Here is a 144179-nt window from a genome sequence, read left to right as displayed (position 1 = left end):
TTTGACTCATTAACATTCCTATTCTTCAGTGGTGCCACATCAACACTGAGCACGACCTTTGACCTTACTCTGAACCCTTGTTAAAAGAGGTCAAATAAAGTGACTAAATAGAGGTTTTGAACTTTTGATCATTTGAACTTTTGATCATCAAATTTAAATTTAACACTCAATTTATTTTTTTGTGAATCTGTTATTTTACAGTTTTATTCTAAATCCCTGAGTCCAAATGTTCACAAACTCTCCATCAAACAAGCACAGGCTTTCACAGGCTTTGCACACCTCGACTGTGTGACTATTATTACACAGATATACATTTTTTGTTTGATCTGTTCATTGCAAAACAGCCAAAAGCCTGTACATTTTGTACAGGCTTTTAGCTGTACAGAATGTATATGTACAGAATTGAAAAAGCTCAACACAACAAATGTTTCAAGTGGTTTCCCCTAAATTCAACGGAAAATGCAACTTTTAATGACTTCTGCAGTCTCAAAATTCAATCCCTTCGGGCAAGGATTTTTAGTATTCAGTATACAGCCTTTTGCTGTTACGTACCACCTGCAGCAAACCAGAAGTATAACCAGACAGCAGCGTTCTGGCAGTGTTTCTGAGATGTTCTGGCAGTGTTTCTGAGCGATCTGAGCCTCCAGTTCAGGAATATTCTTGGGTTTGCATTTTGAAACCTTCTTCAAATTGACTGCCTTCTTCAAATCCCACCAGATTGTCTATGGGGTTCAAGCCAGGTGACTGTGATGCCCCTATATCTTCTAGGACTTCTATTGCAACCAAACCTTGGTGGAAGATTTCCTGATACAGCCTACAAAAATGAGTCCATCTCTCCTTCCACACACAGCAGGTTTCCAGAGCCAAAGGATGCAGCCGCAGACCATCTCGAGCCCCATCATGCTGAACTGTAGGCAGTGTTATTTTAGCGCACACCGCTGATCCAGAGGGACAAAAAGCCATATTTCTAACATGCAGTCAAACGTGTGACTCAGGTGACTTCTCCAATCATGTAAATTCGACAGCATGCTCGCTTTTGTTCTTTAGTGCCACGTTGTAACACCTGCTTTTAACACATTTTTGATGCTGCATAAAGAATTAAGGGACCAGAGACTTCCAGAGACATCCAAGTTTACACCTCAGATCAACACACAGTCAGAAAACACATAACATACATAGCTGTTCAGTTTCGAGGCAAACACAGATGAGTTCAGACTTTTGTAGAGGATTTTTGGCTATCAAGAGCTCAGTCATTGGAGTAGAAGGAACGAGATGAAACAGTGCTTAAGTGGAATGTTGATGAAGCCATGTAAATGAGTCTCCAAGCGGCTGTTGGTAATGTGCTAGAAACTGTAGCTCATGAAATTAACAATGAATGGAAAGGGTGTTGTTGGCAGAACGAAGACATTTAATCTCTTTTTGGTCAAGGTCTTACAGTATTCATCGTTGAGTTGTTTCCTCATGCTTACACGATGAACCTTATTTGCATTCGGAAAACACAAGTTCCTAAAAAGAGGGAACAAACACAAGCAGCATTGGCGACAAAGCTTCTCCATGTGGAGTGTTCTCCAACACTCACTCTCTCCTCCATCCTCCATCCTGTGATCCATATACCGATCAAGCTCAGCCATCTTGAAGGACATCTCGATTCTCTCTTGATTCTGTAAATGGACCGTGAGTAGGCGATGATCGAGGAGGTGAGAATCGAGTAGTGAGGAGGCGAGGATTGAGGAGTTGAGGAAGCGAGGATCGAGGAGATGAGGATCGAGGAGGCGAGGAGGCGAGGAGTGAGGAGGCAAAGAGTCAAGGTGGCGAGGATCGAGGAGGCAAGGAGTGAGGAGGCGAGGATCGAGGAGGTGAGGATCGAGCAGTCGAGGAGTTAAGGATCGAGGAGGTGAGGAGTGAGGAGGTGGGGATCAATGAGGTGAGGATCGAACAGTCGAGGAGGTGAGGAGTCGAGGATCGAGGAGGGGAGGAGTCAAGGAGGTGAGGAGTGAGGATTAGGGGTGTAAGAAAAAATCGATACACTTGAGTATCGCGATATTTTATTTTGCAATACTGTATCGATTTTCAGAAACGCAATATCGTTGTTTTTTTTTTTTGCTACGCATAGACGCACCACTAGCCTAACGTTTTGCTAGAAACAACATAGCTACGGCTGAACCCCGTGTCAAGAACGGCTCCTGCTCTATTCCTTTCGGCATGTTAATCAATGAGTGCGTTCATCCACACCGCAAGCAGTAGCCGCGCGTAAGCGTCGAGGCTCGAGCAGGACCGCCGCGTGAGCAACAGTGAAACGTGCGTTTCGGCAGAGAGTCTATAAGGGCATCGCACACCAGACGAGAAGCTCAGCACTACATCTTTAAAATTCGAACACATTATTCGAACACACTCAGGGCCGTGTTCAAAATCCTGCTGCCCCACAGAGCGCCATTTACATAGGTTACATAGGTGAGGATCGAGGGGATGATGATCGGGCAGTCAAGGAGGCGAGGATCGAGGAGGTGAGGATCATGGAGTCGAGGAGGCAAGGATCAAGGAGGCGAGGATCAAGGAGTGGAGAATCGAGGAGGCGAGAATCGAGGAGGCAAGGAGTTGAGGATCGAGGAGGCAAGGATTGTGGAGTGAGGATCTTCCAGAGGAGTCATGAGTGATAATACACAGGTGTGCCCTATGTAGAAGAGTTTTATCGACTAAACGTGACGTACGTATAAATTCTCTTCCCCTTCACATCGGACACAATCATTTTAATTCATACTTTAGCTTTGCAGATCCTTTGAGTGCAGCTGATGAAGCTGTGAAGAGATGCGAGTGATCAAGTATTCCAATGTATAAACAAGCTTTCATCCGATTCCTCCGTCCTCGTTTTCTTTCCTTGTGTCCTTCCCTCGCATCCTACAGGGAGTGGAGCTGAGACGCGAGGGAAGGAAGCATGGATGCACAAAAAATAATTGAAAATCACCCACCCTTCTTACCTCATGCTTCTTCTTCTTTTTACACTCATATGCAGCTTACTGACTAGAGAGCCCCCTAGTGACAGCTAATGGGACAATGTAAGAATGTCTACATCTTAAGATCCAATAAACATGCGATCCACAGAACCAAGTGGTTCTCGCTCTACATTTCTAACTTTTTCAATAATCCATTAAACTTGGTTATACGTCACAATATGGAAGTAAAAAATCTGTTGCCACTTCTGTTTCACTGATAATACAAAGGGAACTATGAGCTTGCTATCCTATACATGTAGAGCAAATCAATTTAGTATGTAAAGCATTCAGGTCAATGCACTTGAAAATGAGCATGAGCAGGAATCATACAGCATGTCTGCAGATGTTTCCTCAGTGAGCTCCTCATGAAAACACAGACATGAGTGAGGCATGTCCTCCAGGCACTGTAACACACAGCCTCTCTCAGCTTTCACTCGTATATCTTTGCTCCTGTCTAGACCTGTTCTGAATGTATCATTGCAGAAAGCCATGAAATAATTTGAGATGATACTGCCAGTTTAAATGACTAAAGCATGCCATCATAGTCATTATGACATCAATCTTTCCTCTAACTTAGATTTACTTCAAACAGAAAAGAAAGAGACAGAAAAACAGGGGAGGGAATGTGTAAACATTCTGTGTATGGTAAAAACTATCATGACATACGAAAAAAAAAAAACAGTGTTACATGAATATGCATTTCACATTGATTTGTGTATGTCTGTTCACCTGTTCTGCTCATTTGTCATAGACTTACAATAATCAGTGAGGATGATGGGGATCCTTTAAAATTACACTCTCCGTTGCTGCTGTACTCTGGGCGACCCGAGTTTGAGTCCGGCTGGTGGACCTTTCGCGATCCCCTCCCAACTCACATCCTGTCTATCCTATCTGTCCTATCCTAATAAAGGGCAAAAACAAATGTGTAATCTACAAATTTATTCCTTAAAGTACATTTGAAATCTTACTGAATAAGTTATGTTGTTATGCTGAGTTATGTAACTCAGCATAACAACATAACTTATTCATCTTCCAACCGGGCGAATTTCACAAGATTTGGGTTGTAGCCTAATAATCATCAGACTTTTCTGCATATTTGCAAATTATATAAAATTTAAAATAAAGTATATACTTCTAATCATGTGAAAGTGGTGAGACTAGAGTTTATATATGCAACATATAGGTATGTGTATAAATGACATGCGGTGTTAGTTTTATTACATGATTAGTATTTTATTTTATTTATTTATTTTAGTAAAACATTTCCAGGGACTCGAGACGCAAATTAGCTTATGCTATACTCTCGATGTGCAATACATATTTTTTTTCTAGTTTTTGACCGTGATCATGTATTTTTGTACTGTCCCTATACAAATAAACTTATAAATAAAAATAAATAAACATAAATTAATCCAATTATCCAAAAAACATCCAGAAACCATCATTTATTCAAAACATACATTTATTATCAACTCATGCAATGCAGCCACACTCATTTGCATATCATTTCTTTCTATGTCTGATAAACAGGAGAGAAATGAGCAAATAAATCCTACCCAATGAAACTGAAGCCAAATGAGACTTCTGTGTATTAATGTTTATGATTCTGACGAAGGCATATACTGATATTGATGAGCATATACTGATATTGATGATCAGGATTGGAGATAAAAGGTCACAGACCAGGGCCATAAGATTTTATTGGATTCTTTCACATATTACACAATTCTTATTTGTTCCTTTAGGATTCATTTTTATTAATTTATCCCATTAGAAATACAGTATGTAGTATGACAAAACTGAATAGCGCAAACACAAAGTAATCTGTGAGTTTTCTTCACAAAGTAGAAGTTCAGAGAAATGATTAAAATAAGCGTTTATCTTTTACCACAGTAGCTATAAGTGCTACCAAATTACATTTGTGAGCAAAAAGGAAAACAAGATCAGTTTTCTGTTTATTAAAGCAATGTTGACACATGAAACATGTCTTTAATTCAACAGTAATCTAGACGAGACGTTGTGCTGTTGTCACAACATTGTTGATCTGCACATGTGGTCATTAAGCCAGAGGACATAAAGACATACAGGAGGTTCAAAGAGAAGTATTCATCTCCATTTACCAGCACTAATATGCTAGTCTTGCTTCATAAGGATATATCTATTTATAAAGATATCTAAAAGATATGGAGAACAATGTGAGTTGTTGACTGATCACACAAGCATTTCGGTTTTTATACACTTTAATAAGTGGGCATTTTATACTCTGGATTTATACACTTTCATAGATTGTAAAAAAGGAAATGTGCTGTTGTTTATCAGATTGGACTCTTAAAGATTTCTTTTGGCATAGCAGGTGATGCTGGATTATCTGTATTCTGTACTCAATCAAATATGAACAAATATTCTAATTTATTCAGTCATATTAGATCATATCTTGAATAAAAGCAGTATTAATTATGTAGATGTAATCATCATTCAAAAATGTCAGTTAAATGTGAACGAATGTGAAAAGTGTTCATGTGACTGATTGATGCAATAAGAGGCATGGATTTCTGAAAGTTCACGTGGGGTTTGTGTCAGGTTTGAAACACCCCCAAAATATCAGAAAAGAAAAATTTTGATTCCTGACTTTCTCTCAGCACTGAGGTTATGTTTGTTTTCCACATGGCGATTCATCAGACAGTAATCGTTTCTCAGATGCCATTAAAGGTGGAGAGGCCTGTGAGGGACCACCATACCCCACACAGCAGAAGATGAAAACGTATCATATGGGACCCTACGATTAATATGAATCCCAGAAAACATTCAGGAATTTATGCATGATCTTCAAAGGCGATTGTTACTTAGGTTCACTCACAAATCCATCTCCCCATATCTCAAACAGTCTTGCGAAATACAGACCTAAAGGGAAGTTTTTTTTTTTTTTTTAACAATATCAGCTTTGGTTGCCTAAGAGCTGCAACTTTACAAGTCTAATCTAAGCGTCTAGTAATGCTCCCTGTGGGGGTTTCTGAAGCTTTGAACCTTTTGGAAAGGTCACAGTCAAAGAAAATCTGTCAAAAAACAACAGTTCATATCCCATAACATAATATGTTATGGTGTTGCTGGTGAAAACTGCTTCTTTGAAATGGCACTGGAGAAAGTCAAACTCACACTTATTCTTTGCACATGTATGAAAACCAGAGAACGACTGCCTTGCAATTTGCAAGCTCTTCTAAGATGCATGTACATGTCTCAACCAGAAGAAAAACAAACATATGACTGATGGAATTATGTGTTGGGTGATTTATAGACAGGCAGCGGGTGCAAAACACACGTTTCTTCCACCTCTTCACTACATGCTAACTGCTGTTATTATTTTCTTTAGACTACTGATAGTTTGTGTTTTTTTACCCTCAATTTAAGTGAAAAATGGTCATGGGTCATGGGAAGTGGCCAGCTAGACCGGCACTAGACCAGTCTACTAGGCAAGATACCAGTCTGAGATCTATCTATCTATCAATCAATCAATCAATCAATCAATCAATCAATCAATCAATCAATCAATCAATCTATCTATCTATCTATCTATCTATCTATCTATCTATCTATCTATCTATCTATCTATCTATCTATCTATCTATCTATCTATCTATCTATCTATCTATCTATCTATCTATCTATCTATCTATCTATCTATCTATCTATCTATCTATCTATCTATCTATCTATCTATCTATCTAATCCACATAGCAACATTGTGACGGCCCAGATCCGGCCCATATCTGGCTGGCACATGTGGAAAGATGATCTGGCCACATGCAGCGTGGAATGACGGCCCTTGGGTGGTTCACTCATTTTTGCCAGATCTGGGCCACAAGCAGGCCATAGCAATGCCACATGTCAGCCAAGAGCAAATAAATAAACCAGAACTGGACCTTATCTGAGCCACAAAATCTGTGCATATTGAATATGGTCATCTCAGCCTTACTGTATGTTTGTTGTAAATAAGGGTGTATTTTTTCTTTTGCACAATGCTGTGAACAAATTAGAATTGCAAAGAGCATGCAGTAAAAATGTTACATACTGTAAACATACATATTCAGTGTCTTGTTCTCAATTACCTCACTACGTAAATACAGTAATGTGAAACTTTACTGTAGTTTTCAAATGGCTGTGCAAATAGTTTATAGGACTGTCTTGAGCATTTTCAGGTAGTGTCACCAAGATCTGACTTTTTTTTTGTATTGGCAAACACTTACAGACAGTGGTGTAGTCTACGTGATACGCAGGTATACGCCGTATACCCACTAGAAAATGTCAAGGATTTGCGTATGCTCACTAGGAAATGTCAAAGATCTCCGTATGCCCACTTTAAAAAGCGTGAGGATTCGTAACAACATCGTTTTGTGAAATACATTTCCTACGACATCAGCCCCCCTAAACGTAAGGCGACAGAATTCCGTGTTCCCTAAGTAAGTTCTGTTATCAGATTCAGTGCGCGAGCAGAGAGCACGTCAAAAACAGAGGACAGAGTGTGTGTAGTGTGTGTGTGTGTGTGTGTGTGTTCGTGTTCATCTGAGCCTCATTGGTCTGTCACTGCTCGTCAATGTCAGAATATTTGAGATGACAAATCAAATCAAAGTAGGCGGGCTTTATATTCACAGACGCTGAGCGCGAAATTTCAGCAGAGCAACTCGACACTTCAGTTTACGGGCAAGTGCGAGATAAGATGTAAGTGGCTAAACTTCATATTTTACATTTTTTAGGTCATAAATGTTAAACGAATGACAAAAAATAACCAGGCAAACTAATATAGTTTTGTCTAATTTCGCCATTTTGAACTGAAATAAATAGGCCTGTAACGTGACTCATGCAATTTAATAGTTCCCATTCAGGGAACTTCGAGCTGCGTGTAAACGCTGTGTAAACGCCGTGGGAACGCCTCTGCGTGACGAGTCATGAAGCACGTATGAAATCTGTCCAATGGCGAGACGGAACGTCATAGGCAGGGTGACGTATCGACCAGGAAACTATAAAGCATCCCCGAAACACAAGCGCAACAGCTTCTGAGTCTTCACAAGCGCTCTATGTATGAATTTTGTCTGTCTGTCTAATATTGTATATTTATATATATTGATATGGCGAGCAAACAACAGCAGAATTTCAGAAAGTGTGTTCATCCCTGCCCTCGCTTCATCACGGGTGGGGATACACACGATCTGTGTGTTGTTTGTTTGGGAGTGCAGTATGCTCAGTCGGCTCTCGAGGGGGCCGGCTGTGAGCACTGCGAGTGTCTGCCCATGAAGACACTTCGCTCCCGCCGGGCACTCTTCGAGGAGAGTGGTTCGGTGCGCGCTCCCCGCGGCTCGGGTCCCGCTGCTGCCGAGGCACAGCGAAGGCTTGCGTCGTGGGGATCGCAGATGGATCTATCAGCGGGGATTGAGACGGGCCCCGCCCTTTCTCTGCCCTTACCTGGTAGATCCAGTGCCTCAGTTCTCGCTGCGGGGGTCCGCGTTGCGGTTTCTCCTGCCCGCCATCACTTCAATTATCCAGTTCTGAGGAGCTGGATGTTGAAAGTGTGGATGCAGAGTCTATGGACTCAGTGGAGATCGGGGACTCGCCATCCCAGTCTCCCGCGAATGTAGTAAAAAAAAAAAAAAAAGAGAATGAAAAAAAAAAAAAATGGAGGTTTTTGACTCGGGCTGTGGAAAAATTAAGCATTGAATGGCCAGTTGAGAAACAAGAGTCGAGAGAGTAAAATGGATGAGAGATTTTTAAAATCACACTCACTACCTCCATGCCGGTGTTTGCCCTTCTTCCCCCATCTACACACCGAGGTGTGTAGATCGTGGAACAAACCAGTGTCAGCTAGAATTTTGACACACCAGACCTCTATGTATGCTAATATTGCTGGGTCTAGGAGATATGAGTGAGGGGGAGGTCGTCGGCACTGACGTGATTAATGAGCTGCGTCAGGCGGCAGATACTTCTCTCCGTGCCACCAAGGAGACGGCCAGATCAGTCGGCCGCTCTATGGCAGCCCTGGTGGCCACGGAGAGGCATCTGTGGCTAAATCTGGCTAATATGAAGGAGAAAGATCAAGCTTTTCTCCTGGATGCGCCGCTGTCGACCGAAAAAACAGGCAGCGGCGCTCCAGAAATGTCTCCCCCTCCGTACTCATCCTTCGGGGGCTGCTGGGCGAGAGCAGCCCCGCCCGTCGGGTTCCTCGCATAGGGCGCAGCAAAAGAAGAGCGTCGCGTCTCGGGCTCCTCCCCAGCAAAACTGGGCTGAGACGCGGCGTTCTCAGGCAAGGTCTTCCCGGGATAGAACCGATCTGAGGACGGTTATTGTCGCCAGGAAGGCTTCGTCGAAGAAGTCCTGACGCCACTGGTGTCAGGCTACTGAGGGTGGTCCCCACCGTGAGACAGAGGTGTTCGCCGCTGAATCCGGCGCCCGCTCTCTCTCGGTGCCCTCAGGGGTTCGTTCTGCCAACCCTGCCTGTAATGGGGGGTGCAGACGGTCCCAGCGAGCGATTTCCCGAGGGACGCTCGTTTGCTCCGAGGAGCGATACAGAACGGTCGTTAAACCCTGCCTGTGCGCGGTCACAGGGCGCTGTTTCTGTTTTAAAAACTACTCCAGAGGCCAGTCTCGAGAGACTGGTACCCTTAGTAGAATTTCTGGTAGAATGGGGAAGTCTTCCAAATATATCTCGTTGGGTCCTGCAGACTATCGAACGCGGGTACGTGATCCAGTTCAGGTCGCGTCCACCTCGTTTCCGGGGGGTTTTGCCCACAGTGGTGACCCCCGAGCAGGCTCTGGTTATGGAACAAGAAGTGAAAGCTCTGCTACTGAAGGGGGCGATAGAACGAGTTCTTCCTCCCGACAGAGAGCTGGGGTATTACAGCCGGTACTTCATTGTTCCAAAGAAGGATGGGGGGCTGCGTCCGATTTTAGACCTGCGCCTCTTAAATCGGTCAGTAGGGAAGCTCAAGTTCAAAATGCTGACTCTCAAGCAGATCGTGTCACAGATCAGGTCCGAGGACTGGTTTGTCACGATAGACCTAAAAGACGCGTACTTCCATATCTCCATCCTTCCGCAACATCGGAAGTTCCTGAGGTTCGCTTTTGGGGGCGAAGCGTACCAATATCGGGTCCTTCCATTCGGCCTAGCGTTATCTCCTCGAACCTTCACGAAATGCATGGACGCGGCCTTGGCCCGCTGCGTCTCCAGGGCATTCGCATTTTAAATTACATCGACGATTGGTTGATTCTGGCTCAATCGGAGCATCAGGCGATTCGGCATCGAGATGCCGTCCTCGCCCACATCAGAAGGTTGGGGTTGAGACTCAACGCCAAGAAGAGTGTGCTTTCGCCAGTTCAGCGGACCACTTCTCTAGGCGTAGTATGGGATTCGACGACGATGCAGGCACGTCTGTCGCCGGCTTGTATAGCCTCGATTATCTCGACTGTCAAGCAAGTGAAGCTAGGCCAGTCACTCACTGTAAAGGAATTCCAGAGAAATCTGGGTCTGATGGCAGCAGCATCCAACGTGTTACCGTGCGGCCTGCTGTACATGAGACCACTACAGTGGTGGCTCAGGACCAAGGGGTTCTCCCCGAGGGGAAAGCCGCTTCGCAAGATCAAGGTCACGCGACGTGGTCTCCGTGCCCTGGCTATGTGGAAAGAACCTTGGTTCCTGTCCCTGGGACCTGCGCTGGGAGCCCCGTGTCGCCGGGTAACGGTGACGACGGATGCCTCTCTCACGGGCTGGGGAGCGATCATGAGTGGTTGCTCGGCCCGCGGGCTGTGGCAAGACCATCATCTCCGATGGCATATAAATTGTCTAGAGATGATGGCGGTGTTTCAGGCTCTGAAACACTTTCTCCCAGACCTCAGAGATCATCATGTTCTTGTCCGGTCAGACAACATGTCTGTGGTCTCTTACATAAACCACCAGGGGGGTCTGCAGGGACCCGTTCTGCTGAACCTGCCTGTGAGGGTGGGCAGACGGTCCTAGCGAGTGGTTTCCCGAGGGAAGCTCGTTTGCTCCGAGGAGCGATACAGAACAGTCGTTAAACCCTGCCTGTGCGCGGTCACAGGGCACTGTTTCTGTCTCTATAATTACTCCAGAGGCCAGTCTCGAGAGACTGGTACCCTTAGTGGAATTTCTGGCAGAATGGGAAAGTCTTCCAAATATATCTCGATGGGTCCTGCAGACTATCGAACGCGGGTACGCGATCCAGTTCAGGTCACGTCCGCCTCGTTTTCGGGGGATTTTGCCTACAGTGGTATCCCCCGAGCAGGCTCTGGTCATGGAACAAGAGGTGAAAGCTCTGTCACTGAAGGGGGCGATAGAACGAGTTCTTCCCCCCGACAGAGAGTTGGGGTATTACAGCCGTTACTTCATTGTTCCAAAGAAGCTAACGATATACGCCTCCCTCACGGGCTGGGGGCGATCATGAGTGGTCGCTCGGCCCGGGGTCTGTGGACTTTCTCCCAGACCTGAGGGGTCACCATGTTCTTGTCCGGTCAGACAGCACATCGGTGGTCTTTTTATAGACCATCAAGGGGGTCTGCGCTCACGTCCATTATTCAGGCTAGCGCCAGATCCTTCTGTGGGCCCAGGGGAAGCTTCTTTCTTTGGCGATTATATATCCCAGGATATTTAAATCGGGGAGCAGACATCCTGTCGAGGCAGGGGCCGAGGCCCGGGGAGTGGAGACTCCACCCCGAGGTGGTGGAGCTCCTATGGAGTCATTTCGGTCATACCGAGGTAGGCCTATTTGAATCTAGGGACTGAGACACTGCATGCTGTGGTTTCTCTGTATCCACCAGCCCCTCTGGGGTTGGATGCGATGGTACAGGAGTGGCCGAGGTCACCCCTGTACGCATTTCCCCCGATTGCTCTGCTCCCAGGAGTTCTGGAGAGGGTTCACCGAGTCGGGGTCTTTCTACTGTTAGTAGCCCCGCGTTGGCCGGCCCGAGTATGGATGCGGGTCGATACTTCACCCCCGCCCAGATCTATGGAGGTTGTGGCTTGGCCTCTGAGGGGGCCCAGCTCATAGAATCGGGTCTCTCGACTGAGGTCGTGGAGACCATCCTCCAATCCAGAGCTCCGTCCACGAGGAGATTATATGCCTTGAGGTGGCAATGTTTCACCTCTTGGTGGGGAGAACACCAGTTGGACCCAGTTAACTGCCCGGTGTGGCGGTGCTGGAATTCCTTCAGGAGCATTTCTCCACAGGGTTATCCCACTCCACACTAAAGGTGTATGTGGTGGCCTATCTGCTTACCACGTCCCTTTGAGTGGGGCTTTTCACGGGAGATACCCATTGGTAATTCTTTTTCTTCGTGGTATTGTGAGGTCAGACCAAGAGAAACTAATCTGCTCTGCCCTCTGAGGGCTCTAGATGCTTATGTCCACAGAGCTGCCCTGTGGAGAAAGCCTGAACAGTTATCTGTTTGTTTTGGACCTCCGAAGAAAGGTTGTCCCGCATCTGAGCAGAGGTTGAGTAAGTGAGTGGTCGAGGCCATCTCATTTGCATATGAGTCCGCCGGCCAGCCTTCTCCTTTGGCTGTCTGGGCTCACTCAACCAGGGGTATGGTAGCTCCGCTCCAGGGGCGCAGGTGCTTTCGTCTAAATATGTGCCTGATTTCATACAACGGACACCTGCTCGCATGGCGGCGTTGGTATTAGCGTTCCCACGGCGTTTACACGCAGCTCGAAGTTCCCTGAATGGGAACGTCTCTGGTTACGTATGTAACCCTAGTTCCCTGAAGGGAACGAGACGCTGCGTGTCTATGCCATACTCCCAGCATGCCCGTGAGCGCTTGCTTCAGCCCTATCAGAAGCTGTTGCGCTTGTGTTTCGGGGATGCTTTATAGTTTCCTGGTCGATACGTCACCCCGCCTATGACGTTCCGTCTCGCCATTGGACAGATTTCATACGTGCTTCATGACTCGTCACGCAGAGGCGTTCCCACGGCGTTTACACGGCGCTTACACGCAGCGTCTCGTTCCCTTCAGGGAACTAGGGTTACATACGTAACCAGAGACGTTTACTGTCATTGCGAGGGGACAAGAAACATTAACAAAGCAGTTTTCATCATTTTAGCCACAAGAGTAATAACGAATGTGTACATATTGAGAATATAATAAAAATTGTAGCCTTTAGTTTAGTACATTAAAAAAGCTCAGCGAGGAAGAGAATCTACTGCCCACTGACATGGTTTTAAAGCTATTTCTTATTCTTTTTTTGGTCTTCAAACGTCTTGAAATGCACATCAGAGAAATAAAAAATAATTTGAAGCCCCAACCTCAAATTTAGGACCTCTTTGATTATAAAGCCCTGTCTATGGCCCTGTAAGATCAATAATGAATGTGTAGCCTATATGTTTTGAATGCATTTAATAAACTTAATTACCTAGCTTTAGTAGCTTTCAGTGAATAAACGTGTCAGAGAAAAATTATTCATAGGGAAAATCCACCTATCAGTTGACCCCATGTTTACTGTCTTCATTGACTGATAAAAATGAAAAGCCTATATCAGTCAAAGCTCATCTTTAGGAGGGGAAGAGACAGGGCAAGATAAAAACAAAGAGAAAAAGAGGGTGATGCTGATGAGGAGAGAGAAATAATCAGCTGCCCAGTGCCCACTGACATGGTTTTAAAGCTGTTATCTATTTTTTTTTTTTTGGCCTTCAAAACATCCTAAAATGCACATATGTAGATCAGAGAAATAAAAATTTTCTCAGGGAAACCCTGAATCCCCATAACTAACCTACCTCACATTTGGGACAACAGTGATTATAAAACCCTGCCTTTGCATGTAATGAAACTGGTTAATAGTGAGCATTAGATCCTAAACTAAAGTGTTACCTTTTTTTTTAGAACAAATCCTAAGTAATGATCAAAATCCTATGACGCCCCTGCTTCATGCAACCTGTCAAAATCAACGTTTTGTATCACTTGAAGAAAATATAAAAGAAATATATTACTATTGCAAAGTAGAGTATAGGCCTATTTCAAGAAGGCCTAATAATACTAATAATAGTTTATTAAAACACACGAAGCTCAAATTTACAACAGTTTATAGAGATAAATAAAGTAACTCGATGGAATTATGAAAGAAATTGCATAATAAAATGTAATTTTAAAAATAATAATCAAATCTATTAAAACAGAATTCTAAAGGAATATCACACAATTTTTTTAAATTTTTTGCAAATGGGTGGCGGTGGTAGCGGGGGGGGGGGGGGGGATGGGGGTGGTGTACGCTGGTATATCACAGTATACTCACTACAAAAAAGTAGACTACACCACTGCATACAGAGTAAACTATCATAATGAAAACATGACAAAGGACTGACAAAGCATAAACACTAGTGTTAGGACTTTTCATCTTGACGACACTGACACTTTCAATGACATGAATACTTGCTTTTGAGGAATGAGTTATCCATTTTGAGCAAGTGACACACTTTTGCAGGTTATCAACTAAGTTTTGCAGTTTGTACTAATTGTTTTTAGAACTGCATTAACTGTTGTGCAAATGTAAATAGTGATGTGAGAAATGCAGCAAAGCGACGGAGAAAAACTGTAATAAGCCTGTTAAGAAGAAGAATCACTGATCTCAGCAGGATGGTTTACAGTAAACAACTCCACAAACAGCATTACCAGCTTCACTTATTACTAACCAGACTGACTTTATTTCTGTTAGACGTTACATAAAGTTTTATTGAGAATTAACAAGGGTTTAACTCTAATGTGTTTCATTTGAAGTCACCATAACAGTGATTATTGTGTTTAATGTGTTTCCATTAGTTGGGCTCATATCTCGTATTATTACATCTTTTGTCAGTTTTGGCTGCTGTAACAGTGTGTGTGTCAAACACATTTGCAGCAGCAAAGAATGTTAAAGTGAAATAAGATCAGGTGATGCTTGTTACAGTACCTGTTAATGGTTTTATAATTTGCTATAATTTTCTGTCAAAGATACTAGAAAAGGCAGTATCCTTACAACTATGTTCCTTTTTAGAACGAAATGATATCTGCGAGGATTTCCAGTCAGGATTTAGACCGTACCATAGTACTGAGACAAATGATTTGCTCCTATCATCCGATCGTGGTTGTATCTCTCATTGTAATGCTATTATGGGTGGTTGCCCTGCACGCTTAATAAAAAAACTTCAGCTGGTCCACAACGCAGCAGCTCGAGCTCTTACCAGAACCAGGAACTATGACCATATTAGCCCTGTTCTGTCAACACTGCATTGGCTCCCTATTGAACAACGTATACATTTTAAAATATTGATTACTTACAAAGCACTATGGTTTAGCTCCCCAGTACTTGACAAGATCTTAACGCATTATATTCCTTCATGTCTATTGCGATCTTAAAACTGTGGCCAGTTGATAATAGAATATCAAAATCGACTGCAGGCGGTAGATCCTTTTCCTATCTATCACCAAAACTCTGGAACAGTGTTCCTAACATTGTCCGGAAAGCAGACACACTCTGTCAGTTAGTCTAAAAAACACATCTCTTTGACCTAGCATTCATAATTCAATGTTAGGCTGCATAGATTGATTAGGTCAGCCGGAACCGGGAACACTTCCCATATGTTCCCTGATGTACTCGTTACATCATAAGAACAGTGTCTACGCTAATATTCTCTCTATACTGGGGTTTACTACAGTCTGCCTGATCCGCCGGATCCAGGCCGTATCCAGATTTATTCAATCTTAATTCACTATGACCTTGAAAGTAATGCCTTGTACTTTCCTTCTTTCCTATCTGTGTTTATCTGAATGCTTTTACACACGTCAGCACTAATGGGCAAACTGACTTTCTCTGAGTGACTGCTGACATTTTGCAGCAGGCAGTGGAGTTGTTTAGCAACTAGAAGCAAAGGTCTGAATGAAAGAAATGTCAGAGTCATCAATCACCTGAACAGCTCCAGCTCCGCCCACTTAAGCAAGTCATCACCATAACACTCACTGCGCTCATCAATTACATAAGGAGCCCTGAATTACTGTCCTAAACTGAGTATTTGTGCATATCACTTTTTATTTAGCTTGAATTCCTTAACAAGAAGTTACCACATGCACAAGGTACTAACACTATCAATATTTTTACGTATTGTCAAGGAAATGTGAGTGGAAAACTCATGTTGTGGGATTTTAGGGTGTTTAATGTGATGTGTAAGTGTTTGCTAAAGTGTTTTAGTGCTGTCACGTTTTTGGGTGATGATTACTGGCTCAAAAGAGCTTAAACCCAATACCTTTTGCTTCTGTCTGTAATATTTATATGGATCATGTCCCAATTTGTTTGCCCATTTTAACATCGACCATCTCTAAGAAAGCAATAGCACACCTATCTTCAACACACCAATGTTCAATACCTGGGACTATTTGTTCAAACCACTAAGCCTAAGTAAGAGCAATAGTAACAGAGATGCTTGCCCTACAACACAATTATTACAGTAATATCTTTAGTAGGTATCTAAAGTCTAAACAGTAGGTATCATCTCCCACCACACTGAAAAAATGTGGAGTAGGATTTACCTGAAAAAAGCAAACTTTTTCCACTCAGAAAATGCTCCTAAATTTACAAAGATTTGCCAAGTGAAAACCTAAACATATTTATCAGTAGCTTTAATTAGAAATCTTAAGTTAAAATTTACTTGGAATATGGAATTAAGTAAACTTTACTTTAGTTAAGTGAAAGTAACAAAGAATATAAGTAACTTGGCTAGTAAAAGGTTGATTAATATCGATTTAGTTGTAATTTCCTTTGCATTACATTTCACTCAAACAATTTTATTGAATTATACCAGTCATTTATAGACCATTTCACAAGATGTAATCAACACTGGTCCAGAAGCACTTCCTGTTTCAGTTTTTTAACACTACATAAAAGCTGGGATAAAATACAACCAACAGAACATTTAAAACGGAATCAAAAAGTTAAACAAACATCTTTAAGATGTTTTCTTTACATGTTAAATAAAGAAAACAGTTACAAACTGAAACAGGAAGTGTTTCTGGACCAGAGTTGTTTACATCTTGTGAAATGGTCTATAGTATGTGTTTTACTTAGCCTATCTAAGTAATTTATACTTCATCATGTCAGATGTTAACATGATGTGAATACAAAGACCTCAATACTTGGTAGACAACACACAATGACGGTAACATTTGATGGATCGTTTTTGTGTTTGAATGTGTCATTTTGAGCAGAAAATTTCCTCAAAATGTCACAAAATGGCAAGTTACTAATCCTGACAACAAAAGCAATGATAAAACAGTGTAAATACAGCTGGAAACCAGTGAAAAATGAGCCTCATTAATTATTCAAGGTCCAGTGCATGATGGTAGTTTCAGAATCAGAAAAGTATCAGAAAAGTATCAGAAAAGTTGAGTAATTTTTACTTTATTTTATTGAGTTCATATTTATGCTTTCATTTCTACTTGAACTAAGTACTGATACGGAATTTACTTAGAATTTTTTTAATTCTTGCCTGAACTAACTTTTTCTTGTAAATTACACTGGGGTTTTTTTTCAGTAGTATTTACCTTACCAAAAAAATTTTTTTTTCAGTGCAGATCACCGGCTCCACCAGACACCCTCGGCCTTACGGCTCCACCAGGTTCCCTCGTCCCACCGGTTGTCCCTTGGTCAGTCAGTCTCACACCACCTTCGCCACAGACTTGCATATCTTCTGCTACGCTACGTTCCTCCGCCCCTACGGCTAAGAGCTTAGATCGGGCCAAAATAATCAAGCCCGACCCTACTTGAGCCCGTGAACGTTGTGTCCAAGCCTGGCTTCCCCACGGCTTCGCCCAGGCCTCCTGTGCCAGTGATGTCTGCTCCCTGGGATACATCGCCTTGGTCGGGCATCCCTCAGTTGAAGTCAGCCTCCACACCACCCTGGCTCTTCCTTTCCTCGTCTCCACCCAGCCCATTCTCACCCCCAAGGCGTCACCTAACTGACGCCTTGGGAAGCATTTGGACATGCTTCAATATCTGACGCTTTAGGCGCCCTTTAGCGTCAGTTACATGACGCCCTAGGATCGCGTGTACCCTGCCCCCACCCCAGACCTAAACCTAACCGCGTCCTCTAACTGACGCTTTCCTTTAGCGTCAGTTAGATGACGCCGTAGGATCGCGTCATGTAAGTGACGCTAAAGGGCGCCTAAAACGTCAAATATTGAAGCATGGTCAAAGGTGACGCCTTGGGGTGAGAATGTGTTGCTCCACCGTGGGCTGTTTTCTAAGGATTTTCCTCCGGGAGTGAGTGTTATGTCACAAGCACTCAGTTTTGTTCATCTTTAGTTTCCCTTTCATGGACAAATTTTTGTTTGTTTCCATCAGTCTCATGCTTCTTCGTTTCCCGTCACTCATCTATTCCCATGGACACTAATCTTCCAACACAGCTGCCCATCATTTAGTTTGTTACCTCTGTGTATCACTAATCTGCACATTATGTAGTTCCTCTTTGTTAAGTCTTCAGTTGTCGGTCGATGTTTGTTGTGTTGTGTGTGTGTCTACCCCTTTTTAACAAATGCACAGTTAAGCCTTCTATCTGTTCCTGTGTTTGTTTCATTAAAATCACTTTGCATTGGAATCCTGTGTACCTTCATCTTCATGACAACCATGTTTGCTTGATTAGATCTAGAAGTTTTATTTTAATAATTAACATTCACATTCCAACTTTGTCACCACAAAAATTAAAATGACTGCATAATGCTACTGGAAGGCATTGAATTGTCCGAAATGACAAAGTATAAATAAAACATTCATATAAAAATAGTCTTTCACAAAATATACTCTCTTACCGATATTTTCAATGTAAATTCTATGTCTGGATTTATCACTATACCAGTTACAAAAAGCTTGTGGTCAGTAGTCACTTAATATTACAGCAAACATGATTATTCCAGACTAGTAGCAGCATACAGGAAATTTCTCAAAGAAAAAAACATTGCTTGTTGTCTTATGTATTATGTAAACTAAAAAAGCTATTCTTTCGGAAAAAAGCTCAGTGTTTTTCTGAATAAATTCAGCATTATTTCTGCACAATGTTTCATTAATTACAGTTATCAACATTTTTTAATAAATAAATAAAATCAGTTGTTTAGAAGAATTAAACAGCAGAGCTCCAAAATTATCACCAACATTTTTTAGCAACCTTGGTTCCGGAAGTAGTTTTCCCATTCATTGTCTTCAGTAAGGCATTCAGATTCATGAACCGAACCAACCAGCTTCATAACATCATAAATCTTGATTTGAAGTGTATGTACACTATGCATGTATATAAACATAATCTATTAAAATTGACTTCCCAATATAAAACTGTTTAATTGAAAAATATTTAATAAAACTGTTTAATTGAAAAATATTTAAGAAAATGTAGTTATTTGAGAATAGAGCAATGTGAATGTGTCATTCAATAGTCAATAGTCATCTTCATTTATATAGCACTTTTAACAAAGGATTGTTCCAAAGCGGCTTTAAAGTATTAAATTAAAGTAACAGAGATTCACTACTGAGTTCTTTTGCAGCAATCTCAGTTTATCTCAGTTTGACTCCTCTGATTGGTCTTCACTTTGACTTGAAGCATAAATAACACTCACATTTAACATTTAATTTAATATTCAACAATATTGATCTGCCTGCATTGACACTATTATACAAGAACTGAGCTGGACGATGACATCACGGTTTACTCCAGAGCAGATGTATACTGTATATTTAAATGATTTAAATTAATAATAACTTTTTTTTAAAATGAAAATGAAACATCACTGAACTTCCTTAAGCTGGACTGTGACGCTGTTTTCTTCTGGAAACAAACTTTTTTGTATTACTACAGTAAAAGACCTGGGTGTTATACTAGACCGCAACTTGTCTTTCGAAAATCATATTTCATATGTTACAAGAACAGCCTTAGAAATATTGCTAAGCTACGTAACATGCTATCTGTTTCTGATGCAGAAAAGTTAGTTCATGCATTCATGACCTCAAGACTAGATAACTGTAATGCTTTATTAGCTGGTTGTCCTGCATCCTCAATAAACAAGCTAGAGTTAGTGCAAAATGCAGCTGCTAGAGTTCTTAGGACAAGAAAATATGATCATATAACACCGATTTTATCATCTCTACTCTGGTTACCTATTAAGTTCCGTATCAATTACAAAGTACTACTACTGACCTATAAAGCCCTAAAAGGTTTAGCACCTGTGTATTTAATGGACCTTCTATCGCCCTACAATCCACCGTGTTCTTTAAGATCACTAAATTCAAGGCATCTGATCATTCCTAGGATATCTCAGTCCACTAAAGTAGGGAGGGCGTTCTCGCATTTAGCTCCTAAACTCTGGAATAGCCTTCCCGATATGGTTCGAGGCTCTGACTTGCTGTCACAGTTTAAAACTAGATTAAAGACGTATCTCTTTAGCCAAGCATTCACATAATGCTTACCTTTTATTCCTCTGTTTAATCAGATCGAATGGATTTAATACTATAAAACTTAAAGAGTCTGTAGGTTATTTGTATAGTATTTACAGTCACTTTCCCGTGTGTATTGCGTGAATGATAGGTGGTTGGGCAGATATTGTGTTTTTGCGGTAGGTGGTATGCCATATGGAACCGTTGCCACTGAAACGCATTACCGTGACAGTGGGGCTCGACAGCCTTATTCAAACGGGTTGGCAAGTATGGTTGGGTTGCGGAGAGTTTGTGAGATTGAGTGAGGTTTTTAACATCTACTCCCGTGTAATGGATATCATTATGAACATCAGCTATGCTAATTATTTCCCATCTGCCTTTCTGCTGTTATCTTGGGACGCTTGTTCCGAGAAAAATGGCGTTCGTCAGCTCCAGTTTGTATCCAGCCTCTCACGGAGACTTCAGATGCCCCAATGTCTGTGAAGAGGCGACTCAGCGCCTGTGAAGAGACGACTCAACGCCAGCGATTTGTTATGCCCTTAATATTACATGATTAAATAAATGTATTTTTCCATGTACTTTTCTGTAATGCACTTTCTGTAAAGCTGCTTTGAAACAATATGTATTGTAAAAAGTGCTATATAAATAAAATTGAATTGAATATTATTTTGCTGTTATCTCTGTAAAGCAGCTTTTAAACAATCTGTATTGTAAAATGCGCTATATAAATAAATGTGACTTGAATTGACTTGACTCACGGTAGGTATGTCTTGAAAAGTCATACATTATCAGAGAAGATGAAAAGGATTTACTTCTGGAACCCTGCTGTTGTGCTCTGTTGAAGTATTTTCTCCATTGTTTTAATTGCAAGACATCCACGTCCATGTAACTCCATTGGTAAAATGAATGTGCAGATAGTTGTCATCAGTTTTACAGCAGGTCGAAGACAAGAGAGCCTTTTTTGAATCCAGATAGCTTCAGAATCCTGCAAACCCGAGTCACGCTCTAGATTTGAAGAAAGCAGGTAAAACGGCGTGGCATCAGAAATAGCGCAACGATACTTCTAGATGATCGTCCATTAGAGTGAAGCAAGCATGTCTAAAGTAAAGTCTTGTGCAAAAGAATAAATGCCACCTGATTGAGTCATATTTTAAGGTCAGGGAGTAAGTTTACATCATTTACACGTGTACACCTCTGTCCTCTCGCTACACGTGTTGCATTTGACATAACAGCACCAAAAGAACTTGCAGTTGCACTGCCACACACGTGAGTACTGGTGAGTGTTATACCCGCGCCCACAGCACATGAGGTCGCAGCCGTTGTGGTGGTGCATCAGTGTCTTGTTGCACACTCGCCCCTGAGTGCCGACGCTGCCGCTCACCGGATCCGCCTCACAGTAGTTGGGAGATTTTTCAATGTACACCAGCTCTGTGTCCATGGGCTTGCGGTACGAGTAGGGTTTTTTGATCTTGAGAAATGTTGGTCGTTTGTGGCGCGTGGCTTTGACTGGCTCCACATGGACAGCGTTGGTGTATTTGTCTTTGAGGATATAGCCGAGCTCACGAAATTTGGGCAGGGTCATCCAGCAGGTCCTGGTGGTGCAGGATCCAGACACACCGTGGCATTTACACTCCAGCCGCATACTCTGCTCTAGGACCTGCGTCGGGCACAGCATCAGGGGGGGGGGGATAGGGGGGGAGATGAGCATGTTCATTAAGCAAATGCTTCATTACTCAATGTGAATACACCACATATTGTCAACACACTCAAATTATGTAATTCAAATTGTATGCGCGAGAATTGCGATCTGAAGTAGTGTAAGCAGATAGCAATTCTCGCGCATGCGTCGTGGAAATCTAAGGAAATCTCATTTCTGGCCTACAAGGAAGAAAAGAAATAGTCGAATAAACTCGTTATTTTTGTTTGTTTTTTCGCACAAAAAGTATTCGTGTCGCTTGATAAACATATAGTTGAGCCACGGTAGTCACTTGGGATATTTAAACATTTTCTTCATTGACTTTCTGGGCCGTCAAGAGGCAGTCCCTTAGGCAGCCAATGTGGTAGTTATACAGCTCTCAAATTTAATCAAAAATATCTTCATTTGTGTTCCGAAGACGAACGAAGGTCTTACGGGGTTGGTACAGCATGGGGGTGAGTAATTAATGACTTAATTTTCATTTTTGGGTGAACTAACCCTTTAAGTACATTTAAGTAAGTAATCTTAAGTAATTAATTCAGATTCTGTTCTCTCTCTCAAAATGTAAATTAATGTAAATGTCAAACATTACCAGAAATGTCTAAACAATTCAAGTCAGTCTAATATTTTATTCCATCCGTTACTCCTGGTTGGAGGCTTTCATATTTCATTTATAAGTAGGGAAAATTTCAACTACATTTAATGGTGCAATGTAAAAATATTTAAAGGGACACCCATTTGCATTAAACGTTGAATCTTTTGAAACCCAGTTATATTTTTGAATGGTCATGGTGAGATGGGAGAAATAAGGATTTAAGTATTTTGACGTAAAAATCGTCATTTTGTGTTATAATAAGCTGGAAGTCACATTTGATTTCATTGAAATGACAGAGACTACAAACATTAGCTCATTATTATTCAAGGGTGTGGGACCCACTCACCCTACATGCTTATTACAGATCAGTGGGTGGGACTTCACTTGCAGATACTGAATCAATATTTCAGCCATCTTGTTTGGAAGCTAAGCTAACAAGCTCTGTGGAGATAGGAAGTATGATAATGATGGAAGAAACTAAACATGATATGGAAGAAGAGGATTTTGAAATTCTGCTACTCAAATCCGATGTTCGTGGCTATCTTTACGAGCCGCAGTATAGTGAAGAGCAGCTGAGGCGGATGGAGGAACAGGAGGCGGCTGCCTCTCGCGGTCGAGGAGCCCGGACTGGCTCGAGCTGAGGCGGACTGCTGAGATTTTCAACGATGGCAATTTCTCCTGGACGAAATCTCTGAATCAGACGAGCACACAGACGTTTGTGTTGTGATTTGAACCATCCTAGTTTCGCCTGACTGAACATCCAGGTATCATGCAGTAATTCACATAGAGAAAGCAATACAAACGAGGAGTAATTCACTAATGAGTTTGCCAATGTAACGTTAACGGGGTTTGTTGTTGTGGGAAGAAGGAGGCGGGAACCGGCGAACATTGAAACATTTTAATAGTAAAATGAACAAATACAAAACGAAAGTATAAGCCAGCAGCCCCTCATTGACGACTGCTGTTACACACAAAAGAAACAAAACAACATAAAATCAGGCTTGTTTCTCTCTCGATCTGACATCGTCGCTCCTCATTTATGATAACTATGTTTATATCAGCTCCTCCGTGCAACAAGAGATGCGAGACCGGTGCGTGAGTATCTCACTGGTGTCTTTCATTATCACTCTCGCTGTCCTCTCACTTCCCTCGCTCAGTCGCCCTTGTCCTGCTCGCCACAGCCAACTTACTAGACATTTTTTGTGAAATGAATTTCAAACTCTGGTGACAGCTAACGTTAGCCTTGTAGACGGAAGAGTGATTTCTCTGATGTGTGCGCAGTTCCGGATTAGTGGGTGTGGTTTGCGCAGCTGTGCAATGTGGTGCATTGTGGGTGTTGTAGTCTTTCATACAAATGCCCCCTTCAGTTATTTTCTGTCTTTACTCGGTCAAGAGGGCACCAAATTCAAAAATTATTTTACATTCGACTACATATATGATCCACTTTCAATAAAGATTAATGTTGAAAGGGGTGAAACGCTCCTTTAATAGTGCATAAATACGTATACTTATACTTATACAGATTTTTGGCCATTCTTTTGACAACAGCGTTTTGGGAGCATGAAAACGGCCTCCATGTAAACAGCAAAACCGTGAATCTCTGAAGAAGATGACGTCATGTACATGCGTATTACATGTTCAGTCTATGTTGTTTCATTGCCATATAATCTCGTGGATGGATGCTAAGTAGTTGCGGGTGTTCTTTGCTAGATGGCTTCCCAAGTTTCTGATCTGTTCTCAAAAAATGGCTTGGGTTCTTTCCTCTATTAAGTAAAATGAACAAGGTTCTTGTTCTCTATAAGGTATTCATGTTCACATCACAAATGGTATGGGACAAGTTAGTTAGTTTAACAAGTTAGTTAGTTTAAGTTAGTTAAATGTAAGGTTACTTATTTAAATTACAAACCCTGTTTGAGCAATAGCAAAAGTTTCTTCACTTAGCAAACTGATAATTACATTCACATTCAATAAACAAATGTACAATAACTGTATTGTCATATGTGTTACATAATGTTATTTTTCTCCACAACATACCAACAGCAATAACACCAGTCAAATCGCACATCCTCTCATCATACCAAGACCTTCTGTTATCTATTCTTCAGATGGGCACCATGAGCCAATGTCATTACATTCGCTGGCATAAATTAAGCAAGGGAGGGGGCATTCAAACAGAGCCCTCTTTTAGTTAGCTCAACACAAAACCTGCAGCTAGAATGATCCTGCAGGGATAGTCAGTTCACTAAGAGGCAATTTAACGTCTCAGATAAGACCATATGAACGCAGTCCCAGAGAAAAGGCTGTTCAACTAGCTGTTTTCTCTAGGACTGTGTTTTCTCTGGGCTGTTCACAATGTCAGGGTGAATGAGGATAACGTCTCAGGTTACGACTGTAACCTATGTTCCCTGAGAACAGGGAACGAGACAATACGTCGAATGACGCAATGGGGAACGCCTCAGGCGTGACAGGTGTCTGAAATCAAATATCAACTCACAGTAATCAGGTTGACCGGCGACAGCCCGTGCATCATCAGCTTGAATGATGAGCGCGTCAATCTGGATGTATAAGAAGGGCACCTTGAAACCGTGACAACATCCTATCGTCTGAAGGGACTGTTGCACGCAGGCCCCGAGGCATGGCAACGAGATGTATTGTCTCGTTCCCTGTTCTCAGGGAACATAGGTTACAGTCGTAACCTGAGACGTTCCCTTTCGAAGGGAACTCAACAATACGTCGAATGACGCAATGGGGAACGAAATACCCACTCCGCCATGCTGAGGGGAGTGCATGCCGAAAAAGGCAGTGACAACTGTCAGAACCAGTAATTCCAAGGAACACTGAAACCACTCACCCTATGTTACATCGGGCTGTCAGTGACAGCACTCCCTACCGGTCATAGCCCAAGCTAATGAACCAAGAAAAACCAGAACGTAATAACGTGGGTAAATCAGGGCCAGCTCAAAGGCTTTAGGACCACAACTTCAAAAATAGAAGGCCATAGCCTGTCCGTCCAAGACAGAGCCTCTGGAAATTTCCTAGGAAAGGCATCCAAAAACTGAAGGCAGAAACTGGCAGAAACCATCAAGTTTCGGATCACAGAGACGGGATCCTCCGGAGAGTGTGACTCAACCTCAAAACAACGGGAATCGTACACTCAATCCACGAGTTTCCACTCAGTGCTCGCTTTGAGCACTGAGGAAGTAAGAGAAGGATCAAAATCAAGAAGGTCCATGAGACCTAAGACCTGATGACCCCCTGTGTGGGGAGCTCTGAAACATGAGGGCTCATGTCAGGAAGGCCGTACATTGTGCGGCCTGAAACCCAACGACCACAGCATGTGGAAGCTCATCCTTCAGGAAAGCCAGAGGCTAGAAACCTGACAGACCCACAATATGGGGCTACCTCGAAACAGGTCTAATGAGACCTAAAACCACCAGCTGTGGGAGATAGCTTGAACAAGGGAAATGCCTGTCGTAATGTATTGCGACAAAGACACATCTAGAGTGGGACCCAAAGTGAAGAACCGGAGTCTGAACCACATAAGAAGGGACCGAAGCATACTGCGCGTGACCCTCACCATAAGAAATGGATTTTAAAAAGTGCACAAGACATCTCGTCGGGTGACTTACCACAATAATAGGTGAAGTATGGGTTTGTGTACTTCACTCTGAATTCAGGAAGGCCTGTTGAGGCCTGTAACCTGGCGACCACAGTGTGTGGGAGCTCATGGCCAGGAAGGCCTGGTAAGGCCTGTAACCTGGCGACCACAGTATGCGGGAGCTCGTAACCTGGCGACCACAATATGTGGGAGGTCATAACCAGGAAGGCCTAGTGAGGCCTGTAACCTGGCGACCACAGTGTGTGGGAGCTCGTGACCAGGAAGGCCTGGTAAGGCCTGTAACCTGGCGACCACAGTATGTGGGAGCTCATGGCCAGGAAGGCCTGGTAAGGCCTGTAACCTGGCGACCACAGTATGCGGGAGCTCGTAACCTGGCGACCACAGTATGTGGGAGCTCATAACCAGGAAGGCCTAGTGAGGCCTGTAACCTGGCGACCACAGTGTGTGGGAGCTCGTGACCAGGAAGGCCTGGTAAGGCCTGTAACCTGGCGACCACATCCGGTGGCAGCTCGTACTCAGGAAGGTCAGGGAGACCCAGCCTGGTGTACCTGAAAAACCACACCAAGTGGGAGCTACTTCCAGAAGTTAGCTCTTAAGAACTCTTAAAGTGGGACCCGAGCTAAAGACCGGGGTCTGAGCCACATAAGAAGGGACCGAAGCGTACCGCGCGTGACCCTCACCATAAGGAATGGATTTTAAAAAGTGCACAAGACATCTCGTCGGGTGACTTACCACAATAATAGGTGAAGTATGGGTTGTTGTACTTCACTCTGAATTCAGGAAGGCCTGGTGAGGCCTGTAACCCAGCAACCACAATATGTGGGAGCTCATAACCAGGAAGGCCTGTTAAGGCCTGTAACCTGCCGACCACAGTGTGGGGGAGCTCATGACCAGGAAGGCCTGTTAAGGCCTGTAACCTGGCGACCACATTGGGTGGGAGCTCGTACTCAGGAAGGTCAGTGAGACCCAGCCTGGTGACCACAACCTGTGGGAGCTTACTCCACCAAGTGGAGGCTACTTCTTCCAAAAGTTAGCCAGAGAAGGGCGTCCCTGTAGCCTACTTAAGTGACAGGACGCCTCTTAAAGTGGGACCCAAGGGAAGACCGGGGTCTGACCCACTTAAGAAGGGACCGAAGCATACCGCGCGTGACCCTTACCATACGAAATGGATTTTAGAAAGTACACAAGATATCCCGTCATGTGATTTACCACAATAATAGGTGAAGTATGGGTTCGTGTACTTCACTCTGAATTCAGGAAGGCCGAACTTGAGGCCTGTAACCTGGCAGCCACAACAAGTGGGAACCCATTATCAGGAAGGCCTGACAAGGCCTAACACCCGATAGTCCCAATGCATGGGGAGCTCACATTCAGGAAGGCCGCTGAGGCCTGCAGCCTGACATGTGAAGACTCACCACTACAACTTAGCGACCACGAAAAGTGGGGGTTTCACACTCAGGAAGGCCTGGTGAAGCCTGCAACCGGACATGTGACAACTCATAACCAGGAAGGCCAATGAAGCCTGAAGCCTGGTGACCACAGAGTGGGAGCAAAGTGCTCAGGAAAGGTGGTGAGGCTGTATTCTGGCTACCGCAGCATGTGGGAGCCCACATTCAGGAAGGCTGGGTGAGGCCTGTAAACTGACTACCACAGTATGTGGGAACTCATAACCAGGAAGGCCTGGTGAGGCCTGTAACCTGGCGACCATAATGTGTGGGAGCTCATAACCAGGAAGGCCTGGTGAGGCCTGTAACCTGGCGACCACAGTATGTGGGAGCTCATAACCAGGAAGGCCTGGTGAGGCCTGTAACCTGGCGACCACAATGTGTGGGAGCTCATAACCAGGAAGGCCTGGTGAGGCCTTTAACCTGGCGACCACAGTATGTGAGAGCTTGTATCCTGGTGACCACAGTATGTGGGAGCTCATAACCAGGAAGGCCTGGTGAAGCCTGTAACCCAGCGACCACAGCATGTGGGAGCTCATAACCAGGAAGGCCTGGTGAGGCCTGTAACCTGGCGACCACAATAAGTGGGAGCTCATAACCAGGAAGGCCTGGTGAGGCCTGTAACCTGGCGACCACAATAAGTGGGAGCTCATAACCAGGAAGGCCTGGTGAGGCCTGTAACCCGGCAACCACATTATGTGGGAACTATAACCAGGAAGGCCCCTTTGAGGCCTGTAACGTAGCGACCACAATGTGTGGGAGCTCGTAACCAGGAACGCCTATTGAGGCCTGTAACCTGGCAACCACAGTATGTGGGAGCTCATAACCAGGAAGGCCTGGTGAGGCCTGTAACCTGGCGACCACAGTATGTGGGAGCTCATAACCAGGAAGGCCTGGTGAGGCCTGTAACCTGGCGACCACAATGTGTGGGAGCTCATAACCAGGAAGGCCTGGTGAGGCCTTTAACCTGGCGACCACAGTATGTGGGAGCTCATAACCAGGAAGGCCTGGTGAAGCCTGTAACCCAGCGACCACAGCATGTGGGAGCTCATAACCAGGAAGGCCTGGTGAGGCCTGTAACCTGGCGACCACAATCAGTGGGAGCTCATAACCAGGAAGGCCTGGTGAGGCCTGTAACCCGGCAACCACAGTATGTGGGAGCTCCCACAGATGTCTCTCCGTGGCCACCATAGCACTGACAGAACAGCAGATTGCTTGGTGGCCCGGAGTCCCGCAGCAGATCAGTCTGGTAGGCCTGAGGACCACAAGGGCGTGCAGAACCGCACCTGCCTGACCTGCTGCCGTGTACGCTCTGTCATTCAAGCATGAAGATGTCTTGAGCAGCTTGGATGACAGGGTCAGAGCTCTTAGTGAAGAGGACCAACCAGAGACGAGATAGTTAGCCAACGTCTTGTCCACTGGCGGCCTCGACACATATCCGTGCTCCACGGCTCCCTCCACAGCAGCGAAACTAGCCCGCTGATGCAGATAGAGACGTGAGGAGAACGGATTCTTCCATACCCTCTCAATCCCAGCGTGGAGATCAGAAAGGAATGGAAGGCTCATCTGGTGGCTTATGGGTGGGGAGGAACCAGCCATCCAAAATACCATGAGCGGGTTCTTCCCAGACGCGCCTCCACTGCAACTGCAATCTGTCTGTGGCGCGCCCCATAATGTCAACCAGCTCAGCGTACACTGGGCAGGAGGGCTGAAATGGTTCGGTCTCAACCAAACTGACATCCTTTTCTATATATATATATATATATATATATTACAGCCAACTCCTGCCCTGCCCGAAGAGAACAGTTACAGATTCACCAAAGAGAGAGAGCGCTCATTTTCTCTCTTCTTATGCAGAGTTCAGACTGCATGATTTTAGCCACGATTTTGGCTCGCCGACAGGTTTTGAGAAATCGCCGACAAATGCCCGAAATCACAGGCAAATCGGCGCTCGTTCACGCGAGTGACAATCACGCAGTGTGAATGAACAAAGACGCGAACTGAGAGAATCACCGACGAGTCACCGACGCCCGTGAGATATTTGGCATGCTAAATATCTGGACCTGTCGGCGATTCAAAATCCTGCTGTGTGAAGTGTTTTGACTGAAAACTACATCGGCGATCACCGGCAGCCAGTGAGAGAGCAAGATACAGAGCAGCAGGGAGTTCGGGGAGGAGTTATAGATCACATATCAACATGATATGGCATTGTTTCAACAAAAAAAGCTTCTTCTCGGTCTATTTGGACACAATAAATGGAAGAAAAATTAGTAGAAATTTTGCAGGAGCACTCGTGTCTGTTTCACCAGCTGTACCACAACCGGGTCGAAAAAAAAAAGTCTCACGTGAGAACTCCGGTCTTGCACGTGTGGTGTCGCGCGTTGTTTCCTTTTCATATCTCACGCGTGTTTGTTGTGAAATGTAGTTTGCGTGCAGCGTGCTAGACAGAGTCTGTCGGCGATTTTTCTAAAGTCATGCAGTGTGAAACCTTCTGTCGCCGATCCATCGTCCAGTGTGAACACAGCAGCGACTGAATGCTGGCCAAGATAGTCATGCAGTGTGAAAAGAGCAGCGACCTGACTACTTTGAAAATCGTGCAGTCTGAAAGAGCCATTAGATGTTCAACGTTAATCCGTAACTCACCCTCGTCAGCCGGTAGATCATCCGCGAGGTTAACGCCCCTCTCCCGATAATCTGCCAGCTCCATCTGAAAGCTCCACGAGCTCAACCGCCACTGAGCCTCAGCCCGAGCGGGAACCGGAACCGCAGGGTTCAGATGCCGCGCCCACTTCCCTCGAGAAGTGGGTCAGACGAGAGCAGAGAGTTCTAAAAGGAAAACTCTCAGTTCGCGCAAAAAACTCCCTCGAGAGCTTCCCCCGAATGCTCTTCTCTCAGGCAGAACACGCACAGATCGTGTGAATCCTCCAGTGTCAAATATCTGGACACAAGTCGGCACACTCGTGCAAAGTGTTTCTCCACGTCTCTGCGCGCTTAATCGTTGATACTATCACACAGACAAACAGTCCCTGAAGACGAAAAGATGTTGTCACGGTTTCAAGGTGCCCTTCTTATACATCCAGATTGACGCGCTCATCATTCAAGCTGATGATGCACGGGCTGTCGCCGGTCAACCTGATTACTGTGAGTTGATATTTGATTTCAGACACCTGTCACGCCTGAGGCGTTCCCCATTGCGTCATTCGACGTATTGTTGAGTTCCCTTCGAAAGGGAACTAAGTGTTGGTGCCATGAATCAGCTCTCTGCGACCAAAGGTGGAACGCACTAGATATGCTGGAAGCTTCTTTATCCCTCATTAAGCTTGACTGATTAGTCTTTCTCTCATTCAAAAATGAAAATGCTGCATGATAAATGTGATTTCTGTCAAACTGTATTTAGCAGCATTGACATTAATGATGTTTGGTTGTGAGACATGCGAGAACCAATGATATTTGATTTCACTGATGTCCGAACTGAGCCATAAGCTTCAGAAGGCTTGTAATGTATATCATAATGACTACACTGTACAATCCAACAGTTGTTCCTAATAACACTTTGGGCAATATCTTACACCCGGCAAAATGCAGCACCAAGCGCAATGCTAGTATTTTTTGCTAGTTTCAGTCCGACGCCGTTATCATTTTCACGTCCTGTGCCATGTTGATAGAAAACGCATTTGTGCCCATTTGTGGCCCATGGGCTGCTGGTCTGAAAACCAGGTGTGTTCAGGCTCATTGTTGGCACGTTTTTATTTTGAGTAACTGAAATAGACTGAGCATTGACCAACTGAAACCTGGTGTAAAGTAAGTGGCACAATATTTCCATAACGTGCGTACACTGTGCTTATTACACACAAAGGCATGCATAGCAGCAGACAAACATGCCAAATATGTAAAATAAAATACAATTAAACATAAAATTTAAAATAAAATTACAATATAAAAGATTATTATTGTTTACATAAAGATATGGTGGATTCCGGCTTGTCCCGTAGATGGTCCGCTCTCACGCTTTAACCTCGCGCACGAGCAGATCTGTTCCATTCAGAACCATTCAGTTTTTAACTTTATTGTAAAAGCCTAGTAAACTCTACTTATTCACATAGTATTCAATGTTTACTCAAAAAACCCAAGTTAAGATGAATTGATTGGTTTGAGTGCCATTTTGTTTTTGAGCAGGGGCAATAGACTTTTTCGCTCATTTCCTCCCCTTCTGCACATTTCTCTAGTTGCATTAACTAATTTCAAGAGTTATCTTGAATGTTGAACTGTCAACACAACTGAAAGATTTCAGGGAACATCACATAAGTGGATTTTCCTAAAAATGTTTTTGTTTGTTCATCTTACTCGCAAGTACTGCAGTTACAAAATGTATTTTGATCAACTGGAAATCTGAAAATTCACCAGTAAAACATTGGATAAATGAGCTTGTGTCTTACTGCACACCCAAAAAGATATTTGCCTTCCCTAGACTTGACTCACCATGTTAGTATGAGCCCTCCTATGAGGACCTGATTCGAATTAGCCCTCTGTGGGTCTATCCTGTATAATTTCCTTATTGATGTAGTTATTGTGAGTAATATTTAGGTATGTGAGTATACAGATGGATATATGTATAAACTGTATAGACTGCTTATTTAAATGAAAAGAAATTGAAAACCATACATGGGAAGAGGGTGGGGTGTGGGATGGGAAATGTTCATGTGATATTAGCTTTTCTTTTAATATTTGATTTTATTTACTTTTTATTAATTTTCTGTCTGATGTTCAAAATTTGAAAATGTTCATTCATTGTACTTAAGATGTAAGTAATGTATCAAACTGTAGATCCTTTGTACACTCTATTAACATCTTGTAAGTAAATGTTAATAAAAACAAATCTAAAAAAAAAATGTTTTTGTTTGAACTCACCATTATGGTGATCAGTGTTCCGTTTGGTTGTTATTTTTAAAAAATACTGAAAACTGAAAGTTACAAGTAAATAAACTGTCATGATTCTGCCTTCTTGTCCTTGAATTCCTCTAGTCGTGAGGCAGGATCATGACAGAATCATGTTTTGTGTGCAAGCGCATGGCCTGTTTGGGCCATGTGCTTGTGTTGTCTCGTTAAGTTACCCCGCCCCCTTGTTATCCTCGTCTAGTGCTTCATTGTCTAGTCAGCTTCACCTGTCCTCGTCATTAGTGTTCCCTATTTTATCCCCTTGCTGTCCTGTGTCGGTTCATTGTTTGACGTTGCATGTTTCAAGCTGTAGTAATTCTTTAAGTAAGCTGTTATTTGAGAAGAGTCTGTTCATGTTTTAGTTTTGTTCCTGTCTTAGTTTCAAGTCTTAGTCTGGTGTGTTCTACCCTGCCTTGTTTTGCCCCCTCGTGGGTTTTATTTTTCCTGTTTGTCACAAATAAACCCTTTGCACATCATCTGCTGTCTGCTATTGGGTTCATCAGCCATCCTCATAACAGAATGAACCGACCCACAAGAAACCCAGCAGACAGCAAGCCTATTTATCCTACTCTGCAGTCGTCAGACCCCGAACGATGGTGGCAGTCGGCCATCACCGACAGCCTGGAAGGCAAGCTTCCTTTCCCTCCTCAGGGAGAGTTGACCCTGAGGAAGTACGCCCAGGTCGTGGAGAAGAGGAGGTTTTTCTTGCCGGAGATTCTGGTCAACCGCTACTTCATCGCGGGTCTTAACGTCCATCCTCCTCTAGCTGAACGTGAGAGACTGGTCAGCCGCCCGTTCCACAAGATGGTGGACAGTCTGTCACAGAGGGAGCTGCAGGGTGCTACAAGGTCTTCATCTCCCGCTACACTTCCTGTGATCCCTGAGGGTCGTCTGTTAGCCGTTGCTACACTTGGGGACCAACCCAGTCTTGCCGCGACTCCTGAGACACCTTCCACGTCCATCAGTCTTCATTGTAAGCGTGGAAGGCACCCGTCATGGGAGTCAGCATCAGAGTCTTCCTGCCCGGAATCCTCCTCGCCTGCAGTGAGCTCACCTGTTCCGGTAACAGTTCCTGTTTCACCCCCCTTTCCGGTCACTAGTCTGGCTACCTACTCCGCCCCACGACCCAGGAGGAAGAAGAGGAGGAAAGGACCTTCTGGTTCTCCGTCTCTACCCCCTCCTGAGCCCGTGATGGCTCTCCAACCCGCCGCTGAAGTCGGAAGCGCTGTTCCCTGTCCCGCTGCTGTAAGTGTGGCTCCGGTTGTTGCAACAGGAGACGCCGTTCTACAACCTGCTGCAGAAAGCGCCTTTTCCCAGTCGGCGTTGGGGAGATCCATTCCAGAGACTTGTACTGTGAATGTCGTCTCTGAGTCTTCTGCCGTGTCTGCAGAAGAGAGAGCAGCAGTCGATTCCGCTGCAAGGGCGGTGGTACAGTCCGTTTCGGCTCATCAGGAGATGCCAGTCATCATCGCTGCCAGAACCCTGTCCGAGTATTTATCCCGTCTGGCCAGAATTCTTGATGTCCCAGTCAGTCCTGTCTCGTCCCCAGTCCCTGTTTCAAATGCTATACAGAGCACAGATCCCAAGCCAGCTGCAGTCTTCGCTGATCCCAAGTCTGCTACACCGAGCACTGATCCCAAGCCAGCTGCAGTCTTCACTGATCCCAAGTCTGCTACACCGAGCACAGATCCCAAGCCAGCTGCAGTCTTCACTGATCCCAAGTCTGCTACACCGAGCACAGATCTCAAGCCAGCTGCTGTCTTCACTGATCCCAAGCCTGTTGCACAGAGCACCGTTCTCAAGTCATCTAGTGAGAGTCGTGATCGCAGTCCAACTGCAGTGAGCGCTGGTCCTAAGCCAGCTGACTTAGATGCTGATCCCAGGCCAGCTGCCACTAAGACTGCATCCCCGTCTGTTCTGGTCTCCCCTGGCTCCTCCAATTCCCGGTCTGTTTCCCCATTTGTCCCTGTCCCCACTGTTCCTGGACTTCCGTTTGTTTCCCCTGTCATGGCTCAACCCCGGACTGTTTTTCCCTTGTCCCACAACGCTCCTCCCAAGCCTGCTCGGTCCTCTTGTCCTAAGCCCACTCCCCGTGGTCCCAGGACCCCTGTCCCGCCCACCCACCCTGGACTGTCACGCAAAGACTCTGTGTTTCCTCCACCTCCTCTGCATTGTATGTTCTTTTTGATATTCCACCCCAACCCTGTCATTGTGTATTCTTGTATGCCCTTGTTAGTTTTTGCCATGTACTGTTGGTTTGTGTCTTTGTCACAGTCTGTCATGTCCCGTGTTTAATGTCCCCTTGAGGAGCGTCTGGAAGCCGCTCCTTAAGGTGGGGGTTCTGTCATGATTCTGCCTTCTTGTCCTTGAATTCCTCTAGTCGTGAGGCAGGATCATGACAGAATCATGTTTTGTGTGCAAGCGCATGGCCTGTTTGGGCCATGTGCTTGTGTTGTCTCGTTAAGTTACCCCGCCCCCTTGTTATCCTCGTCTAGTGCTTCATTGTCTAGTCAGCTTCACCTGTCCTCGTCATTAGTGTTCCCTATTTTATCCCCTTGCTGTCCTGTGTCGGTTCATTGTTTGACGTTGCATGTTTCAAGCTGTAGTAATTCTTTAAGTAAGCTGTTATTTGAGAAGAGTCTGTTCATGTTTTAGTTTTGTTCCTGTCTTAGTTTCAAGTCTTAGTCTGGTGTGTTCTACCCTGCCTTGTTTTGCCCCCTCGTGGGTTTTATTTTTCCTGTTTGTCACAAATAAACCCTTTGCACATCATCTGCTGTCTGCTATTGGGTTCATCAGCCATCCTCATAACATAAACATGCATTATAGTTTACATTTAAATGCAAGAACTTATGGCACTGAACTTCAGAGAGCATTTTTGACCCACTTAAGCAGGACTTCAGTATTTATTATCTTTATGTACCATTCATAATTCAATTGTCTTTGAAATATGGTTAAAATGTACTGCCGAATGCACTGACAAGTATTTATGGCAAACTAATGTATACTTTAATGTAATTTCTATTGAAACATGTATTCAAAAGTTTAAATATATTTGTAATTACACACTTGTGTTACACACAAATTAATTACACACAAGTGTACAATTTAAAGGGTTAGTTCACCCAAAAATGAAAATTCTGTCAGTATTTACTCGCCCTCAAGTTGTTCCAAACCTCTATGAGTTTATTTGTTCTGCTGAACACAAAGGAAGATATTTGGAAGAATGTTGTAATCAAACAGATCTCAATTCCCATTGACTACCATAGTAGGAAAAAATACATACTATGGTAGTCAATGGGGATTGAGATCTGTTTGATTAAAACATTCTTCCAAATATCTTCCTTTGTGTTCAGCAGAACAAATAAACACATAGAGGTTTGGAACAACATGAGGGTGAGTAAATACTGACAGAATTTTCATTTTTGGGTGAACTAACCCTTTAAATATAATGTAAAATAACATACTAAATTTTAAATGATGCATGACACACAATACCTGTGTATGTCAAGGAATATACATCACAATATGTGTACTTTGTTAAATAATGACAAAGGTTATAAAAAACATAATGATTTAAAATGTTATTTAAAGTAGCCAACTGTACTTAAAGGATTAGTTCACTTTTGAAAAAACTTTTGCTGATAATTTAATCACCCCCATGTCATCCAAGATGTCCATGTCTTTCTTTCCACAGTCGAAAAGAAATTAAGGTTTTTGATGAAAACATTCCAGGATTTTTCTCCTTATAATGGACTTCCATGGGAACCAGGTCCAACCGAGGTCCAAACGACAGTTATAACAGTTACAGATGCAGCTTCAAATGTCTTTAAACGACACCAGACGATGAATAAGGGTCTTATCATGCGAAACGATCGGTTATTTCAAAGCTTATTCCAAAAATGTAACTTTTCTAAGGACAAATGCTAGCCTTTCTCCATTCTGTGAGGCGCGTTTGCAACGTCACGTAATACGTAATTACGTTCAAAAGGTCACGGGCGACGTAGCCAGAAGTACAGAGTCAGAGTGTTTACAAGTTGAACGCATAGGTTGAACGTGAAAACTAACTCAAACGCCGTTTACAAAAAAGGAATTAAAAGGTAAAACAACGATGTCGGACGATTTTGATTCTGTACTTCCGGCTACGTCGCCCGTGACCTTTTGAACGTAATTACGTATTACGTGACGTTGCAAACGCGCCTCACAATATATTACAAGGCTAGCATTTGTCCTTAGAAAAGTTACATTTTTGGAATAAGCTTTGAAATAACCGATCGTTTCGCATGATAAGACCCTTATTCATCGTTTGGTGTCGTTTAAAGACATTTGAAGCTGCATCTGAAACTGTTATTAACTGTCGTTTGGACCTCGGTTGGACCTGGTTCCCATGGAAGTCCATTATAAGGAGAAAAATCCTGGAATGTTTTCATCAAAAACCTTAATTTCTTTTCGACTGAGGAAAGAAAGACATGGGCATCTTGGATGAAATGGGGGTGAGTAATTTATCAGCAAAAGTTTTTTCAAAAGTGAACTAATCCTTTAAGTACTTTTTAACTGTATATGTACAGTTAAAAAAAGGACACTACAAGTGCACATTCAATACATTTAAGCACACTCTTCCCCCCCAAGGGACTGAATCCCTTATTTCACATCAAAGACAACCTACAGATGTCTGAACAGTATATGCGGGGGAAAGCACAGCCTCTAAATGCAGGTGAAAGTGAAAAAGCCTTTTAGGACCTCTGGCAGCTTGAGCATTGAAAGTTGAGACAAAAGCACACCATCAAAGATGAAGCGTTTCCATCAAAGGTAGAGATAGGGGATACTGGTGTAACTAGTGTCTATTTAACTGAGCAGAAAATGGGAGTGGTTATGTACAGAGCTCAGTGTGTTGGAGCTCATCTGATTTGTAATCAAACTCGAGCACTTATACTGCTCTTACCCCTAAAAGCTTTCTATTATCGCTGTGCCAGGCCAGTCTTGGCTTTGCTGCTGGATTGTTGATGGCTGCAAACCGCAGTGCCATAGTTACTGAATCCTTCCCTGTACTTGACTTTCACTTGATCCGTTCAGTGTAACCAAAACATCACTTCACGGATAGATACCTTGTAGGAATAGTTCACCCAAAAATGAAAATTCCCTTGTAGAAATAGTTCACACAAAAATGAAAATTATTACTGACCCTCATGCCATTCCAAACCCACATGTAGCTCTGACATCATGTGACCGAACATCAAAAAGTTGCAGTTATCTTTATTATGTGGTGGAATACACACTACTTTTTATGAAACTTCTCGTTTGATTTTGTCACTAGTAACTGAATGCTTTAAGTGAACGTAAAATAACATGTTGAACTCTTTTGAGCTCCACAGAGTGAAAGAGAGAGTCACACAACACAAGGGTGACAAACTGGAGAACTCGTGGGCCGGCTAATTCATATGAAATTGCCCAATCTCATTCACACGGTTTTGTACCATCTGTTTTTCCCCAAATGATGGTTATGTGGTAAACCTTCATCCTACTTTTTATCCAATTCACATTATACAAATTTATACGAAATCGCCACCTCGTAAAATAGTTACACTATACTGTGGGTCAACTGTTTGTTTAAAGCAAGCACTAGAAACTAAAGCGTGTCTGGCAGCTTTTCATTTACAACACGCATACACACGGAAATCTTTCCATTATAATCAAATACATCAAAGACTGCAGATATACAAAGACAGATCTCTCGTATTACTATGAATGGAGAAAACTGCATCTGCCAATATGGCGGAATAAGTCCCGCCTTCTAAATAAAATCAGGATTTGGTAAAGTCAGAGAAACCTGAGGCTCATGCACATATGCATTGGCTGGACCAACCTGAAATATACACCATATGAGCGTAAGAAGCAACATTTGTGAGGCAGACAGTTCATGTCAGATTTTATTGGTGATTTCAAATATGAAATGTAATCGTATTTGATGTTTCCCAATCCAAAGAGATATGAGCTGTACTTGCATGACTGAAACCGCTGCCCGGGGTCCTTTCAAAGAAGCAAGGGACTTTGAAATACATACCTTTCTTCCGACTTCGTTGTTATGCAGATTCATAAGCGCCCTGGCACTGTGTTTGATCTCTCTAGCATCCATGAAGACTTTGGAGAAGCCCAGGCCGTAGGTTATGTCTGCGGAGCAGCCGCCCCACCTCCAGCCGCTGGCGTGCCCGTGGAAGCCCTGCTTGTCCCGGTCACAGCTGCAGGCGCTGAGGTTCCCCCGCGTGCAGGCCGAGGTGATGGCGTGGGCCACCGCGGCCGAGAGGATGGCGTACCTGAACGCAGACTCTCGACTGCCTGCCAGCAGACCACAGAGACGCTATATTAATGCTCATCACAACAGGCACAGCTCTTTATACAGTACATCATCATTGAACAGTGGCCTACTGTGGCTGGCCAAGAGTCAAATACTCAAAATTAACCAACAAATTATGTCTAATTTAATGTGACTAAAAGCGCAAAAACAATTGACTAAGTGCTGAGCAATCGTAAGTGCTGCAATCGTAAGTGCTGACGTGCAGCTTTGTCAAGTCCATATCCAAATGTCTTAGACCACTAGTGCACAAAACGTTTGGTTATGTGCAGCTATATAAATAATAACTTTTTTACAACAAAAATGAAACATCACTGAACTTGAACCGAATCACTGGACAGAGACACTATTTTCTCTGGAAACAAACTTGGTTGCATTATTTCCCTGTTATCTCTGTAAAGCAGCTTTGAAACAATCGGTATTGTAAAAAGTGCTATATAAGGTGACTTGACTTGACTAGGTGACTTGACTAATAAGTGTGTATATTTTTATACTCTTATATACTGTAGGTCGTTTTTTTTTATATTTCACAGACAGGGAAAATTTAATACATTTAATTAGACAACTTATGAATGAGCTCAAAAAAAAAAAACAACAACTCTGAATGATCTACTTAAAGAAAGGAATGAACTTCCGAACATCTACTTCCTGAGGTTATCACTAATCGCTTCTCCATGAATCACTGACACAAATGGCAGTATTTGCATAATTGGCAGATATATAACCATTAACTCGAATAGTAAATTAGAGCTGTCATCCAAGATAATGAGATAAATCAATGAATGTAAAGTCAAAAATGTAAAAATTCATCGTTTTTATTCATGTTTTATATCTGAGCTCAGCTCTTGCAGAGCCTTTGCAGAAATAATGTAACATTTACAACTAGGACTTTTGAAGCTACTTAAGTTAAAAAGAAACATACTTCTATATTTTTGTCCATGCCATTATACTTAATATCAAACGCTATGATTGATCTGACTGCACTGACACTATTGGGTGAGAGATGAATGATGACATCACTGTTTTCTGCAGAACTGCTTTATAGATGAAATTAACTCATTTAATAATTGAAGATCAAAAGAACTGAAACAACAATGAACTCTGTTTGCATCATTGAATCATCATTGAATTTTTCCTGTTATCACTGTAAAGCTGGTTTAAAACATAAGTAAAGGAGATTTGACTTGCATGCGCTCACAAGGTCATTAACTTCACTAAGACTTATGAACGGTTAAACTGATACAGTAGTAGTTGTGCCATATTTTTAAGTGACTTTTTGTCTCAGGTGACAGCTTTTCATGCTCTGTAATTTACACCTGTGGAAAAAAACTCTTCAGGTTGCAAATACTAACCCAAATACTGATACAAGCATGACCAATGTTAGTACCAAACTCTCAAGACAGTTTCCGTTTGGAAAGGGGGCTGTATTCTTAAATATAAAGGATCAAACAAGAACCAAGTTGTCCTTCTGTAAGAGAATTTCTAGTTCTTTACAAAACCCTCGGTGTTGGTGCTTTAATGAGCCCAAGACACTGAAATACTGATCTCAAAGCTATTAAACTCAAGCATTTTTTTAAATCTAAAAAAGTACAATAAATTAATAAAGCAATTCAAGTTTGCCTGCATCCCTCCAAGAAGAGCCATTTATGTGCTTGCATCTTTCCTGAAGATATTTATAAATATAATTTAGGCTATACTATTATTAAATTCCCATCTTTAATGGTTGGTTTCTGCAATTGTAATGAGATGTTTTGTAGCGCATCATGAATACCTATGACCGCAGGTGAGAACATGCGCGCGCATATAGCCTATAGGCGTTATATCTCATCTACCAGACATTTCAGGCATGTGGCGCGGAAATCTTAACTTCAACCGGTCGATTTTTATATCGAAGCCAATGAACTGCGACTAGTAAAGGAGGTAACTGTTTTACCCCAAATTAAACAAACTGCATAATCCGTAACCACATTGGTAAACACTTCCCTCCTATCTTTAGTGACACATGTTCCCCCAAACACTGTTTTCGTCTGACATAGTACATGAGAACATGTCCAACATACCCACTTTCAACTCTCTCCCGAAGGCGGTCCTCTCGCCGAGCGCGGAGCAGTTCCAGCGGCCGTGTCTGAACTGGAACTGGCACTCGCTGATGCCCATCTGTGCGCCCTGGCCGATCACGACCAGCGCGTCCGGGCGGCTCTGGCAGATGAGCCGCTGACGGGGCGCCAGGCCCGGAATCTTGTTGCATATGATGCTCGCTCCCAGCGCCAGTACGGTGGAGAACCCCCTAGAAGTAATCACAGAAGAGCGCGAATTAAACTAATATTTGAGAGAGAGAGAGAGAGAGAGAGAGAGAGAGAGAGAGAGAGAGAGAGAGAGAGAGACTACAATGTATTGCGTGGACGAGCCAGTGCAAGCGCGTGAGCTGTCCAGTGCTCGTCCACGCGCTGTATCTAAACTACAGGGAAGATCACCGAAGTGCGCATGCAGCGCGCATCCCCTATATGTCTCTGGAAAGCATCATAATTTAAATGGCTTGTATTTAAATGTCCAAAAAGTTCCTTTTCCACTGAATAAAAACAATTTTCTTTGTTCGATTTCACTATCGTTATTTTAAAATAACCTGATAATAGGCCTACATCAATTTCACTTCAGATAGAACTAGACTAGTAATGACCAGATACCAAACAGTAAGCTCAGCTCACCCCATTTTCAAGTAGATTATTCCAAGACAAAGGAAAATGTGAAATATCCAGCGTCGTGTTTTTCTGCTCATGATGGTTCTGTCTCGTTTACGCTCAAAAGGAACAGGAAACTTAATATCCAGTCTATTAGTAAATAAAGTAAGTTCCCCGCACGTGTGTGTCCACCTTCACGGTGTGTTCAGGTCGTGTGTGTCCACCTTCAGGTTTTGAGAGCGCATATCGGCACAGGTCGAGCAGATGTGTGTGATCTGAGCCTTTCATCCTCACACTGAAGACGGCTTTATATCTCTGGGCGTGTTCTCACGGGCTTTAGAGACACCCATGATGTCTCATATGGATTACAGTAGCCCTATATGGTTTATTAGCTATTCCTGTTAATGAAACAAACCGTTTGACACAGGCTGGCAAATAATCAATTAACACTATTGCTACATTTTTAGTAAGACTCAACATAACATCTGTAGGCTACATAAATCTTCTGAACATGATGTATATTACTCTATTTTTTTAATTAATAATTTTTTCTTAATCTTACTTATTTAAATATTCTTTCTATTCTGCTCGGCCAGTTGTTCAAAGGTAAGCTGATCGGATTTTGGTTATCGGATTGGATCAAATCTTGAAAATGGGTTGTTCAAAAGGGAAAGAAGGAATCTGAAATCAGATTAGATCAGGGAATCCAATCCTAGTTTTAATCTGGATCAAACCTTCAGTTTGTGTTGTTCAAAACTTGTCAGTGGGATTTGGATAACTTTGATCCAAAAAAACAGGATTATCCTGATCCCAACACGGGGTAGGATTTCAAGGTTGATTTCAGGAATAAAATGTAGTAAAATTTTAAAATTGGTCAAATAGTATCATTTAGTGTATATACTTTTATTTATATTTTGTACTTGACTTGTGTAACCGTTGTAACAGTGATAAAGTAGACATAGGCTAACAATTAAGCTATTCAGTAAAGTAACAATAAAATAAAAATTATCTTGTCCCCATTTGTGTTTTGTCTCAAAATAGAAACATTTACAGTGACCCCATGTTGGCTCTTCTACCTGTTCTTTACATAGCTGGTAGCCCTCATTGGGCCAGTTGTTGAAAGGTAAGATGATCGGATTTTGGTTATCGGATTGGATCAAATCTTGAAAATGGGTTGTTCAAAAGGGAAAGAAGGAATCTGAAATCAGATTAGATCAGGGAATCCAATCATTGTGATATGTTGTCCCATTTAGAGCACTGGTAATCCGGATTTGGTAATCTTGAAAACTGTGTATCTGGATCAGGGTGATCCAGTCCAATGTTGCTTTGAAAAAACGGCATAAAATTAAGACGGATTACCTGATCGGATAGGAAAAAATGGGATTTCCAAATCCGGGTCATTTTGATCCAGGTTAAATGTTTTGAACAACTGGCCCATTTTGATATGTTGTCCCATTTAGAGCACTGGTAATCTGGATTTGGTAATCTTGAAAAATGTGTATCTGGATCAGGGTGATCCAGTCCAATATTGCTTTGAAAAACCGGCATAAAAGTAAAACGGGTTACCTGATCCTGGATAGGAAAAAATGGGATTTCCAAATCCGGATCATTTTGATCCAGATAAAATGTTTTGAACAACTGGCCCCCTCTGTTAGCCTATGCATGTATGAATTAATGTTCCCAGAGCTCATGGAAACCACAACAAATCTCATGTGTCACTTAGCGAATAAAGCTCATTCTGATTCTGATTACAGGTGGTTTTGCGCATTTGAATCTTTGCTGTTTTGGATCAATGTGAATTGGACAATTCAGAACTGTACTCTAAAGAAATGCTAAACAGGACTCAAAAACTAGAAAAAATAAATGTAGCTAGAGTTAAACCCATGCTACATCTTCTTTAGATAACAGAATACTGCGAAATATATATTTTTGTGTCCAATTTGACTTCTTTCTTGACGCTCTTTCTCTCTCTCTTGCTGATGATGAACTCTCAGGCCCGGGTTTTCAAAAGTAATCCACTAGGATTTTGGATAACGGATTGGATCAAATCTTAAAAATGGGTTTTTCAAAAGAAAAAACGGATTACATAATCAGATTAGATCACATAATCCAATCTTGGTTTTGATCCGGATCAAACCTTTATTTTGGGTTTTTCAGAACTTTTTTGTTGTATTTGGATCACTTTGATCCAAAAAAATCTAGATTAAACTGATCCCATCAGAAGGGTGGATTCCATGCCCAAAATGTAATGAAAACTTTAAAAATGTAACAACTATAGTTGGATCATGTGGTATCTCACAAGATATCCTATTTATTCATAAGGTTTTAATTTTATTTGTTCGTCCGTCAGGCTACAGTGGCTTTAACATATTCAGCCTTTCCGTATAGGCCTACAGCAAAGTAGAAAGAGTTTGCCCTCATAAAATAATCCCCCAAACAGCTGTCAAAATTGACCAAAAACAATAAATTGTAATCTGTCACTATTTGATATCACAATCCAAAATATTTTTGTTTTTAGAATATTTATTAGTGACATATAGTTGAAATGTGTTATAAATATCCTCAATGTACAGTGTTTGTTACTTGTTTTGTCTACCTGTTGTTCTTTACATACTGTAGTTCTACATTGTGATTTCCTATCCTGTTTGAGCACTGGTTGAGATTTTGTGATCCTGAAAAGTTCCTATCCGGATCAGATTGATCCAATCCGATGTTGCTTTAAAAAACTGGCTCAAAAGTAAGCTGGATTATGTAACCACGAATCGCCCAAAAAAAAAAATAAATAAATAAATAAAGGATTACTAAATCCGGATCAATTTTATCCGGATTAAACCTTTTAAAAAACGGGCCTCGGTTGTGTTTTCTGTGGTTTATGGGTGTTGAAGGTGCTTCAGGAATGACAGCAGATCTGAGAAAGACTATTATAGTGTCAGATGTCTGTCCTTACATTCTCTATACACTAATGCAAGGCATATAATCTTAATTTTAATAATTTGTAGTTTTTTACTTAGCAGCGTTGTTTATCAATTCAAGAAAACATTAACATCTTTTGCAATCACCCCCCCTGCAGGCATGATCAGTTAAATGACTCAATGAAGGCAACACAGGCTGTACTATACTGTAGGTATCTGAGCGTGAGTATGTTTCAAGAAGGTTTATTTTCTTAAATGTGGTCAGTTCTGTTAATTATTTATGAAATAAATGTTGCACTTTCATGTCTAAATATCAAATCAAAAGTTGATCTAAATATCCTAAATATGAAATGAAGTCTAAATATCCTGCTCTATTTATATTTACTTTTAGACGTTATGATGACCTAATATTTATATTTTTTTCAAACTCCTTATCAAAATTTGCAAAAAGATAAACAGGACTAAGCTAAAAAGCTAAAACATATGTGATACATGTTTGTCAAATGAAAACTGTCATTGTAAAGTTTGTTCCTGTACAGTATATGTTTTGACAATAATGGGGAATATAGTCACTTATCAGATCAGTCTCAGTCTGGTTCCTCGCCTCAGATTGGGCTGAGTTTCTGTCCCGTTGGGCAGCATGTCAAGACGAGATGCCTTTTCATTACTAGACTCTATTCAAGCGCATGGCTGACTTGAAGGTCACGAAGTAATGGTGTGGTGATGCCTGAAGCCTGCTAATCAAACATTTCTCAGACAGTGAAACTCTTGTAAAGTATTATAGTTTATATGTGCATTCAGAAAGCACTAAGACTCATTCATTCAGTTTTTCTTTAAGTAAATACAAAGTAATGGCAAATCTGGCTTTATCAATTTGGGGTAAAGAGCGTATAGACTACATGTGAACATTTTAAAAAGCATGTTATCAAAACTACATGTGAATCAAGGTTAGCCTATTGTTAACTAAAACTTAAACCAAGAAAAAAAAATCACTTTGGAAAACAAAAGATTAACTGATATTCAGAAAAATAAAAAATAAATACTATTTAGACATTGAAAAACCTGGTAACACTTTACGATAGGCTTCAATAATTTTAAATTATTTAACTACCTTAATGAACTTCAATAACATGAAGTTAAGATGAACTAAGAATGAATAATACTTCTACAGTATTTAATAATCTTAGTTCAGTGCTAGTTTCAACATTTACTAATACTTTATTAAAATCAATGGTTGTATTTGACAACAGTTAAAGCACCGTTTTAACAGTTAACATGAACACATAATGAAAAGCTTTATTTATATTAACTAACATTAAGATATGGGTTGCCCACTGAAGCTAAGCAGGGTTGAGCCTGGAAAGTACCAGCTGACCTGTATGGGAGACCTTCTGAGAAAACCAGGTTGCTGCTGGAAGAGCAACATGACTGGCGTTAGTGGGGCCAGCAGGGGGCGCTCACCCTGTGCTCTGTGTGGGTCCTAACGCCCCAAAAAGTCATCTTCATTTATATAGCGCTTTTAACAGTGCAGATTGTTCCAAAGCAGCTTTACAGTGATAATAGGAAATTAAATCTATCTATCTATCACAAACATACTGATTGACTGACAGACAGACAGCTAGATAAACAATAGACAGACAGAGAGACAGATACAGTAGATACTGTAGCTATATAGATAAATTGACAGAGAGATAGACACAGACAGACGGACATATATATATATATATATATATATATATATATATATATATATATATATATATATATATATATATATATATACATATATATATATATATATATATATATATATATATATATATATATATTAGGCCTATAAAAAATCGTTACATATTGACATTATAACTTTAAATATGCCACTTAGTGCTTACATTTGTAAATTATTCCAGTCTGCGGAGTAGAATAATTTTGATCGCAAATGTATGTTTACAGGCATCGCGTGTGTCCCTGAGGTTATTCCGTAGGAAACATCATCGTGACGTCATCATCCCGAAACTGAAAGTAGCTACAGTCTATGGCTGCAGTTCTGCTGTGAGGAATGGAGATTTGGCAAAGTTTACCTCTGGACTGTCTGATCAGCATCTTCTCTCTTCTTCAAGATGAAGATTTAATCAGAGCATCCACAGTTTGTAAGGTAAGCGATAATGATGATGACATCCATGTATAATAGATGTCAGACGCGTAGAAGAGTGTAGAAAGCCCGAGAGTCAGACTGATTACTATGGGGGCTGGAAGGTCCAAAACTAGTACTTGTCGGAGGAAGTCAGACTTTCCCACTGATAGGCCAGCGGTGGATCTGTAACTTATCTGTAACTCACTTTCCTCAGCTGGCGAGCTCATGCTCATGTTGACCTAATATTATAATAAAATCTCTACCAATTTAAAATACCGTGGTGGTGCAATATAACTAACTACTTCTGTAGTGTTTTTTTTTTTTTTTTTTTTTTTTGTAGCCTACAATTTATTCTGAACCAGTAATCTTAAATTGATTCTCATTTTTTGTCACCTTGGCTTTGTCACTGTCATCTTTCATGTCAAATTCTATACATTTTAAGTCACTATAAGGGCAACTTGTCAATTACCAATCGAATTGACTAGTTGCCCATCCTACTGCAGAGAAAACAGAATCTGCATTAGAGGTGGCATATATAAAATTGAACATGCAAAACGAGCATACAAAACATTGTTTAACCACTTTAAAATAAAACACCCCTCAAAGCTTGTGTGGTTTTGATCAATTACCTTTATAATTGAATATTCTGAAAAGTGACATTTCCATTTTTCCATTTCACATTTGCATCAAAATAGTTAAAACATTGTTGCACCATTATGTTTTTGTAAATAGGCCTATCACGTTTTTGTCTTTCAGTTTATAACAGATTATTTTTTGACGACAATATTTAAGTATTAAATTGTTTTCCAGATGTATTTAGGGCCTATACGTTTTAGAAATTGAAGTCAAGTTTATACGTTTTTGAAAATGAACTTTTCAAATTAAATTCAAGTAATACATAATGTCGAGTACTTTTGAGTTTTATCTGGCTTGTAGATATTTAACCCGTGTCTGCAAGTTAAACTTTTTGAGTTAGTGCAGCTGCCAGTAAAATTATGCCAAAAGTTTTTGAAACAAAAAACCTGTTGAATTGCACTACTTGAAAAAAAAATGCACTGCATAAACTATGCTTGCATTGTATTTGCAAGACTTGTTTTTTTATTGGCTGAAATTCAACATAGTTGAATATTTAAACTGTGAACATGTCAATTAAAAATATTTCAAACACATTTTCATTATTCAAAATTCAATAACCCATATTAACCTTTCATATTTCACTTCTAAAATATTCAACCGATAATATTCTCTCTTATATTAGCTCTTAATGTACTGACTGGGCAAAGGAAGCTCACGTCCATCTCCTCAGGTCCAACAGGCAGGGCGGACAGGGAAATAACCTGGGTATTTTGAGCGATTTAGGCACATATCCGTTTCTAAGGTTTGAGTATGACTTTCGAGTCTAATGGCCCAAATTCCAAATTTGCTTACAAATCCCCCATGCGCTTTGCTGAAGCGAGAGCCATAAGAAACACTGTTTTGAATGACAGGTGTTTCATGTCTTACAGCTAGATTGGCTCAAACGGGGCACCTTTCATGGCTTCCAGAACCGGGGAAAGGATTCAGCCTCTTAGCTCCTTTTAGGAAGCGGATGACCAGATCGTTTTTCCCCTGTGACAAGCCAGACGGGGGTTTTGTAAATGCAGCTAGGGCTGCCAAATACGTAGGCTTTGGATGGGATTCTGCCCTTATCCAGCAGCTCTTGAAGGAAGTAGAGCACTTCCGTAATCCCGCAGTCTACGGGTAAAAAGCCTCAGGCTTTGCACCAGCCAGCAAACACCAACCATTTTGAGGCAAGAGTCGTCTAGTAGACGATGTGTGGGAGCTTCTCTCGTTCTGACCACTGGCCAAAGAACGGTCTGCCCTCCTGCACCGCTCCCCATCCCGAGATGGAGGCGTCCATGGACACCACCTGCACACTCGAGGAAGTCCACAGGTTTACACCTGACTGGTACCAGTCGATCGCTCTTCAAGGTTTCAGAGCTGTAAGTTAACACATTCCTAATCGACCTTGAGGCGAAACAGACCGCATGCCCAAGCTCGAGGCGGTACTGGTGCTTTTATCCATAACTGCAGCGGGTGCATGCGAAGCAGATCCAGCTTAGTAGTGATGATGCTGAGGCCAGACCCAGCATTTTCTGAAACCTCTTGTCTTGACTATAGTGCCGCAGTGGAAGGATTTCGTGATTCGCTGAATGTTCAGTCTGCGCTCTGGCGACAGTCGCGCTGTCATAGACAGCGAGTTCAGTTCTGTGCCCAGAAAGGATATTTCCTCACTGAGAGACAGCAAACTTTTCGCCCAATTGACTGTGAGACCTAGATTCTCGAGGTGCTTGAGTAATGTGGTCCTGTGTTCTGTGACCTCTGAATGAGATCGAGTTATAATCAGCCATTCGTACCAGTAGTTAAAAACTTGCATGCCCCGAAGTTTCATTAATGTAATCTGTTTTACATTAATTCAAAATTAAGGATTTTGTTTGGCTTCAATATCTCATGGAAAAGAGGTTTTCCCCTAGCGTAAGATATTACACGGCACTAGAGAACCTCTCGTAATAGAACTGAAGATTTTATGAACGTTATAAAATGTATAACATAGAAATATAAAATTTTCTAGGTAACTAATCATATAATCAAATGCGTGACATTAAGCATGTGAAACACAAAAGATGCTATTTGAAAAATTCACAATTCCTAACATCCATCCATTGTTTTTTTTCAATGCCAGCTCGCTGTTATCATAAAGTAAGAGGGACACATACCAAATACTGCTATTTTCGAATTCATGTATAATTTTTTACTTTGCACTGTAATTGTGATGCTGCTATAAATTGTAAAACAGAAGAAAAAAAAGAGCTAAATGGAAGCATTTTCACTAGTGGTCAGACTTGTGGACCTCACATACTGTATGTTATCTTCTTCATGCACATTTAATTTGTGTGTAGGATTGGTGCTATGCTGCGGAGACACCGTGGTTGTGGAGGTAAGTCAGTAAAGGTTATATGTCGTTTAAACATCACTTAAACTGTCAAATTACAATAATTATCTGTGCTGTTTAAGCTGTTTAATAAGGGTCATTCCTGGGATTCAGTGCCTTTTGTGTCCCCATCATGATCTTACAGCATTAAAATGTATTTAAGTAGTAAATGTATTTGAAGTAGTAGTGTATTTAAGTTCTTTAGTAATGTTTTACTGTTTCTTATCAAAATTCAGTTCAAACTAAATTAATATTTTAACTGGTTGTAGGTGAAAGATCCATCTGTCCATTTTTATACCACTGGTCCACCCTGTTATTGCTTAGTCCACCCTACTGAGTCAAGTTAAGTCAAGTCACCTTTATTTATATAGTGCTTTTACAAAACAGATTGTATCAAAATAGCTTTACATAGAAAGGAAAATAATACAACAAGTTTCTTTCTAGAATAAAATTGCGTCATCGCCCACCTGAAGGAAGGCAGATATCTATATATCTATATACAATATAATATTAAGCAGTTTTTGTTTACAATAATTTCATAAAAATAGCACAAAAAACCCTAATAATTCATTGACAATGAAAATGTATTGGAGTATCAATGATAAACGTAAATGCCTTTTAGGCAAAAAAAAAAAAAAAAAAAGTAAAATGATGTGTTTATTAAAAAGCATGTACAATTCATAAAAGGACAATGGCACATGAGTTGTCTAATAAAATGTACAAAATAAATTAGAATCTAAATTAGAAGTATTTTTTTTTGTCCCTGTGGACACCTTCCATTTCATTGATTTTGTTTAATAAATAGTCGGGGAGCCAAAGTCTCAAAATTGGGTTGAACCTGACATGGTCTGCCATACTTTTTATTTGTGTTTTTTTCTGTTAACTTTGACCCTTAGAACAAATAATTGGAGGGTCTGCTCTGCTGGAAATATCGGGGGGAAAAAATTCTGGACATTTCAAGATGTAATCTAAAATCTAAATATTTTTTTTCATCAAATCCTTAGTGGGTCGGTTAGGTTGTCAATAAATGCATTCCAGATACACAGAACACATGTGCTGACAACATCCACTGAAAAAATAACTCTTAAATAACTCACATTTCTACATGATTTTGCATCAATTAAATGAGGCGTTTTCTCAATTTTTTCCAATATTTTCATCTTTACTTCATTGGCAATCAACTATTCCCCTAAGTTATGACATCAGTCAATAAGCCATTCTTTTCATCAAACACTAAACTCATTCCACAGAAAAAATAATAAAAATCTAACCAAAATCAAGAGATCTGTGAGGATTTCACTACTAGTTGGTCAATCAACAGGCTCAGAACTTCAATAGAATTTTAGACTACTCTCAAAATTCTTATAAACATGCAGGATATTTAGCATCACGGCTCACTTACAAACAAACACAGCTCAGCTTAAATTGAGCTTGACATGTTTTTTTTTAATATTTTCCATCACTGTATCATGATTATGATTTTTCTTTTAAAAACTGAGTTTTACGGCCCTGAATGCCAGGGATTACGCATGAATGCATTCCTCTGAGGATGTCTTGTTTTATCAGCACACTCTCCTGTTGAGATGCTAAAGATCGAATGCTTGTGTAGGAGAATGTGTCTGCGGAGATGGAGTTTCTGCAATGTTTCCCAGCATCTCTCAAACACCGGGACACACTCATGGAAAGCATATTACCTGCGTCGTTCTCTCCTGGAGATGAAAATGAAGACCGGCAGGTCGAGTGCAGACTACACGTGCAAAACCCTACGAGGACACAACGGCAAGTGATCTTAGACAAACATATACTTTAATGCCAATGCACATCACATCAAGGACTATTTAAATTGTCTTCAGGTAATTTTATGACACATTGGCCACATTTACATGCAACCAAATAATCTGTTAGTAAAGTGAATCAGGTTGGAAGTTGTGGTGTAGACCTGACATAATAACTGTAATGGCTTGAATCCAATTGATTTGCTAAAAATGAATTACTAAATACAGTATATTCGCTAAAGCAACAATTACACTGTAGCTCCGATGACATTCATGCTTTCTCTGGTTATGAACGCAGGAAATAGGCCGTTTTGTTTTCCACAATATATGTACTGCAAATGTAAATGAATATGTAGATATGCGTTATTAATCTGAAATCAGGGTTCATTCGGATTGATGCAAATCATAGTTTTTGAGTCACTCTGGTCCTCCACAGGCAGAGTTGTGGGTTTGGCGTACCTGTCTGGGAACGACGGCCACTCAGACCTGTGGAGAGGCTCTCCAGTTGTCTGCAGTGCATCGACAGACGGGACAGTCAAAGCCTGGGACATTCACAAGGTATTACAGGCTTTCTCGTTCGTGTGGCAAAGACCTGATGAAAGTGTGTTGGCCTGAAGCTGGATCTTAAGAAACACCTATGGCATATTTCTCCCCCAAATCAGACAGAGAACATAGCTTGAAGAAAGAACTGTCTCTACAAAGACAGTTCCGTGTTGATTCAGTTACTTTCAATAACTGTAAAATTAATCAATTATAGAATGAGTTCAATTCAGCTTTAAAGCAGTCAAGTCAATAATAATATTGCTGAATATTAAAGAGATAGTTTACCTTAAAATGAAAATGAAAAATAAAAATCACCCCATAATTTACAGCCATACTAGGTGTATACGACTTTCTTCTCTAAGACGAACACAATCAGAGTTCAGGCTCTTCCAAGTTTTATAATGGCAGTGAATGAAGGATGAGTTTTTGAAGGTACAGCTCCGGTGGGATAATAAAGACCTTCTGAAGTGAAGTCATGCTTTTGTGTAAGAAACATATCCATATTTATAACTTTATCAATTAAAATAACTAGCTTCCGACAGACGGCCATACGCAGGTCGATTTACGCCAGCAGAGCCCTGATACGATGTAGGAGTAGCATAAACTTACAGTAGAGGAGAGTCTATGCCTCTCGCGGTTCAAACAAACAGGACTGGGCAACAAACTCAAGCTCCTTCCACATTGTTCTTTAAAGGTTCTCATTTAGACTTCTCATTCGTGACTGGTGTTGTGTTTCACTCTGTGCTTCTGCGTTCGTCAATGCATCATGTCAAGTGTTACTCTTGTGGTGTAAGTCCGTGTAAGGCCGTTACTGGAAGCAAGTGATTATAATTTGTTGCAAGTTGATAATTTGAAGTTTTAATTATGAATATTTTTTTTACACAAATGCATGGCTTCACTTCAGAAAGCCTTTATTAGGAGCCTGTGGAGCACTTTTATCATGGACAGATGCACTTTTATCATGGACAGATGCACTTTTATCATGGATAGATGCACTTTTATCATGGATAGATGCCCTTTTATCACAGACAGATGCACTTTTATCATGGACAGATGCACTTTTATCACGGATAGATGCACTTTTATCATGGATAGATGCACTTTTATCACAGACAGATGCACTTTTATCATGGACAGATGCACTTTTATCACAGACCGATGCACTTTTATCATGAATAGATGCACATTTTTTGGACTTCAAAGTCTCATTCTCCATTGACTGCCATTATAAAGCAGAAGAGCCAGGATATTATTTTAAATTACTCTGATTGTGTTCGAAAAAAGAACTTCATACTCTGCTTGAGTAAATCATGGGGTAATCTTTATTTTTGGGTGAACTATCCCTTTAAGCAAGACAGGAGCGACAGTTACAAGGGAACCCAAGCAGATATGGAGAAATATACAGTATATATATATATATATATATATTATAGTAACGAATTGAGGCGGGCGAACCAAACACAAATTAATCAAATTAATCTCTCATGGGATTGATTCAAATGTGATCCAGCACTCCAGTTTCTGGAACTCACATTCCATTGACTGGATGGCTCCAAAAGGTCTGCTTTGGGGGACAATAAACCCCAACCAGAAGACTTTTTATGGTCCTGCAGACCAGCAGAATGCCACCCCTTTGATCCTGGACAAAGATGTTACACAGATCTTTTTCTCTCACTCAGATATCAGCAAGAACTTTGCCTGACTTTTGAACACACATTAACCTCACTTTTGAGATCTGAGATCTCACACATCAAATTAAAACTGCGGTTATGGAATTTCCCTTGCGGTAATGTTGAGTGGCTCAATAGCGCGATATGCGGTATTACCGCCATTTATTTATTTATTTATTTAATTTATATGTATTTGTTGCTATATAAATAAAGTTTACGATGTGGACAAAAACGGGGACATTTTCAGTAACCAATGTAACCGAAACTAAACAGCGTCTACAGTATATGCGCATTGAAAGACTTTCACTCAGTGCGCATATTGTTATGACAACGGACTTTGAGCGAGTTGTTTATTCAACGAACACGTTTTAAAAAAAGGTGATTCATTAAAAGAGATGTAAAGATCAATATGTTAATTATTTTTAACTTTGAGGTTCAACTTTTCAAGGCTCAGCTGAGCAGCAATGCGTCGCATGGGCAACGCTGAAGCTGATGCTTCACCTATTAGAGACCCATATAGCATTGATTCAATGCGTGACTCACTGATTTTATGCTGTGGGATGCTGACTAGCGCTGCTGCTGACGCGCATTTATGGGAAAATACCTATGGAAAATACCCGTGAAGAGAACGTTAAAATGATGATGCGACAAATATTTAGCTTCCCTTTGACACGACAAGCTTTTCACGACTTCAAAGACAGACGCAGGTAATTGCACGTGCTCTGCCGATCTCTCTCATTCACTGTCTGTGTGAAGCCTGTAGGCTACACATCACCATGATAAACAGTCTTGTTATCATTATGAACTTGTTTAACATTCAATAGACCTGCATTAAAGGAACACTCCGACTTTTTGGGACTTTAGCCTATTCACCTTACCCCCCAGAGTTAGATAAGTCCATACATACCTTTTTCATCTCCGTGCGTGCTTTAAGTCTGTTTGATTAGGGTATAAATATGTTTTTATCTTGATGCGGTGCGGGCGCGCTTGAAAAAAAAACGAGCGTGTTCACCGCGTTGAACTTGCACCCTGCGCGCGGCGCGCCTAGTAGCCTAAATTTGAAATAACCATGGAAATAACGAACTTGAGCGTGCAAAAGGGTACGATAGGCTGTGAGTTCATTGTGCAAAAACAATTTGTGCTATTACTTTCCCCTTATTCTATCCTATAGTAATGCAATTATACTGTATATTATATACTGTTGAATACATTTGGTTCAGCTAATAAATTGCATTTAAAACATATTGATTCCTGTAATAATAATTATTTATTCATGTAATATTTATAAATCTGGGTGCGTTAATATCCACTTGTCCTGTCTGTGCTATAGATGGGATGGCCGTATCCTTCAGCACATTATGGTCCGTGTGGCAAATTCCATTTTTTCAAAATAGTCGTCCATTGAAATGTACCGAGCAAACATAATCCCTTGATAATCTATTTAGGTGTGTTTGGATAAATATCCAGAGTAGCCTAAGTTAGCCATTTCTTCATCCAGTCAGCGTTTTTAGTTGGAATTCTGTGAAACATGGTATTACGTCCCCTGTTTACTGTCGCAGCTATTTACAATAGAGCGAAAACCCATGACTGTGAACTACGCTTTTACTATTTATAAATTGCTGACTCTGTTACCCAAACACTGAGCGAACTCTCCGCTCCTCACCACGGCGTGTCTCCGGTGATGCGGTTATCACTCCGCCAAAGTAGCAGTGCTTCGCCTTCAGAGAATAGTTCCCAGGTTTTATACGGTTAAAAGATGTCTGTGTCTCATTTGACTTTGTTATTTGTACATTCTGTGACTATACAAATCACAACATGTAAATAGGAAAACGTTTGCGTTATTTTGCCACTCATTTGGATTAGTATGAAAGCTGCAACCATTCACATCCAGTCTTTGTGCTAAGCTAGGCTAGCGGTGGGTGCGTCAAACAGACTTATAGCACGCACGGAGATGAAAAAGGTATGTATGGACTTATCTAACTCTGGGGGGTAAGGTGAATAGGCTAAAGTCCCAAAAAGTCGGAGTGTTCCTTTAAGTTCAAAACAAGAAGAGTATAGCCTTATAAAAAAAAAAAACGTGAAAATCGCGGTTGCTGCGGTTACGTGCAATCCTCTGCGGTTGACTTGTCAGAAGCGCGGTACTACAATATTGTGGTTACCGCGACAGCCCTAACTCGCACAGAACAATTCTTGGACTTAAAATCAAACATCATAATTCTTATTGCTTTCTGCAATTCATGTGTTGTTTTTGTTAATGCTTAGATCACATATTAATCATGTAATTGTTGTTAACTATTAACTCTTGTAATTGTTAGACAACTATTAGAAGTGTGAATGAAAAGGTATCCTATCAAAAGAATCGTACGCTCTTAATTCAAAAGATGGCTTGATTGAAATTTGTGTAAAATGTTTTGTATGATTATAATAATCTATGTTTAAACTGTGGTATTTTGTCTCTCTGCTAAGTGCTGGAGACCAGGCAGCCCATAGATCAGGCATAATTTATGATAAGTAGAAGATAGATCCACCTCTGAAATGATGCCATTGTCTCATTGGCCAGAAGTTTTCTGGGAGGTTGGACTAACTTTTAAGTTAAAGGTCCGAATAAAGGAGCAAGACCTCATGTTCAGTTCGTTCGATGTTTGTTCAGTTTTTGTAACTGTTAAGTTCGTGCCTCTCTCTAAAACAGCAAGAGAGTGTTCTGTTCGCGCTTCTCTCTGAAAACAACAATAGAGCTTCGTCTAGAAACTCATTAGGAAACCACAACGACATCTTAGACCAGCAGACAAATAACCCATCAAGATCGGGGTTAAAACAGCTCATTCAAGCCATCTAACTCGTTTTACTTTAATTTCTTTCCTTTGTTTTCTTTTTCGTAAAAGTCTCGTTTCAAAGTTAAGTTTGCTGCAAAGTTCGTTCAAACGTCTCTCCTGCAACGCGCTTCGAATCGTAAAGACTTTCATTCGCCGCTAACACCCACGTGATCGGCAGCCCAGGAACTTCCATCCAGACACTTCAAAGACAACCAGCCACGCGGACCCGGGAAACCCCTTCTACGAAACAGACAAAGGGAACTCCCAAAGCCATGCATGAACTTGCAAGTAACACTTCAGACTCTAACTGAACTGGTGCTTTAATGTTAATTGAATAACCTCTCTAAGAAACAAAGGTTTAAATTAATGCTTGGTGGTTCTTTCAGGTCTCTTACAAAGTGCATCTCTGAGAACTCATTCCTTTCCTCTGTTTCTCTTTCCGCGACTGTATGAATGTATGTGTGTGCGTGTGTGTGTATGACCGTGTTAGACATCAGTTTAATGTGTTAGAATAGCTAATAAAGTCTTCCATATATTTGAAAATATAAATTGCCTTGTGTTGTGCTTGCATATTTAATGTCTTGTACTGTTCGATCTAAAGTTACCTTGCTAATATATAGTGTTTCACTATAGATTGGGTATTTATATCCTTGCAAAGGTTATAATTACGGCCCGTTCAAATGAACTCTAAACGAGTCATTTGCTCGGTTCCATAGTGATTTGGTGATTTGGTTTCCGGCCCCCCTTAAATACATATTATGTATATTATTAAATGTTGCATTTGCTACAATATATATATATATATATATATATATTATTTATTTATTTATTTATTTTTTTAACTAACTAAAGTTAGTTTTGATTTCACTTCTGTTGCAAAGATCATTAGTTGTTAATTTAAGTGCCGCTAACACAACACCGTTCTAATAGAAAACTCTTAATGTGCTCTGGCCACTCATTCACACAACAGCAGTGCCTGGGGCTCGAGAACACACTCCCTGAAAAATAAAAATAAAAAATCTCTGCTCAAACTTTAAAAATGCAAGCCCATGAAAACGCAGACGGCGTGCACATGCGCATCACGTGTTTAGTCTAGGTGTGTAGTCCTTCTCAAATCAACCTTCAACAAACTACTTGTCTGGTTTTAAAAATCTATAATACAGAAATTTGTATCGCTTCTATAGATGCCATACTTCTTAAGATGTAAGGAACACATCAGGATTTATGGGAAGTATTCCCGGTTCCAGCTGACCTAATCAATGCAGCCTAACATTGAATTCGATAGTTGACATTGAAAGTCGATAGTGTGTTATGTGTATGCAAGGTCAAAGAGATGTGTTTATACTGTAGTGTAGATTTGAACTGACAGAGTGCGTCTGCTTCCTGGAGAATGTTAGGAAGTGTTCCAGAGTTTTGGTGATTAATAGGAAAAGGATCTACCGCCTGCAGTCGATTTTGATATTCTAAACCCTACCTAGAATACAGCAGGGTTACTGCTATGATATTATTTTTTATGACAGTTCATGCAACCAAACTGAAGTCAGTTTTTGATCCAGCTGTACAGTAACTGTGGTTTTCTGCAGGGTGTGAGTTTGTGGTCGAGTCCGGCCCAGAGCCCGTTGCGGGACCTCACGGTTGACCCGGCGCAGTCTGTGGTCGTCACATCCGACAGCGTGGGGACCATCAAGACCTGGAGTGGCTCCAGCGGAGAGGAGCTGGCCTGCTTCACGTCGGGGCTCTCCGAGACCACACTGCTGTCGTTCAGCTACAGAGACAGCTCTTTTCTCATGGTAGGCTATCGTTTACTAACGTGTAGCTGCACAATTAATGTGTGGTATGTGCTAAGTGAACTAAGTGAACACTCCTTGAAGCCAGAATTGCTTGAATCCAACCGTTTTCTCAATTGGATTTTAAAAATACAGTGCCGTGATGTGTACGTTTACATACGTTTTACACCTCACAAACGTTTCTTTTCATCTCCTGTCTTAGGAACATTTCAGTGAAAGAGACTTTTACTAAATATTGGCTAAAAAAATCTTTTCTGACATGTATGTGTTACATGTTTAGTCTGCCGTGTTTCATCGTGTTCTTGGTCCAGTATCTGTGAGCTACTTTCCCCCAGTCTCTTTAATCAGTGACGTCATTTATCTTTTTCATTTACTAATCAAGCACTTTTTTTAATGTATTTAGTCCCTTTAGTCCCTCTCGGGGAACATTTATACGACAACAATGTGCTTAAAATGGAGAAGTTTTTCTGTGTACAGTTTCCGTGTACAGGCAACATCATTGTCAACACAATCCCCATTTACATGGAGCCACGAAAACGACTACAAACACTGTATTCTGCACCCAGGCCAGAAGATGGCGATGAAACACTATAGACTGAACACGTAATACGCATGTGGACATCATCGTTTTCAGAGACTCGCGTTTTTGTTGTAGACACAAAGACCATTTTCAGATAACATGCACTTTGAACCCTTTATCAATTTTGCATTTTCACGCACCTAAAACCCTGTTGTCCTGTAAATGAACGGCCAAAACGCATTAAAAGTTTTTTTGTTGTAAACGGTGTCGTGTAAGCTGACCCTCAGTCTTTGTCCGTTCTCGTTAATGACAGCGTTAGTGTGTTTCTCCTGATTTTATCCTGTTTCCCAAGTCTTTGCTATTAAAGCCAATCTCCTGATTTTATCCTGTTTCTCCTGATTTTATCCTGTTTCCCAAGTCTTTGCTATTAAAGCCAATCTCGTAGTATTCTTCCTTGTCGTGCGATTTACTATTACTGTACGTAACAATATGTCCTCTTCTTTGATTAATATTTATTTATTGACATATTAGGTGGGAACTGTTGTTGGGTCTCTGCTCGTCCTGACTTGCCCTGCACTGTGTGAAGTCTCAAGACACGAGGTGTGCGACTCCTTCAGGCTGAACCTCCTCCTCTCATCGCCAGATAAAAAATGGATATTCGCGGCCTCCAAAGAAAACTTTAACTTGAGCCCAAAGGTAAGCCCAGCACTCAAACCTAGTTTCAGTCCTTTTCATCGTTGGAACAGATCAGAATAGATGGGTTCCAGGTATAAAAACCCCAAATCTGCATAGAAATATATATATTTTTATTTAAACCTTTCATGATAGAGCTATATATATACTCCTGCACAAACGTCTCGGTTACGGATGTAACCCTCGTTCCCTGAGTAGGGAACGGAGACGTTACGTCAGAAGTGATGGAGAATGGGGGTTTCGCATAGAAAGCCAATCCTCTTCGAGTATTTAAAAACGAGCCAATGGCATGAAAATGCCTTGGGGCTGCGGAATTTGCATAGCGTATCTCCGCCCCACGCAGTGGGTATAAAAGGAGGAAGTGAACGCAACCGCAGTATGTCTTCGCTGAGGAGCCAAGGCTGAACTCCGGCGTCTACCCAGCGATACAGCCGAAGTGGCAGGGAGACGTAACGTCTTCGTTCCCTACTCAGGGAACGAGGGTTACATCCGTAACCGAGACGTTCCCTTTCGTAGTCACTTCGAGTTACGTCAGAAGTGACGGAGAATGGGGGTCAGTGCCATCACGCCATCTTCAAGCTGTCTTCCAGTGCCCTGTGAAAGTCTGGACCCCTGAACCTTTTTTTTTTTTTTTTTTTTTTAACAGGGATCCCACTTTGACACAGGCATACCAAGGTACACTGGGAAACATATCCCGGGAGGGACATGCTACCAGATGCCTACCGAAGGAGGACTTACAAATACGCATATGGCCGCATAGGAACGCATATGGAGATCACTGGAGCACCAACCGCAGGTGGCTACTAGAATTTAACTCCAGGGGTGGCAGATGGCTTGCCAAGGGAAGACACATGCTCAGAGAGGCTTACAGTGGATAATACACATGAGACAGTTACCATAGGGAACCGTGCACATGGAGGCACCTAGCCAGCATCCAGAGCAACAGCAGTGGTGCCCGCATCATCGGTGCTGGAGGACTCGAGGCTTCAACGGAAGACACTGAGGAAATATCGTACTTATCCAATCCGAGGAGTGGGATGGCGAGTAAGCGAAGACACCTAAGCGGTCCAGTACTGGCGGAAGCGAGTACGTGAGAGGACACCGGCTCAATTCGCAGATTATAGAATCTCGCGAAGGTGTTTGGTGTCGCCCAGCCTGCAGCTCTGCAAATGTCTGTTAGCGAGGCGCCATGCGCTAGAGCCCAAGAGGAGGCCACACTCCGAGTGGAATGGGCCGTCACACCAAGGGGGCACGGACGGCCTTGCTGCTGGTAAGACAAAGCAATGGCGTCCACTATCCAGTGAGACAGCCGTTGCTTTGAGAGAGCCCTTCCCTTCTGGCTCCCCCCATGACAGACAAAGAGCTGGTCTGAGGTCCTGAAACACTGCATTCTGTCAACGTAGGTGCGGAGAGCACGTACCGGACAGAGCAGTGCCAAGGCTGGGTCTGCCCCCTCCAGGGGCAGCGCTTGCAGGTTCACCACCTGGTCCCGGAAGGGAGTGGTGGGAACCTTGGGCACGTATCCAGGCCGGGGTCTCAGGATCACGTGAGAGTAAGCCGGCTCGAACTCCAGGCACGCTTCGTCAACGGAGAATGCGTGCAGGTCCCCCACCTCTTGTCATGTCATGTTTATTTATAAAGCACATTTAAAAACAGCTTCCGCTGACCAAAGTGCTGGACATATAAAATCAGTTAATCAAAAACAATCTCAAAATAATAAAATACAATGGATCATTACGTAATAGAAAATAAAACATAGTAGAACGGCCAAAGTAACCTGCTTAAAACGCTATGGAAAACAGGTGTGTTTTTAGACTGCTTTTAAATTGCTCAACAGATTCTGCGGATCTAACGGAGATAGGTAGGCTATTCCAGAGCCGTGGTCCTACCACTGAAAACGCTCTGTCCCCGCGGGTGATCAGCTCCTTTTGACTGTCCCGAAAACTAGGCTCATCCGCTGACCTTAATGCTCTGGCGGGGGTGTAAGAGTACAGCATATCGGAAAGATAAGGTGGTGCAGTATTAGTTAAACATTTAAAAACTATTAATAAAATTTTAAACTGCACTCTAAAAGATACAGGGAGCCAGTGTAATGAGGCCAGTACAGGGGTAATTTGGTCCCTCTTTCTTTTCCCTGTCAGAAACCGAGCAGCCGCATTCTGTACCCCTTGGAGGCGGCGGAGAGAGCGCTGTTCGAGTCCGCAGTACAAGGAATTACAGTAGTCCAGCCGCGATGTCACGAAGGCATGGACTGCTCTCTCTAGGTCTTTCTTGGGGAGATAGGGCTTGATTTTACTTAAAAGTCTTAAATGATAAAAGCTACTCTTTACCACTACACTGACCTGTTTGTCAAATTTAAAACTACAATCAAGAATCACTCCTAAATTTTTTGTGCTTGAGCGAGAGAATGTATCCAGTGGGCCGATAGCACTGTCCCAGCCCTGCAGACAGTTTGGTTTCCCAAAGACTACAATTTCGGTTTTGTTTTTATTAAGACTTAAAAAATTTGAGTCCAACCATAATACCACCTCCTCAAGACAGTTCTGTAAAGTTTTAATCGCAGTAAGGTCGTTTAAGTTCAATGGGAGGTAGACTTGAACATCGTCTGCAAAGCAGTGAAAGGCCACATTGTGTTTCCTAAAAATGGCCCCGAGCGGAAGCATATAGAGTGAGAATAAAACAGGGCTTAAAATTGCACCCTGGGGCAGGCCGTAATTTAGTGACAATGTTGAAGAAGAGTGGTCACCAAGCTGAACCGAGAAACTTCTGTTAGATAAAAACGATTTAAACCATTGCAGGGCAGTACCCTTAATGCCCGCGCAATGCTCTAACCGCGATAGGAGTGTGGCATGGTCTACAGTGTCAAATGCGGCTGTTAAGTCTAAGAGCACCAGAACAGTAGATTTGCCTACATCAGCAGCTAAAAACAAATCATTTAAAACTTTTAAAAGGGCTGTTTCTGTGCTATGCTGGGATTTAAATCCAGATTGGAATAATTCAGTGATTCCATTTTCATCAAGGTGAGGCTGTAATTTATCATATACAACTTTCTCTACTATCTTAGACAGGAATGGAAGTTTAGAAATTGGTCTAAAATTTGATATCACAGTAGGATCAAGGTTTGTTTTTTTCAGCAGGGGCTGGACCACAGCATGTTTGAAAGCCGCTGGAAAGCAGCCAGACAGCAGTGAAGAATTAATAAAATCCAAAATAAGAGGACCAATTGTCGGAAATACCTCTTTAAAGAGGCGTGATGGAATAATGTCAAGAGGACAGTTTGAAGGCTTCATCTGCTGAACAACTTTGGTTAAATAAGACAGAGACACCGTCTCAAAATGATCAAACACAGCCGCACTTGGACACAGTATCTGAGGCTCAGACACATAGGGGGTGAGAGAGGACCTAACAGCACACACCTTTTCATGGAAAAACAGCAGAAATTTGTCACATAATTCAGTTGAAGCTTCAACGTCAGCACAATCACAAGGGTTTAAAAGAGAATTTAACATTTTAAAAAGAAGCTGTGGCTTATGGCTGTTACTGGAAACCAGATTGGATAAAAACTGAGTTTTTGCAGCTTTAACAGCTTTCTGGTAATCTAACAGGCTGTTTCTTAATATTTCATAGGACACTTGCAAACGGTCCTTTTTCCATTTCCTCTCTGCGCGTCTGCACGCACGTCTATGTGCGCGCGTGACATCATTCAACCATGGCTCCAATACTGGTTTAGATTTTTTACTTCCCAGTGGAGCTACTTCGTCCAGCAAGTTCGAGCATTTCGAGTTGAAAACACCAAGCCATTGATCAACATCTACATTCTCTATGTCACACATATGAAATAATGAGTCATCAAAAGCGCATAAAAAGCGCGAGACAGTCTGGCTATTTATCGTGCGCACCCGGCGCGCTGGGGCACACGGTTTATCCACGGCGCCAGGCAATGTAACAGAGAACAGTATTGCAAAGTGATCCGAGATGCCGGAGTTGCAGATTTCCTCTATGTTTACGGTTAATCCAAAGGACAGCACAATATCCAGTGTATGACCCTTCTCGTGTGATGCCCCAACCACCCATTGAGTGAGATTAAAAGAATCAGTCATTTCTAGAAAATCCTTGGCCAACTGGTTCGATTTACAGCAGACATGGACATTCATATCCCCTGCTATTAGAAAATGGTCATAGGTAATAGTTAGCTCTGCAACAAAGTCTGTAAAGTCATCGATGAAAGACTTATTAAATTTTGGGGGGCGATAGACTAGAGCACACAGAACTGGAACGTCGGCATTTAAAACAAAAGTCTGTAATTCAAAGCTCGAAAATGAGTTTGTTTGTACTTGTCTACAGTTAAGACTTGACTTGAAAACTGAAGCCAGCCCTCCACTTCTGCCGGTGCTACGTGGGGTGTTTAAGAACGAACAATCCGGGGGTGTAAGCTCGGAGAACGGAGCGCACTCACCGACTTGCAGCCAAGTTTCACACATAAGAAATATATCCAACTGGCGTGATATGAAGAAGTCGTTGAGGATGAACGTCTTATTAGTGAGGGATCTGGTATTGAGGAGGCCAAATTTGAGAGTTTGCTCCTCATGGCCCAGTACAGAGCAGCGTTTCAACTCCCGGAGGCATCCCTGGACCACACCGCGGCTGTGCCTGCGGCGCCTGCGCAGCGGTGCCTCCAGCGGCAGGTGACGTGGCGCGGCGCTCAGTTCGCCGGGGTTTAGGAGCTGAATCCACCGCAGACCCGGTACTCTGTGAGGTGCCGAGTATCCATTTTCTCGGGCATAAGGTTTAATCCAATAGCAGCGAACTCAAACCCGCCTCGTCCCGTCCAGGAGCCACACGTGCAGCCTCCAGAGATCGGGACGAGGGTGCCACAGAGTGCCCCGTCTCTGAGTGAGTAGATCTTGTCTCAGAGGAATAGGCCAAGGAGGTGCTGTCGCGAGGAGCATGAGTTCGGAGAACCACGTCTTGGTGGGCCAATAGGGGGCTACCAGCAAGACCTGCTCCTCGTCCTCCTTGATCTCGCACAACACCCGTGCAAGAAGGCTCACTGGGGGAAACGCATACTTGCGTGGGCCCCGCGGCCAGCTCTGCGCCAGTGCATCTGTGCCGAGCGTACCCTCGGTCAGGGAATAAAACTGAGCGCAGTGGGATGAGTCCCGGGAGGCGAACAGATCTATCTGTGCCTCCCCAAACTGGTCCCAAATCAGCTGGACCGTCTGGGGATGGAGTCGCCATTCGCCGGAGATAGGGCGGACCCGTGACAGCTCGTCGGCTGCCAGGTTCCGGTCTCCTGGAATGTATACTGCACGAAGGGACCTCAGGTGCTTCTGACTCCATTGCAGGAGGTGGCGGGCAAGCTGCGACAACCGGCATGAGCGTAGACCCCCCTGGTGGTTAATGTACGCTACTGCAGTGGTGTTGTCTGAACGAACAAGTACATGTTGACCCCTGAGCAGCGCTCGAAAGCGGTGCAGGGCCAGGCGTACTGCCAGCAGCTCGAGGCAATTGATGTGCATGAGGCGCTGGGGTCCTGTCCAGGAACCCGCGGCTGCATGCCCATTGCACATGGCACCCCAACCGGTGGTAGATGCATCCGTGGAGACAACGAGATGCCTGGAAACTCGCTGAAGAGGGACACCGGCCCGTAAAAAGCTGAGGTTCAACCACGGGAAGAAGGTTCGGCGGCACGCTGGAGTCACTGGAACTCGGAGCGAGCCGCGATGCCATGCCCACCTCGGGACTCGATCGCGAAGCGGTCTCATATGAAGCAAACCGAGCGGCGTTGCCGCGGCCGCGGATGCCATATGCCCCAGGAGCCTCTGAAACAGTTTCAGTGGAACCGCACTCTTGCCCTCGAACTGTCGAAGACAAGTCAGCAGTGAGTGCGCGCGCTCGCTCGTGAGCACAGTCAGTTACCCCGCCCGGATGCGCAGTCGAAGCCCGCTCCCCGACAGAAGAGACCAGGGAAGGACCAGCGTTCCACGGGGGTCTGTTCTGCTGGCGATAGAGGGGGAGGGGAGTGGCGTAGTCGAGGGACGACACACGCTCCCTTCCACACCCTCAGAGACAGAGAGGAATGAGTGGGCTGACGCACTGGGACATCGAGCGCACTCATTCCTGTCTGTGTGCTCAGTGATGATGTCAAGTCTTTCTTTAACCAACTCAGGGTACTGCCCACCCGTGGGTGAGCAGCGGGGAGCTGAGAACAAAAGATTCTCCCCCGGTGGAGGGCCGGGGCCTACTACCACCTCCTGGGAAACACTCGACTTCATCACTAAGCAGCCCGTCTCAGGAGCGTCGCTTGGCCTGGCGTTTAGCGGGGCGTGCGGCCTGAGGGGAAGGCTGCTGCTGCTGGGGCCGCGTGGGAGGGAGGGGAGCTGCAGGGGGGCGTCCTCGGCGGCGAGCAGGGGGAGGCATCTGTACCGACGGCTGGGTGGAGGCAGCAGCTGGCCGTCGGGGCAGAATATGTTTGATCGCCTTCGTCTGCTGCTGGGCAGTCGAAAACTGCTGGGCAAAGTCCTCGACTGCACCGCCGAAAAGACCAACCTGGGAGAGCGGGGCGTCAAGCAGACGAGTCCGCTCGACATCCCGTGTGTCTGCCAGGTAAAGCCAGAGATGGCGCTCGGGATCAGACACGGGCAACGCTGGCACTCCCGAGGGAGGCAACGCAGCCGCATCCTCATCTCCCGAGGAATCAAGCCCGCCTTGTGATGCTGCGATCGACATCGCATCATCCTCTGGAGCGCCGAACGAAACAGATGGTACCTGCGAAGAGGCAGACGGCTGAATCGAACTGGCGCTCGCTGGCTCTAACACTGGAGCGGGGGGTGTGGCCCGAGGAACTATCGTCGGGGCTTTGTTCCACACCGTCACCGTCAGATCACCCTGCCCGCGAGTCGAAGAGCTTCTCGTGAAAGAAGCAGATCGAGTAGCGGGGACGGGGACTCTCACTTTAGTCAGATCATTGAGTCTAGATCTCAGTGTAGAGATGGTCATGTTCCCACAGAAAGAACATGAGTCATCCACGAACGCTGCTGCTGCATGCTGAATGCCCAGGCATACAGAGCAGCGATCGTGACCATCAGAAGATGACATGAATCGACCGCACCCAGAAGAACACGGGGGAGACATCTTTAAAAAAACGTGCCACGTGCAGCTCTTTCAATGAGAGGAGGAAATTCACTCTTTCAGCGCTGAGGCGACCAGGGAGAAGCGCAAAGTCTGGCAGACCACTGCTCAGATCGCAGGCGATGCAGAATCTCGCTGGGTACCGCCGTCACACCAACACTGAAGAGGACGCTCGTCTCGAAGAGTCTTGAATCAGTGAGAATGGCTTTAGGAGTGAAGAGGTCTCTTGGCTCCGAAGCGAAAACATACTGCGGTTGCGTTCACTTCCTCCTTTTATACCCACTGCGTGGGGCGGAGATACGCTATGCAAATTCCACAGCCCCAAGGCATTTTCATGCCATTGGCTCGTTTTTAAATACTCGAAGAGGATTGGCTTTCTATGCGAAACCCCCATTCTCCGTCACTTCTGACGTAACTCGAAGTGACTACGAAAGGGAACCGCAAGAGTAATTTCAGGGTCTTTTGTTAAAAATAACGTTTATTAGTCAAATTCTCATTGGAAAAACAAAATAGCAATAGCAATCACACAAGGACTGAACTGAGTATATTGAATATGTGTATTAATATGTTTATGGAATGCTTTGTGATAATCTTATTTAATGTGTATATTACTTAGTCAATAGTTTGGACATTTTTATTTGATTAGTTCTCAGTATGCAATTTTGTACCTTTTGGTCTTTTTTCAAAAATATTTTTTCTTCAAATTATTTCATGTTTGAGCTCATCGGTTTCCAAGGGTTTAACTCGTATGCCTATGGGGAAAGAACTGATTTTGGATTACTGCATAAAATAATATGTGAGAAAGTTCTTATACGTTTTGTTCATGATAATCTTCACCAAGGAACATGAATTTTGAAGCGAGAAGTACAAAAAGTAGGCTATAAACACTTCACTATGGTCGTCCTCACTGCGCTTCCGACAACTTTCAGTCGTCATTTTTTATTGCTTTCAGTTCATATGTAAAAAACATTTTCCCTTAAGGTTGATGAGTTTACCTGTTCGATGTGATGATGTTTAATGTCCCTGACAACATCTGGAGTCCCATTCATCTGATGTATTTTATGTCACAGAATAAAATGTGAGAGTATCTTGAGGTTGTGTTCAACACAGACCTTATTTCAGGTATTTAACCAAAAACCCACTGGCTTTGAGACAATGGAACCAGAAGTGCTAAAATGCAACTCGTTTAGAGGTTTTGGCCTACGGAAATACACTATCCCTGCAGCATAACAAAATTACAGATATCCCGAATGAAATGCATGTTTAAGTTAGTTTGGAAAGACTGGTGTGTGTTTGGGCAGGTTTTCTACAGTGAGAGTGTGTGTTGTCCTGCTGAAGACGAGGACATTGTGTGTAATAGTCTGCCCGTCTCTGGCTGCTGTGCCGCCGTCTTCCTCCCGTCTCAACCGGCTCGACTCGCAGTGATCCAGTCTGAAGGCCTCTTCACCAACAAAACACTTGCAGTCTTCGACCTGGCCTTAAAGGAGTCCAAATACAAAAGGGAACCACAAGGTTAGAAAACTATTGCTTTTCTTGTGTAAGCAAAAAATTTGCCATTTTTGTGTGTCCCTTTGCAAATGCAAATGAGCTGCTTCTTCTGCTCAGAAGAGGGTGGAGCTTCAGAGACTCCAGCAATAAAAAAACACACCAATCACTCCAAAACTCAGAAATAACCCTAAGCGAGTTTCTGAATTGGTAGTGGAGACATTTATGTAGTTGTTGTGGAGTTACATTGATTCACCTCATCGACTTGCCTGTACCGTCATGTTTAACTTTTACACAAGTGTCCACAGTTCCTGAGGTGTTCATAAGACAGCGGTGACATGTTCTGTTCAGTGCTCATCTGTGCTTAACCACAGAACAGTTTCAGGCTTTGCTGGATCTTCTGCCGTTGCGTTAGAGCTGGTCACTGGTTGTTGCTTGTGAAACCAAATGTTGGCTGGTGTGTGTAAACGTACAAATTAAGGGTCGGTAATATTATAATAAGATCCCCTTCCTACATCAGAAGGGGAGCGAAATCTGATCGGCTTATTTTTTTGACATGCTTGCAGAGAAAGGCTTACCAAAACTAAGTTTCTGGGTTTCACTTTTCAGGTTTTCTGGGTTGGTAGATGCACAGAGGACTATGCTGGGTTGGTAGATGCACAGAGGACTGTGAATCTGAAAAAGTCAGATTTTCATGATATGTCCCATTTAGTGCAATATTTGTTGTTTACAATCTTCACGGACCAACAAATTGAAAATTTTTTGATGTGATGTTTCCTGAATGTCATGCCTTCCTGCTGTAGCTCAGCAAGTGGCGTGTTTCGAGGTCACGCTGAGCCATCAGTCAGATGTGGTCCTCGAGGCGAGAGGGAACAGTACTCTTCTGGTCGCAGACGGGAACCATCTGAAGGTCTACACGTTTAAAGGAGAACTTGTGGCTAGTTTTCAAGACCATTTACAGCCAATCGTTGCTCTCTGTGTGGTAAGTGTTTGAACACTCACATCTACACTTTCCCTGCGAGTCGTCTCGCTCATAAAGCATGCGTTGTACTGACTCTGCAGGACAGTTTCCGGGTGGTGACCGCATCTCGAGACCTGTCTCTCAGAGTACTGACCTGGAGAAATGACCCAGAGCATGGGCTGACCCTGGAGAGCCAGTATCACCTGCTCGGAGGATCCCTCCAGAGATCCAGGTACAGCGCAATCACCCGTACTAACAACTAGGGTTGTCACTTTTGAGAAAAAAAAAGTCATGTTCGATTTTCCATGTCTAAAAACGTCTCCATTTTCAACACCAATTGACCTATGGCTAAGCCACGCCCCCTCCACTCACTCGGACAAACAGTCAGCATTCGGGGACAGGCGCTATGGCAGTTGTCACAGTAGGAGACATTTCACAGGAGGCAATTGGATAACGTTAACGTTTTCTATTGTTAGGCTAACGTTAGACTAACGTTACGTTAGAGATTTTAAAGATAACGTTCAAATACGTTGACTTAATTTGATGAACGTCAACGTTGTTGACTTTATTTGATGAATCAGATGTAGACATCCTTTCTTAATTTATCTACGTTTAGTTGGTGTTGTGGTCTACCGCATATAATTGCATAACTTAATCCAGAGCAGACACTTATCTCGGTTGAGATGTGGCTTGGGAAAGGGTAAAAAATTCACACCGTCGCCCAGCCTCTCGGGAACCTAGTGTCGGAGTAGCATGTACCCCATAAACACCGTTTGACCATTTTAAACTTAAAATGACAAGAAAAAACAAATGAAAACTGACTAACTGCAATGGATTTGAATGGACGTGGAAGCAGAGAATGTATTGGGTTAGCTTCGCACTGTGATTGGCTCATCACGTTTGAGGGTGTGGCTTAGCAATTATAGGTCAATTATAGGCAAATCCATGGATACCTAACAGGCATTAGGACGCGCACAAGTCAGCAATATTTCGGGTGATTTATTGACATGAAGTTCACACTGACAAACAGGAGTGCAATATTCAGAGATTGTAATCAACACCCTCTGACCCAACTGCGGGTAAAAATGAGCTTTGGTGGGAAACGCTGTCAAATCACGAGCCAATCTGCCGTGTTTCTTCTATGTTTACTCACTTTGCTGGGGAAGTTTGTGTCAGCCAAATCTGCGCAGCTTTAGCTCAAATACACCACTCGTGAGTCCTCATGATATATTAAATATAGTGTATTGCAGAATCTGCACATTTCTGGCTTCCTTGAACACGCAACAAATAACGCTGTACTTGTTCACTTGCATTGAAGTAATAGCGAATATTAAAAAGCATTTGGTTAACAGAAAAGATATTATTTTCCAACATCCTACATGTTCTGTGTCCTGTACATGGATTGATCTGTCAAACTAAAACACATTTTTGTTAAAAATCGATTCCCCGTTTTTTTTTGTTTTTTTTTTAAATCTTGTGTTGGTTTGTCTGATCGATTTTCAAATCTAAAGTGACAGCCCTTATTACAAGTGATGTTCACATGTAATGTATTTTGTAAGTTGACGTTTGTCTTTTTTTTTCTCTGTCTAGAGGATTCACCGATGTTGCCTGTGATTACTCCAGTATAGTGGCCTCGGTGGAGTCATTGGATGGGAAGGATGTTTTGAAGGCTTATACCTTTGATTTCTGAAACCCCCACATGTATTCAGATCTTTTGCTCTTGCATTGATGAGAAAATAAAAGCGTTTTCAAACAATTCAAAACTGTTAAAAGGCTGTAAGCTCATCTTCAGTTAGCGTACACACCTTAGCCTTTACATTAATGTAAAATAAAGACAGTTTTCATTTTTTGTTTGCATACAGTCTATTTATTTTATTACAAATAACTTTACAAACATGGTACAAAAATGAGAGGTTTCAATTGAAGTGCTTTTCAAGTATTAACACCATGGCACTTAATCACAGTATGTAATTTATCGGTAACAATAAGGTTCATTAGTTAACATAAGTTAATGTATTAACTTACATGAACTAACCATGAGCAATACATTTGTTACTGTATTTGTTCATCTTTTTTCAAAAAAATAAAGCTGTTCAATGTTAGTTCAAAGCGTATAAACTAATGTTAACAACATTTTAATAGTATTAGTCTTTGTTAATTTCAACATTAACTAATAAATGCTGTATAAACGCAGTTAATTATTAGTTTATGCTAACGATGTAGTTTACTAATGAAACTTATTGTAAAGTGTTACCGAGATAAAATAAATTTTTTCAGCGCTTACAAATTGGAACAATGGATCATGTATTGTTCATCTGAACTAAGAGCCGAGGAACAAAGAAAGACTTTGATACGGATCCTCCCATGACCCTGTTCTTCAGTCCTGTGCCAAGATATGTGTGGAGCTTTTCTTTGATGATGGACAGATGTAAATGAACTAACTCTGTTTGCAGTGAAGGTGTTTAGTTAGTTATTGTTACCCGTGTTACACCTCAAACTCGTTCATGGCGGCCGACCTCAAATCATGCAGAACAAGCTTCCAGACGCTCTTCTCAACATCCGAGCTTTTCATCTGAAGAAAGCAAAAAAAAGTGAATAAGAGTGTGCATGAATGCACATTTATGCACATCTTTAGAATGAGACAGTACCTGTGTGAAAGCTTTTGCTGCTCGCTCCAGAAAAGCGCTCTCGACTTCCTCAGGTACTGTAAATAAATGAGCGAAACAGTCGAGAATACACCTCACTGTTTCTCTGGAAGCCTGGAGTTGGTAATAAGAATGGATTCAGATTAGTTCCATGAAATCAGTTCCATTTAGAATCATGCATGGAATGCCTCTTGTGACCTCACCCTATCGAGGCTGTTGAGGACAGTTGTGGGGTCCTGGCTGGCCTCGTGTAGCTCGTGGAGATCATGAGCTGAGATGATCGGCTCTTTGAGCTGCTCCAACCAGGACCACAAGATTCCAGACAGAACAAACGGGTCTTTTTCCAAACACAGTCGCTCCCACGCTCCCTGCCGATTCAGGTCGGTCTGCAGAAAAGAACGGTACAAACCTTGCATTGCGAAAACGAAGGTCACATTTTCTATGATTCTATGATTTCTATGATGTGAATAGATCGTTGATTAGCTAGATAAGACATTAATTAGGTCCTGATGCATAGCTGCCTTTCTTCGGCACGGCAATTGTTTAGTTAGATTGAATCTAACTTAAGTTCTTTTCCCCCCTTGATGCAGATCTTTTGGGCAGGTCACTCTCAGGTGCAGACCAAACAACTCTGTTACAGTTCGAATTTCCGTCCAATCAATGAAACCTTAGCACACATGTGGTTTTGTTTACAAATTTTGGTCACTTGCAAAAAGGGCCGTGTGAAAGCAAACCACACCAAAAGCAAGTGAACTAGTGGACTTTCCTGGTGTGAATACACCCTCAGACTTTACATGCTGAAGCCGCTGAAAGGACAGGCATGAAGAGTTGTCTACGCTAGGCCACATACACCCCTGACCTGTTGGTTCAACAACTAGGCTAGGCGCAAATAATATAAGCATGCTATTTTCAGAGCATTCATTTCTCTAGTTCACATGTTCATGTAATCTTCAATGAAGAAGAGGTTTACATATTTGGCTTAAAAAAACTATTGTCAAAAAAGCTTTTAAGTTTAAGGCTATAGCAGATTGGAATAATCTTTAAGTGCTTTCACAATTGTTTCAAAAAAGCTGCAAAATAAATCCAAAACAGGAAAATAATGCAACAAGTTTGTTTCCAGAGGAAAATAGTGTCACAGTCCAGCTTAAGTAAGTTCAGTGGTTAATTTTTGTTGTAAAAAATATATTAATTTAGTTAATTTATATATAGCCACACTGGAGAAAACAGTGTAATCATCCAGCTCAGTTCAGTTCTCATATGATAATGTCAAAGCAGGAAGATCAACAATATTTTTGAATATTAAGTGCACCCAACTAAGCAAGCCAAAAGCCAAAGTCGGATTGGTCAGATTAAATGAACATGTTTCTCATTAACTTTTGTCAGAAACTCTTTAAAAATGAACTAAGAAAATCTAAGAAGCCATGCAACCTCTAAAATGGCGAAGACAGTGGAAACCTGTGGTTAAGATAATCATTGCCTTAAGAACAAGAAACCATAAGCCAAAACCTAGATTCAGATCAAGACCTAGACCACAAAAGCAGCATCTCCCATCAGATTATAAATGATATTTTGCAGTTCCCAACTCATCCTGCTAAACACATGCCTGGAGGTATGTTTGTTCTGAACTCTTAACCCACACCATTTAATCTTCTTAGTTCATCAGCACATGCACCCATTATACCTGCCAAGTGGCCACTTTCTGGATGTGTTTCTTCCCCCCGTCCTTCTCGAGGTCCACGGCGAGGGACTGAGCCACCAGGAGGCGGCGGGACTCCAGAGACAGCTCGGACTGCAGCTTGATCACAGGCACCTCCGAATGCTCTTTCTCATGAACATTTCCAGTCTCGTTGGGGCCAGAATTTTTCTTGCAGTCTTTCTTCCAGAAGGACAACATTCTGGCCATGCTTGTGGAGTTTTTTTCATCTGAAATGCCCACAGATCGGCTCCGCTGCAGGACAGACTGCCTCCTGCTTTTGACATGTTCAGATCCTTCGGCCTGGTCCATGAGTGTCTTCAGCTCCCAGATATTGCTGGTTGAGCTGTAGATGGGATTGTCCTTACAAGCGCTCAGAGAAGGAGGGATATGGCTCTGGGAAAATCCCATCTGATTGCCAAAGGTCGATGAGTGTATGCTGGCTAAAACACCCAGAGGGTTATCTGAGAGGTTGAGAGACGCCGCTAGCCTCAGCAGGTCAGACTCACTGTAGCTGAGGCTCTTACGCACGTAGTAAAGAGGTTGTGAGCTGTCTCCATTGGATCTAGGAAGACCTGGAAGACGTTGGCGGATCATCGTCATCCCATTTCCCGGTAACTCTCTATTAAACTGATAGTTCAAGTTCTCATTCATCGGTTTCTCTACGACAGATGTGATTTCGGAAACTTCGACAATGTCCTCCTCGATGACCTGCCGGTTCTCTGCGATGTCCAGGAGAAGTCTGCAGATGAGGGGAACGAGCTTTGGCACGAATCTCAGCTGCCGAGCCTCGTACCCGTGCAGGATGTGGTTCTGCCGGATCAGAAACTGTTGAAGAGTGACGGCCGGCACTTCAGGATCAGCGCTAGCGAACAGGTTCCTCAGGGGAACGAGAAACTGAGCAAAGTGCCGCACGCACTGGAGCTGTCCTCTCGTCTGGATCGAGTTCGGTCGTTTGCCTCGGACTAACAGAATGGCTTGATCTGCTGTCATCTGTGTGGTGAACAACAAGAAACAGGCCAGCAACACACCTATGACAAAAAGGTGTAAAAAGAGTTAGTATCCAGCTACTGTACATATGTTGCAGTTTGTTTTAGTTTTTTTACTTTCAAGGAACCACACCTAAATTAAACCTTCCCGTGGGTACACACTCCCTCAGCCGGTTTGAGTGGCAAAAGAGCTGCTGCGTGACTGGATTTAATAGGGGAACTCAATTCCTTAAAGTGTTCCTTACAATTACCAAAGAACCAGTGATCCGTGGATATTTGCTGAATGCATTTCCCCGGCGTCGAAATCAGACTCACATTAAATGTCAGGAAACACGATTTCTATGTCAATATCCATGGATCACTGGATCTTTCGTAAGTTGTAAGGAACACTTTATCGAATCCAACCTTTAGTTTAAACTGATAATCGTTCACTTTACTTTTTCGTGTTTTCGAAGTTTTAAAATCTAGTCATGTCTTCTGCCACTCAGTCTGGCTGAGAGAGTGTGCTCCTGCGGGACAGTGCGTTCCCTCTATTGTAACTAAAACACGACATGCAGCTAAAGTATTTGTATTACCAAAACAATATCAGTATTGGGAAACGACTACAAGTCAGATTGCCTAAAATGCTGTTGCGCTATATGTTGGAGCGGTATGAGCGGTAAGTTATTTAAAAACATTTGGTTAGTCTTTATTTAAGGTGTTCTTGTTGCAGTGTAATTGTACAAGTACCAAGTAAGATGTATTAACTAAATGTACTTAATATAGGGTTATGTGTTTGTAATTATGCATATTTTATAGTTATTGCTGTAGTAATTACGTGCAACAAGTACACTGTGTTAATAAAACGTTGTGCTCGCTGGGTAGTGCTTGAATGACACTAGCATTATTACTGAGATGGTCCCTCTGGAGTAACCTGAGGTTAAGTGTCTTTCTCGAGGACACAATAATGTTAGCATATGGCTGCAAGCAACCGTTCAGCACTTAAGCCTATAAGCCACATCACCCTAAAAAAAGATGTCACCACTGCTCCACTTTTAATCTAAATATACTGTAAACATATGCAACAAAACTATACCTGTTCTGCCAAGTCCCGCGTGACAGTGAACAGCGATTTTGCCTTCTTGAATGGCGAAAGACATGACTTTCACCATATCCAGGATTGATGTGAGAGACGCTACTCCATAGTCATTCCATCTAAAGTTGTAGAAATATACTAAAATAGAGCAACAAGAGCACCTTTATAACCTGAAGACTTTTGAACAACCACAGCTACTAGCTCTCGTAATGGTATTACGTTAAGAAGATTCTTTATATCTTTACATCACATTACACAGGAAAGCAAAGATTTTGCAGAATTAACTGTTACTCACTGCCAGCCTCCATGAAGGTCTCGGGTCGGTAAGTAAAGCCACTCTCAGGATCTAGCTGGTTTCCACAGCTGGCATGTTCACCAGGGCATTGAAGGTTAATGACGGTCTTCAAACCACAGCTTAACACGACGAAATGTTGAATTATAAGTGTGTACCAAGTATTCTGAAGGCATTTTAAGTTAAGATTAGGTCAGTTTTACCTTAAAAACTGTTCTATAATGTCGAATTTTTCAATAATTTCAGTGGAAGGGCGGGCCATGGCCAGCAGATTATCAGTAATCCTTGAAAAAGAGACAAATTGGAACCATAAATTAACAACTAATCTATTAAAACAGGTTATTATTTCATCAAAAAAAGTTATTGAAGCTGAATCTTGAAGCTGAACTTTTTGTCATGTACACTACATTGTAAAAAGTTTTAGGACATCGGCCTTTACATGCACATTAATGAAATCCCATTGTTAATCCGTAGTGTTTAATATGGAGTTGTCCCAACCTTTGTAGCTATAACAGCTTCAACTCTTATCGGAAGGCTTTCCACAAGGAAGTGTGCTTATGGGAATTTTTGACCATTCTTCTAGAAGCGCATTTGTGAGCCAGGCACTGATGTTGAACGAGAAAGCCTGGCTCCAAGTCTCTGCACTAATTCATCTCAAAGCTGTTCTATCGGGTTAAGGTCTGGACTCTGTGCCGGTCATTGTTGGAACAGGACAATCCCCAAACTGTTCCCACAAAATTGGGACCATGGAATTGTTTAAAATGTGTTGGTATGCTGAAGCATAAGAGTTCCTTTTACTGGAACTAAGGAGCCAAGCCCAAAACCAACCCCACACCATAATCCCCCTTCCACCGAACTTTACACTTGGCAATGCAGTCAAGCATGTACTGTTCTCCTGGCAAACGCAAAACCTTGACTCGTCATCGGATTGCCACACAGAAAAGCGTAATTCGTTTACAACACTGCATCCCACGCTGTACACCACTGCATCTCACGCTGTACACCACTGCATCCCACGCTGTACACCACTGCACCCCATGCTTTATACCACTGCATCCCACGCTTTACCCCACTGCATCCTACGCTTTACCCCACTGCATCCCACGCTAAACACCACTGCATCCCAAGCTTTGCTCCACTGCATTCCGCGCTGTACACCACTGCATCCCACGCTTTGCTCCACTGCATCCCGCGCTTTGCTCCACTGCATCCCGCGCTTTGCTCCACTGCATCCCGCGCTTTGCTCCACTGCATCCCACGCTTTGCTCCACTGCATCCCACGCTTTACTCCACTGCATCCCAACGCTTTGCTCCACTGCATCCCACGCTTTACACCACTGCATCTGCATCCCACGGTGTACACCACTGCATCTGCATCCCATGGTGTACACCACTGCATCCCACGTTGTACACAACTGCATCCCACGCTTTGCTCCACTGCATCCCACGCTTTGCTCCACTGCATCCCACTCTTTGCTCCACTGCTTCCCACGCTTTACACCACTGCATCCTACTGCTTTACCCCACTGCATCCCACTGCTTTACCCCACTGCATCCCACGCTTTACACCACTGCATCCCACGCTTTACCCCACTGCATCCCACGCTTTACACCACTGCATCCCATGCTTTACTCCACTGCATTCCACGATTTGCTCCACTGCATCCCACGCTTTACTCAACTGCATCCCACGCTTTACTCTACCGCATCCCACGCTTTGCCACACTGCATCCCACGCTTTGCTCCACTGCATCCCACGCTTTGCTCCACTGCATCCCACGCTTTGCTCCACTGCATCCCACACTTTACTCCACTGCATCCCACGCTTTACTCCACTGCATCCCAGGCTTTACTCCACTGCATCCGACGCTTTGCTCCACTGCATCCCACGCTTTGCTCCACTGCATCCCACACTTTACTCCACTGCACAGTTCATCTCCAACCCTAATCAAACACACCTGCCATTAATTTTCAAGTGATCCTGAAGACCTTAATTGGTTTCTTCATGCGTGTTTGATTAGGGTTGGAGATAAACTGTGCAGGACTTTCGATCTGCAGGAGCAGGGTTGGGCACCCCTACTCTATGCAATGTTCTTGGGTCACTGTTCTGAAGGCCAGACAAAGTTTTTGAGGTCTTAGCTATTGACTGTAGAACGCTGCAGACCTCTGTGCATGGTGCGCCTCTGCATGCCCTGACCCCACTCTGTGATTTTTCGTGGCTGAGTTGCTGTTGTTTCCACTTTGTTATAATACAGTACCATTAACAGTTGACCGTGGAAAATTTATTAGTGAGGAAATTTCATGAATGGACTTCTTGCACAGGTGGCAACCTATCACGGTACCACACTTGAATTCACTGAGCTCCTGAGAGTGACGCATTCTTTCACAAATGTTTGTAGAAGTGATGTTTGTTTGTTTGATGGTTGTGTATGTTGATTTACACAACTGTGGCCATGGAAGTGATTGGAACACCTGAATTCAATTATTTGGGTGTCCCAATACTTTTGGCAATATAGTGTAAAATCAAATATGAGCAAGCTTTTAATTACAGGTTGGGTTTTTTGTAATAAATAATCATTATTTTTGTAATTTTGCTTGGCAAATAAAAAGGAAAAATGAACGTGCTATTCTGACAGAGATCTCAGCACAACATATAGAGAAGGTTAATTACCAGACTTTTATATTTGAATAAGTTTAAGTAAATGTACCAGGATGAGTAGACTCCTCGTATGGCCTGCCGGTCCTCACTCCAGTGGGATGGGTCCTCATACTTGCACGCCTGTCCTCCACACCCAATGGAACACTGCATGTGGCAGGGGATCATGTAACGCAGCGCCTCTCCAACCATTGTGTATCTGGATCTGGGAACCCTGGAACCCGTCACTTTAAAAACACAAGCATAATTTAGTCTAAAATTTGTCTGAAATTAATTTCTACTCAGGTGAGCAAAACAAACTGGCCAAGTGATGAGACTGGCTCATTTCTGTCATATAGATGTGTAGTAGATCCTGTTGCTTTACTGATTACAGCATGACATCAAAATGCCTTTTAAAAAGGTCAAATGGTGGTTCTTGTAAAGTCAGACTCTAGAAGAACACAATGAACACACAAATTTGGCATTTTTGGGGACATTCAATATTCAACAATATTATTGATCTATTGTATTATTTTCATGTTATCACTGTGTAGCTGCTTTGATAAAATCTGTATTGTAAAAAGCGCTATATAAATAAAGGTAACTTGACTTGACAATGTAACATCGTTCTGATGGTTATTATTTGACTATTACCTGCCAGAAAAATAAAAAAATAAAAATAGAGCGCAACTGGAAGAAAACACAACTAGAGTTTTTTTTTTCCACATTTCGTAGAAAGAGAGCACAATTGCGTGCAGAGACGCCTTAAAAGCTGCTAGATCTGCTTATTTTTTAACCCTATAAATTATAAATTATAATTGTTTGTTTATAAGAAAATGGTATTTAGGTATTTATTTGAAACAGAGGCAAAATTACCTTAAAATAAAGCTTCAATCCCAGATGTTTGCAAATAGCACAACATGACTTTATGAACTCACAAGATTGATAATATCAGGGAGAAATTAATGTCACAAGATTGATAATATCCAGGGAGAAATTAATGTCTAATACAGTACCGTCTAATCAGACAGTGCATTGTAGTCTCCTTGAGGAAAAATTTTATTATTTAATTCATTCATTTATTGCAATAGTAGAGGAAGAATTTTCCAAACTCGTTAAATCATCTAAATCAACAACATGTAGGCTTATGTTAGACCTGTGGTATGTATGTTAGACCATGTATGTATCGACAAAGCTAATGAAAGAGATTCTTCCAGAGGTCATATTTCATCTTCTCAATATCATATTAATTAATCTTATTAATTAATCTTTGTCATTATATACCAAAAACTTTTAAGCTGGCTGTGCTTAAACCGCTTGTTAAAAAACGTGTGATCGTACAGAATTAGTCAATTACAGGCCGATTTCGAATCTACCTTTGCTGTCAAAGACACTAGAAAAGGCAGTGTCCTCACAACTATATTCCTTTTTAGAAATAAATGATATCCACAAGGATTTCCAGTCATGATTTAGACCGTACCATAGTACTGAGACTGCTCTCATTAATCACACAAATGATTTACTCCTATCATCCAATCGTGGTTGTATCTATCTGTGATGGCTATGGCCACACAGGGTAACATCACCTCCATTCTGAACATTTAATTACCGTTCTATTTTATTTTTTTAGTTTGTTGCACTGATTCGTATTTACAGTCATCCAAACTGATAACTAAATAACAAACACAGTACAGTTTTTTGATTTGGTTTATTTTGCTTTACCTTTACATTGATTTACAGGGAGTGCACTAATCACATATTTCTTTGTGTTGAGTTACCTGGACCTGTTGGAGGCGGTCCCTTTCTGGTTGGGCAAAAGGAGTGGCTAAGGGCTGAGGAGACCTATATCCGGGGGCCAGCTCATTAGGCCATACCATGTGTCAGGGGGGATTTTGTCCTTAGGGTTAGAGTTCTCAAGTGTTAGTTTGTTTACCCCTTCTATGTTATTTTGTTTTGTCAAGCCATTATATAAGCTCCCTTCTGTGTTTTTGTGGGAGGTCAGGTTTTGTTCAGTTAACCTTGTGTTATGAGTCTATGTATTTGAGTTTATATTTAGTTATTTATTTATTTTTTTTGTTGATCTCTTTTAAGGCCTAATTATTAAATTTGGTCCTTATGTAAATTTTCAATACTTTGGGTAATACAATTTTTTTTGAAACCCAATTTCCTGTCCTCTTGCCTCACTGTCTTGGTCCCTGACAATTGGTGGCAGCGGTTGGGATCATCCAGTGACGGACACAGGATTTTTTTTTTTTTTTTGGTGGTGTTATTCCCCAACAAGAAGAAATGAATTGTGGGGGAAGAGGGGGGAAAGGCAGACAACAAGGAGCTGCAAGCCAAACTGCATCGGACAAGCAACCTGTTAGTGAAGAAGAAAATGGAGCTTTTGGAGGGGAAAACACTGAAGATGAAGGAAAGGAGCCAACCCTCTCTGATCTGGCAGCCATTCTCCGAGCACACATGGGACAGCAGGAGGCCCGAGATGAGAGGCAGAAAGAAGCAACTACAAGACAAGAACAGCGGTTTAAGACACTTCAACATCAATTTCAGATGCTGCAGTTGGAAGTACAAGCCTGAACATCTCCACTGTTAGAGGCTCCACCAACAGATTCTGATCAAGATCTGGAGACCTTTCCACCCAACAGATCTCGTTCTCAAACCCGAATGGATCCCACTGCTGTGACTGATTCAACTATGACAGCAGCAGGTCAAGTCCATCCACACCATGTACCCAGACTAGAGAAATTTACTGATGATGACGATATTGAACACTTTCTCATTGCATTTGAGCGTATTGCCTTAGCCTGCAGATGGCAGAAGCCAGACTGGGTTTTTCATTTAATGCCATTGCTAACTGGTAAAGCGAGGAGTGCTTATGTGCATATGGACATTGATGACTCTCTTGATTACGATAGGGTTAAAGGTGCAATCCTCTCCAAGTATGACATTAACCCTGAGACCTACAGGCAAAGATTCCGTTCCCTAGAGGTGAGCCCTGACGAAAGCCCAAAGGAATTGTATGCAAGAATCAAGGAGCTGTATGGAAAGTGGATCCAGCCAAAAGGTAAAACAACACAAGAAATTGGTGAAATGATCATGCTGGAGCAATACTTGAGAATGGTGTCCCCTAGGCTGCAGGTTTGGATCAGAGAGCACGACCCAGGTTCTGCCATGGAGGCTGCTAAACTAGTGGATGTGTTTGTGGTAGCACGGAGAAAAGGGCAGCCATGGAGCTACGGCTCATGGAAGACCCCAAGAGACCCCCTCAGCAGTATCAACCCACCCAGCAGTACCAACCAAATCCAGAGGCCAGCGGGGGTAAGGTTCCCACTGGGGAGAACTGGTTGTTTAGCAGATCATCGCAACCCTCAGGTAGAAAACCAATTTGCTATCTCTGTGGAATAGAAGGCCATACAAAACCCATGTGCCCTAAAAACACAGCAAAGTTGACTCGTGTGTGGTAAAGATGTGTGTGGTACCACGCCCTCATGTGGATGCTGTTTCTAAGAAGGACCAGGCTGTAAAGATGGCTGATGTTGAAGTTAATGGAACTGCTCTCGAAGCTTTAATTGATACCGGGAGTGATCAGACACTTGTGCATAGGAAGTTCGTACCAACCAATATTATCAGCACCAGAGATACTATCCCTATATGTTGTGTGCATGGTGATGAGAAGAGTTACTCAACTGCTGACATGTATATCAAAGTGGATAATCAAACATATCTCTTGAACATTGTGGTAGCTGATAAATTGCCTTATCCTGTTGTGCTAGGATGAGACCTCCCAGTACTTTTGATTTGTTTGAATCAGACAAAACCATGAAATGCTATGCTGCTGTCACCAGGGGGCAGGCTAAGAAGTCTAATGAGCACCTGGAGATCCTCAGTACCTTGCCATTCTACAGTGACGAGGTAACACCCAGTAAGTCACGTAAAGCTTGCAGGCAGAGAAGACAGGATAAATTCCTTCACACAGTTGTGAAGACACAAACTAACATCCAGCCAGAGTTGCCTTTAGGATTTCAAATGCCAGCCAGTATCATAAACATGCAGAAATCTGATCCATCTTTAGCATCTCTTTTTCAGAAAATCGAGGAGGAGCCAGGAGATGAGCAGGACGTGAGTAAAGAGGGGTACCTTCTGCAAAATGGCATTCTCTACCGTCAACAGGAATCCGTATTGCAGCTAGTGGTCCCCCAAGCAGCCAGAGAGGCTATTCTGGTGTTGGGGCATTCTGTTCCCTGGGCTGGCCACCTAGGTAAGCATAAAACCACAGCCCCCATTAAACAACATTTTCACTGGCCAGGACTGCGTAGAGATGTTGCTGAATTCTGCAAAAGTTGTCCTCAGTGTCAAATGACTTCTGCTAGCCTTCCCTTCAGAGCCCCACTCTTACCACTCCCCATCATTGCCACTCCATTTGAATGCCTTGGGATGGATATTGTTGGTCTTGTTGAGAAGAGTAAAGCTGGGAACCGTTACATGCTGGTTATAACAGACTATGCAACCAAGTACCCAGAGGTGTTCCCATTGAAGTCCATAAAAGCTAAATCTGTTGCTTTTTGTCTGATACAGTTTTTTTAAGAGTGGGTTTTCCTCGTGAAATACTGACTGATCAAGGAACCAACTGTATGTCAACTCTGTGCAGGTCTATCAATTACATGTCATCAGGAGTCTGAGAACCACACTTTACCACCCCCAAACGGATGGGTTGACGGAACGTTTCAACAAGACACTGAAGCAGATATTGCGAAAGTTTGTGAACAGCAGTGGTACAGACTGGGATCTCTGGCTGCCTGCCATATCTGTTATTTGCATACAGGGAAGTACCCCAAGCCTCCACTGGGTTTTCTCCCTTTGAACTTCTTTATGGGCATGATGTCAGAGGCCCTCTTTCTCTGCTGAGAGAGAGTTGGGAGGGAGACTAGGGGAGAGGAGATTCTGTTAATGTGGTATACTATGTGGTGCAGATGAGAGACCCATTGGAGAAAATGAGCGAGCTTGCCCAGTCACACATTGCAGAGGCCCAGAAACAGCAGAAGTTCTGGTATGATCGGACAGCCCGCCAGAGATCCTTCAGCCCTGGACAGAAGGTGCTAGTGCTTCTCCCTAGTGAGGACAACAAGCTTTTGGCAAAGTGGCAAGGACCATTTGAGGTCCAGAAGAAACTTGGGCCTACCACTTATTGAATATTGACCACAGGTCAGTCACGTTCCAATAAAGTACTGCATGTGAACCTCCTAAAGGAATGGGTGCAACGACCTGAAAAGAAAACAGAGGTGATGCTCGTCAGAAGCATTCTGGAAGAGGAGGAAGTGGATGAGCAATACTTACCTTCTGAAGGTGTTCCAGTGGACTTTGATCTTAGTCATCTCTCTGAAGACAGACAGCAGCAGGTGAGAGCCATCTGTAATCTTGAAGTGTTCCAGGAGAACCCTGGGAGGACTGACTCAGTTACAGGATTCCTGAGCGCTTGTTGACCGCACTGAAGGAGGAGGTGGATCTCATGCTGTCCCAGGGTGTCCCAGGGCATGGAGGCGTCAAAGAGTGAATGGTGCAACCCGGTAGTCCTTGTACCTAAAAAGGATGGTAGCATAAGATTCTGTATTGATTTCAGGTACTTGAACTCAGTTTCTCAGTTTGACTCCTATCCAATGATCGATTGACGATCTGCTTGAACGGCTGGGAAGGGCAAAATTCCTGACCACGTTAGATCTTAGCAAAGGGTACTGGCAAGTACTACTGACCGAGCGATCCAGAGAGCTGAATGCTTTCCGGACTCCATGGGGCCTATTCCACTTCACGGTGCTTCCATTTGGCCTTCATGGAGCGCCAGCAAGTTTCCACAGGCTGATGGACCAGGTACTTTGTGATTCCTCTGCATTTGCAGCAGCCTATCTTGATGATATAGTTCTGTATAGTGACAGCTGGGAGCAACATCTGGAACATCTGGGCACTGTCTTGGGCTGTCTTCACGCTGCTGGGCTGACCATAAATCCCACAAAGTGTGCCTTTGCCGCATCTGAGACGGAGTACTTGGGACATATAATTGGGAATGGGATGATACGGCCACGGCTTAGTAAGATCCAAGCCATTGAGTCATGTCCTTTACCCCAGACAAGGAAGCAACTCAGATCCTTTTTGGGCATGGCAGGCTTCTATCGTCGCTTCATTACGCAGTTTTCCACCAGGCTCTGCTCTCAGACTTGACTGGGTCCCGGAGTCCCAATCAGATCCAGTGGACAGAGGAGGCAGTGGCAGCTTTCCAGGATATCCGGCAATCAATGAGTAAGCAACCAGTTTTGTATGGTCCAAACTTCAATTACCATTTCTTTGTGCAGACTGATGCGCCCGATAGGGGTCTGGGTGCTGTGCTTCTTCAGGGGCCCCCTGAGAATCGCCATCCGATTCTCATAATCGTCAATTAATGTACATTGTCCCTGTTAAATTACTAACTAAATAAATAAATAAATCCTGTTGCTTAAATCAGCAGAAAACTGTTCCCCAGGGAGGTCCGTTATTCGACCGTGGAAAAAGAGGGACTAGCTATCAAGTGGGCTCCTTCCGCTACTACCTTTTGGGTGGAGAGTTCACACTGGAGACCGACCATAAAGCACTGCAGTGGATGGAGAGGATGACCACCAATGGAAGAATTACCCGGTGGTCCCTGGCCCTGCAACCATTCCGTTTCAGTATCCAACACATCCCAGGCAGAGAGAACCAGACAGCTGACTACCTGTCTCGCTGTACTAGCGAGAGTCCTGAAGGGGGGGAGGGGGGTGTGTGATGTACATTGATTTACAGGAAGTGCACTAATCACATATTTCTTTGTGTTGAGTTACCTGGACCTGTTGGAGGTGGTCCCTTCCTGGTTGGGCGAAAGGAGTGGCTAAGGGCTGAGGAGACCTAGATCTGGGAGCCAGCTCATTAGGCCATACCATGTCTCACCATGTGTCAGGGGGGATTTTGTCCTTAGTTAGCTCTTGAGTTCTTAAGTGTTAGTTTTTTTACCCCTTCTATGTTATTTGGTTTTGTCAAGCTGTTATATAAGCTCCCTTCTGTGCTTTTGTGGGAGGTCAGGTTTTGTTCAATTAACCTTGAGTCTATGTATTTGAGTTTATATTCAGTTTTTTTTTTTTTACCAATTCACAAAATTAACGGGATGCATAGCTGATATAAAAAAAATTGGATGACTAGTAATGTAATGTCCTACTACTTAATTCTGAAAGAAAAAAAAAACAGAGATTCTAATTATTGGACAAAAAAACTTCCTCACATAATAACCTAGAATACTGTCTAACACTTGATGGCTGCTCTGTTAAGTCAATGTCATTGGTTAGGAACCTAAGTGTGCTCTTTGATACCAATCTTTCATTTGAAAGTCACATGTCAAGCATCTGTAAAACCGCATTCTTCCATCTTAAAAAATATATCTAAATTACATCATATACTCTCATTGACAAATGCTGAACAGTTAGTTCATGACATCAAGGCTAGATTATTGTAATGCTCTACTGGGTGGTTGCCCTGCACACTTAATAAATTACAGTTGGTCCAAAACGCAGCAGCTTGAGTTCTTACCAGAACCAGGAAGTATGACCATATTAGCCCGGTTCTGTCAACACACACTGGCTCCCTATTAAACATCGTATACATTTTAAAATATTGCTGATTACTTACAAAGCACTAAATGGTTTAGCCCCCCAATACTTTAAGCGAACTCTTAACGCATTATAGTCCTTCATGTCTATTGTGATCTCGGAATTCCGGCCAGTTGATAATACCTAGAATATCAAAATCGACTGCTGGTGGTAGATCCTTTTCCTATTTAGCACCAAAACTCTGGAACAGTCTTCCAAACATTGTCCGGGAAGTAGACACACTCTGTAAGTTTAAATCTAGTTTAAAAACATCTCTTCAACCTGGCATCACATAGAAAATTATACATTCTTATTATTCAAATCAGTTAAATGATTACTAGGCTGCATAGATTTTTTATAGGAAGCTGACACTTCCTATAACACCTGATGTACTCGTTATATCATAAGAAGAATGGCATTTATGCTAATTTTAGTCTTTGTTTATTCCGAGGGTAACTGTAATCTGCCAGACCCGGTGGAGTCGATGGAGGACCTACGCCTGTGCACAGCCACAACTCATCTCTGAAGTGCCTGCCTCATCAGCCCTGTGAAGGCCTCATGGACTCGACAGCATCGGCAGGGGCATGTCTAAAAGGGAGGCACGGGCTGGCACAGTTTCTAAACAAGTATTTATTTCCAGTTTATTTTTCTGACTTCCCATGGCCCCCCCTGACTGGTTCTTGGGCCCTCCCATTTATAAAATCATGGAATCGCCCTGGCCATCGGCACTGATCCTCAACAAACTCGTCTCCATCCCGGCATGACTACAATCTCCAACCAGATGGAACTGGATAAATATTGTGAATGTTCTAATCCAATCTGACTTCGAGGAGAACTGTCCCCCAAGTTACTGAGCCTTGGTTCTCCCAAGGTTTTTTTTTTCTCCATTCTGCCACTGATGGATTTTGGTTCTTTCCCATTTTCGCCTTTCGACGACTTTGTCGCCACTGGCTTTTGGCTTGCTTAGTTGGGGACATTCAATTTTATATTTAACAATACTATTACAACATTATTTTCCTGTTATCTCTGTAAAGCTGCTTTGAAACAATCAGTACAAAAATTTAAACAATCTGTACAATTTTATTGTTTGTAAAGGTGACTTGATTTGACTATTAATACAATATTTGCAAACATGTGGCTGTAACTTACCAAAGTCCATGATACTCCCTCCATGGCAATCTCTGTCGGGCACAGGGAAAATGCATTAGCACTACAGCAAAGAGATCATTTGGTAACGCTTCCTTTTACAGTACAGCACTTACAGTGTACATACCTAGAAAGTACTGGCTAATATAAGGTAAGTACATGGAACAGGGGTAGGTTTAGGGGTAGGTTCAAGGTTAGTACTAGTTATTACCCAGTAATTGTAGTTACTAAAATAAGAATATAGTATTTACATGGGTAACTGGACTGTAAAAGGAAGCATTACCAGTCATTTCAGAACAAAACAAAATGGGCAAAAAAAAAACAAAAAAACAAACAAAAAAAATCTGCTCACCAAGGCTGTATTTTTCTAGACCGAAAATACAATTACTTTTGTGAAATGTTTTTACCATTTAAAATTACCGTTTTCTATTTTATAATTTGCTAAATAAAAATTATTCCTGTGATGGAAATAATTACTCTTCAGTGTCACATGATCATTCAAAAATGAGTCTATATGATGATTTTCTACTCAAGAAACATTTCTGATCAATGTTGAAAACTGTTTATTCATTAGTTAAATCTATTTTTACAATCTTTTGGATTGTGACAATCAGGACAATTAAACAGTTTTCCCCAGTTCTCATTGTAATGGGAAAACAATGATATAGGCCTATATTTTGTTCAAAATGGTATTTTTTTAATTTTGCGTTTATTTTTTGTTGATTTTAATAAAAAAAATTGTAGCTATAATTTTTACTGTAAATCCACTAAAGTTAAATATCTGGATGCAATACAATTTGGGATGAAAGTGTGCCACAAAAATAGTCACAATGCACCAAATCAGGTTTCATTCTTTATGCAAAATAGTTTGGTTTTGATTTTGGGGTGAAATGTAAAAATCCAGTGCTAAAACTGGTCTTCAAATAAAAAGCATTTACATTATTATAAATTCACTCTGTACATAGTGAATTCACTGTTCAGTGAAATTCAAGAAACTAAATCCTTTGCAAGCATGATGTGAATTTCTTCTAGAGTTGTGTGAATTACTCACCCAAACACCGCTAGAGAAAACAAACTGTCTTTTCTCCTCGATCCATTGAGTCCACAGCTGATTTGATAACTTGATAGCAGAGTAAAAAGCAATTGTCACTTTATCATCTGTTTTGCCGTCCTTTAAGATGCACAATCCTCACTGTGCAAAACTCATGGATCCATCCAGATACACTGAACATCCTGGTCATTTTCAAGAGGCAAGTGTCTGAGTGGAGGTGAAGTTAATACTGCGGTCACATCAAGCCAAAGAGTGAACAAAGCTATTTCAGACGCGCAGATTTAACGGCTAATCCACTTACTCCTGCAGAAGCCCATTTCTCTGACCTCACAGGCTCCATCTCCATCACAGCTGTCTGAACTCCTATTTCATGGTGTTATTCCATAAAGAAAATGAGGGGGAAACAATTTCCTTCAATGATTGTCCAGAGTTTCAGCAAAAGAGTAAAATCATTTCTCCTTTATTTAAAATATGAATACATAAACACTGCATTCATCAAGCCCCACATACTGCACATATTCAGTTTCTTTTTTTTAACAAGAAAATTGTTTAAAAAGGCCAATGCAGCTCTACTGAACGCAGACACTGAAAATGAGGTGACTTTTGTTCTCAAAGCTTTGCAAACTGATGGACTTACAGTAAATCTGATTAAAGGAGAGTCTTAAGTAGGAAGTTAACAAACAGCTGACGCATTGCTCCAATGGCATCAAGAGATGAACTGATGCAGCGAGACCAAGCGCATTTAAAGGCATAGGACACCACGACACTTCAACTGAATAAAAGTATAGCTCTGATTTATTATTGTTTTTTGAACGAAGGACACAGATGACATGAATAATCATAGATCGTGTACACCAGTCCTCTTCAGAGTCAGTGCATCATCACACATTTAACACAAATGCCAAAACCCACCATATCACTGCAGGAATCATGTTTGCTGTGGTCTCAGTGATCATGTAAACACCAGACCAGACGCATCCGTCAACTCAGTTCACCTAAATAGGTGTTTTTGATTAATGTAAACAAGTTAAGATTGAACACATTTACATGTCGACAAAACAAAAAAAACATTAAAAAAACATTTTTCGATTGATAGGCCTAAAAGTTATCAGAAGCATTACTACAGAGCCAGTTCTCTGGATGTGGAAGAAATGTGCCAGATTACTTCGGTTTACTTGTTTCCAATAAAGTCCATCATCAAACTCTCGTTCAAGCCAGGAAATCACATTAAGGGCTTCGCTAGTGAGATTACCCGAGTTCACCCAGGATCAGGGGTCATTCGAGCCCTCAGACTAGCCTCATCGATATCCAAACACCTGCTAATGCTTGCGTTGGATGCAACAGCACAATTTGACAAACCACACAGAAAAACTATTTTATATTAATTGGTCACCAGCTCAAGCTTTTTTGTCCATAAAAAAACAATTATGAATCTGAGAAGGGAAAAGTGCTTGGTCCTAGCTGTCCCTTAACCACTGAACAACAGCATTCTGGGATATTATACAGGCATAAAAATGATAAAATAAAGAATTTTATTTAAAAATAAAATACAGCATTTCAATTTGTAAGTGCAACTGATTTTCATTATCACAAAAAATGAATAAACCTATAAGTGTACACACACACCTTGTGTACAGTAGGTGTATTGATGTGTCATAGTGTTGTTCTGTTTGTTTGTGAGGGCGAATCAAGCCCCTCTTGTAGAAAACACATCAGCTCGTCATTGTTCCCTTTGTTTGGCTGGTATTGAGATCCACATGATTAATGTGTTTTCCAGTTGACATTTACTTCTTTTTCTTCATTGGATTACCTTAGAGAGAAAAACTACATTCAGTATGGATCATAATAATAACATACACAATCTACCACACTCTGTGATGACAACAAACATAGCTGGTTAAAGGAATATCTGAAAATTAAAGGAATTTTCTGAAAGGTTAAAGGAATATCTGAAAATGTCCTGATTATTTGCTCACCCCAGGCCATCCCGTATGTACATGACTCTTTCTTCACACGAAGACAATTAAGGAAACTATTTTAGGATGTTTCTGATACGCATGCAAGTGAACGGGGATCACCATAGGCCAGGGGTGCCCAAACTTTCTCCTACGAAGGGCCAAAAATCAAACTTGATTGTGGGCCGTGGGCCAAAAGTAAATTTTGCATCATAAATCAAACGCAGTGATGTAGTGGTGCCTGGAGAAGTGGGTATACTCTTAATTTATGCCCCCAATATTTTTTAAGCGTCCCAGCAAAGGATGAACGCTCAGTGTTATAAACAGTGACATGTATGACTACTAGTCTTGCATTAGTATTCAATATGCAAGACTATAGAATAGAGTGTAATGAATACAATACATAGAATCAGTATTCTTGCATATCAGGGCCGCTCATATGGTTTTTTAAATACCCAGGTGCCAGGTCCCATAAATGATATTGTTAGGGGGGTTCGGGGGCATGTCCAAGGGAAATTTAGATTTTCCTCATCTCAAAATGAGCTTTTTAAGGTGTTTTGATGGCCAAAAAAATTGACAACAGTAGCTTTAAAAGCATGAAGTAGCCTATTTGATCAGATTCTTAAACACGAGGATCAGTTCCAGTTTCAGCTACTTTTCTTTCCTAAAGTAATCAATAATTTTGGACTAATCGGTTAATTTAATTAATGGTTCAAATGCTCACTCAAAAAGACAGTCACTTGTCGCCACCCTCTGGTTTAATGATGCGAGTGGCGCAAACACAGACAAGCGGAGTTATACAAACCCTCTGATACCTCCCCATATAGTCTGATAAAAACAGTGAAAAGTCAAACACATTAGAAAAAACATTATACAAATATATTTATACAATAATAAGGGCAATATATTTAATAGGGTGCTTGTGTTGTTAAATTGAGCTTATACTTTCCACTGTCTTTAATAAAACTGATTATTTCTGTCGGTCATTTAAAACGTCTATTGAAAAACAGCCGTAAATTTGAGCTACTTGCATCTTATCTCGCACTGTATGATCGTTAACTGAAGCGAAGCGTCGCGTTGGGATTCGCGCTCAGCTCGCGCTTCTGCAAACAAAAATAATGCATTCTTTGATTGGTCTCACGAACATTTTGACATTGACGAGTGGTAAGCGGATCAGATGAGAAGGTCAGTTATCGTCACGATGGGAGAATCATTGCAGCAACAAATTAGAGTTAATATTACGGGTACGACTCTAACTGGGTGTTTTTTTTTATTCACGAAATTGGATTAGCAACTAAATGATGCGCATCAGAGGGGATTTAGAAGTGGGTATATGCAATGCCGACTGAAAAGGAAGTTGTAAAATTTTGCATTTTAAAGAAATCCCCTCTCCCCGGACGGTATGGCGGGCCAAATCAAAGGATACCACGGGCCAACTTTGGCCCGCGGGCCCTAGTTTGGGCATCTCTGCCATAGGCCATTTTTGACGGTCCAAATCCATACCACGTGACCTCAGCTGACAAACAATCAGTCATTTTATGAATAATAATAATATTTCACTACAAATGTTTGCCTCGGTCCAGCTGTTCGATGCGAGATGGTTGAGTTCACCAGCGTGAGCTACCCAGCATGGACACAGGATCCTACAGCAAGAAGCGCCCGCTGAGTGGAGGAGCAGCAGCGCAGTGCAAACTCTCCTGGGTGTATCTTAAAAGAATAGTTCACCCAAAAATGAAAACTAGCCCATGATTTACTACTCACCCTGAAGCCATCCAAGGTGTATGATGACATTCTTCTTTCAGACAAACACAATCAGAGTAATATTAAAAAATGTACGGGCTCTTCCAAGCTTTATAATGGGAGTCAATGGGTATATTTTTTGGAAGTTCATAAAAGTATCCATCATAAAAGTACATCTATCCATCATAAAAGTGCATCTATCCATGATAAGTGTCCCAAACGGTTTAAAAAAGATCTATTTATAAAACTTTAAAACGATGTGTGGCGTAGATGTAAGAGAAGCGTGGAGTAGCGTCTGACGCAGACGCCTCTCGCAGTTTAAACACACACACACACACACCGTAAGTTCACTTGCGTTCGGCCGTCTGCTGGAAGCTTGTTATTTAAGTCAATAAAGTTTTAAATGTGGATATGTTTTTTTACACAAACGCATTGCTTCACCTTAGAAGGCCTTTATTAACCCCCGGAGCCGGTTCGAGCACTTATCTCGGACAGATGTGCTTTGATGGACTTCCAAAAAAAATATACCCATGGATGACCACTTCTCCACTGGCTGGTGCAGCTCGCTTTGAACGGCAGTACAGGCAGTACAACCTCTGCTGAGGTTCACAAAGGCAGACGCCACGCGAGCGCTTGGAGACATCACTTTACACGCATTCAGCATAGGGACGTGATATGATGCACTACGCTATGAAAACCATTTCTGTAAGGCGTTTGTGTGGATCACGTGATTTTTTTTTAACAGACAACATTAGTTCAGCACATACATACAGAGTCTGTTCAAAAAAATTTTTTGGAAAACGTTTTTCGCACACAGTTAGGCGCACACGTCTATTTTCAGTCGCAAATGCGAATGCAACGCTCGCACTGTCGAGCCCTACCTCATCCGTGAACAGGATTCATGACTTCCAGACATCTCTGGATGAGAAAGACAACATCTCCCATTGTCCCACAGTCCTTCATAGCGTCATCAAGCTTCCTCTTTGCTTTCGTTTTGAAAATGCGACCTCTGTCGGAGAAAACGTACCTTTAAAGCTTCTTTAAAAAAAAAATCCTGGAATGTTTTCCTCTAACCTCGATTTCTTTGTGGTTGAAGAAAGAAAGTCATGTATATCTTGGATGGCGGGTACATAATCAGGACATTTTAATTTTTGGGTGAACTTTTAAATGGTCCTATGTTAGCGGTGAGTGTAAACCGGTCCGATCTGTGTAGGGTCGGTCCCTCACCTGTGGAGCTCCACATCGTGCGGCTGAGCTTCTCTCCTAAGAGGTAAAGAGGAGCCATGGAGAGGGATGCGCCGCCCAGGAACACACAAAGGCCCATGGGACTCAAGTGAGCCATGATGGGGTACACCCAGATCCCTGAGGCATGGTGCACCCACAACACCCTGATGAGGGACAGAAGCACACGTCAATGCCGATGGGACACACGAGGAGAACCAGGGTTCGGTTTCACAAAGCTATTTTAGACCGGTCTATAGTGTTAGACAAGTCTAAAATGTGCTCATAGACTAGTCTAATGCAAATTAGACTGTTTCACAAAAATAGTACATTTTTACTTAATTTAGACTCAAAAATGTAGACACCTTTCCCCCAGGCTAACTTAGGTCTAAGACTCTGTTACATTGGCAACCAGCAGCAACAATCAGTTACATTACAAATAACCGAAAGAAAAGGGAAAATGGCCCTCACCCTATATATTCATCACTATTTCAGTGTCTTTAAGTTTCTCTTGGGGTTCTCCTCCTGAGTTTGGATATTTCCACTTAAATATTTCTTTTTTTGGCATCTTGAACAATCTTTTCTGTATGTCTCTAATGCTCCGCTCAACGGTCGGATTAACGCTGTTAACTGTCATAGCAATCTGTGTCCAAATTAAACATGTCTTCTTGTAACTACATTCTCCGCTAAACTTCGCAAGTAAAATGTCCTTGTAACTGTTACACTCCTCCAACACACACATACAGTGAGGAAAATAAGTATTTGAACACCCTGCTATTTTGCGAGTTCTCCCACTTAGAAATCATGGAGAGGTCCGAAACTGTCATCGTACGTGCATGTCCACTGTGAGAGACATAATCTAAAAAAAAAAAATCCAGAAATCACGATGTATGATTTTTAACTGTTTATTTGTATGATACAGCTGCATAAGTATTTGAACACCTTAGAAAATCAATGTTAATATTTGGTGCAGTAGCCTTTGTTTGCAATTACAGAGGTCAAACGTTTCCTGTAGTTTTTCACCAGGTTTGCACACACTGCAGGAGGGAATTTGGCCCACTCCTCCACACAGATCTTCTCTAGATCAGTCAGGTTTCTGGGCGGTCACTGAGAAACACAGAGTTTGAGCTCCCTCTATTGGGTTTAGGTCTGGAGACTGGCTAGGCAACGCCAGAACCTTGAAATGCTTCTTACTTGATATCAACAATTCAATTGCTACTAGTATTTTATTTTTTATTTTTGATATCTTAAAATGTATTTCTGATATCAATATTTTTTCAGATATCTAAAATGGCTTTCTTACTAGTAACAGTCACATTCATGTTATCAATAATTACATTTTCACTAGTGAACATTGAACATTGTTACTAGTAGCAATTCGATTGTTGATATCAAGAATATCATAAATAAAGGTTTTTACTAGTAATAACTGTATTTCTGATTTGTGAAATTGGTATTTCAACTAGTAAGAAATCAATTGTTTATATCAACAATTGGTTTTGAATGGCAGCCTATAGTGACATTTCACTAGTGAAAAAGGAATAAAGAATAAATGTCTGACTTACTACCGGCAATGCGAACCAAGCTCCTGCTTTGGTCATACAGGAGCCGGACAGCCCTTAGCAAAGGACCCCGGACCCCATAGCACCCTCCACAGGCCGCCTCGGGGGACACAGTCGAATGCCCTCTCCAAATCCACAAAACACATGTGGACTGGTTGGGCAAACTCCCATGAACCCTCCAGCACCCTGTAGAGAGTATAGAGTTTGTCCAGTGTTCCACGGCCCGGACGAAAACCACACTGTTCCTCCTGAATCCGAGGTTCCACTATCGGCCGTATTCTCCTCTCCAGTACCCTGGCATAGACTTTCCCAGGGAGGCTGAGAAGTGTGATCCTCCTATAGTTGGAACACACCCTCCGGTCCCCCTTCATAAAAAGAGGAACCACCACCCCGGTCTGCCATCCCAGAAGCACTGTCCCCGGTTCGCATTGCCGGTAGTAAGTCAGACTTCTTCCCGGAGCATGTTGGACTCCGGCAGGGCTGCCCTTTGCCGCCGGCTTCTGTTCATAATTTTTATGGACAGAATTTCTTGGCACAGCCAGGGGCCGGAGGGTGTCAGGTTTGGGGACCACACGATTTCATCTCTGCTCTTTCTGGATGATGTTGTCATGTTGGCCGCTTCACAACAGAACCTTCGGCATGCACTGGGAAAGTTTTCAGGCGAGTGTGGTGGGAAGCGGCTGGGATGAAAATCAGCACCTCCAAATCCGAGGCCATGGTCCTCAGTCGGAAAAGGGTGGCTTGCTCACTTCAGGTTGGTGGAGAAATCCTCCCTCAAGTGAAGGAGTTTAAGTATCTTGGGGTTTTGTTCACAGGGAAGGATGGAGCGGGAGATTGACAGACATCGGTGCAGCTTCTGCAGCAATGCGGTCGATGTACCAGTCTGTTGTGGTAAAGAAGGAACTGAGCCGTAATGCAAAGCTTTTGATTTACCGGTCAATTTACGTTCCTACTCTCACCTATGGTCATGAGCTTCGGGTCATGACCGAAAGGACAAGATCCCGGATACAGGCGGCCAAAATGAGCTTTCTCCGCAGGGTGGCTGGGCGTTCCCTTAGAGATAGGGTGAGAAGCTCGGTCACTCGGGAAGAGCTCAGAGTAGAGCCGCTGCTCCTCCGCATCGAGAGGGGTCAGCTGAGGTGGCTCGGGCATCTGTTCCAGATGCCTCCTGGACGCCTCCCCGGGGAAGTGTTCTGGGCACGTCCCACTGGGCGGAGGCCTCGGGGAAGATCTAGGACACACTGGAGAGACTATGTCTCCCGGCTGGCCTGGGAACGCCTCGGTGTCCCCTCAGAAAAGCTGGAGGAAGCGTCTAGGGAAAGGGAAGTCTGGGCATCTCTGCTTAGACTGCTGCCCCAGCGACCCGGCCCCGGATGAGCAGAAGAAGATGGATGGATGGATGGAAGAATAAATGTATAAATATATAAATGTTGATATCAAGAATTAGCATTGTTTCTAGTGGAAATGTTATTCCTGAAATCAAAAATGTTCATTGTTACTAGGAGAATCTAATTCTGATATCAATTAGTATAATTTTAACTAGTGAAAATGTAGTTGTTGATATCAAGAATTCTTAGCCTGCAAATCATTAAAAGTCAAAATGGCTTGCCTATTGCCATTTCCAGGATATAGATTGTTAATATCAAGAATTATAGCTTTTACTAGTTAAAACTGAATTGTTGATATCAAGAATGACAATTTTTACTAGTTTAAATGTAATTCCTGATATGAAAAATTGCCACTGTTACTAGAAGAAATCGAATTCATGATATCAATAACTATCATTTTAACTAGTGAAAGGTAATTGTTGATATCAAGAATTCATATCCTGCATTAACGGCTTGCCATAGGCTGTGTGCTTCTATTCGGGTCATTGTCATGTTGGAAGACCCAGCCTAGACCCATCTTTAAAGCTCTAACTGAGGGAAGTTATCCTCTCCTTTAATACAGTGCAGTCGCCCTGTCCCATGTGCAGAAATACACTCCTAAAGCATGATGCTACCACCCCCATGCTTCATGGTACAGTAGGGATGGTGTTCTTGGGATAGTGCTCATAATTGTTCTTCCTCCAAACAAGGTTAGTGAAATTATGACTAAAAAGTTCCATTTTGGTCTCATCTGAACACATGACTTTCTCCCATGACTCCTCTGAATCATCCAAATGGTCATTAGCAAATTTAAGACGGGCCTTGACATGTGCTGGTTTAAGCAGGGGAACCTTCTGTGCCATGCATGATTTCAAACCATGACGTCTCAGTGTATTACCAGTAACCTTGGAAACGGTGGTCCCAGCTCTTTTCAGGTCATTGTCCAGCTCCTCCCGTGTAGTTCTGGGCTGATTTCTCACCCTGCTTAGGATCATTAAGACCCCACGAGGGGAGATCTTGGAGCCCCAGTCTGAGGGAGACTGACAGTCTTCCTTCTTCCATTTTCTAATGATTGATCCAACAGTGGACCTTCTTTCACCAAGTTGCTTGGCAATTTCCCTGTAGCCCTTTCCAGCCTTGTGGAGGTATATAATGTTGTCTCTAGTGTCTTTGGACAGCTCTTTGGTCTTGGCCATGTTAGTAGTTGGATTCTTACTGATTGTATGGGGTGGACAGGTGACAGGTGCAGCTAACAACCTCAAACAGGTGCATCTTATTTAGGATAATAAATGGAGTGGAGGTGAAACATTTTAAAGCAGGTGTTCACATACTTTTTTTGCACCTGCATCATACAAATAAATAGTTAAAAATAATTTATTGTGATTTCTGGATTTTTTTTTTTTAGATTATGTCTCTCACAGTGGACATGCACCTACGATGACAATTTCAGACCCCTCCATGATTTCTAAGTGGGAGAACTTGCAAAATAGCAGGGTGTTCAAATACTTATTTTCCTCAATGTATTGTCCACCAAACTGCACTCAGCGGTTGAATGTGCTTACTCTATCCGCCATGTTTTTTTGTTTTGAAAAGTCTTATTTTACCCAGAATGCATTGCAGTGTAGTCCTGCTTAAGATAGTCAGAGTCTTAAGTGCTTTGTGCATTGGTCTGATTTAGATGTCTATCTGAAGTCTTACTATCTACTATATCTAAGCCACAGTCAAAGTCTCTCTTTGTGAAACCGGCCCCAGTGTGTGTGAGCGATGCAGGCAGAGCGAATTTACCAAGACAAATACAGGGCGGAAAACAGAGCCAGCACACCAATCCCATTAGCGCGACTGGGATACGTGTGATTCTGCAGGAACATCTGGAGCAGCAGCAAAGGCATGATCACCGTGTGCTGGACGACACACAGATCAGAAGAACACACATCAGCATCTGTTATTCATCACTTCAATGAGCTCACTGTTACAGCACTTAAATTATTACAGTGTTTAAATTAATACATTTTTAGCTAACTGTGATTTGTATATGTAATGAAATGCTTAGAGTCACCTCTGATAACAGATCACTCTAAATGGATTAATGCATTTCCTGTAAAGCTGCTTTTAAATGATGTGTATTGTGAAAAGCACTACACAAATAAATGTAATTATTTTAATACAACGCAATTTAATTGAATGTCACACCCCTAATCAAGGGTCGGTCACTGCCATTTATAATAGTCAATCATCTTCTCACCATTGCATGGTTCAGCCAGGTGGGAATGATCTCATCTAACACTTTGGGATACACCAGCTCCCGGTCGTACGTGTAGAGACTCCAGAAGGAAGCAAACACAAACTGCAGGAAGATCAATACACAGTTCACATTAGTGGCTGACCAATACATGTTTTAAACAGGGGCAGGTTTAAATAAGCTAATTGCTTCTGCCTGCTCCTTCTCAAACAAATTTTTATTTTAATTCTTATGTTGTTTTTTGTTGTTGTTTTTGGTATTATTACTACTATTATTTATATGTACATACTTATTTTCTGGTGGTTGTGTTTTGCTTTGTGGTTTTAATTATTGTTTTGTTGTTGTATATCTATGTTGATTGTTTGAGACAAAGAATAAAAAAAAAAAAAAAAGGCAGGCCTGGTTGTTCCCAGTGGAGGTTGGCTGCAGAGGTTTCCCAGCTAAATCAACCTGGCGGTTACTATCAGCTCTGGGCATGGACGAAAGAAGGAAAAAACAAGCAGTACGTCGGATGGGGGAGGAGGCAGAACGTGCCTCCTGCTGGATATGGAACAGGAGGGAGGAGGAAAGCTGGAAGCCAGGAGTAGATGGGCAGTGACTTGGCCATCACTGCCGGCCCACCAACCGGAGGGTGTTGTGGTTGAGGGCCGAAAGACCCAGTGAAGGTTGTGTACCACCTGACGACATCTGCTCCTGACAGAAGGCTACAGTTACCCACAAGGTAACGGAAGAAAGCACCCACTAGGTGTATGTCACAAGACAAACAAACAAATATAAAAAAAAATGCATTGAAGCAACAATTCCTTTTGTTATTTTAAGAGCTTATATTGATGCTTACATTGAGATGGCATGAAATATTTGTACTATGCATTCAATAGTGTTTTTTAAAAAAAAAAATTGAATTAGACTATTGGTGAAAAAATTGCAATAGGTAGCAGTCTAAGATACACTCTCCTGTACATTTGAATACATCTAAACCTAAAAATATCATCCATGTTTAGGGTCAGTCATTCACATACTATAGAGACACATGAAATTACACAAACTGGGACATACTATAAAACTTTCAAAATTCGTATAAACACCCAGTTAATGTTTTTATCATTATATTTTAATATTAATAGTATGTATTTGATCTTTTAAAAAACCCAGGGACATCATTTGCACACCTAGTCATGCTCGAATGTCTCTGCATTATTTTACAGAATTGAATAAATGAGCCAAACATTTCAAATGTAATTTACCTTAAAGGAAGAGCCTAGATACTCTCTTCCACATGATTACAGAGAAGAAGAACTTACAGCTACAGTGTGACTTTATAAGACATGAAATATGTGTTACTTTAACAGTTTTCACCTGAACTAGACACCAACTCATTTTTTGGTTATCACAAATGTTGAAAACAGTGGTGTACAATTTTTATTTGAGGATTCTTTGATGAATAGAAAGAGCAAAATTTATCTGAAATGAGTGGGGGGGGGGGGGAGGGGGGGGGGGTAAACTTTACTGTGTATTCACATAGAAAACAGATATTAGAAGAAGTTCTATATTTTAAAAAATATTACTGTTTTTTTAAATCAAATAAATGCAGCATTGGTGAGCAGAAATGACTTTTAAAAACATTACAAAATCTTCCCAACCCCAAACTGTTGAACACAGTCTGTGTGTTAAACTGGACCTGTACTGGTGTTAATGTGTGTGTGTGTGTTAGCGTGTGTGTGTTAAACTGGGCCTGTACTGGTGTGTGTGTGTGTGTTAAACTGGGCCTGTACTGGTGTTAACCTGTTAACTGTCACCCCCCCCCCTTTTTTGAATAGACATGAAAATGCACATTTCGAACTTAAATGGTTGTAATTCAAGAATGCTTTGGAATATAGACATATGATTGGTCTTGTTTTAAAGATTTTTGTAGAAGTGAAATAAATTAAGAAAGTGAAACAGAAAAAAAGTTATAGAAGTTTGAGTTTATGGAAATGTACAATGTAAAAATATTAATTATTCATATTTTACATAAAATATATATTTTCAAAACCTGGGCTACTCTAAAATGGCAGAAAGATCAAAGCCAAAAATCTGAACAAGTTGTGTTTCAAATTTTAGGTTGATATCTCAAAAAATGAGCTTTCAGTAAGATTTTGTTTGAGCGCAGTACCAAACTTTTTCACTAGGGCACAATCAGACTCCATTACTGCCCATATAAGGGCATTATATATAATGCATTTCCATTCGTGTTTTGAGTGATATGAACCATTATTTTCACAATTTTCATACAATTTCTGAAGTAGAAATCCTATTCAGAAGTAGCATGGGAAGTTTGGCAGATTTTGATATGAATTGAACCTCTTAGAAACACATACAAAGAACATGCATGTAAGTCATAGCTAGCTGCCACGTCACAAATGGTGAATTTATTATTTTTTTCTTGATATTTCAAACTTTTCAGACCTTTTTTTTCCAAAATAATTGAATGGATTCTATCTTTTGAACTTGTGGCATGAAAACAAACTGAGGTATCTACCATTTTTTCATGATTTTTCATGTTTACCGCTATGTTAAAATAAAGGTCTGAACACGCCTTATGAGTATGAAAATATTCTTGTTTTATATTGATAAATTATGGCTCCTCTGTAATATATTTTGAAAATCAGTCACCAAATATGGAAACTAGAGATTGTAAGCTTTCAAATGATATATAGTTTGTCAATATTATTTAAGGTATTTACTAAAGCCCCGTTCACACCGCCAGCGATTTTGTCGCTGTGTGTCGCTAGGCTCTGTACTGTGATGTCGCTTGTGGGCGTTCGTAGTGCTGTCGCTCTTGTGTTATTGGTAGACTGCACGTCTGGCCATATCTATACAAAAGACCATCACAAGTGATATATAATTTTAATTTGACTGGGAATAAAGGACTTTTAAGGCTAAAAAGAAACCATATGCTGTTGGGAGAGTGTTTTTATATCTCCACAGCTGTGTTCAGTGGATTAAATCATTTACCAGATAAACGATCGATCAATGAACAAATTAAACTTACTCATACTGTCACAAATTATAAAAACGTCATTCGAATTTGACAGATAATCAATTTTCTTGTCCCTAATAGTCAACGTAATGCAGGGGAAATTGTAAAATGAACTGCAGAAGTGCTAACGTGCATCATATAATTACAACACTCGAACTATAACGTTAAATGTATGAATTAAACTCACTGTCGACAGTTTCTTTTCCATGCATCATTTTATTATCCATGTATGTGGTTACAGTCAAATCATATAAAACAGTGAAATCGTCCTCAAACTCTTTCTTTCTGTCTTGCCTGCACTGCACTCGAGACGAGACGGTGACGTGAGCTGAGCTCCACTGAAAGTCTTCTTTCCTATTGGTTGTCGCTCGCGAAAATCGCTTCTCATTTGCATAAAGTTGAAAATTCTCAACTTTTGTCGCTTGTCTCTTGTCGCTTGACACGCCCACATTCTGTCGCCAACGGTCACTGTCGCTCGTGTCGCCAGCGCTCCATTGAAATGAATGGGATCCTGTCGCTTTGTCGCTGCGTGTCGCTGGCGGTGTGAACGGGGCTTAAGATATTATTGTTTTAAAAATATAGTGGCAAACGTCCCACCTGTGGGACGGTGACAGTTAAGTTTAACGTGTGTGTGTTAAACTGGGCTTGTACTAGTGTTAACATATGTGTGTGTGTGTGTTAAACTGGGCCTATATCGGTGTTAGCGTGTGTGTATATTAAACTGGGCCTGTATTGGTGTTAACGTATGTGTGTGTGTGTGTGTGTGTTAAACTGGGCCTATACTGGTGTTAGTGCGTGCTGGGCCTGTACTGGTGTGTGTGTGTGTTAAACTTGGCCTGTACTGGTGTTAACGTGTGTGTGTGTTAAACTGGGCTCATACTGGTGTTAACATATGTGTGTGTATGTGTGTGTGTGTTAAACTGGGCCTGTACTGGTACTCACAGTGCCGACAGGGAAGGCCAGCGCAGTGAAGTAGAAGTCTCTGATTTTACTGAGCCTCAGAGGAGTCCCGCTGCGAGTGTGTTTCACCAGCACCAGCATGTGCATCACGTCCACCAACAGACACCATCCAAAAAACACTGCCTGCAGCACCTGACACAAAAACAACACACCCACACACACACACACACACACACACACACACACACACACACACACACATGTGAGTCATGTGACATGAACACAGTCATAACTACAGCTGTAAAGATAATTTAAAGCAGCACTATGCATTTTTTTACCTTAACTGAATAGCTTCGGAGTTATTGCAATGGTTATATGACTATTTTCGGGTTGAATGTTGGGTGTCTCGGCTTGGTTTGATACCGATTAAACTGCATATTTCATGTTTACAGCACAAACCAGCTAGGATACATACACATATAAACACCCTTTGCACAGCGCAAGGCTTAACTTCAAGAAATTATATATAAATTAATTAGGCTAGCACTATAAATCAATTAACAACATTATATCAAACTAATAGTAACATGTTCAGAATAATAACCCTTTTATTGCAGAAGGCTTGTTTTTCAGATAATTAATCTGGTGTTTTTAATATACAGTACTGAGCCTATTTAAATCCATATAATAAATCCTAAAACTAATAAACTGAAGAATTTACATTTGGTCTGATACTTTTAGGTCAAACGGGGTTGTAGTTTTATATATTGACACAGTATTGCATACATGAAAAGTTGCAAAACATCAAATGCCAATTCAAAATACAATAAAAGTGACATTTGTCTGAACATTTTACAATTAATTTGATATCATGATAATCATACAGCTAAATTGTTTAATTGATTTATAAGTCTAATAAATAAGTTTCTATTTGATTTATTATTTGATTTAAGCCATGCGCTATGCAAAGGCGTTTTTTGTTTTATTAACGTATATAAAATAAAAATGCGTTGTTTGAGTTTAATGGCTTTGAACCCGCATGTCAAACGCCTGCCTGACGTCACCGGCGTGTCATAATAACGGACAGCAGAGGCAAAGGTGTGTGAAGAACCACTCCTACCAGATTAATGAAGGTCAGATACTTCCAGCGGCCTCCGTATGAACGCACACCGGGGTGTCTGTCTGAGGTCTGCAGGGTGCAGTTACTCCAGATAGTGAATATATACCAGCTGAACACGAGCAGGTGCAGCAGCAGACACATCTTCAGCCCAGCGGCGGCCATGACAGTCCTCCTTCTCTTCTTCTTCGGATTGTAACAGCAGCTCGCGCTCTGAATTTTGCACTACTGCCACCTGGAGTTAGTTGGTTAGCAATTACCATCTATTCTGCCTTGTCCGACCGCTTCTCACTGCACTCCAGTAGGCAATGATCGATAGCGATAGGCCTACTCCACAAACTGTTATTCCTCATTATTTAACGGCAAGCAGGTGAAAGAGACACATTTAGCCGTTTAGCCCCATAGACTCCCATTCATTCTGCACTCGCCCGTGATCACCTCCAGTGGAATTCTAATGGAACTGCAACCAAGATGATACACAACAGGGCTAATAGGAAGTGCCAAGGCTCTCCGTTAGACGCATAGACAGTAAAAGAAGGGTTAGACGGGCTCTGGTGTCAACAGCTTTCTTCATGTGACCACACAGTCCATCACAGATTCATTGATGCTACAATGGATAAGTTGCGTGCGCCATACTTCCAGTGTTGGGTGTAACTAATTACTAAGTAATTAGTTACTGTAAATTAATTACTTTTCCCTTGAAAATGTAAAGTATGGGATTACTCTTAATTTATCTGTAATTTAATTACAGTTACTTCTGATGTAATTGAGGTAAATACTGTGTATAGATCAAGCCGATCTCACAGCGATTCGTATGCATTTTATGAGGTGTCTAAATATTACGACCGCACTTGTACAAATTCGTATGAACTATTGTAAAATATGTATGAAAAAAGTGTGAAATGTCATGAGATCAGACATAAAACAATAGTGGGTTTAACATCAAAATGTATTGTCTGATGCTAAAAAGTATGTTTTTATAAATGTAACCTTCTCCTTGGTCATTTTAAGGATAATTCATGCAATTTTATAGTATTTATTTGAAAGCATTAAAACAGCTTCATGTCTATCCTAGTATTATTCAGCTGGTTGAGATTGATATGGGACTCTGAAAGTAATTAGTAATTAAAAGTAATTAAATACTTTTTAGAGAGAGTAATTAGTACAGTAATCTAATTACACTGCTGAAGAGGTAATTAGTAACTAGTAATTAATTACTTTTTTAGAGTAACTTACCCAACACTGCATACTTCACACCAAATGAGCAACATCTTTTAATGGAGACTTACGAGGAATTGAAGCACATCATACTCAGAAAAGGAAACACTGCCCTGCCGCTATTATAAAGGAGCGAGAAAGGGCATGGCAAACAATAGCGGATCGACTGAATGCGCTACTGAAAACGTCATAATTATACATTCAAGGAGTTACTTGTCTTTTGCTCAGTGGAAGTCAATGTTGTAACGTGTGAATCTGACAGCTGATTAATTTATGTTACTCTTTTTTTGTTACACATCCTATCAATATTTATACAGAACAAACATGACTGGACCAAAGAGGACCTGGCAACAGGTCAAGATCAAATATAAGAACATTTTGCAGACTGGTGAGTGTCTGATCAAATTTTGGGACCCAACAGTCTGCACAGGTAGCGGATGCCACCCCCAGAAAAGCAATAGGCTAACGCTCTTGCAGGTAATTGTCGGGAAAAGCCAATGGGTCAATTTTCACGTCTGAAAGGCCTTCTCAATATAAGTGCTTCATCTTCTACGATGTCACCCAAAAATGGGCATGCCATTGTAAATGCTTTTAAATATGAACATAACAAAGTTGAAGGTGCAGGGAAGAAGGGGGGACCAGTAAACGGTTTATCATTTATTTATTTATTTAAAATGTAAGTAAACAGCAGGTACTTCATAGCCGACTGCCGCCCACACACGGCAACCTAAATGTGGACTGTTGTTTTTAGTGTCGACTAGTAGCAGCTGTACCGTTTAGTCGACTAGTCCTGCACTTCCCTAATTACAAAAGAGGAAAGCTCAGAGGATTATCACTGGAAGAAGGAGGTCATGATCAGGCAAGTGCTTTATGACCTGCGGTAATATTAGGGAAGCTTTCCAGCGTTGGAGATGTTAGAGAACGGGAAGGCCTGAAAGCAAACGCAGAGACGGTGCTTCTGATCCACACGCGAGTAACAGCGGTTTAGCGGATTCACAGAACCACAGTTATGCTGTTGTAATGTTAGCTATTGTAACAGGACAGTTTGAGAGTCTGTTTGTCTGGTGACAAAATAATCAAATCCTGCTTGTAAACTCTTGTATTGTTTGTTCATTTTTTGTTTTTCCCTTGTCGTTGGCATTATTTTGCTTCAGCTATGATAAAGACATAGTCAACAGTGTTTCTCAACTAATGTTCACACTTATTTCCGCTTCAGGATGATCACGTTCCTGACAGAATCATAGAGAGGTACATTTTGTGAAACAACAATACGACAACCACTGTAGTTCCAGATGTAAAAAGTTTCAAAATGATTCAAGTTTCAGGTTTATTGTCAGTGGCATGCTCATGAAAAGTCAATAAAAAAAAAAATCCACTGAATAATAAAAAAAAAAAGTACATCTCATATCCGCGAATCTCCCCGCTCCTCAAGGCAGAGAGCGGAGTGTGTCCCCCTCCGCTGTCGCGCTCTTGCTCAGATGCTCCCGGTAGAGCAGGAGTCGCTCGGCCGTGTGCTGCGTGAGCTTGCTCCTGCGGGCCCGCACAATAGAGCACGCCAGGGGGAACAGTCTCTTAAAACCCCCCGAGGATGCTGGGACGGCCAACCATTTGCGGCAGATGCTTCGCAGGCAAGGGAAGCGGGTCGCTTCTTTCCAGAAGCTTTGAACGGAAACATCTTCCTCAGACAAGGGCTCTGACAGATACTGAGTCAGCTCAGACATGTCAACACGCTCCGGCTCATCACGCCCGGTCTCTCTAGCGGCTTCACTCAGCGCTGACTCCACAACTAAAGATGCCCGTTGTTTGGAAGGGGTGAACAGTGTGCTAGTCTTGAATTTCTCTTTTCCATTGTCAAAGGGTTGGAGCTTGATTCGCGGGTCCAGAACTGTGGCTAGTATCAAATCTCTCCGCAAAATAAGAGGTTGGAAGTAAGAGCGGAGAGCAGAACGCAGGGATGAGCAAAAAAAGCTCAACTTTGTGGTCTTGCTCTCAAGTGTTTTATCAAGTCCAATGATGGTGGGAATGATGAGGGACAAGGTGACGCCGTCTTCCTGAAGCACTTGGACCACCTCTTCAAAAGGCTCCATGAAACCAACGAACTCCACGACCTGTTCACGTGTAACACGGACCACAGGTGGACACATGTGGCTGCTGTTCACCTCTGCGTGGGCTTGATCCACGAGGCTCATCACCGAGTCCCACACCGATTCCTGCATTATCTCTCGGATGATGCTGATTGTGGAGTTCCAGGTGTAGCCGCTTGTGCCGAACGTGCCAAACAGCGAGAGCTTGCATTTCTGAGCCAGAAGCTCTAGCCAGTAGGCGCTGCGGCGGAAGAAAGACACCACGCTTTGCACCTCAAACAGTATCCGCTCCACAACTCTGGACTTCTTTATTGCCTCCTTGATCACGCAATGCAGGAGGGAGGTGATGCAATCCAGGTGTTTACTGGAGGATATCTCCGCTATAGAGAAATCATCTATGGTGACCTGATCGTCCAGAAAACTCAATAACTCCTCTTCATCGGGGTCGCTCTTCTGCGCAGAACACATGATCTTGTAGTCGCAGAACAGATCATGAGTGGCGATAGTGTTCTTGGCCTCATGGATGATGCTGTACCCGATGTTATGCGGGAAAAGCCCAAAGCTTAGAAGAACCGACTCGATTTCTGCTCCGATCTGTGCTGTAACCTGATTACACTGCAAATGGCGAAAAGCCACAGTTCTGCTGTGAACGCTCCAGTCGTCATCAAGAAAATGCATCTGTACGGCAAGAAGAGGTTCTGTGTGTTCACTAGCCCAGATATCAGCGGTGATGTGCACCACATTACGGCCCCCGCTCAGCGTCACACATTTCCTGAGCTGCTGGATCAGCCGTGGCTTGATGGTTTTCTCCACAGAGCTGTACAGTTGTGAGGCGATCGTGCGCTGCGAGAGCTGTGGGTGTTGAGGACCCACTGCAGTCATGAACTTACGGAACCCACACCCTTCAGTGAAGTTTAGCGGGAGCATGTCCTCAGCAATCATCTGCAAAACATCATCTACATACGCTTTGTGTTGCGGGTCCACGATGGAAGGACTCCTGGAGTAAGAGGGTGAGGACGGATAGAGTGGGGGACTGTCGGCCTTCGGGGTTCTGTCTGAAGCCTTCCTCTTCAGCGGCTTCACCCTGGGCAACGGCTCCAATGCACTTATTGACTGTGGATTAAAATCAAACATTAAAATCACAAGTGCAGGCAAACACATTTACTTCTAATTTATCCCAATTACAATAGCCGCTTTTCCACCGTCTGGCCAAACCGCTCTTAGTGTTGGAGAATCACTTTTTAAAACCGCAGTTTTTGCTAGTTCCCGCAATTTCATTGCATAAATATCCCACATATTACACCACATTTTTAAAGAAAAAGGGTTATAATCAATGATCTTTGCCCGCAACAATCACAAAAAACACATTTTCAGTAAAAAAAGAAAAGAAAAATCGATTCCCTATTTTTGTTTTCGAAACTTGTCCATTGTGCAATCAATTTTCGAATGTAAAGTAACAGCCCTAATAAGCAGCATACATATTAATTTCTAATTTATTAAAATAATTCTAAACCATATATATATTATAAGTTATATATTGGCCACCCTGCTCTCAAAGACATCGACCATCAAAAACCTGTATTGGTCGACCACTATGATCTTGCATGTGTGATGATAAAGACACACACCCGGCATCTCATTCGTAATACCTTTACATCTAAGTGTTTTCGGTGCTATGCAGTAAACGGAGAGCATTAAACAAAGATGTGTATGGTTATTAGGGTTGGGTATCGTTTGAATTTGAACGATTCTGATTCCGATTCCGATCCCTTGTTTCGATTCCGGTTCCTAACGATTCTCGATTCCGATTCTTTTAAGAGACAGGGTCAAAAAAGTTTAGCTAACCTTGCTAACCAACGGTCTTTCTGAAGGAAATACTCCTTTCTGAAGGAAATACTCCTTTCGTCACAAATTTAGCATTTTGCCGAGATTTCGTTATTTTTAGAAAAGTGAAGCCACACTTTGGACCGCTGACATAAGCTACTAATGTTTGACCCGCGCGGTTATGCCAACACTTCCGGTAGACGCTTTTTCGTTGGTGTTGTTCAGCGGTTTCTTCTTCCGCTCGGCGGACTGTGAATATCGAAACTAGGAATCGAAATTTTAACTTTTGAACGATTCCGGGAAAAACGAAAAGTTAGTCCCGGTTCCAATCGATACTCGATTCTCGATACCCAACCCTAATGGTTATACTAACTATACTAATAGAGCTAACTAGAATATATGAATATCTGACTGCTGAAATCCACACGCATCGCCCACTCGTGAAATATCATCGATATATACAATATTATCATCAGAACTCCAAGCCCTATTGACCACAGTTATTCAGTCTGATAAACTAACACAAATGAAGAATTCTGCCAGATCTAGTGCTAATCAAACTGGATATTAGCACGACAGCACAGGGTAAAGGATATAGATTACCTTTTCATGACTGGTGGAAGCAGAGGTTTCCTTTAGCGTCAGGTAGATTCCCAGATCACTCAGATCCACATCCTCCATCTTATAGTCACCCTTGTCCATTTTACGCTTTAGGGTTGAATACCAATGGTTCTTTATGGAGTTATCAGTCCTGTTAAACATCAGATGTAACCAGTAGGAAACTGTACTGAGCACAATGCCTCACATTATAACAGTCAGTACAAATAAAGATAAAATAGATGACAATACTATAAGACTATTTAACATTAGGGTTGTAACGGTATGATGATATATCACGGTTCTTAATTTTTATAAATTATTAATGACAAAAATGAGTTGTTAGTCTAATCCATAATCAATTATTACATTTAACTGATCAGGCAGATTTTTGATTATTGAAATCTGTATAAACAAAACAAACAAATAGTTTCAAATTTGTTATAATAAAGCATTTGTTTAAAAAAACAACAACATTTGTTTAACATGTTTTCATTCAACAGTCATTTTAACTGATCATAATAATCAGAATTGATTGTTTACTACTGTGAAAATATATGATTAATATCGTGAAAATATTGTTCCGTTAGAACCCTATTTTACAATAACTATAACAATACATATACTTAACAATACAAACAAGACTATTTAAATCAAATAAATAAATAAAAAAGGCTCTAAATTACCTTCCAGGGAGAAACTTTGCAATCTGTGCCCAGCGAGACCCCAGAACACAATGGCACTTGACGATCAGCAGGTCCTCGTCTGTTGTCCAGGGCGTCTTGATCACAGACGGATCCAGGTGGTTATGCCACCGTTCTCTGCACTGTTTGCCCCGCCGCCCTTTCAGGTGCTTGGCAATTGTGCTCCACTTCTTGTCCCCGAATAAAGACACCAGCTGAATGAGCTACAGAAAGAATACAACAGTTAGACAGCTTTGACAAAATGATCCTTACATCTTCTAAAGCCGCCTTTCCACTGCACACGACAAACGACCACCGTCGGACCGGAAGTCATTCATTTCCAATGGACAGTCGTACGGGAGCTGCGGGGAGTTCCAATCATATGCGTGTGCGGAAAATTCGGATCCGATTTGAGCTTTGGATCCGTTGAAATATCGGCTAGACCGTATGCGACAGGCCAACCGGAAGTGATGTATTCTATTAAAAACTATGAGTGCGAGGCTAGAATTACAAATATTTTAACTCTTTAATGTTTTTCTGTAAACACTCTTTCTGTAAAATATTGGTTATAATTAACTATAGCAGAAAAAATATTTAATAATTATTAAATCAATATATTAATCAGCTCTATAAAATGTACTATGTTTTTATTTGAGATGTATTGAGGGTCATTTGTTTTGTGTAGATATTTATGCATGCATTACATTCATTAAAATCATTAATTTTACCATTGTGAATATCCGAGGGTAACGGTTGATTCACGACCAATTTTCAAAGTTCCGTGCAACTGACACCAGGGGGCGAAATACGACAATCGTATGCGAATGTCGTGTGCAGTGGAAAGGCGGCTTAAAGGACAACTCCGGCGCAAAATGAACCTTTAGTCTAATTACACATTGTTACCTAGTCAACCGTTATCTGAGATTTGTTTTCATGATTGCCGAATGTAAATAGTTTTATCTCTAAAAACAGTTTAGCCTATAACGCTAGTATAACGCTAGTATATAGGGCATAGAGTAATGACAAATAAAAATCGCTTGTTATTACCACTAAAAAGGCTCAAAATAGCCCCGCACTAACACGACAGCATAAAAAGAGTCCCTACATTCAAACCGAAGCATTGAGAACTTTGCATTGAGAACTTCAGTGTCCATACAGTTTAATAAGCAGATGTTTTATACACACAGTAAATTTCGCGAATTCAGGAAGAAGCCATCTTGGAAAAATAGTCTCTACCAGTCGATCTACGAACGCCGATCCAAGTGCGCTGGTGAGATGTGAATAAGGTGATAAGGTGAGCGCGAACAGTAGGCTACGTGTACATATTGAAGACAAGTAAACGGTTTGTGTTTGTGTTTCTTCTGGAAACAACGGATAATATGAGATTCTGCACAGTTCAGCGCACTTGGATCGGCGTTCGTAGATCGACTGGTAGAGACTATTTTTCAAAGATGGCTTCCTCCTGTATTCGCGAAATTTACTGTGTGTATAAAATATCTTCTTATTAAACTGTGTGGACACTGACAAAGTTCTCAACGCTTCGGTTTGAATGTAGGGACCCTTGTTATGCTGTCGTTTTATTGTGGGGCTATTTTGAGCCTTGTTAGTGGTAATAACAAGCGATTTTTATTTGTCATTACTCTATGCCCCATATACTAGCATTGAACTAGCGTTATAGGCTAAACTGTTTTTAGAGATAAAACTATTTACATTCGGCAATCATGAAAACAAATCTCAGATACCGGTTGACTAGGTAACAATGTGTAATTAGACCAAAGGTTCATTTTGCGCCGGAGTTGTCCTTTAAGAAAAGAATGAGGATAACCATGAATGCTCCATGCATGTTGTGCATTGGTGTCTGATAAACACAGAAGCAAACTGTGCCACTCAATCAATGCCATGCCATTTAAATACAGGACAAGTGACACAAACCCGTGGTCTTTTGTCCAGCTCAGATATCTCTCAAACAGTGCTCACCCTTTCATCTTCTTCTTTGGTCCAGGTTCCTTTAATGAGCTCTGGGTCTAAGACCATTGTGAATCTGTTTTTACACTCCTGTGCAGAGCGCCCCTGCAATAACACACAATTCCAGAGTGAGTACAACTGATCAAATATGTACAATCACAAATATCCACGTAAACATTTGAATATTTATGAATAAACAGAAACACTTTAAATTAGACCACTTGCCGGTAGGTAGCCTGAAATCAGCTCCCACTCCTCCCGTCCAAACCTCACCACGAGGGACGCAAGGGTTTCATCCTAAATGTTAGCCATGAAATACAAACACTAAGATTTGTAGCACACTATAAGCAATATAATGATAGCATCAGAAAGTGGTGGGGGGGAAAAACAGGCAGTGTTGGGACTAACGTATTACAAGTAACACTTTACTTTATGTAATCACAGTACCTTTCCCAAGTAACTAGTTACTTTTTCAAAGAAGTATTTTGTGTTCCCCTTTATTGAGAGAAATCGTGCGAGAGTGCCGAGGCGTTGTGTGCGCTGTGCGTGAACATGATCAGATCAGAAGCTTAAAGGGACACTTGAAATAAAAATCGCGATATAGACTAGTGTGTGTGAATATTAAACCACAAATACTATTTAAATACGAATCCTGTTCGTATGAATCGTATGTTCCGTGTGAATGAATAGTGTGCAGCCCAGAGCCGTTAATATGAATATCTTTGTGCAGCCGACGCGCAGTTTTATTTACCACACACACACATACACTGAAGACACACGTGTGACGCTTGCGCTGTTTTTTTGCCTGTATGAAGACAGAAATTATTGAACTTCCTCTCCAGGCTCTAGATCCACTCTGAAAGTCACTTCGTGATCATTTAACCGCTTCATTTGTGCAACTATCATCATGATCATGACAAACACACAGAAACTCAAAGGGCTTCACGGCAACCCGTCAAAATAAAAGTTCGGTTTAACTTGACAGAAATATATTACTGTTGTACAGTAAAAATAGGAAATGTCCAGATGTAATAATACATTAACACTAATACGAATAAATTATGAATTTTTTAGACAAAACTGAATTTAAGGAATAATCCATGTTTTAATTTTAACAGTAAAGCTCATTGTGCAGCACATTATTTGACAAAAAGTTTATGATACCAGCAATATATATATATATATATATATATATATTTTTTTTTTTCATATATCTATATATTTAAAAAATAATATTAATACATGATTTGAATTATTATACATTCTTTTTGATGTCTAATAATAAAAAAATTACATGCCCGCTCTGCTACAGTAGCAGGTAGTGTAGTGTACTTTTATACATTTTAGTCCCACTTTCCCAAAAACAGATTTAGTATTCCTCAAATAAAATAAAAAAGTGAAATGCAAACTCAAAATATTACACAAACCTGCAATCATAAAAAAGTTAAATTACACAAAATATACTTTATTTTTTTAATCTCACTTTAACCAGTGTCTTTGCTGACTGACCTTTGATGATCCAATTCAACAATACTGATAAGTAAAAATGACTTTAAACATTACATTCGTGTTTCATTTTTTTTTATTACTGAAGTATAATGTTGAAGCTTCTTCTCTTGCGTCCTACTCTTCTGTGGTCCAGAATGGCAGCACGATTAATTAAATCAAGTAAGTGACATATTATCTTATTAATGATATAAATGCATCTCAGTGCTTCAGCTCACCTCTTTTGAAGTCCACTTGCTCTTCAGTGGTTCGATATCTTCATCAATATCAGACTCCAGATCAGCCACACACTTAGGGTTAAGGCTAACCACAGCTTCCATTACACTGCAAACACAGAAAGGAGATCAGCACACTAGGGCAATATTTTCATTCAGATGCGCGGCGCGACCACCACACCGTTGCCCAAAATCAAATAGCAAGCGTAATGAAAGCAGAACGAAACTGCGCTATTATTTTGTGCTTTACGGACCGTTTATCAGTTTACCATCTCCGTAGTTAATGCCTGCCCTACAGAGAGAAATGCACATAATGGATTACATAATCAGAGAGTAGCCTTTTTCGTTTTGAATTGTTTCGTTTAAAGACATTTTAAGCTTTCTATATATAGATATATTTATCATGCCTGTAGGCACGTTTCCAATACAGATTTGCGCAAAACTTTTGCGATATTTTCCAAATGTCTATAAAAAACTATTGCGAAATGACGGTGTTTCCATTAACCGAAGTTTTGCGACTAAAACGTCTTTTATTTACTCTCGCGATAAGTCATTCCAAAAATCATGGCAACAGACATTGGTACCTATTTCACAGCCATACACCGCACTAGACATTATTATTATTATTAATGGAAGGAGACGTGGTGTGTTAACCAAGCATTAATGGCAGGAAAAGACACGGAGTTCCTGGTGTTTCTTCCTTATTTCTGCTTCGATGTCTTGATGGCATTTCTTTGAGGTTTAGAGAGGCCTGTAATTATTGTTTCTTTTTTTTAAATGAATTTAATAAAGAACTCGATCTTGATTATGTCCAAACAGCCATTGCAAAACAAAAATGAACGGTTGTTGTATTTTTAAAATGCAAAGTTGAACACCATCTTTTTAGTTTGACCACACCAATGCTGCGCTATATAGCCTAGGCTACATCTCAACGAATTTTCAGATATTTATTTATGACCTTTTGCCCCCTTTAAAACATTTAAAATATTCACAAATTAATATTGGGGGGGGGGGGGGGGGGGTTTACTAGATTTTAGATTTTACTGGTTTTCTAAGGCCAAATTAGAACATGGATATTTATGATATTGGTTACACTTTATTTTGATAGTCACTTTAGACGTTCTACTAATTAACTTAACTTTTCAAATTAAGTAACTTTTCAACTACATGTCAACTAACTGTCATTAGAGTATTAGTATATTATAGTAGACTGTCAGTAGACTGTTAGGTTATGGTTAGGTGTTAGGGTTGGGGTTAGGGGAATAAGTATACTTGTAGTCGCCAAGTTACTTAAAGTCATTTGAATGTCTGTTTGGGGACCAACAAAATAAAGTGTTAGCAGATATTAAGCTGACAGTCTACTAATACTCTAACGACAGTTAGTTGACATGTAGTTGAAAAGTTACTTATGGTTAGTAGAATGTCTAAAGTGGACTATCGAAATAAAGTGTTACCATGATATTTTTCCCACAGTGCTGTAGGCTATAGGCGAGTTATTATAAATGCGTCTGAAAAAATAACGAGCTAAAAACATATTTGCCGGATCCGGATGCACCTTTAGAGAGAACTGCACCTTTCATACGGATTACATTATCAGAAGGTATTAGTTTACGATTCGAATTTGTTCTTTTTAAAGTGGACATTAAAAGCTTTAGGCTAGTTTAGTTCTCGCGCTTCAGTTCACGAAGATCATAAACCTGATTGTTTTATGTTATTTTTTAAAAGCACAACGTTTTCTTGTTATTGTGACATTACGCAAATAAAAGTAGTTGCGAACAATGTATTATTATGTTCTGTATAACCACAAATGTAGAGCTGTCAACTTTAGTCGTTTAGTCGACTAATCGGTCGATGCCGTCTTGGTCGACTGACATTCTTATTGGTCGACCAGTTGCATTTTTTTTTTTTTTTACCAATAGAAAGATTTTTTCAATGATTTACTCCTTTATATTTATTCCTTTATAAGCAGTTATTTATTGCTGTATTGTAAATATAATTAGCCTATGTTTTGTCTTTAATTTAGGCTATTTTTTTATGTCGCGCACACACGACATAATACACTCGGGAACCGCACCTGTGGCCGGCTGCGCTGCTGCTCGCGCTCGGTAAGGGATGCTGTATTCATTCAGTTAGAACGCTGCTTGTTTTGGTTTTAGTCGACAAAATGTCCAGGAAATCTAAATCTTTTGTCTGGCTGCATTTTAAAACAAAGACGACAAGACTGTGGAGGGAGGCGATCGCGTTGCTCCATTATGAGCGCGCAAGTCGCGCGCCTACATTTAAAATCGAACTTGAGCGCGCAAAAGACGTGAGCAGCCTTTTAACGGCTATAGACCATTTCACAAGATGTAAACAACACTGGTCCAGAAACACTTCCTGTTTCAGTTTGTAACTGTTTTCTTTATTTCACATGTAAAGAAAACATCTTAATATGTTTGTTTAACTTTTTGATTCAGTTTTAAATTTTCTGTTGGTTGTATTTTATCCCAGCTTTTATGTAGTGTTAAAAAACTGAAACAGGAAGTGCTTCTGGACCAGTGTTGTTTACATCTTGTGAAATGGTCTATATCATGCTAACTCAATAGATTGTGTTTTCTTAATGTTTTCGTTTTTATTTGTACACTTGACGCATTTGAAAATAGCCTAAATAATGCAACAAAACAAAAAATAAACCTATACGCGGTCCTACAGCCTATTTTTAGGATTGTTTTTAAGTTATTTGGGTTTTTTGTGTGTTGTTTTAAAACGCCTTGATCGTCAGGACGAAAGTTAACCTATAGCTTTGTAAGTAAAGAAGAATATAAAGCCTGTATAAACGAGAGCTTTTGTTAGGATTTTTAATAATGTGGCAGATAGCAGTTATATTTTTTGCAGCGTGTGGTGTGGTCAGGTGCGCGATTGTGACCTAGGACAGAGCTCTTCACTTTTTGCAGTTAAAAAATTTAATTATTATTATAGTTTTATTTATTTGTGATGTTTTTTCGTTGTTGTTTTGTAAATGCTCAATGACAATTGTTTAAAAAATGTTCAATCAAAACATCACGTTTTTTTTTTTAGTCGACTAATCGTTGCGCAGGACAAAACTTTGGTCGACTAAGGATTTCTTTGGTTGACTACAGCCCTACACAAATGATAGAGTATTTTAAGTTGATTCCCCTGTTGATGGGAAAATGAAAGTGTTCACGGCGCGCCCACGCCTGTCTGCCATCCAGTGCGTGCTCCAAACTCCACACACACTCTTGGATATTGAACATAATCGAGTGTTTATTTGTGATAATCTTAGCCCTATTATTGTCCAACCTGTACTATGAATGAGATGTGACGAATTGCTTTGTTCCTTTTTTGGATAAAAGCGTCTTCTACATAAGGCTATGTAGACTAATAAATGTTATAATAGGCTAATGATGATAATTACTATTTTTTATTTGCGGACACGGACCTAAAACACACTCCGTCTTCTAAGTCAGGTGACTGTAAATGCGCAAAATCCGTTTCCAATGCAGTTTTGCGAAAAAATCCTTTTTCGAATTGCCTGAAAAACCTCCTCATGAGAGTGTAAAAACTTTTTTGTGATAAACGGGAGTTTTTGCGAAATTGACGTGTTTCCATTGAGCGTATTTTCATTTCGCAATTTCAATTTGCGCAAATTGAAGGGTAATGGAAACGCAGCTTGTGAGGCATACGCTGAGTTTCGGTTAATTTATGATGAGGTACTCCAGTTCATGAGCAACAAGTGACCGCGCCGGAGCCTCCATATCATGATTATACACTCACCTAAAGAATTATTAGGAACACCTGTTCAATTTCTCATTAATGCAATTATCTAATCAACCAATCACATGGCAGTTGCTTCAATGCATTTAGGAGTGTGCTCCTGGTCAAGACAATCTCCTGAACTCCAAACTGAATGTCAGAATGGGAAAGAAAGGTGATTAAAGCAATTTTGAGAATGGAATGCTTGTTGGTGCCAGACGGGCCGGTCTGAGTATTTCACAATCTGCTCAGTTACTGGGATTTTCACGCACAACCATTTCTAGGCTTTACAAAGAATGGTGTGAAAAGGGAAAAACATCCAGTATGCGGTAGTCTTGTGGCCGAAAATGCCTTGTTGAGGTCAGAGGAGAATGGGCCGACTGATTCAAGCTGATAGAAGAGCAACTTTGACTGAAATAACTGTTGATATGATTATGTTCTTTATTATGATTGATGTCTTGGGGACGGTTATCCCAATTAAATCAGTCAAATGGCCATGATAAGACTGGCAGCTTACTGGTACTTTGCTCAACGCTCATGGAGTCGGCCGCGGCTGATCTGCGAGTATAGTATATTCGTATAATTAATGTTTTAGGGGCTGTTATGATCAGACTGGCAGCTGCTGACGCTTTGCTGGACGCTCATGCAGATCAGCCGCGGCCGACTCCATGAGCGTGGAGCAAAGCGTCAAACTGATGCCAAACTGATCATGGATATTTGACTGGTTCAATTGGGATAACCACCCCCAAAACATAAATCATAATAAAGTACATAATCATTAAGTTGCATAATAAATAATAAATGAGCTAGAAAAGGAGGAACACAAAACACTGCCAAAACTGCCAAAAATCAATGGTTTCTGAAACTTGGTGACGTGCCAGTAGCGGCTCCTGCCAGCCAGCTGGAGAATGAACCCCCACTCATATTTTTTCCTCTTTTGAAAAGTTGTGGAAACTATAGCCGCTTTCCGACCGGAGGGATTTTTGCAGTTCCTAGAACCTAACATTCCTATAACCCTTTTTTTCTCGTGTTCCAACCGGACTAAATTGGGGATTTTTTAGTTCCTCAGACCGTAGTTCCTATAACTCTTTCAGTACCTAGTCTAGATCGAGGACTTTTTTAGTTCCCTTTCCCTAGGTCTACGTTGATTGGTTCAACTTATAAGTCACGCCCACTGTCAACACGGAACTTGTAGCACACTGTCTGCCATACGCTGTGTGTTTTAGCAAACGCCGCCGTTCGTACTCCGTTATTAAGGTCCCGGCAAGGCAGAACAGGAACATTGCAATAGCCTCCTCCATGCTGGTTTGTCGTTGTTGTATGTGGCCGCGCTACGTCTAGTGATGACGCTATAAAGACCGTCGCCGTGCTTGCGTCACTCCCTTACCCCTCCTACCAGTTCCTATGGCCACTTGGTTCTAGTTCTAAGAACTGTTTAGAAGTGGACAGTTCCTATAACTAAGTTCCTGTAACTACTTGGTCGGAAAGCGGCTTATCACATATTTTGCAGGGAACTACACTAACCTTTTCCACTGGTGGCACTTGCGCTACTAACTTTTTCAGTTACTGGCGCAAAACATGATTTGGCCGCACAAATTATTTATAGTAAGCCGCTCTCTGGATAGTAATAAATAATAATGAAACTGTACTGCATTAGAGGTGGAACGGTACAGAAGTCACGGTTGGGTTCATACCTTGGTTCAGACATTCAGACGGTTCAGTACGATTTCGGTAAATGGAGTAAAAAGATAAATCTCTTAAGCCTCGTATTTTTAAGTTGTTTAAGTTTTATTAATAAAGGCATAGAACCAGTTTATTTGTAGTGCACTCACTGACAATAGTTTTATATAATTAGTTTATTAATTAAATTAATAAAAAGACAAAATGACCTTGATATATGTTTGGTAATTGTACTTGAATGAATGTAAAATTAATTTGCTTCAGATCAATATATTTGTTTTCCTTAATTTTAATTAACACTTTATTCTCATCTGAATTATAAATAAATGATTTCCGTATAAAATAATTACCATTAAAACACATTTGATTTTCTTTTTTAATCAATGTAGAATCATGGACGCAGGACTGTTGGCAAACTGTGATGACAATAAAATGATAGCTTATAAATATATCTCTGGTTGTTGTATCTGTTCCACAACATTTTGTATGTCATGTTTGGAGTGTGGGGTGTTTACATAGACATCATACAGGTAGACGCTCTATCGACCGCTACTGCCACGGACGAGAATTGGAGTGTAATCTGAATGGCAGGTGATATGAGCTGTCAGCGCATTAAATTAATCATTTCTCACTGAATACTGAACTGATTTTTACGAGTTTTTTTTTTTTTTTTTTTTTTGCTGCAAAGGTCATTCATGTAGCTATGATACAGGACACATGGTTCAGCGTATTTTAATATCCATTGTAGGTTTAACAGTAATATGATATTCTGATATAAGATATAAAGTGACCAGACACAATATGTGTGATGAAGGATATAATATATTTTATAAATCACACACTATAAATATGATAAAGAAGCAGAAACAGATAGTAGCAGTAAAGTAAGATATTTTAATAAGTTGAAGAAACAATTTATGATTTGTGACACGCACATACACACGAACAGACACACGCGCGCGCACACACACACACTCTCACACTCTCTCTCTCTCTCTCTCTCTCTCTCACACACACACACACACACACACAGAACGCAGCCACCTGTAATAAAAATTGAGAAGAAGATTTTCAACATGTTTGCATCAGTAATTTCTAAAAAATTAAATTCGGACGACATTAAGCCTATACCTTTTTTATTGTATGTGGATGTGAGAGGGGAAAATGTCGAGACTAAAGCCCTATTCGGATTAACTTTACAAGGGTAGTAAGTTACGTAATAATGTAATTTTACCTCAGGACTTCTGTAATATCAAATCGCATGTGATAAGATATAGGTTATCAATAAAACTAGAAGTTGGAGGGGTAACTCAATTTGCTAGGGCTGGGGTAAACGATTATTAACTAAACGATTAGTTGGGCGATTATTTTATCAATTAGTCGACTAATCTAATGACTAATTGGACGACTAATATAAAGAATATTTTTTCTGCTGCTCAATTAATAAAAAAACAATATCTCAAATAAATACTGGCATACTGAATCAAGATACTATAAGCTGGCTAACGTTAGTCTAATGTTATGTATTTGAACACCATCATTATAACTCTACAACCGCCAAAACCGTGTTATTAAAATATTTTTTACAAACATTTTTTATCATAGAGAATGTTTAAATATTAATATCAGCTGAGGAGGGAAACGGAGGCGGAGTTAGTGGTGCGATCGGAGGCTTCTACTACTGGAAATGAATCGGGAGAGGTTTGTGCACCTACTGATCAGAGCGCGTGCTGACACGGAGAAAAGCCTTGTTTATACTCGACACGTCCGCACGAGCGCGAATGTGCGCACGGCAAAAATGACGCGTTGGGTGCGCAAGACCAGGAAGACTCAAGACTGTGGCTGGCTGTGTGTACGCCTTTTTTTTGTAACAGCGCGCCCGGCGCCGCATCCGGAAACGACTTCAAGCCGAATCTGCCCGAGCTTGTACGTCTCACCACACCGGCACCCAGTTTGCGCATCTAAATTGCAATTTTTTTTTCTTAAGGGTTTGTTTACTGTGTGTGATTCATTGAATGGATAGCAAATTCACTTCTAGTTGTCTTCGTCCTCTATTCTGCAATGTTTCGGTCTCCCACGTGTGTGTGGCAAGCTGTACCGCCGGGAACATGCAAAAAATAAATAAATAAAGAAGCGTTGACGCAAAAATATGACGTCGACGCAATTTTGACGTCGAATCATCAACGTCATCGACGTGCCGCTACAGCACTACAATTTGCACATCGCTGTGTATTACATTCAGTGTTTCCCCTACAATGTATTCAGCGGCGGCGCTGCGAAATCTTTTCATGATCAGCAATATCATGACATTCACTTCATTCACTTATACACCTAAAAACACAGACATGGCGACCGGCAGCGCTGCTAATGTGGCTCTGAATCCACTTGTTGACAAGAACGGAGGAAAGAGCCATATATGGAAATATTTTCGATTAGGCTAATGTCACGTTGCCGTTCGTTAATTTAAATAAAGCATACGCGCTCCACTCAGAATAGAAATGACGCGCGGTTTATCAAATCGCGCCTCTGTTAAAGGTTGCATAGCAACGAGAGACTCCACGGGACAGCGAGCACTTGTGGAAAGGAGAAAGCGGTACGAACTATTTCCATGAGGACGAGGAAGTATCACCTACTGCTCATAGTCCTGATAGTTAAATATTATTTAATTTTTCAGATGAGTCTACTTAACTGGTTGGTGAAGAGAAAGGCAGATGGGGACCATGGAGGAGCTGAGGTTAGCAGGCGCGTGCAGAGGGGAGGGGGCGGGGGGACTTTGTCACTTTGCGGGGCTTCAGTGTCGCACAAACCTTCAGAAATCATTCTAATAGGGCTGGGTAATAAATATCGATTTCTCGATATTAATCAATTCTCGTTTTTACGAACTGATATCGATTCTTAAATCTCAAGAATCGATTAGTAATCCTGTTTCATTTGAAAGAATGGATCATTGTAGCGCGGCTGCGCACAATCAAAAAAAATCGCAATAATCTGTGTCCTTTGTTACTATTGATCTGAAACAAAGTCTCAATTTTCAAATTACGTCCATTTTCTTTAGAAATTCAAAAACATAAAGTGTTTTGGCGCTGTGGCGTGAGATCGCTCTGGCGCAGCTAAGCAGTAGCGCTGATCTCTCTTCCGGCTTAATAATACCAGTCACAGCGCCAAATAAACATGAATGAGCAAATGAAAGTGTGTTAAAAGATAGAGTTCAACTTATCGAATTCCGTATCATGTCACATTGATTCGCTCAATCAGTGTTTCAACCGTGGAAAGACGTCAGTTAAACAGCTTGTAATCCATAGCCGCGTTTCCACTACCGGGCCAGGGCCGGGCCGTGCTAGTGCGTGCCAGGGCCAGTCGCGTTTCCACTGTCACTTCCGGGGCTTGATCGGGGCTTCCTCAGGGCCAACGGCCAGGATTTCTGGCCCGTCGAATACCTTGGGCCAGAGGGGGCCAGCTCGGGCTAGAGGCGTGCTCAAGGTAAAAGGCGGAGTTTATCGGTGTTATGGAACGTTATGATCTGAAGCAAGATGCACATAGGCCTGTCCATGTTTAACCGATTAACCGTTTAAAATTGCATAACATTTTAATTTGAACTGTAGGTCTATGCCAAATGCTGCGCAAAAATATATAGGCTATATATAGGCTACATATCGACGAATTTTCAGATATTTGTTTGATTTTTTGCCCCTTAAACATTTAAAATATTTGACAAATTAATATGAAAAAAATATATATTTTACTGGTTTTCTGAGGCCAAATTAGAACCTGGAAATGATATTTTCCCCGCAGTGCTGAATGAGAAGAGCCGTAACCACAGCTTACAGAAAGGGGATTATAGGTGATTTATAGGCTATAATAAATGTGTCTGATAATAAAATAATATAAAATAACGAGGCATTAATTGTTTATTAATAAACTATTGTTTTCTAAATGATTTTCGGCTAAAAACATATCTCCATCTCCGGATGCACATTTAGAGAGAAATTAATTAGCTACATAATTACATAGTCAGAAGATATTGGCTTTCGATTCGAATTTGTTCGTTTTAAATTGGACATTTAAAGCTTTAATCTACAAGACTAAAGCTTTAAATGTCCAATTTAAAACGAACAAATTCGAATGCGGTGGCTGTTTCAGGTCTCGCGCTTCAGTTCACCGAGATCATGAAGCGCGCCTTGATTAATTGTTAAAGCACAACGTTTTCTTGTTATTGTGAGTTTACGCAAATAAATGTATTTGCGAATAATGTATTATTATTTTCTGTATGACCAGAAATGAAAGAGTATTTTAAGTTGTTTCCACTGAAAGAAATGCAATGAAACTGCAAGTGTTCACATGGGCGTCTCGCAGCCATCAGTGCGTGCTCCACACACACTGGATATGCGCTGATATGCGTCAAAAATATTGTGTTTATTTGTGCTCTGTTCCTTTTTTGGATAAAGGCGTCTTCTACATATGCAGCCTAATAAAATGTTACAATAATAATGATGATGGTTATTATTATTATTATTATTATATGACGTTTGATCCAGAAAGGCGTGTTAGGGGTGGGGTCTGGTGCAGCGCTGTGGGGCTACTGGCCCGGCAGTGGAAACGCAAGCCCGGTGCTTGAGGCCCGAGGCCACTAGCTCGGCTCGGCTCGCTGTTAGCTCTGGCCCAGCCCTAGCCCGGCAGTGGAAACGCGGCTCATGTATCGTCATATTTACCTCAGAAAACCCACATCAACTCGTTAGTCAGCTAGAAAAATAACTCTAGAGAGGAGTATTTTGCTAAATATATACACCATATTACATATGCATTATAATCTTAATGTTCTTCAATATTTAATGCATATTTGAATAAAGGCAAGTTTTTATGACAGTCACCATTTAAATGTTTATATAATCTTATTATAAAAATAAATAAAAGTGTAATTTAAGTGTTTGTATAGCTACAAAACAGTTCATTATTACCTTCATATTAGGCTAATGAAGCCTAGCAGGCTACTACAACTAGACTCCCATGATAGTTTACAGCATTAGTTAAGAGATTTGATTTCCTTGAGAAAATTTGCCATTTATTGTAACTGATATCCAAAATAATCAATATTGAATCGAATCGGAATCGAATCAAATTGCAAGCTTATGAATTGGAATCGAATTGTGAAATTTGTGTCAATACCAAGCCCTACATTCTAATATGATGAGATCTGCCCTTTTTTTTAAAGATTCTTTTATTATTAAAAAATAACATCATGTAATAGTATTTAACAATGTTAGGCTACTGTTTTTTCTGTATTTTTGATTAAATAAATGCAGGCTAGATGAGCATAAGGCTTCTTGCAAAAACATAAAATAGTATCACTCTCACTCACACACATCTGAAAAGCCCAGAAAAATTAAGTGCTCACAGATTGGGTGTGGCCTTTGCCATTAAGAAAAAATGTTCAATAAATTGTAAATAATCTTTTTCTGGGTTGTGATGTTTCATTTTTCCCCTATCAATTTCTACATTTTAGTTTGAGTTTAAAAACTTACAGGTTATTTTTTTATAGTATAACGACCTCTTTACTGTCAAAATATCAAGGAAAATTTTAATTCTCTGTTCATGACCCCATTAAAGCTACATTATGTATTTTTCTCCGCCGCTAGGGGTCGCTAACCTCTTACAATAACGTAGGTTTATGACGCAGTGAATAAGCGTAATGATGGAACTTGTCATGCCGATGGATCTAATGTGTATGGAAAATGTATTTCTACATTTTTCAAACTCATGGTTGAAGGGGTTATTTAAAAAAAAATTCTCCCGGAGGTGCAATTCCCCAAACTGCACCCTGCCCCGCCCCGCCCACCACGGCTTGGTAACAACCTCCGGCACCTAACAGCACCGCTGCTGAAAAAATTTCTAGGGGAAACACTGACATTGCTTCCTGATATCATGTGCGCAAACACAAAAAGCCTATACAACAGGGCAGTTGAATGGTTATCTGATAAACTAATAGCTCTTGTAATTATTACTTTAACAGTTACCCCACCTCTCCATGCCGGGTGAACACCGGCTGATGCAGTAAACAACATTTCACAACGATTTCAGTACAGTAATAGCAAATATCCTTGCTCCTGCTTGATTATCTGGTAATATTCTATTCACAAAATTAGGGCTGAACGATTAATTGCATTTGCGATAAAATTGCGATATGATGAAACGCGATTTTGTAATCGCAAGAGCTGCGATTACACTGGTCACGTGACACGCGGGAGCAGTCTGCAAGATCAAGCACCAATTTGCCACGCTACGGGGTCTAGCGTTCAGAAAAGAACAGTTTATTTTTAATGTATGTGATATTGTGTTATTTATTTTCTCCCCAAAAATCCTGGATCGATTCAGAGAATTTCAAAATCGAGCCTGAGCTTAGTTTTTAAACTCAGATGCGTGTAACGCTGCGCGTGCTTCAGAAACGAACCATGGTTCTGCTTGCTTCTATGGGTTTTGCCGCTTTGCTTGATGTAATACTCTTGCAGTGCGCGTTCTCTCCCGCGGGAATTTTCCTTACAAATGCTTCACAGAGGCATTATTTATGTCTGTTGGAATGCAGTTGGCTTATATATTAAAACTATGAAAATCACCGAGAAGGCTGCTTTCATTTTAAAATACTAAAGTGCGCTTTGTGAAGAGCGCTCGTGCATGCGGCCGTGAGCGACTCATTGGTTAAATGTGCATAAACTTGCATGTCAAAATGCTTTTATGACGCGAAATTAATGTAAACACGGTCAGTTCTTAAACCAACAGGACAAACCACATTTACAATTTCAAGAGATATGTGCATTAGTGTGAATGCAGCTTATCATATCTAAACTGAGGGGGAAAATCACTCCAGCTCTTGAACGATAAACATTCAGACAGCCTACTTTTAAATACTGAGACCACTCTTTCTTTATTGCTTGTAATGCTTTTTTGTTATTCTTTATTTACTAGCTTTTATATTTTGAAGATATATAATTTTATAAAGCCTATTTAAAATTCTTAACATTGGTTTAATTAAATTTTTTTTATTTTTTAAAGTATGTGTTTTTACACATATAATTAAATACATATTTTAAGTGTTATTGAGATTAATTAATAAAAAAAGTAGATCGGATCATGAGCTGCCTAAAGATTCCCATCCCTACTATACAATGATTTATTGCTTGTCTTTGTTGACTAATACAGAAGGTAAATAACTTTTTTTTAATCGCATATTAAATCGCAATCGCAATATTGGTTAAAAAAAAAAAAATCACACTTAGATTATTTTCCATAATCGTTCAGCCCTACACAAAATACAACCAATAGTACGGTAATGTTAAGACTTACTTGTGAAAAGCCCTATTTTCGGTGGTCCGGCGATTAGAACAGGAAAATGCTCCACAATGCTCTGGCATCTTATCTGCTGCCACGCAACGAGACTAGGAATACGGCCGGATTTCTCGGTTTCCAGCGGTCAATAGGGTATCTAGTCTCTATATGATATCTATGGGTGTTTATCTTCAGTGTGTAGTATTAGCCAATCAGGTGTCTTGACGCGAATCACGCGATTACGATTCAGCCTACACAGCCCAAAAAAAAAAGTCTAAAAAACTGCTAGTGATCATATAACATTAGTCGATGTCAATATCACCGCTAGCAATATAATTAGTTAGCTCATGGCGAGTTTATCAGACATCCGAATTCCAGAGCGCAAATCTACCTTTGGTGTACCAAAATCATCGTAAGGTAGAGACACGGTGTCTTACATCTCTGCGTCTTTTTCCTGCCGCCATGCAGGCCCAGATGGTAGCCTATATGATTGTGATTTAGCATGCCTACCTATTATAGAGACACAAACCTTTTACTATCACGTCCATTGATTTTGAATAATATGTGCGAGGAGGGAGGGAGGGGGAGGGAGAGAGAGAGAGAGAGAGCGCAAGACAGCGCTTGTGTTGTGTGAAGACGTGAGAGTGTGAGAGCTCTCTCTCTCTCTCAGCTCGTTTGCGCCCTGTCAAACGCATCAGTCATTCTACTCTACAACACTCGCCGATCAAAAAAGGCTTTGGCGGGACGATCCGACAGGTTTCAACCCGAAAGAAATTAAAAAAACCGACCCGTCAAAATAGTCACTGATACATTTGCGACCCATTAAAAATTAGGGTCGCAATGGGATTTCAAAAGGTTGCATATGCGACCATTTTGGTCGCAGTGTAGTTCCCTGTTTTGTATTTTGCTGTTAGAGCAAATGCCAACAATAAAATTCTATTTGCTGTCATCTCCCAATCACTGCTATAGAAGTTTACCCAACTATGACAACTTTCTCCGCTACGGGAACCCCAGACATGTAAATGTGTCCACACACAACCTGACCCAATGAGAAACCGGGGCTGAAAACTGAGAGATAATGGTGGTGATAGGACGAATTGTGTTGTAAAGGAACAGATCAATACAATTAAGACAACAGAGGTAGAAAGGTAAACAAAGAGAACATGCAACATACCTTACCTTACATAAACAGCTGCGCTTCTGAAGAATGACTCAAATGAACTGCCAGACTAGTATACTGGACCTAAACATTTGGAAAGAATCACTTTAGTGAATCAATTTAATCACTTCAGTAAATCACTTTATATATATATATTTTAGAGAGACTAACTAAATTATGCAAGTTGGCTCTGACTTTCGGCAACTAGATGACAGATTTTTACCCTGACTGTAAATCTGGGCATTGTGGCAATATTCCAGCCTCAACTCATTTACCAGAACCATGTGGATTTATCATACTGTCCATTGTACCATTTATCAGCCATTACACGAAATTAATGATCAGCTTACGAGATACGAATATAGGAACATTTTTTCAATATCACTCACTGCATCCAAGAGCACCAATACACTACAGGGTTTCCCATACATTCATTAATTTGTGGCGGCCCGCCACAATATCAACGCTGACCGCCACGCATTGATCTTCAGGATTTTTTCTTTTATTGTAGAGCTGTGCACTGACTCGCAGTGGTTTTGACGAAACAAGATTATTTTTAGACTGCCGAGGGCGTGGTAGCTGTAGCTCGTACCAAGGACGTGGTGAGCTGAAACCTGCGTACGTCACGAAGAACCACAAACATCCAATAGGTGGTTTGCAGTCACGTGATTGTGTTGACGCGCGGAATGCAGATGGAGGGCAAGGAGTGAAGAGCACAATGGACGAGATGGAGGAAAATCCGTACTGTTCTACTTTAGACGCTATTACAATAGAAATATATAAACAGAAAATCGAAACATATGTTGGACGTGATCCTTACGTTATGAAGAGGACCGATTTTCAACTGAATTGAGAGATTTGCCTGCCATCGAGGCTGTAGATATCAGCAACTAACTCCTCTTACAGACATACTTTGACTTTACAAAGTTCGGAAATTGGTACGTTACACAAACAGCCACATAAGTGTATTTAATTAAACAAACACCTGAATAATGTAATTATAAGCCACATAAATAATGTATTAACTTACATTTGACGAAGTGATCACTGCACACACACACACACAGGCATTTTCCCGACCGCAGACGTAGGTTTGAAAGGCATTTTTCCCGATGTTTTTCTGTCAATTTCTTTTCCACCCTTATGAACAACAACTTTGGGCACACGATAAAAACTCCTCGTGGTTTGATCGATTTGAGCAACAATAAACGACGCAAAACATAGGCATTTTGAGTGTGTTATAGTGCTTCCTAAATATAGAAGATCACTTCCTGCCCTCCATCTGCATTTCGCGCCATGGCAACGCAGTGGCGTGACAATTCACCATGACGTCACAACAATAATAGACGTTCTTCCGGGTGGCAAAAGCCGAAGCGTCCCTATGGCAACACTAGTAAATTGCTTGGAGGGAGACACACCGTCGGCAGTAGACTAATCTACATTTCAACAGTTGATTCAAAAACAGACGTGGTGGAAATTCAGACATAGTTAGCAACATGATCATTAGAGCTTAGATTCTTTGATCTAGAGACGTGCACTCCCAACACACACTAGACCACGGCGCGGGACTAGATCTGATCGCCGAGTGCGAGCGGTAATGCATTCACTCTGTGTGTGCGGATTGCAGGAGAATAAAATGATACACGCGACTCCCGCAAACTAGAAATATCTATGAATAAAACAAAATAAAAACTAATACATTTGTATTCATCTGTTGCAGAAAAGCAACAAGAACAATTAAAACAAAATAGAAATGATTTACATACAACAGAGTTTCTTTTTATAACATGACTGCAGCGATGAGCGATGTAGCCAATCACAGACATATGTGTTGATTTATTGAACGCAATGGCCAATCAGAAGCATTTACGATGAAGAAGCATTTACTCCTCACCGCTCAAAAGAAAGTAGCCTAACATAGAAAGTAATAGAAATTAACTAAGTTAGTTGAGAACGTCAGTTATATAACGACCCACGTATTAAAAATGGTTGGGTTTAAATCGGGCTCAGGCTCATAATTAGAAACGACATGCACTTTTGATGACGTCCACTCGCTTTAACCTCCTCACCCACAGGTTTCGCTGGATAGATTTACTTTTCTTCTGAAGGAAATCGATAAAAAACCTACACCTTTTGCTGTATATCTGGTGGCGCAACCCCAAACACAACATGTTTTCGCCATCGTTTCAACTTTGATCAACAACAATGATTTTAACTATGTAACTGTTCAGTTGCCAATAGAAGCCGCTCGCGTTCTGCCACCCGGAAGTATCCTGGTGCCTATTGTTTACAAACATTCTGAAATGCACTATAGGAAAATTCAACTGCAGTAGCCACCGTTCAACCTGAAGAGGGCAGCACTAAGACGTTGTTTACACCATATATTGTAGAAATAAAACACTTATACCCAAATGTCAAAAAAGTTACTCGAATCAATGATCAGCATTAAAAAAAGCCCCATTCTTACAGATCATTAACTAAAAAAAGTTGGTTTAGGGTTTAGTTACCCTTTAACTACACAAAAATACAGAAAAGTTGTACTAAATGAAGAACATAGAAATGTGCATCAGTGTGTTTTGCTTTTGTATGTTTTAAATAATTTACGAAGTCACAGAAAACTTTACCGATACAATTAATATTATATTATAATGCTATCATATTCTGAGCAGGAAATTAGTTCACTGCGCTGTAAGTAGAAAGGCGTGACAATATCACTGCTAAATACCTGAAAGTATTGTGTTCGCCATGTTTCTGACAGGCCACAACTCATGAAGATCGGGGCTTAAACAAAATCCTGAGCTTTCCACTGGTATTTATGACATTGTGGAGGCGTTCAACTTGTAAATACGATCTTTCAGTTCGGTTCTTTTTGCCGTATTGCATTATGGGTACAACTATGACCGTTGGTGAACCTTTTTGCATATTAACATATATACCTTATGCACCAGAGAATCGTGGGCGCCGTCATCATTAGAATATTGTCTTTCAACTTCCGGTCTTGCGGTCGCTCTGTATATTTCTATGGTATCGCTGTCCAGGAGTAATTAGCTGGTGAAGTGGATTTACTTATTGTAGAGTTAACTAAAGTTATCATGAGCATTGTAATGTTTATCATAAGCATTGTAAAGCAGATGTCTTAACGAATGTCGACCGGGATTTTTTTTTACGAGCAGTTCTGTGAAAATACAGACCGGAAGTCAAAAGACGAGCGCAGAGCTGAAAAGGGGCGGGGCTACATAAGGTCTATAACCATAGATATCATATAGAGACTAGATACCCTATTGGCCGCTGGAAAACGAGAAATCCGGCCGCCATCTTGAAACGGTCGTATTCCTAGTCTCGTTGCGTGGCAGCAGATAAGATGCCAGAGCACTGTGGAGCATTTTCCTGTTCTAATCGCCGGGCCACCAAAAATAGGGCTTTTCACAAGTAAGTCTTAACATTACCGTACTATTGGTTGTATTTTGTGAATAGAATATTACAAGATAATCGAGAAGGAGCATTTGCTTTTACTGTACTGAAATCGTTGTGAAATGCTGTTTACTGCATCAGCCGGTGTTCACCCGGCATGGAGAGGTGGGGTAACTGTTAAAGTAATAATTACAAGAGCTTCTAGGTTTTGTCAGATAAGCATTCAACTGTCCTGTTGTATAGGTTATTTGTGTTTGAGCACGTCAGGAAGCAACGTAATATACACGCATGACAGCGATGCGCAAATTGAGTTACCTCTCCAACTTCTAGTTTTATTGATAACCTATATCTTACCACGTGCGATTTGGCTATTGAGAAGTCCTGTGGTAAAATTACATTAACTTACTCCATCTACCCTTGTAAAGTTAATCCGATAGGGCTTTAGTCTCGACATACACAATAAAAAATGTATAGGCTTAATGTTGTCCGAATTTAATTTTTAGAAATCAACGTTACTGATGCAAACACGTTGAAAAGCTTCTTCTCAATTTTTATTACAGGTGGCTGCGTTCGGTGGATTCGGTGGCTGCGTTCTGTGTGTGTGTGTGTCTGTTTGTGTGTATGTATGTGCGTGTGTCAATCATAAACTGTTTCTTCAACTTATTAAAATATCTTACTTTACTGCAACTATCTGTTTCTGCTTCTTTATTATATTTATAGTGTGTGATTTATAAAATACATTATATCCTTCATCACATATTGTGTCTGGTCACTTTATATCTTATATCAGAATATTATATTACTGTTAACCTACAATGGATATTAAAATACACCGAACCATGTGACCTGTATCATAGCTACATGAATGACCTTTGCAGCAAAAAAAAAAAAACCCGCGTGAAAATCAGTTCTATATTCAGTGAGATATGATTAATTTAATGCGCTGACAGCTCATTTCACCTGCCATTCAGATTACACTGAGCGGAGCGGATGACCGGTTTAAGATGGCGGCTCCAATTCTCGTCCGTGCCAATAGGCAGTAGCGGTCGATAGGGCGTCTACCTATATGATGTCTATGTCTATAACGTTACATCAAAAAGAATGATAGTAAAACATGTTATAGCACAACATTACAACACTACGAAAGAAAACACACATTGCTCAGAGTGAGACAGTGAAACTTCACGGTTAGCATTTCTGGCTAAAGTTAAGTTAATACTTCTGAACCAAACTAACGCTAACCACCAACTCCCCAGAAGGAAAAATATCAGTAATCTCACGCAGTAGTAACTTAGATATTTTCGTTTATAATAATGCATAAGTTAATATCACTCTACTAAAGATCTATTCTATGTAACACTGAAGTTGTTCTCGTATATTTCAGACCACAACACGACCAAACTCCGACAGTTGGTTCAACGGCTGCTAACACATGCACTTTTGCTGATAGATAGACTAACGTTAGAGGATTCGAGCATCAGTTTGTGGATAAATACACTTGATTGCCATTTCTTCTCGGATACAGTGGAGAACATTTCCAGCAATTTTAACAGAACACTTTTGTTGAAACTGTTGTTTTTCTTTCTTACCCACACGCTTGCCAGGACATATCTTCGCTGTTTTGCAGAAGTCTTAAATTTCTCCGATAGATCAGGAGGTACCACACTGTTATAACTGTAAGATATGTGTGTTTGTTATCAATTATGGTCTGCAGACTGTGTGTGTGTTGTGTTTTGTGTGCGCTTGTAACCTCCAGTCCTCCAACTGCTGCCTGCCCTGAGTGAGCCCGCGCACGCGGATGCTGTGTTCGCGCGCGTCATTTGTGCGCTAGCATTGCGCAGTTCTCCGCACTCGGGCCTCTTGGGCACATGGGGCTGCGTAAAAAATACGCAGAAGAGGCCGGTCACGAACGTGTAGAAAATCGGTACACGTTAATTCGACAATAGGTATCATATAGAGACACAGAATTGACCTTAATTATAAGGCAAGAAACCCCAGGTGAATAGGGTAAACAAAAACTACAATTAATGTAACAAATATTATCATACTTCACCATTGATTGATTATTAATAATTGCAAACATGTTTATTTTACATGTTCTGAAATTTTATTTTTAAATGTGCAAATGAGGCGTTGTCTAATTAAATATGCACTATTTTGCATACATTTCTAGAACAAAAATCTGAACATTGGATAAAGCCAGGTTCAAAATTCTTGTTTCATTAGAGTCAAAGGTTTTTACAGAGGGGATTTTGGATATGTCTTTGTATCACTCTATAAATCAGAAAATACTGTTAACAGGCATAAATAAATACATTTTCACCCTTTTTTAGGAATTACATGAAATCAGAAAATTGTATAAAACCCCTCTGTAAATAACATTCAGAGTATAGGTATAAAACTGTAAAGTTTGATGAATGATTTGCTACTGAAGTGTGGACATTTCTGGCTTTATGTAGGAGGAAAAACTTATTTTGAGAAAATGGCCTCTAAAGATACAGTAATTGAAATCTACAGTAGACGCAAATAGATAAAGTGCTCTAAAAGATACAGTTAAAAGTGTATTTTGGATGTTTTCTTTCCACTAGTCTGAAAAAACAGTTTTTTAAATCGTTTAAATTTTATTTAAAAATACTAAAATCTCAAAACTGCCAAGATGCATGAAAACACACAGTTTTTGCATCTCACATGTATCAGGCTTTATGTCAGGCACTGGAGTCTGGAGGACTAATATAATTATCTTAGTGTGTATACATATTCAAATTATTCATTTTTCCACATTCACATTTTTATTTTATGACCATTAAATATTCAAGACTATTTTATGAAGACTGGATGGAAAAGGAAGTTTGGGCTGTAATGCAGTTAATGGATGAAGATGGTAATATGTTTGTAATATGATCATGAAGAATTTTACGAGGTGGCAAATTCGTACGAACTCATACAATCTCACTCGTACAAATTCGTACGATTTTTGATAATTCTGAATGACCTACCCCTGACCCCGCCCGCCCCTAAACCAACCCATCATGTGGGTTTAGACAAATTATCATACAAATTGGTTAGCGTTGGTCCTCCATAGCGTTGGTCCTCCATCTGATCTGGATACGGCCCGGATCTGGCTGACTTCAGTAAACCTCAGAATAAATGTAAAGACTAACATTGTAGATGCCATTCTTCTTATGATGTAACGAGTGCATCAGGAGTTATAGGAAGTGTCCCCAGTTCTGGCTGACCTAATCTATGCAGCCTAATAATCATTTGACTGATTTGAATCATTTAACCGATTTGAATGTGTATGCCAGGTAAAAGAGATGTGTTTTTAGTCTAGATCTGAACTGACAGTGTGCTGCTGCTTCCCAGACAATGTTAGGAAGACTGTTCCAAAGTTTTGGTGATAAATAGGAAAAGGATCCACCGCCTGCAGTCGATTTTGATATTCTAGGTACTATCAACTGGCCAGAGTTTTGAGATCTTAATAGACGTGAAGGAGTAAAAGCGCTATATAAATGAGGATGAGTTTGCTCAAGTACTGGGGAGCTAAACCATTTAGTGCTTTGTCAGTAATCAGCAATATTTTAAAATGTATATTTAATAGGGAGCCAATGGAGTGTTGACAGAACCGGGCTTTTGTGTCTGCCATTGACTTAGGGTTGTCCGATCAGTGGAGATCAGTTGACCCCTCTAACTTTTCTGTTTTTATTGATTGTTCATTAAAGGGATACTCCACCCAAAAATGAAAATTCTGTCATCATTTAGTCACCCTCAAGTTGTTGCAAAACTGTATGAGTTTCTTTCATCTGCTGAACACAAAAGAAGATACAGTATTTTGCACCATTGATTGAACGATTGGAGCTTTAGCATTGATTTCCATAGATTCCAACAGTTTGGTTCCAATCTTCCAATCGTTCTTCAAAATATATTCCTTTGTGTTTATCAGAACAAAGAAAGTCATACAGGTTTGCAACAACTTGAGGGTGAGTAAATGATGACAGAATTTTCAGTTTTGGATGGAGTATACCTTTAAGTTGTACCGACGACAAGGACTTGACAGAGCTGCCATAAAGTGTTAGACAATATTCTAGATTATAACGTGAGGACTTTTTTTGTCCAATAATTAGAAACTCTGTTTATTCAGATTTAACTAGTCATCCAATTTTTTATATCAGCTATGCATTCCGTTAATTTTGGGAATTAGTAAGTTTTGTCGGGGCGTGAAGATATATAGAGCTGAGTATCATCAGCATAACACTGAAAACGAATGCCATGCTTCCTAATGAGGTCTCCTAAGGGTAGCATGTACAGAGTGAACAGCAACAGTCCAAGTACTGAGCCTTGTGGTACGCCAAACTGAACTACTGATCGATAAGACATCTCTTCATTTACTGCTACAAACTGATAACGGTCAGATAAATATGATTTAAACCATGCTAATGACAATGATGAATTCATGATTTTAAGAAGAGGATCTATGACCTTTGGAAGCATCTCTTTCATCTCTTTATTGTGAGCAACATACATTTTAAAATAAAAAAAAAGGAAAGAAAAGTATTTTTTTTTAATCAAGATTATTTTTTACCTAGCAATTATCATATTGTTCATTCACTTATTTGACTTTCATAAGTAGCTATTTCTCTAGTTTAATTGAATGCTTCGTGCTAACTTCAAAACCACATGCTAAAACAGTTAGCTATGGTATGACTTTTAGGGGTGAGAATAGTTGTAAAAGGCTGTTTACATTTTTTTTTTCAACCAACCCCATTTGACGATTCCAGTTATTAATCACATCCCCTGTTAAGACAAAATCATGTGAGTTTTTTGTTGTGCATTGAGGGATTTATGTGGTAAATATGTTTCCATAATAGTTTATGCGCATGTCTTCTTATCGGATAAAAACATCACCCATCTCAACTGAGCACATACAGTTTTGGGGAATTTACAGGTATGCACATCTCTGCAATTCCATCCAGTGGATCTCCTAAGTAGGTTGTAACAATGGGACTCTTTGTGTTTGACATTAACTCTGTGATAATCTGTGATTGTCTAAGTGAGTTATATTCAAGTTACAGTTATATGTAAGTTACAGTTACAAGTCTACAGTTATATGGTAGCAAATGTAGCTGCCATATATCAAATTTTTAGAGAAATAAACAACCACTGTGTTACCGATGATCGAAAGTTCTCTCTCTCTCTGTCTTTCTCTCTCACTTTAAATATATTTAATAATTTATTATATACATTTTAGCAAAGATTTTATTAAACTTTAAACAAAAATATGTAACAATATTAGCAATATATCTGTTTAGCTACAATGAGAAAAAAATATATTTTGTATATTTGTCAGTGGTATTACACTTCTCAAGACATTAATACATGATTTCATAAAGCACAGTCATATACGTTCACATTTATGGATCATTCATAATATAGATTTGATTATATGACATTTTTAAGTTTTGCACAAAATGTTACAAAGAAAAACTGTTATTTCCCCCATGATGCTTGTTCCAGTAATCATAGATCAAAGAGCATAGATGAGAACAGTGCCAACCTACAGATCCACAGTCCCTAAGTGACGAGCACGAGCAGAAATATAGACTTTTACAGATTTTGCAAGTTGCTTTTCCAGTGGTGCAATCAACAAAAACATCTCCTGCAATGTCCTTACACAACAAACAAGTGTGCAACGCACACTGATGAAATATCCCTTTTATTATGAATACAAAGTGAGCAAAACTCCTCTGTGTTTCCTGCATCGCAGCATTTACCCTGATCACAGTCCAGTGTTCTTCCAGAGTCGTCCAGAAGCATACGCTCTTGCTAAGCTGGCGGTGTGGAACCCGTCCCCGGTCAGAGGAAGCCATCTTCCCCAGAGATGTAGGAGAAGCCAGTGAAGGCGCCGGAGCTGCTGGTGGCTAGGCTGGGCGTGGGCTCGGGCGTTCGGCCCACTGAGTTCGGCACCATCTCTCGGGTGAACTCTGGGTCAATGTGCTGAAGGTCTGCAGGGCCTCTCTGGAGAAACACATGGCTTTATACACAGATCGCCTTCAGTGCCAGGCGGGACAGAACTCAATATGTGCCTAAAGTAAAGAGGAGCACTAAGGCCACGTGTTCACCAAAGAACGCTTTGGCAGCGCAGTGTTTTTGCCAGTGGAGACGCTTTGCTTGCTATGATGTGCTACAGAATATCTGCCAAAGTGTAACTAGAATCTCATTTCACAGTGTGTTTCTGTGTTGTTTCTGTATAAAAATGGCGATACAATGTAAAGTTTTGGTGCGTTCATGTCCTCCTGGGATGTTCGTGTTTACAACGTCATGTGCAGAGTAAGATGGCTGTGTACTTTCTTTTAATTAATTACACCAAAATACAACAAGGTTATTAAAATCTACTTCCAAAAAATGAAGAACAAGGAATGTGCATCAGTGTCTTTTGCTTTTTTTATGTTTTTAATTAATTTATGAAGAAACTGCAAACTTTATTGTTACATTTTATATTGTTATATTATAATGCCATCATATCCTGAGCAGGAAATTAGCTCACTGCACTGTAAGTAGAAAAGTAAGCAATATCACTGCGAAGTACCTGTAAGTATTGTGGTTTTCGCTGATGCGCCCCAACTCGTGAAGATTGGGAAAATTCTGAGCTTCCCACTCGTATTTACGTCATTCTGTAGCTGTTCATGAGGCGTTCATAAATACAATCTTTACGACATGACTTGAACATACCATATTTGCTCTGGCTCTTGTTTTAAATGATTTTGATTATCCTTGTTGTTGTCGTTTGTAGACATTGTACGGGCAGAATGTGGCGGTTGGCCGGTGTGGTATTAGCTCCGCCTCTCCTTCACCGTGATTGGCCGGCTAACAGTAACAGATCGCTGCGTTTTACATCCTTCAACTCTTGGCGACCGGTAAAAAACGCAGAACGTTTAGCGTGAAATAGACGCTCAGTGCCTTGTTACGCTCCTGGCATTTTAAAAACGTGGCACTCCCATTCAAAACAATTGGAAAAATACGACAGCTGCGCTTTGGTGGACACAGGGCACTAATAATCTCTTTGTGTGGTGCCCAATAAAGAGCGAGAGCCCAGAGAGAGTTTGTAAGAGCCTACCACATTGGGGTTATACGGAGGCGTGATGCGCTTGTGGTAGAGGTCGTCCCAGTTTATAGGGGCAAAGAACATATGATTTTTAATCTCCAACTGCAAAACAACAACAGTTGACACATTAACTGTGACTTTTGGCCTAGTTAACAGTTTCACAATGACATAGACATCCAGATGGTCACTCACAAAATCAGCAATGGCTCCGATGCGGCGGCGCTGGTCTTTTTGCAGGAGTGCGTGGAGCAGGTGTCCCGAGGCCTCGGACTTCCCCGGCGGCAGGTGCAGCGGCTTGTGCAGGATCGCATCGTACATCTCAGACACATCGCGGCTGTAGAACGGAGGCTGTGTGTCACAATAATCCATATAGAAATGAGATTATTTTCCATTGAGTTAGGGCTAAGCTGGGTGAATACTCAATTCTGATTGGCTGCAGGGTTAAAAAGTGATAGAGGAAACATTTGAAATTTGAAACATTTGAAAATAATAAATAAATGCGCTGGCTACATCGGCTGTGAGTAACCATAGCAACAGGCAGTTGAAAGTGCAGCCATGGGCATTTTTAAACGAAAGTGTATCGCCCATGGCTAGACAAGCCTAACTTACATGAAAAAAAAAAATATGTTAACTTTCTGGCTTGTAAGTTAGCTAAACTGAGCAGACAATAAATATCTCTGGTTGCTAAATGAACCATCAGGTGTAACCAGGGAAACCAAGTTATTGTTTGTAAAGACTTTAGATTTCGATTGTAAAACTAATTAAAATATAAAAAATACGTTATTTGGCAAGTGTCCATGGCATAAGCGGGTTAAGCATGGTACAAGTGGGTTATACACCCTTTCCAGGTGTCCATTGTCAGGTGTTAATGCATTCCGCTGCTCATCGGACGGTTCACACCTCACCGTCGTCCATTAATACCTGACAATGGACAGCTCGTCGGGCATTAACCCTTACGTAAATATGTTGAGGCGCTCAGTAAACTTACCAAGCTGAAAAGCATCTCATAGAGCACTGCTCCAAGACACCACCAGTCCACTGTGCGGTCGTACGGCTCTTTCCGGAGCACCTCAGGTGCCAGATACTAGAGTGAGAGAAGATCACATGGCTTTGAGTCACGTTAAAGTCCCTGTAAGGCAAGTCCATCTCTGAAACGCCTCTTTTAGGCTGCTGTTTCAGTCATGCTACCATAGACCTTATACACAGCAGCGCCATCTTTGATGTTTAAATGAAATGAATGAAAGGAACAGACATGCATATTCATCCGCTCAGACACGCAGAGCTGAAGCACAGCCAAAACAATATTCTCCCACAAAATGCATGTAGTTTTGTTTTTAACTGCTACAGGGCCAAAAGTTATACAGGCTGCGTCTGAAACCTTAAACAGCCGACTTTGACTTTGACTTTGGCAGTGTTTGCTCACGATGGTTCCTCACGAAACTGATTTCAGACTTACTTCTGAGGCAACAAAACGGTTTAATGCTCTACAGCAAAATAGAGAGAGCTTTAGTGAAAACAAAGAGAATTTTTTATTACTAATGTTACTTACAATATTATTTTCTCGCTAGCTATGACATCAGAAGTTGGTTAAAAATGTACATTTACACACAAACTGACCAGCGACCGCAAATTTCAGATGCAATGTTTATTTTTCTAGCTCAACTGTCACAGTATGGAAAGCACATAAATCAAAGATCAAGGTTTCTCGGAAGCTACCATTGGATTCGCCCTCCGAAGGCAGCAATTGAACATTTTAGGACGTAGCCATGGTGTATTAGCTCCAAGCGGCAACATTCTAATCTGAAAGATGAAGCCTACCCGGAAGTGCTATAAACTGCAATACATCTCAAATCCGCTAGAGGCCGGTCCCAAAAGGGAGCAAAATATCCAGAGACGTCATGTTATAATGTCCGTTTTCACAGCATAAATTCATATGTTTACAGTTTGGTCCCATGGACTTTTATTGTAATATTCAATATGTTCCACGTGCCTGACAACTGTGAGGGGGAGAATTTTTTTCTAACTCGTTAGTTTAGATCATATTTAGATATAAAACGTATGACAAATAAGGGCGGTTAACTTTGATTGACAGCTGATAACGGGCTGCGCCGAGTGAATTTGACGTCTCGGCCATGATCTGACACAACACATCATACCACCTCTGTATCCTTTCTGAAACTTTTGCATTTTGTATTTTCCAAGATTTTCCAGTATGGCGCCGCCCATGCCCCCCAAAAACAGCTTCAAACCCGTTCTTCAGAGAGTCTATGGGTGACGTCACAGACGCTTTGTCCATATTTTTTCTACAGTCTATGATGATTAGCTCAGCACAAATAGGATTAAATGGTTATGCTATATGCATCTTGATTCATACTGTACCTCTGGAGTGCCGCAAAAAGTTGTGGTGGTTCCTTCTGGTTCTATGCCTTCTTTACACAAACCAAAATCTGTTAACACCACATGGCCCTGAAAGAGATGAGAAACAGAAATATACACTATCAAAACGTATTTGCCATTGTACAGATACTACGTGAGTTCTGTATTCATATTCGTTTTACCTGGTAGTCTAGCAGAATGTTTTCCGGCTTGAGATCTCTAGACGGGAGCATGGAGATTTGTGAGTGAGGTCAGGCAGACTGTAACTGGGATTATAATGAGCGGCTTCCCCAATACTGACCTGTACACTATATTGAGGGAGTGCAGGTATCCGATGGCGCTGGCCACCTCGGCGGAGTAGAAGCGAGCTCGGGCCTCCGAGAAGCAGCGCTCCCGCTGCAGGTGATAAAACAGCTGAGGGACAAGAGACACCTGCTTAACACACTCAGGCCATTACGCCGCTCCTTTCCGACAGGTACAAATCTGTTTAAAGCTAAAGTTTGTCTGTAAACATAAGGGCATATCAAAATATACACTACAACAAATGCTGGGTTGTTTTAACCCAAATTTGAGTCAAATATGGACAAACCCAGTCATTAGGTTACACTTTTTTAATTAATTAATTAATTAATGTTGTGCCAAATCCTCCCTCAGTCATTCACTGCCAAAAATGCTTTTCTAACTCAGATTTTATGTCTTGTTTCCAGTCCAAATATCATTGTCTTGTTTTCAGAAAAAAATAAATCAAAATTAAAGGAAGTTTTACTTGAAAAAAGCTAAATAATCTGCAACATTTTCTGTTTGAAACAAGATTATTTTGCTTTTTGGCAGATTATTTAGCAAAGGTTTTTGCAGTGTAATCCTGTCTTTTTTGTGTTGAGTTTTTCTTCACAGGTTATTAAAAGTTGTAAATCACTATCAGTCATGCTTTCCTCCCATACCTCTCCACCATTGACATAGTCCAGGACAAAGTACAGCTTCTCGGTGGTCTGGAAAGAGTAGTGCAGGCCGACCAGAAATGGGTGTTTGAGGCTCTTGAGCAGAACGTTCCTCTCCGCCATTATATTCTTCTGCTGTTGTACAAACACACACACAGACAGCGTTGGTCGAGGTAAGCAGGAGAATACAGTCATGAGCCATCACAGTGACAATGCTTACAGCCTCAAGCTTTTCAATGACAACACAATCATATTCTGTAAGCAACCTTAACTGTGCTTGTGTTTTAGTACACACTGGGGCCATTTTCATTAATTATACTCCAAAATCAAAACAAATGGTAAATATTAGTCTGTAGTAAACTACTGTAGTAAATAAAAAGCCCGTCTTTTGGCCAGCAAGTAAGAAATCACCATGGTACAAAGGACAGAGTATTAGATTAGCATTATCAGAGCAAAGGTGTTTTGATCTTTCATATTATGTAACACTACAGTCTTGCAAGGGCTGGTTATATGGACAAACAAGGTAACCAAAACAAACACAAACCTCTTTTTTCTTCAATATAACCTTCTTCTGCAAAACCTTCACTGCGTAGAACTTCCCGTCTGCTTTCAATTTGGCTAAGAGCACCTGCAACCCACATGGTATCTCAGACACGGTTGTGGATAAAATAGCAGTTCTGTAACTTTTAGTCTTGTATAGGTCACTTATGCCCAGTGGAAAACCAAACACAACTTCCATCAAGGTAACCTTACTAGGCTTCCTTCTGAAGTGTTAATCATTGGTGAAGTCATAAGGCACACTGTTAATCAGATAGTGGCGTCGGATGCGCCTCACCTTCCCAAATGTCCCTTTACCAATCACAGCCAGAAAGTCGAAGTCGGTGGGTTTGGCACTGAAGCACACAAGACAACACAAACTCTAACGGTATGCATCACAATCACTTTCTGTGCACATAAAACCATTAACTGTGTTTATTTGCACATATGACAGGTTTATTCTCTTGACAAATAACTAATAAAACAGGGATCCATCTTACTGAGGATTGACAGACACACCCAGATTGACCTCGTCTGATGGAGACGCTGATAATGGCTGGAGGGCACATCAAACGTGTGTTAAACGGCATGGCTAATCTAGAAGCTGAAGCTGTAACAGCGAAGAATAAAATGTTCTTACTGGATTATAATGAGCCATCTTGTGTTCTCGCAAGTCTCTCTGTCCTGAGTGTGAGATGGATGTGTCCACCAGCACTGAGCTTTATGCTGGTCCGGCTGAAGGAAACTGGATGTTCAGGTTTGGGTGACACAGACCCATGAAGGACGTTTGGGAACTCAGCATTAACGAGTTTACACAGTAAATACAGCTTTGCAATTCTCCTGCAAATTAGGACTACGAATAAACACTATGTTCTGAAAGGTCACATCTCTTCTTGTTAGTGTACAGGATCGACTAAACGTGTTGTTTCTTTGATAGACACAATGGAGTAAAGCAAAACGATCTTATAATCATAATCAGTAAGTAAGTTAAGTCATGTCTTTGTTCGTCTTATTCAGCTGTTCATTGGATGGAAACTTATGACCTTTATTAATAATAATATAATACTAATAACTCACATAATAATAAAAGTATTTTATATGCACTGACAAGCTGTTTGAATGCTGTATTTACTATAATGATAACAAATAAAAACTGAGTGTAAACAACACGATTTTAGACAAAAACATGCATTTAAAATAATTTGTTAAAAATTGAACAGCTCTGAGAAACAACTTACCTGACAGCGTTAAATATGTAGTTTATGAAGTTTTACTGATAAAATGTTGAAGGGCATAATTGTCTGGCCGTGTCTCTGAAGCATCGCGTTGCGCAGCCGTGTTTGGCTGGAGGCCCGGGTGAATGATCAACTCATGTGTGCACGACTCGAGATATGAGAGCCCGCAGGACAGCAGTGCACGCGCACGTGTGTGTGTGTGTGTGTGTGTGTGTGTGTGTGTGTGTGTGTGTGTGTGTGTGTGTGTGTGTGTGTGTGTGTGTGTGTGTGTGTGTGTGTATAAATTCAACTTGTTATGCTCTGGACAAAAATATGTCCCCAGAAATGAGTTATCTGACAAAACTTCCATCTGGGGTCATTCTCATTAGTAAAAACAAAGTAGTCCTAAATCATCTTTTGTTTATGATTTTATGAAAATGTAGAACTGTCAGGGTGTGGCTTTGGGTTAGTCAATATTTATTAACTGCATATAAAAACAATAGAAGATAACGTGTGTGTGTGTGTGTGTGTGTGTGTGTGTGTGTGTGTGTGTGTGTGTGTGTGTGTGTGTGTGTGTGTGTGTGTGTGTGTGTGTGTGTGTGTGTGTGTTAAAGGTTGTGTAGGTATTTTATAAAAAAAAACTTGTTTCCAAATTTGCTTAAACTTTCTATATATATATATATATATATATATATATATATATATATATATATATATATATCTCAATGCATAATTAAAATGTAAGTACTCTGAAAAAGAAAGTATAAAAATCGAGTGTCTGTAGACCTCTCACGACTGTTTTAAAGACAGCTCATTATTTCCATTCACTTCACCCCCTCCCTTCTGGGCTCATTCCAAAGCCACGCCCCAAAAACACATGAACGCGCAACTCCGACAGCTGAGCTGAACAGCTGAAGACGCATTATTTACCTGAGACGAGCGGAGAGGAAAGAGCTCGGTGCATGTAGTGACATCATGTCAGAATCACATGTAATAAAAAAATCTAACTTTATAATTATGAACATAAACAAATAAGATATATTGTAGTACTCACTATCAAGCTATTGGTAAAGTTTTAAATATATATTTATTGATTCGATAACCAGCTAGTCATCTATAGCCCAAGGCAAAGCTAAAAACAAGTTGCATGATACACGTTTTTCCATTGCCATCATTTACACTGT

At 41.2% G+C, this 144179-nt stretch overlaps 7 protein-coding genes across 14 annotated transcripts; 2 read left to right on the top strand and 5 right to left on the bottom strand.

The window, feature by feature from the left end:
* Positions 1–18639: 18639 nt before the first annotated feature.
* wnt7ab (wingless-type MMTV integration site family, member 7Ab) lies at positions 18640–42014 on the bottom strand. Its single transcript, XM_039689808.2, has 4 exons — positions 41766–42014; positions 41121–41347; positions 38773–39044; positions 18640–22081 (listed from the first exon to the last, which is right to left on the bottom strand). The coding sequence occupies exons 1-4, from the start codon at positions 41834–41836 to the stop codon at positions 21599–21601; spliced, it is 1053 nt and encodes a 350-aa protein (XP_039545742.1). The 5' UTR covers positions 41837–42014; the 3' UTR covers positions 18640–21598.
* On the top strand, positions 32439–35506 carry LOC148970533 (uncharacterized). Its single transcript, XM_089124189.1, has one exon. The coding sequence runs from the start codon at positions 33234–33236 to the stop codon at positions 35007–35009; it is 1776 nt and encodes a 591-aa protein (XP_088980315.1). The 5' UTR covers positions 32439–33233; the 3' UTR covers positions 35010–35506.
* Positions 42015–46647: 4633 nt separating the features above from the next.
* fbxw12 (F-box and WD repeat domain containing 12) lies at positions 46648–70990 on the top strand. Of its 2 annotated transcripts, none has more exons than XM_089124102.1 (10): positions 46648–46805; positions 49724–49761; positions 51365–51538; positions 51971–52088; positions 58140–58346; positions 59395–59559; positions 67989–68199; positions 68976–69154; positions 69235–69365; positions 70724–70990. In XM_089124102.1, exons 1-10 carry the CDS (start codon positions 46710–46712, stop codon positions 70821–70823), a joined length of 1419 nt encoding a protein of 472 aa, XP_088980228.1. In that variant the 5' UTR covers positions 46648–46709; the 3' UTR covers positions 70824–70990. The 2 variants fall into 2 exon arrangements, with proteins under 2 accessions (XP_088980228.1, XP_088980229.1); XM_089124103.1 differs by having other exon boundaries at positions 46649–46805; positions 51322–51538.
* Positions 70991–71038: 48 nt separating this feature from the next.
* ptpdc1b (protein tyrosine phosphatase domain containing 1b) lies at positions 71039–80339 on the bottom strand. Its single transcript, XM_089124594.1, has 10 exons — positions 80241–80339; positions 78855–78913; positions 78536–78736; positions 76031–76111; positions 75831–75949; positions 75536–75673; positions 73460–74502; positions 71982–72164; positions 71782–71892; positions 71039–71705 (listed from the first exon to the last, which is right to left on the bottom strand). Exons 1-10 carry the CDS (start codon positions 80337–80339, stop codon positions 71619–71621), a joined length of 2121 nt encoding a protein of 706 aa, XP_088980720.1. The 3' UTR covers positions 71039–71618.
* Positions 80340–89076: 8737 nt separating this feature from the next.
* Positions 89077–103618, bottom strand: adtrp1 (androgen dependent TFPI regulating protein 1). Its single transcript, XM_039671505.2, has 6 exons — positions 103423–103618; positions 102345–102494; positions 98387–98488; positions 97930–98045; positions 93222–93382; positions 89077–90109 (listed from the first exon to the last, which is right to left on the bottom strand). The coding sequence occupies exons 1-6, from the start codon at positions 103582–103584 to the stop codon at positions 90084–90086; spliced, it is 717 nt and encodes a 238-aa protein (XP_039527439.2). The 5' UTR covers positions 103585–103618; the 3' UTR covers positions 89077–90083.
* A 1663-nt stretch (positions 103619–105281) lies between these two features.
* Positions 105282–132658, bottom strand: mybl2a (MYB proto-oncogene like 2a). 4 transcript variants are annotated; one of them, XM_039671508.2, is made up of 9 exons: positions 132582–132610; positions 132421–132505; positions 127441–127504; positions 113515–113620; positions 112016–112087; positions 111803–111895; positions 109829–110049; positions 109149–109296; positions 105282–107834 (listed from the first exon to the last, which is right to left on the bottom strand). In XM_039671508.2, the coding sequence occupies exons 4-9, from the start codon at positions 113614–113616 to the stop codon at positions 106065–106067; spliced, it is 2406 nt and encodes an 801-aa protein (XP_039527442.1). In that variant the 5' UTR covers positions 113617–113620; positions 127441–127504; positions 132421–132505; positions 132582–132610; the 3' UTR covers positions 105282–106064. The 4 variants fall into 4 exon arrangements, with proteins under 4 accessions (XP_039527442.1, XP_088980863.1, XP_039527441.1 ...); XM_089124737.1 differs by lacking the exon at positions 127441–127504 and having other exon boundaries at positions 132582–132658; XM_039671507.2 differs by having other exon boundaries at positions 127436–127504; positions 132421–132639.
* Positions 132659–136082: 3424 nt separating this feature from the next.
* sgk2a (serum/glucocorticoid regulated kinase 2a) lies at positions 136083–143177 on the bottom strand. 4 transcript variants are annotated; one of them, XM_039671521.2, is made up of 13 exons: positions 143020–143177; positions 142422–142621; positions 142282–142337; positions 142080–142137; positions 141789–141872; positions 141248–141379; positions 140608–140720; positions 140489–140525; positions 140310–140396; positions 138919–139014; positions 138123–138278; positions 137943–138032; positions 136083–136843 (listed from the first exon to the last, which is right to left on the bottom strand). In XM_039671521.2, exons 2-13 carry the CDS (start codon positions 142437–142439, stop codon positions 136682–136684), a joined length of 1089 nt encoding a protein of 362 aa, XP_039527455.1. In that variant the 5' UTR covers positions 142440–142621; positions 143020–143177; the 3' UTR covers positions 136083–136681. The 4 variants fall into 4 exon arrangements, with proteins under 4 accessions (XP_039527455.1, XP_039527456.1, XP_088980344.1 ...); XM_039671522.2 differs by having other exon boundaries at positions 142422–142526; XM_089124218.1 differs by lacking the exons at positions 142080–142137; positions 142422–142621; positions 143020–143177 and having other exon boundaries at positions 142282–142391.
* Between the last annotated feature and the right edge of the window lie 1002 nt (positions 143178–144179).

This window comes from Pimephales promelas, chromosome 20 (assembly GCF_988280905.1).
Source record: "Pimephales promelas chromosome 20, fPimPro1.hap1.1, whole genome shotgun sequence".
Lineage (NCBI taxonomy): Eukaryota > Metazoa > Chordata > Actinopteri > Cypriniformes > Leuciscidae > Pimephales > Pimephales promelas.
This window is presented reverse-complemented; position numbering and strand designations above follow the sequence as displayed.

Bases quoted from the DNA above. Each gene is read 5' to 3' on its own strand.
- LOC148970533 (XM_089124189.1), top strand. From the start codon at position 33,234: ATGAACCGACCCACAAGAAACCCAGCAGACAGCAAGCCTATTTATCCT.
- wnt7ab (XM_039689808.2), bottom strand. From the start codon at position 41,836: ATGAGCAGAAAAACACGACGCTGGATATTTCACATTTTCCTTTGTCTT. The intron at 41,348-41,765 runs GTGAGCTGAGCT...GATTACTTCTAG, and splicing joins ATAATCTACTTGAAAATGGG to GGGGTTCTCCACCGTACTGG. The intron at 39,045-41,120 runs GTATGTTGGACA...GTCTGCTGGCAG, and splicing joins CGGGAGAGAGTTGAAAGTGG to GCAGTCGAGAGTCTGCGTTC.
- fbxw12 (XM_089124102.1), top strand. From the start codon at position 46,710: ATGGAGATTTGGCAAAGTTTACCTCTGGACTGTCTGATCAGCATCTTC. The intron at 51,539-51,970 runs GTGATCTTAGAC...CTCCACAGGCAG, and splicing joins CTACGAGGACACAACGGCAA to AGTTGTGGGTTTGGCGTACC. The intron at 58,347-59,394 runs GTAGGCTATCGT...TTGACATATTAG, and splicing joins GAGACAGCTCTTTTCTCATG to GTGGGAACTGTTGTTGGGTC.
- ptpdc1b (XM_089124594.1), bottom strand. From the start codon at position 80,339: ATGGTATGGCCTAATGAGCTGGCCCCCGGATATAGGTCTCCTCAGCCC. The intron at 75,674-75,830 runs GTGAGTAACAGT...GCTCTATTTTAG, and splicing joins GACCTTCATGGAGGCTGGCA to TATATTTCTACAACTTTAGA. The intron at 74,503-75,535 runs GTATAGTTTTGT...TTTTTGTCATAG, and splicing joins CGCGGGACTTGGCAGAACAG to GTGTGTTGCTGGCCTGTTTC.
- adtrp1 (XM_039671505.2), bottom strand. From the start codon at position 103,584: ATGGCCGCCGCTGGGCTGAAGATGTGTCTGCTGCTGCACCTGCTCGTG. The intron at 102,495-103,422 runs GTAGGAGTGGTT...TTTTTGTGTCAG, and splicing joins ATCTGACCTTCATTAATCTG to GTGCTGCAGGCAGTGTTTTT. The intron at 98,046-98,386 runs GTGAGAAGATGA...TGTGTCGTCCAG, and splicing joins CCTGGCTGAACCATGCAATG to CACACGGTGATCATGCCTTT.
- mybl2a (XM_089124737.1), bottom strand. From the start codon at position 132,651: ATGACGCGCGCGAACACAGCATCCGCGTGCGCGGGCTCACTCAGGGCA. The intron at 113,621-132,420 runs GTAAGAAAGAAA...CTGTGTTTGCAG, and splicing joins ATGTCCTGGCAAGCGTGTGG to TGTAATGGAAGCTGTGGTTA. The intron at 110,050-111,802 runs GTGAGCACTGTT...TTCTTTCTGTAG, and splicing joins CCAAAGAAGAAGATGAAAGG to CTCATTCAGCTGGTGTCTTT.
- sgk2a (XM_039671521.2), bottom strand. The intron at 140,721-141,247 runs GTATGGGAGGAA...CTTGTCCCTCAG, and splicing joins ACTATGTCAATGGTGGAGAG to CTGTTTTATCACCTGCAGCG. The intron at 136,844-137,942 runs GTAGGCTCTTAC...GTGTTTCTCCAG, and splicing joins CTCCGTATAACCCCAATGTG to AGAGGCCCTGCAGACCTTCA.